The 144,179-nt window shown below is 40.0% G+C and overlaps 4 protein-coding genes, 1 long non-coding RNA gene and 2 pseudogenes across 13 annotated transcripts; 4 read left to right on the top strand and 3 right to left on the bottom strand.

The window, feature by feature from the left end:
* LOC109450563 (proteasome maturation protein) overlaps positions 1-3,542 on the top strand; it is a 5,536-nt pseudogene extending 1,994 nt beyond the window's left edge.
* A 3,017-nt stretch (positions 3,543-6,559) lies between these two features.
* BATF3 (basic leucine zipper ATF-like transcription factor 3) lies at positions 6,560-18,764 on the bottom strand. The gene is made up of 3 exons (XM_019738123.2): positions 18,447-18,764; positions 15,698-15,802; positions 6,560-7,150 (listed from the first exon to the last, which is right to left on the bottom strand). Exons 1-3 carry the CDS (start codon positions 18,522-18,524, stop codon positions 6,965-6,967), a joined length of 369 nt encoding a protein of 122 aa, XP_019593682.1. The 5' UTR covers positions 18,525-18,764; the 3' UTR covers positions 6,560-6,964.
* Positions 18,765-23,107: 4,343 nt separating this feature from the next.
* Positions 23,108-72,420, bottom strand: NSL1 (NSL1 component of MIS12 kinetochore complex). Of its 3 annotated transcripts, none has more exons than XM_019738085.2 (6): positions 72,127-72,419; positions 69,473-69,551; positions 65,752-65,882; positions 64,157-64,211; positions 49,701-49,768; positions 23,108-23,173 (listed from the first exon to the last, which is right to left on the bottom strand). In XM_019738085.2, exons 1-6 carry the CDS (start codon positions 72,358-72,360, stop codon positions 23,123-23,125), a joined length of 618 nt encoding a protein of 205 aa, XP_019593644.2. In that variant the 5' UTR covers positions 72,361-72,419; the 3' UTR covers positions 23,108-23,122. The 3 variants fall into 3 exon arrangements, with proteins under 3 accessions (XP_019593644.2, XP_019593643.2, XP_019593645.2); XM_019738084.2 differs by lacking the exon at positions 23,108-23,173 and adding an exon at positions 23,662-25,258 and having other exon boundaries at positions 72,127-72,420; XM_019738086.2 differs by lacking the exon at positions 23,108-23,173 and adding an exon at positions 46,878-48,405 and having other exon boundaries at positions 72,127-72,414.
* TATDN3 (TatD DNase domain containing 3) lies at positions 72,351-103,579 on the top strand. 7 transcript variants are annotated; one of them, XR_012492927.1, is made up of 12 exons: positions 72,351-72,579; positions 74,230-74,262; positions 75,175-75,248; positions 75,460-75,544; positions 80,032-80,094; positions 81,018-81,127; positions 81,287-81,342; positions 82,436-82,548; positions 85,241-85,321; positions 93,808-94,186; positions 101,078-101,184; positions 102,169-103,579. XR_012492927.1 is itself a non-coding variant. In XM_019738081.2 (10 exons), the coding sequence occupies exons 1-10, from the start codon at positions 72,514-72,516 to the stop codon at positions 88,011-88,013; spliced, it is 822 nt and encodes a 273-aa protein (XP_019593640.2). In that variant the 5' UTR covers positions 72,351-72,513; the 3' UTR covers positions 88,014-88,657. The 7 variants fall into 7 exon arrangements, 4 of the variants coding, with proteins under 4 accessions (XP_019593640.2, XP_019593642.2, XP_074178407.1 ...); XR_012492928.1 differs by having other exon boundaries at positions 85,244-85,321; positions 101,078-103,579; XR_002137868.2 differs by having other exon boundaries at positions 101,078-103,579.
* On the top strand, positions 88,096-91,730 carry LOC109450603 (BRISC complex subunit Abraxas 2; annotated as a pseudogene).
* Positions 95,318-117,083, bottom strand: LOC109450607 (spermatogenesis-associated protein 45). Its single transcript, XR_012492929.1, has 7 exons — positions 116,561-117,083; positions 115,945-116,127; positions 114,711-114,910; positions 113,164-113,258; positions 111,296-111,375; positions 100,808-101,122; positions 95,318-95,969 (listed from the first exon to the last, which is right to left on the bottom strand). It is a non-coding gene; the product is annotated as a spermatogenesis-associated protein 45 (long non-coding RNA).
* Positions 117,084-117,173: 90 nt separating this feature from the next.
* On the top strand, positions 117,174-142,074 carry FLVCR1 (FLVCR choline and heme transporter 1). Its single transcript, XM_019738091.2, has 10 exons — positions 117,174-118,139; positions 123,267-123,411; positions 129,078-129,218; positions 133,489-133,556; positions 134,235-134,338; positions 135,848-135,958; positions 136,452-136,557; positions 136,779-136,890; positions 139,430-139,497; positions 139,658-142,074. The coding sequence occupies exons 1-10, from the start codon at positions 117,402-117,404 to the stop codon at positions 139,730-139,732; spliced, it is 1,668 nt and encodes a 555-aa protein (XP_019593650.2). The 5' UTR covers positions 117,174-117,401; the 3' UTR covers positions 139,733-142,074.
* The last annotated feature ends 2,105 nt before the right edge of the window (positions 142,075-144,179 follow it).

Below are 144,179 nucleotides of genomic sequence, written 5' to 3'. Positions count from 1 at the left end.
AGGGGATGGAGTACCTAGGGGTCAGCTCAGCAACACAGACAAGGCAGGGAATGGATGAGGTGTGTGGCTTTAGAGGGCAAGTGAGATACACCAGCACAACCATGTCCTCCATAGCCTATGTGAGGCAGCGACACGGGTGACTGTGGAATGGCAGAACAGCCAACCACAGGAAGTCAACACACATAGATTCCTGAGGGGCCTACCCTGCTGCACACCAACCACCTTAGGGGCACATCGCTGGCATCTTGTACCTTGACTGCTTCAGCTGTAAAATGAGTGGGTTGGATGGGCCAAGTGACTGTCTAAGCCTTCCAGTGTGAGGTCCCTTGACTATGCTGTCAGTCAGCTTGCCCTCCCACTCAGCACAGATGGGGCTGGGCGCTGTGCTCACTGCTCCAGAATCCCCCGACACCCACCCATAGGGTGCTGTACCCAACAAAGGGCAGTGCTGGGGAATCCTGGACTGGCCAGCCTCTGGGCCTAGACCTGGAACTCCTCTCTTCCAGTGAACCCTAGGACATGCAGAGTTGACCAGGGACTTTCTTAAATGTATTTTTCACTGTGATGAGGTGCATTCAAAAGGAAAGAAGAGCACATTCATTTCCAGAAAGCAGCAGCTCACAGACCTGCACTGCTGCAACTCCAAGTCCTGTGCCCCCCGCTCAGTTCCTGATAACTGAAGATGAAACTTGAACAGCAAAAGGGAAGTCTTCTCTCTCCTACAAGGTATCAAATCCTGTTTCTAGACAGTTTCAGTTCTTAAAGACACAGGATTCCATATTTTCTCACCCAATAAGCTAAAAGACAAAGAACCTTCAGTGACCACCAACCACATTTGCAGGGCCTTAGGGTGAAATGGAAGTATACCGCAGAACCTTTCTGAAATCCAGGTTTGAAGGGGGGTCTGGATATTTCTGAAATGCATCATCATCTTTCTCCTTATTAATGTAAAGAATTGGTCTGGGTAAGTGCACAGATTTGCTCAGTCTGATCTGGGCCCAGAGTGCTTCTCACGCTTTTACTTTTCTAGCTTTCTACTGGGGTCAGGTGACTCAGAGATGGGAGCGTCATCATTTTCTTTCGGACGTGGGACGATCTGTGCGTGCTGGCTTCAGGGTCACTCCAAGGGTGGCCTCAGGAAGGTGCCCACTCCTTTGCTGTGCCCATGAAGTATTTTAGGCCGCTGGAGAACAACCCCAAGCTGAAATGTAGCAGGATCTCTCTCGCTGTCTTCAAAGCGTTTATTGGCAAGCATAGATTCAGTTACGCATAATTCGTTTTGTGGGTTCTGTCGTTTATTACAAAGGATAAAGGAGGGAAAAAGGAAAGACCAAGAGGAAAATGTGGAAAGAGGTGGAACAGGTGTTAGTAAGCATTTCCAAGCACGTGAAAACACACAATAAAGAAAAAAAGGTGATATGACTACCGAAAAAGAAGAAAGGGAAATGTTTCCACAAAGATTCCGTTTAGGCCCAAAAAGTTTTCTCACTGAAGTCAGACACCAGAACAGGTGGACACAAGGTGCCATGGACTCTTTCACCTCAGGAGTCATTCATTTGTGTATTTATTTATTTAAATGAGCAATAACAATAGAATGAGCTGTTAGGTTACAACTCACCTACAGAGTCAAGGGAAGCACACAGAAAGGGCACCTAATCAAATAGTCAGGGATCACAGAAGAGAAAGTGCAGGAGCAGGTGACATTTGGCCTGTGACATAAAGGCTGTTTTGGAGTTGGAGAAAAAAGGAGGAGGAGGAACAGCAAATCCGAGGCCGTGACTCAGGATAACACAGCCCAGGATGGAACAGGATAAATGGCTCCAGAGACTCTGCTCCTTACAGGTGACACTCAGTGACACTGCCTGGCTTTCTCCGTGTTCATACGGGTGGATGAACATCTGCCAACAACACTAGGGTCATTTAACCCTGTTTAAAGTAAATTTCAAAAAAGAGCCAAATCATGACTGTTCTTCAAACATGAAATGAACAGGTGTTAATTTTTTTACTTATTAAAGATTAAATAAGGTCATGAAGTTTAAAGATCATTAATCAATAGGAGAGTGGAGTAGTTATAACCAGTTCAAAAGAGAAGTCAAACGGCAGGCGTTGTTATAGATTTGGAATGTTGAAATGAATGTGCAGATGGAGGCAAACTGGTTTTACCAGGGAGACGGAGGGTGGAAAGTAAATTGACCTTCAATAGACAGGACATAATCTGCATGTCTATAGCTACAAATTATTTTGCATTGTTGTCAATTAGCTATAAGTTACAGAGTTGTAAAATGGCTCAAAGACTCTAAAAGACTACAATTGGAATACGTGAGCGTGTCCTCTAGACAACGCATCCTTTTCCCTTCAACTTTTTTCCTACAAGACCAACCTATTAAATGGCATTCTTTTTTCCCTTTAGGCCAGGGCCACTAGTGGTTTGTGTATGAACTGCTCTGTGCACACATGATAAGTTAAGTAACCCTAAGCAAACACTGCAGACTTAAAGAAGAATGGTCGTAGAACAAATAAAAATATAATAACTACATTCACAACCTTTAAATAACATTGAAGCGAATGATTGAAAAGCTGTGTTTCCTGTGTGTTTTCTGGCCTCTGCCTCCACCTTCATTATCATCAAACTATTGTCACTTTCAACAGGGCCTTTACAAGCAACTTCACGACTGACTTAATGGAAATCTGACCCAGACGAAGAATTATGGGAACAAAGGAAGGAGGTTAGGTCCATACTCTGAAACGGGGAAACAACAATGAAAAATTCACATCACAAATAGAGAAATATTAAGTGATTTTTAGGGGGTTGGAATTGGTGGTGAGGGACTTAACTTAGGAAAGGAGTAGCCATTCATTCCATCAATCATTCCAACAGATATGTTTAGTGCTAGCACATGTGCCGAGCATCCGTGTTAAACAAACAGGGATGTATGGATAAATAAAACAGGATCCCTGTCCTGTAGCTGTTTAGAATTGAGGTAGGGGTGTCGGCTAATCTGACCAGATAGAGAAAATCATGAGAATTCCTCTGCTCAAACTGAGACAGGTCTGGAGGTGAGATTTCAGAAGTTGGATGTTAAGGTGGCCCTTTAAAGGGTGTGTGTTGGTGGTGGTGGTGGGGTGGGGGGTGTCTCCCTTTGCTAGTCCTGTTCCCTGCCACACACACAATGGGTACATAACTACTAATTGTTTGAACAATAGCTAATTAGTGAGTTAGTAATACTAACAAATTATTAAGCAATTATTTTATTATTTTTAAATCCATATTTATTTTTACAAATAAATGTATTGGTTTACTGCAATAATAAACAAATAATTAAATAACTGATTAAAATGAGTGAACTACGTGTAAGTTCAGTAATAGTTAACTAATACTTAGCAAACTCCCTGCCACCGTTCAAGAACTGCTGTGAGGTCCTTTCCATTCTTTAAAGTCTGGACGCTGGCCACCACTGGTGCTTCTCCACCTCTCCTGCTTTCTCAATTTCAAAAAGTACTGTCTGCTGAACCGAGCCTTCTGTGGGTTTGTGACATTTTGGAAGGTGCTGTTTTGCCTTGCCTCTGGTCTGGAGGAAAGATTGCAAGGAAGCTCGGTGAAGGCCGGCCTGCTGGGTACTCACCCTCCCTGCCTGGCCCCAGGCGAGTGGCCCTGGGTTCAGACCGCGCAGGGAGCGGACTCAGAGAGCGTGCAAGACAGCCCTGCGCGCCCGGCAACTAGTTCAAGAAGAGTCTCGATTAATGGATGGATGGATACAGTAGTGGGTGATTAAGGGAAATCAGGGAAGTTCCAAGAACACGTCTGGCCTTTCAGGACAGTGTCTTAGAATGCAAATACCGGACTCTCCCTCACTTTCCCTCCCTGTTGTGGCCGGAATTCTGGGCTCGTGGCCTTTGTGCTGATCTGCGATTACATTTCTGATCTTCTTAAGAATATCATGCGAGAAAAGGTCATGCTAGAGCACCCAAAAGAGCAGGTGAGCTCTCTCCAGGGGCAGAGTCTGCCCTGAACACAGCCCCAGATTTAGGACACAAGTTCTTCAAGCATGCCGTACTGGCACCTGCTAAATCCAGCGTGGGTCATGCTAACGCGATGATGTCCAGTGGCGACTGTAGTGACCACATTGATCTCCTTTGTCCCAAATGGATGGGGGGGAGGAGGGGACAATTTCATCAAGGTGGTCAATTTCCAAAAGGGGGAATCCAGGAGTGTTCCCTTGACTCCAAGCACCAAGCAGTTTCCAGACATTCTGGCCTTGGCTAGTTCCTCTCTCACACCCCAAGGTAATGCAGTATTCTTAGGGGGGCTTTCAACAGCATTCCCTGCTGGGGATTCAGCATAACTTCCCCAGAAGCAGGATAGCTCAAGGATCCCTGTCACCCCCTTCTCTTCCTCCTTCTCTCTTCCTTCTTCCCCTCTTTCTCATCTCCACTTCCTTTCTCTCTCCTTCCTCCTCTCCGTTCTTCTGTCTGCTCCCTGACTTTCTGTTATGAGCCTTCTTGCTGTGGCATGAATGACTCTGCTGGGTCTTCCTGGATATCATGGGAGGGACGACGTATCAGTGAGATGTGGGGCTGCCCCATTTGTTCTAGCTCATGCTAAGTCAGGGCCCTCAGCCCTGGTAAGTTCACCAGCCTGTGGAAACCCTAGTATTGATGGGAAAGAAGAGAGGGGCTTTTGGGTCTCTTGCTTTCTGTTTGTTAAGAGTCATCACTCTCACCAAGGTTTGGGGTGAAAACTGGGGACTTGACTCAGTGATGGAAATCCCAGGCTTCAGGGCTGGCTGCTGCAAGGCCAGGACGGATTGTGGACAGGAAGTGGTGTGGCTGCGTGGGTGTGAAGGAAGGGCTTCCTCCCTCTGACACTTTCTCAGCCTCCCTCCCTCCCCCCAGCCCAACTAACAGCCACTCTGAGACTGAACTCAGAAGCCGTGCACAGGGCCTGACACACAGCAGCAGTGTGAATAGAATCAAGCAAATCCAATCCCCGGCAACTTGTCGACTTCCCTTGTCTCTCCTGGAATAACACCATAGTTCCTCAGATTTATATAGAATTTCTCCTTTTTCAGAGTAAGAGTTGGGGAGCCTGTAATGTTAAGAGGAGCTTGACAAGGATGTTCTTAGCATCCACGCTCAGTGATCATTTGGTTTCCAGAACTCTTGTCACATCTCCAGTTATTTTGGAGGGGACTGGGCCCAGCACTATGACTCACATCCTGGGCTACCCTAGTTTTAGTTCCCTGACTCCACATTTACTGGTTTGACATCAAAAGTGGAGGCCTACCCAACCCTAAATGTGAGCTCAACCTCAATGAGTATGCAGTTTAGGGAGGCAGGCCCCTGTGTTCAGCAGCTAATTTGAATAAAGTTCTTGATAGCAGATCAGGCGATTGGCACATTGGAGCAAAGTGGCTGGATCTGGGGGTATTAAGGAGACACAACAGAAGGATTTGGAGAAATCATATGTGATGTGAAGTTTTCTGACCAAGTGGATGGTGGAGCAGTTCATGAAACAGGTAAAAACAGATTGAGAAGCACATTTGAAGGGAAGATGATGAGATCATTAGTACAGCTTAGAACATGTTGCGTGGGATATCCACTCAGAGACACATGATGGGCAGCTGCATATAAGGTCTGCCCTCCGGAGAGACCTGGATTCTGGGCACAGATGGGGAGTTAGTATAGGGAGAGATGGCCCCAAGAAGAGCAGCCCCTTTATACTGCAAAGCAGGTAAAGAGAGAGGAAGAAACAGAGAAGCTGTTGTCCTAGGCTGCTGGGAAGTAAAGGAAGATAAAGCCTGACACATGTACATTAGATTTGGCAACCAGAGCTTGCTGCAGACTCCAAACGGGCAGTTTCGGTGATGTGGTGGGAGCAAAGGCTAGATCTTCTATGGCAGAGACTGTGAAGATAGTCACAAAATCCAGTTTCTCCACTCTGAGCATGCGGCTAAATTTCATTTCCTGACCTCCCTTGTAGCTGGGTGAAGCCATGTGATTGAGGTCTGGCCCACAAACTGCGGGCAGAAAATGATGCACTATCATCTCCAAGATAGAGCCCCTTCCCACCCCCATCCCCTCACAGACCTCTCCTCCTGAGTCTCCTAGTCCGAGTAGAGGATCCAAAGGGACTCCAGTGCGTTGGGTGTACAGAGCAACTAAATGGAAGGAGATTGAGCCCTGAATTACAATGTGGAGCCAAGGGGCTCAGGCCAGTGGGGTCCGCAGGCATAAACACCCTGGGGCCAGCAATCGAGTGGGTGAGCAGCCCGCTGCACAGCAGTAACAGCAGGGGTCAGAGCAGATCAACAGTCCAGACAGCTAGAGGAGTCTGCAAGCCCCTTCATGACCCAGCTGGGGTGGCAGAGAAGTCCCACTGGCTTTTGCTCTGCAGGCCCCCGAAGGTACCTCCCCATCCAGCATGGATGATGCGTCTGTGGGGGGAGATGACCAGGAGGGGGAAGCAAGACCCATGAGCTGCAAAACTACCTGAGGAGACAGAAGACGGCCTCTTCGGGAAGAGAAAATGTATTGGCTCTCGAAATTCCAAGAACTTGGCGAAAGGAGAGACCATAGCCATCTTTATTATCCAAATTCTTGAGAAAATGATTCTGCACAACAGCAGAACCTACTAGCTGCCAAAGTGAAGTGACTTCTGGATCCGCTCAAGGTGATGAGAATCAGGCACATACGAGGCATGGCCCAGAGCTCCGAGGAGGAGACCTGGCAAGGTGCCTCCCCATCTAGCATGAGGTGGTTGTCGGGGAGATGACCAGGATGGGGAAGCCAGACCCATGAGCCGCAAAACAACCCGAGGATCAGAGGATGACCTCTTCAGGAAGAGGAAACCGTGGAGGAGGCCTGGCCATCGGTCCTCTTGCACACAGATGAGGAGGGAACCCTCCTCCCAGGTGTGAAAAAGACCAAAGCTCCTCGTTGGGCAGAGGAGGATGGTCCTTGGGCTTCACCGGGGCAGGCAGCCAGCCACGGCGTCTGGCCGTGGCACCGGAACAAAGTTCATGGGGCACAGCAGCAGCGGGCACATCTTCTCATGCTCCTTCAGCGCCTCGCTCAGGTGCTTCAGCTCCTCCGTCAGCTTCCCAATCTCTCTCCGCAGCACTGTGTTTTCCTGTTCCAGGCACTCATATTCCTGGGGAAGACAGGGAACGGGCAAAAGCATTTCTAAAAATACGTGTTCTTCTTCGGTCCTCTGGGCAGATCTAACCCGCACGGTGATGCTTACCTTCTTCCCACGAAAGCTTTCTCATTAATGACGCCCCCCCCCGGCCCCCCCCACCGCTCATATGTGTTCATTCATTTGCTTAATGTGTCTTTCCTCCCACCAGGATGAAAGGTTCGTGAGGACAGGGCTGTGTTTGTCAAATCAACTTTAGTGAGGTAGAATTTACATAACATAAAATACGCTTATTTTAAGTGTATAATTCAGCGAGTTTTGACAAATGTAAACAACTATGTCAATCAAGACAGAATGTTTCAATCACTCTGAAAAGTTCCTGTGTGCCCCTCTGCAGTCAGCCTCCCCTTCCCCCAGCTGCTGATCTGCTTTCTAAAGGTCTCTGTTGGGTTCACTGCTAGAGCCCCAGCACCTACAACAGTGCCTGGAACATAACAAACGTTTGTTGAATGCTGAGCAAATGAATGAAAATACTCCTTGCCTTGGCTTTGCTCCAACACTCATCTGTTAAGTTTCCTCTACATCAGAGTTTACAGAGGCTGGGAACTGCAGGGGTTCATAGAAATCCCTTAGCCCAACCCACACAATGTAGAAACCTTCCCTATGTAAGTCCAACTCAGACATTCAGCTGGTGCTGAGTACTGTCTCCTGCAAAGGACAGCCCCTGCCATTTCTGAGCTGCTCTATTAGAACCAATCCAAACTATCTCTCTCCTTCAAACCCACCTATTGGGCTTGGTTCCACCCTATGGAACCACACAGAGTAAATTCAATACTTTTTCAGCATCACAGTTCTTGAAACGTTAGGAGACATCCCCGTACCACTTCCTTTTAGGTATTCTCTAAGCTCAACTGTCTCAGGTCCTCTGAGTTCCTTGGGTTTTAGGACTCCTGGACCCTTCACTCTCCTTGGAGTCCACCTGACACATGCCAGCAACTCTGAATAAATATCCTTCCCAAAATGCAGTGTGTGATTCCGGGGATGCCCTGACCATGCAGTGAGCAGACACATGCTGGTGATCTGCTCTGGGCTGGACCCCAGCCCACAGCCACCTCACTCTGGGGATTCTCCCTAAGCTTGCAGAGAAGTGCAAGCTTCATCTGCATCTGCTGCTTCTCTGTTTGTACTTGGAGGACAATGGATGCTCTGGAATTTAAGGGTGGGCTTTACACCCACCTCTACAGAATTTCACCCTGTTCCCTGGGCATCTTCCAGCCTAGCGAATCTTTCTGAATCTTGATCGTGTCAGCTCATGGGTTAGTCATGCCATACAGCTATCGGCTGTCCATGAACTTCATAAGCAGGTCTTCCTTTGCTATATCGAAATCATTTATAAATTCTACAAGATCTGGCCACTGGCAGAGCCCTATGGCGTGCCAATAGAGACCCTCTTTCCACTGACAGCCTTATTTAAATCCTGCTGAATTGCTGTTTTCCATCATTTCTAGATCGATTCATACAGTAAGGTTTTGTTGCACCATGAAGACCATGCATTTCCTGAGCAGGGGACCCAACCTTGTTATTCATCACATCTTTTCTCTTACTAGTAATTTTTAAGAAATATCACGACAGAAAGTCTGATCTTCTTACAGACCCTGGATGCACAGGCAAATTCTCAATTCTGCCCCTTTGCTAATTCTGGTCTCGGCTGGAATGCCTTCCTCCTCTTCTGTGTGGGCCCAGCTCAAGCCCACCCCCTGCAGGGAGGTTTCTCTGATCATAGCACCCAATGGAAGCACATCTCTTACTTTGTGTCTTGTTCAGTTTTGTATCATAGTCAATCTTACTCAAATAAGATCTCTCTCCAAAGATCAGAAATATATAGCAGCTGGGACCTCTGCTACCCTCTCCTGTACCCCCTCCTGACAGACCGCAGTGCCAGCCTCTACGTTCTCAGTGACCCTTCAGGCCTCTGTCTGCTTTTCTCACCCCCTTCATTCCCTCCATTCCCCTCTAGGCATGTTTTCCGCTCTCAGAACAAGGGGCTGCATGCAGAGGTGATCTGAGGCATTCCTGGCCTCCTGCCTTTCCCAGGCAGGCTCTCAGAGTGGTCTGGAACACTCTCCAAGGCAGCAGACCTCACCCCTTCTCCCCGCAGGCTGTCCTGGGTCAGTGTGGCATCACTCGAGCATTGGCCCCATTCTGCCTTCAGCCCTCGTCCATGCCTACCACCCCCAACTCCTCACGCTCTCCTCTGGCCTCTGAAAGCTCTAGTCCTAGAGTCAGAAGTTAGTCTACAAACACAGCAACCAAGCCCTCAGTGGGCAAGGGGCGGGTGTGGGTGGGAGGATGGGGATGGAAGCCTGCCTGCAGCAGAGGGGTAAGAGCCTGTGGCTCTGTGTGTGTGCATATGGGTACACACACACACACACACACACACACACACACACACACACACTCTCCAACTTGCAACTGGAAATTCTCTTCACCTCCAAGTAAAATGGAGAATAGATTTGAATGGTTCCAATGAGCTAATGTTTAAACTAAATTCCAAAGAATAGGACGCTCGCTCTCTTCCTGTGGTAGAATATTGCAAACTGACTTTCCATATTTACTGAATTTTATGGCAAGATGCTGTGAGCTTCTGAGATTTATTTCTGGAAGCCAGGAAGAGTGATGCTACCTAAAGCCTTCCTGAGGCACCACTGCTGTCCCCAACCCCAGCTCAGAAAGGCTTCAGAACTTTCCGGTGCAGCCCGCCCAGCAGGCCTCTTGCCTGCCTTTTCCGCAGGGACTTTTTCTCTTCTGGGATTTAAGTTTTACTCATAAATATGCTGAGGGACTTTTATGAGCCGAGGGAATAGAAAAATAGAGAAGAAGTCAAAGTCTTTTTCAGGTAAGACCAGTTCTACAAAAATAAAAGGAGATGCTGGGAGGGGAGGAACAGGAGGGGAGAGAACCCCGAGTGGAAACAAAAGGAAAAGAGTAAGACTCACTTCACACCAGGGAGAAACTACCTGGACTTCACATACATGAAAAAGAAGCAAAGAACATTAGACCCTTTGTTATTGCCAAAGAGATGATGGGTGTAGTTCAGTGGTTGGTGAGTTTCGAATCCTTTGCCCTCTCAGGGTTTGAGGTAATTGTGCTGCCTTCCAAGGTATTTGCCAGGACACTGTCACAAAGCAGAGCCCTAACAACTAGAGGTGGTGAAGTCATTGCAAATCCCAGCTGTGCCTCAGAAATGACGCTGTCTAGAGCGGTGGTTCTCAACTAGGGCGATTTGGGCAGCCCCCACGGGACATTTGGAGTGTCGAGACAGTCTGGGTCGTCACAACTGGGGAAGGAGGTGCTACTGCATTTAGTGGACAGAGGCCAGGGATGCTACGTAATGTCCGACAGTGCACAGGACAGCCCCCCAAACAAGGAATTATCCGGCTCTGAACGTCAATAGTGCCAAGGTGGAAAAACCCTGGTTTGGAGTGGGGGGTGGGGAGCGCAAGGCTCATAATACCAGCATGGGCCAGGGAGCTGTGTCCTACACAACTAGACTGAGAAACAACGGCTTGAACCGGAGTGGGCGGGGGGAGGCGGAAGAAGAGGGAAAAAAAGATAATATGGGAGCAGGGACCAGCGATGATAACTAAGGCAGGAAAGGAGACAAGGGGGAGCAAAAGGCCAGCAGGAGGACTCAGACCCCATTTCACAACCTAAAAAACTGAAACTCACTCACAGAGGCACAATGACTTTCCCAAGGTCATGCAGACTTGGGATCTGATCCCTGATTTCAAGGCCAATTGCAACTCTCATGAAATGACGGCAATTCTGCTTTTGCTTGGCAATGCCTGAACCCAGATTTCCCCATGGTGGTTACCAGCAGTAAAGGGCTGTAAGATCTCAGGATTTTACACTAAGTCTCTTCCCAAACCTTAAGCTAATACCCTTCCCAGCAGAAAGATGTGTCACCAGCAATGGCTATAAAAATTAGTGTCATCATCAGTTTCTAAACCAAGTGGGGAGACTAACATGAAGCACTCTCTTAGAGTATGCAGGATCTGAGAACACCATGGCAACACATACCACAACCATATTACTCAAGAAATGTGTCTGTTTTGACATTTGGGGCTCCTAAGGATGGCATCGCTGCCTTCCTTCTCTGACTCAAAATTTTGTCTCAGTCTTACACCTTTGTGTGCCAGGCTCCAACCAGTCTGACCCACTTTTGAGAAATGTGCCTTTTAGCTTGTGTTAGGGAGTTGGGCTGTTCACTGGGGTTCCTATTTGTGAATGTGGGCTCAGGCGTGCGCCTAATGTTCAGAGATGAACAGCGGTCGAAATCCCCACAAGAGGTGTAAGTGCCTTGAAGGGATGATTTGAAAAGCCACAAAGAACACTGAGGTCCACAGTTACACATGAGGAACTGCTTCTCATCACTGCAGTCCAACTTCCAGCAACCACTACCCCGAGGGAAACACTCACCTGGGGGAGTGACCCCAGCCTTTCCTTGGTTTGGCCTGCTCAGGCTCTCCCACTGCTCTGCCCTCCAAGGAGGTCCTGCCTTGATGGACAATCCTCTGGCTTTGAGATAGAGAACTGGGAGGGGAGGGAGGTGGCCAAGAGACTTACATGAGCTGGGACTGCAGGAGTTTTTTCAGGGTGTTGGAGACGAGAGAGTTTCAAGAATAGTTGGGGTGAGTGAGCGAGATGGACAGGAAAGAAAGTGGGAATTTTAAACAAGTCTTGTTCTAAATATTCCCTTTCATGGTATTCAAGAAAAGCAAATAAAGATTTTGAGTTACTTTAAGATATTCAGCAGTGCTACCCCACAGTCTAGAGGAGAGGAATTTATGGGATAGAAACTTGACTCAAATGTCCTCAGGGAGGAGCAAGCAGCCATGGATATCAGGTGATATGTTCTGCGCCTCAGTGTCTCCCCATTCAGGTTTGAGGAGAAGGTTTCCACGCACGATGTCCCCTCTCTCTCTCCCTCATCCTAGATGTGGCCTGAGAGTCCCAGGGGGCCTGAGGAGCTTCCTACCATGACCCAAAGCAGTGTGCTGTGTGCTCTGCCACATTTCTTCACCACATTTTTTTTAACCAGACATCCCACTCCCAATATGCAGATTTTTTCAAAGTTTAAAAGATAGTCATTTTTTTTTTACTATGTTTACTTTTTTTTTTTACTCTGTTGGCCATATAGAGCATACAGATCCTCGTAACTGTGATGTCCTCCCTGGAGGGAGGCAAGGAATTAACTGGGGAGGGGTTATTCCTGTGGTGCCCTTCGGTCCAGAGATGATATTCCTCTCTTCTACAGAAGGACTTGACTTTTCCATTTCCTGAGCCAGCCACCTGTTCCCTCACACCTGTGACTGTCACACTTCTCTGTGGCTAGTGGTGGTAAAGGTGTGGACTCCAGCTTTGGGGTCTGTATACGAATGGAGTCACAGTCCTGGCCTTCTTGACAGTGTTTCTCAACACAAACTGGCCTTACTGAGATGATCTGCTAGTGGTCAGATCCATTCTGCTCGCACTACAGAGAAAGAGGAGAAGAGAGTGTTCTTCCATGGAGGGACTGGGTCTCAGGTCAATCAGCCCCATTTCTGGAAGGGGCACCTGGCAGAATCAGTCATGTCTGTGGACAGCAGAACAGGCTGGGAACCCAGTAGAAGGGCCCTCCACCCTTAGAAGGGCTCTAAGAGGGATCAAGCAGGCGTAAAGGTGGCACCACCCCTAAGTGACCAGGCACCTCGTGCACTTGGTTATCAAATCCATCAAATCCAACAATGACAGATATTGAAAGAGACCTGTCTTGACTCTGTAGTAAATGATTTGTCACCTTCTGAGATAGGCAGAATAAATGCCGCCCCCCTCCCCCAAAGATGTTTACATCCAATCTCTGGAACGTGTGAGTATGTCACCTTACACGGCAAAAGGGACTCTGCAGATGCAATTAAGTTAAGAATCTTAAAATGGGGAGATTATCCTGGATTATGCAGGCAGACCCAATGTAATCACAAGGGTCCTTATAAGTGAAAGAAGAAGGTATCAGAGAAGGACATGCAACTACCAACAAAGTGTCAGAGTAATGCAGCATCAGAAAGACTCTGCCTGCCAGAGCTGGCTTTGACGAAGGAAGGGGACCAGAAGCCTCTAGAAGCTGGAAAAGGCAAGGAAACGAATTCTTCTCCAGAGCCTCCAGAAGGAACACAACCCCGTCGACACCTTCATTTCAGCCCAGCGAGGCCCATTTCAGATGCCTGGCCTCCAAAACTGTAAGATAACAAATTTGTGTTGTTTCAAACCACCAAATGTGTCATAATTTGTTACAGCAGCCATAGGAAACTAACATACTTTTCTTGGGAACGCCTACGCGTCACAAAGGCAGGAAAGAGATCTTATTCTTCTCTTTGTGACTCCGTGGCAATGCCTTGCCCACGGTAGTGCTTCACAAACATTTGTGGGATTAATCCACTTGCCCTTTCTCCACGACAGATCTTATTCAAGTCATTTCATTGCCTCCACACATATAATCACTTGGGCCTTACAACCGAGTGTCCTCTTGTGTTTTCTTATATTAATGCTTAGACTAGAATTTGCTTCAGGGGAAGGGCCGTGGCTGTCCAGCTGGCACATGCAGTCTGCATATAGGACCATGCAGGTCCCCACTGGGGGCTATTCGGTAACATGAAGCTAGAACCAGGGTTGCTTCAGGAGCAAGGGGGAAGGAAGAAAAGAGGCACAGGGCATTGCAGTTCTTCTGTGGACATTTTAAAGAACTAATAAAAGCTGGGAAGGACCTTCCCCGACTCTCTCCTGAAGATCTTAGTCTCTTTCTAGGGCCCAGCCTTCCTACTTCCAGGAAAGAATCTGACATTTATTACTTGTGCCATGCTGTAAATTTATATCAGTGGGTCACATCTCCTGGGAGTGTGTGCTTTCTAAATCTGTTCTCTGTTATTGTTAAAGGGTTTCAGAAATTGTCATTTCCCCTCAAAAAACCTGACAGCATCGCCTCCGCTGTCAACACCCCTAGACTGGCCTTACTGAGATCATCTATGGCAAAAAAGCATAGCAGGCGAGAGTTAAACTAAAATTCGTAATTGTTCACACCAATGCTGTACAAAGGCAAGAGCTCGGAACTGTCACCAATCCTTGGACAGACCCTCGCATGCCTCTGAGGCCAGTTCCTGATATGGAGTGGTCCCCATGTTCTAGCTGTGAGATGATGTGGAGTTATGCAAAAGGGTCAAGGAACATGGAAGAGTTTAGGATAGGGCCGGCCCTGTGGCTCAGGTGGTTAGATCTCCATGCTCCTAACTCTGAAGGCTGCCGGTTTGATTCCCACATGGGCCAGTGGGCTCTCAACCACAAGGTTGCCGGTTTGACTCTTGCAAGGGGTGGTGGGCTGCACCCCCTGCAAATAAGAATGAAAGGACAGCAACTTGACTTGGAAAAAAGTCCTGGAAATACACACTGTTCCCCAATAAAGTCCTGTTCCTCACCACCACCACCCCCCAAAAAAAGTGTTGCTAACATTAATAGCAACATTTTTTAAAAAAAGAGTTTAGGATAAATCCCAGGTTCCTAATTTGGGTGATGAGAAAGATAGGTCACACCATTAAGAACAAATTGAAGACCGTAGGAAGAGAAAGTCTCAGGGGTAACAATCCTCTATTACGACTATATTGCTTCTGAGGAGCCTGCAGCAAGCAGACCCATTTGGAAACACCAGACCCATTTGGAAACACCGGAGGTATGGCATGAGGGCTAGAACAGCGGTCCTGCCTGACATAATTGATGTTGGGAGAACAGACTTATAGATTAAATTTTCCATAGTGAGAAGGATAAAGGGAAGAGTCTGAAACCCTGATCAACAACATTTAAGGAAACAGAGGTAGAAAAATCTAACAAAGAAACTGAGAGAAAAAGTAACTGCTATTTAAGAGGGTCAGGAGAAGTAGGACATGTGGTCTTCTAGAAGCTAAAGACCTTGAAAGAAGGTTTCAAGAAGGGAAGGTCAGTGGCATCAAATGTTCCAGTGAGGTGAAGGATGATGAGACTAGAACAAGTTCCCTGATTCGGGCAATGCCAGGGCACAAGCGGTCTCAGTGGGAGCAGCTTCTGTAGCAGTGTGTGTGTGTGTGTGTGTTGGTGGGGAAAAGGCAGAAACAAAATCACAGAGGACTGAAGAATACATGGGAACGGAGGCCATGGAGAAAGCAAGTCCCTCTATAAGGAGCAGGGAACTGACGGAAGGAAAGAAAAGAAATGGGCACTAGGTTGAAAGGGAATCGGATCAAGAGCAGGTTTGGTTTGGTTTGTTTTATAATGAAAGAAATGTGAGTGTGAGATGCAACCAGCAGGTGAGGGAGAAATCAAGAGTCCAGTCAGCAAAGAATCAGAACACTGGGCAGGAAGGATGCAGCAGAATTAGACATGCACATGGCCAAATTGGTGATGACCAGGATGTGACCACAGGGCCACTATCAAAGTGCAAGGACGGCGGGCGGGCCCCTCGCCGGGGGCCCTCACGTGGCTCTGCCCTGACCTCAGTCTCACCTCATGGAGTTTGTCAGCCTTCTGGGTCTGCTTCTTCCGACTTCTCTGAGCAGCAACTCGGTTTTTTTCTCTCCTTCGGACCTTCCTGTCATCATCGTCTGGGCTCTGGGGGGAAATATGTGGTCAGGAGTGAATGGAGGCCCCTCGCCTCACCCCGGTTTGCCTGGTCTGTTCACTCAGCATTGCTCATAGTCTTCACCCTTTTATTTGCAGTCACAGCAGCGCTTGGTGCTACATCAGCGAGGTAGCTAACAGTAGCCCTTGTTAAGGAGCACGCCCCGTGAGTTCACTTCGCTGTTATTCCCTATGACCACCCTGAGAAATGTGTGGAGTGGCTGCCATTTAAAAGATGAGGAATAAGAAACTCAGAGAGGTTAAGGGACTTGCTCCAGGTACTACAGCTAGTAAGTGGGTGAATGGGAAGTGGAACTCAGGTCTGTTGGACTCTAAACCAACGTTCATAAACCCCTACCCCACAGGGCGTGTGCCTGGAAGAGCTGTGGTGTCAGTGCTTTTCATCTGAGAATGGAAAAGGCAGAAGGCATCTGCTATCTGGAACTCGCCATGTGCCAGGTCTTACGGCACCACACACAAAACAGGTACTTTTGATACTGTGTATAGATCGTGACTACACTTATAACTCACTGTAACCACATGACTACCAGCACAGCGAATGATTGAACACCACTGACAATATGCTCATTTGAACCATGATCGATTGACATTTTGTTTCACAGGTCAGAGCAAATCAGAAAACAAATTCATGATGTATCTTGAAAGCCCTTAGCTATATATGAGATGTAGCCAAACCTTGTCAAATCCTCCAAGAGTTATCTATCCTGAAACAGGCAGGCAGCAAAATGCACCTACCATGGTAAAAACCCTTTCTTCAGTTATAGAAAACATGGAAAGGAAAGCAGCATTTGCTTTCCAGAAACCTGTGAGAAGATACCAAGAGGGGCATGTGGAGAATACTACCTTTAAAGCATTCAAAAGCCAAGAGGTTAGTAGAATACAAAAATAGGAAAGCTATTCAATTATTAATGTTAATTTAAAGCAAACACTGATAACATAAAATAATGGATATTTTCAATTATCACTTTATCTGGTCTTGTATTCCAAATAAGAGAGACACATACTAGCTCCCCAAGTTACTGCAGGGAAAGAATTTTCAGCATATGCAAGGACTACAAGGCTATAAAAGGAGAAGAGTGAATGACATGTATGTACATAAATAGCATAATATATACAAGAGGCCTGCAGACAGTTAAGGGAACAGACACAAGGTGTTACAATGTAGTCTTTCAGAGGAAACGTAATTTTGATAAACAGAACCAGAACACCACAAGGGGGAAATGTGGTACAGAGGACAAAACTTCAGCTTTAGAAATACACAGCTCCTGGTTTTGTCTTCTACTGTCAATATGGCCTTGGGGACCACATTCTCTGAATTTTGTTTTCTCATTTATTGTAAGTGTGATTCACTATTCTTTCAATAGTATTAACTGAGTACCTGCCATTTGCCAGGCACTGGAGATAGTGCCTGGAACAAACTGGTAAGTACTCTCCACAGCCTAAAGTTTGGGGCTTGGCATGAACAAAACAAAACTTTATCTTAAAGCTCCCAGTACACATATGCCATCAATAACCTCTGTTGAGGTTGCTGTTCTTTTGTATTGAGTCCTGCCCACCCCATGCTTGTCTCCAAATCATACCTCTTTGTTTTTCCTAATTGGAAAGTCATGGGGCACAATGCAGCCTGCCTTCTGGGAGCCCACACTCTAAACTGGATCATCATCTATCATATGGCCCCACCTGACAACCCAGCAGAAACACTTATCAAGACAGAAATAGGGGAGCAAACTGTTGAGATATTTATATATTATTAACCATATCTCAACTACTCACAAAAATCATGACAAGCTGGTATTATTATATGTATTCATTTTACATGTGGGAAAACGCAGGCTCCGAGAGGTTAAGCAAATTGCCCGAGGCTACTCAGCCTGTGTAGCAAAACCGAGGTCCAAACTCAGATCTATGGGGCTCTAGCATCACCTGATAACGCTCTGTTCCAGGCACCGAACTGAGAAGGGGGACATAACGAGGAAAAGACTCAGTCCTGCGGCAGGCACCTGGGTGGGAAGTCTCTGACAGCACAACCTGCTGGCAACGTTGTCTCCAGTTTCCAGAGTACGCAGTTGTAAAGGTTGCCGGGACAGCGCAGAGGACTGGCTGCAGGCGAGGGGTTTCCACCAGCGCTGGGGGTGGAGTCCACGCACTGCAGGCCCCCACCCCGCACCCCTAGGCTGATCGGTCCTGAGTTCCCCATTCAGGCAGCAGGAGGGTAGATATTGGGAGTGCCTGGGTTGAGTTGCCCCTTCGGGCTGAATTTCCCCTCTCCACGCCCTGGCCCTCACTCGGAGATCCCGGGAAGGGCCACGCGCGCAGGCGGCAGCAAGCGGATGGTGCGGCACCTGGGGCAGCGCTGGCCACGCGTGCTGGGGAATGTGGACCGTGCGCGACCCAGCCAGGCGTCGGCGCCCTCGGGTCTCTCCTGCCCAGACGCAGGAGCCGGGTCACCATCCCGGACGCCACGGGTACCATGCGTACGCCCCTGGACCGCTCTCGCGTGTCCACTCCCGCACTCAGCGGTCAGCACCCCGGCACCCCAGTACCCACCTCCTCGCGCTCCCCGATGCCGGATCCCCGCATCCCTGCCGCCCTCCCTGAGCCTCTAGTTCACTACCTGCGGCTGCGGCTGATTCCCAGGAGCCGCAACGCTCCTCTGTAGGACGCTGCCGGCAGCCGGGAGCCCTTGCGACATGCCGGGTGCTCCTCGGGTCCGGCCCCCCCGCCGCGCAGCCTCGCGGAGGAGCGGCCGCGCGGCCCGCCGCGCCCTGCACGCGGGGCGCTGCCTACCGGAGCTCTCCAGCCACCGGCATCCTCGCGCCCGCACCTGCAGACCGCCAGGCCCCCGCCCCGCCCCTTGGGCTTCCCGCTCTCGGTGCTTGTGCTGCCGCTGCGCGTCTTCCCGGCTTCACCACCCCCAGTCCCAGCCTGCGGTCCTTCTCGTCCCCAAGTCTGCCCCGCCCCCTCCTTCTCCCAACCCGCCTCATTTCCTCCTCTTGCCACACGTCGGGGTCCCAAATCCCACCCCTGTCGCAGCTTTCCGCTGGGGCCCCCAGCTCTTCGTGGAAGTCACGTGGTGGCTCCGAAACCTGGAGGAAACTCGAAGCCCACCCACAGGAGGCGACGCTGGGGAAGGTGGGGGTCGGGGGGGCGCAGCGCAGCCTGTGGGGTCCTTTGGCTGCTCTCGGGGAACTCAGGGTGAGAAACACAAGTGGGTGGTTTGGGGTTGGTGGTTTCTTCCTGGTCCCATCACTACATCTTCCTGCGCATCGGCCCCGCCTCCCCCCCCCAGCGCAGGGGTCACAGTCTCGGGGGGCGTTCTCCGCAGCGATCTGTCACCCGGGCGCCACTCTCACTCCTCCCGCAGCCCTCCGCCCCCCCGCCCTGGAGGTGCAGTCCCGGGAAGAGGACAATCGGCTTTACTGAGTCCACAGCGCGCCGTGAGGGCCACCCGCGCCCCAGGGCCTTTCTGAGGGAGCACTGACTCCTCTTTTCATGGGTCACGCTAGGCTGTGGGAGGGGGCGAGGCGGGGTGGCCCCGAATGTGAACTCCCTCAGTGGAGGGTGGGGAGGGAACGGTTGTCTTGGAGGGAAGCAGTAACCCGCCTTCCCCCAGAGCGAATCTGCCAAGGTGGACGTCACTATTGACAGATTTGAGGATTGGACCCTGGATCTTTTTTTCTTCTTCAAGAGGAAAGTGGCATCTTGCCTGTGGGTTAATATAAGTGATTTCAGGCCAAACTGGGGACGGGGTAGAAGTACCGCTCGTTCCCCACCACCTACCTGCCTGTTTAGATGCAAAGTCAAGCAGTATTGTACATGGTGGGGGGGGGGTGAGGGAGGGAAACGAGCGGTTATGGGTTTGTGGTCTGCACACTGTGAGCACCGGGAAAGAAAGATAACCGCGAACCTGAGTGGGCGGGTGGGAACCAGGACCAGGGGTTCAGACGTGCCATCCCAGTGTGATCACTTGAGTTTTCAGTCTCGTGGGCAGCAACGGGGATAAGGGCGGACACTTCTGATTCTCAGTCTCGTGCACGTGGCTCTCCGCCAGGATTTAAGACCCTTGCAAAAACTGTGAAACGCAGCTTGTGTGAACTTGGCTGCCTGGCCCAGCGTTGGAAAGCAAGTGGCGAATCTTGTCTGTGTGGGCAGGGGCTTCCACCAATCAGCGGAGGGTGGAGGTGAGAGGCAAGGGAGGACAGAGGGTGGGCACAACTCTTTATAGTGTCAGTGCCGTACCCACACCATCAGCGCTGCACAGCAGAGCCATCTCTGTACTCGGTTGTCTGCCCAGATTTATCTTCTCATCTCCCTTTGAGCCTTGGAATCACTCTCCATAACTCGTCGTCGCCCCAGAGCGATTCCTTTGCGTCCCACACAGGCACACACAATGTGCCTAGCACAGCGCTCCACACATGCCTGCTCAGTAAGTTTATTGCAGGTCAACTGAGAGCCCTAAGTCTTGGAAACTTAAAAGGACTCTAACAAGATAGGAAGACCTCTGGGTCAAGTGGTCTTTAATTTTTCAGAAGTGCTTTCACTCCTCCAGTGTTTATGATTTTGAAAGGAAAAGACAAGGTAAGAACACAGCGGACATTTAGGTGCAGTCCCACACTTCATTCTGGTTATCGCCACTTTTCTGTTCTCAAGGAGCCAAACTGCGTTCTAAGTCCTTTGGGGCTGTCCCTTCTACCTGGCTTCCCGCAGGGCCTGAAACCATGCCTCAGCACACAAAAACTCTTCATAACTACTGTCTTAGTTATTCAAGTGCTCCTAGATCAATTTGGCCTTCGTATCATACATCAAAATGAATGGATTACATAATTAGATATAGAAAATAAAATTAGGAAGATAAAGCAGAATTAAATTCTTTATTAAAGCCCTGAGATACCATGGAGAGAGTTTTCTGAGACATCATGTGGTGGGATAAATCACGTTGGAAAGATCTGAACCACATAAGAATGTCAAATTGCTTTAGATGACAGTATGACCCAAAATTAAAAACCCATTCAGGGGGAAGCACAGTAAATATGATAAAGGGTTAAAATCTCAAGTGTGTATATAGCCCATGAAAAGGAACAAGAAAAATATCAAAACAACCTCCCAAAAGTAAACTGCACAAGTGACATAAACTGGCATTTCTCAACAGAAGAAATGATCAAGGAAAATAGATATAAGAAAAATAAAACCTTTAAAAATATTACATTAGCAAAATAAAAGATTGTAACAAATGGCAGTGAGAGTATGGTGAAATTGGTACTCTCATATTCACTGGCATCATTATAAACGGATACAAGCCTACTGGAAAGCAATTTTATTGTAATTTTTAAGAACCATGCAAGAGTCATCACCCTTGACTTTGTTTTCCCGAGAAAACATCTAGAAAATTATCCTAGAAATACCATAAAAAATACTAAAGAGAAAAATACTATATGAACTAAAAGTTCATAATATTTTGAAAAGTGAAAAATTGTAAGCAGCATAAATGTCCAATTATAGGTGAAAGGCTGAATAAAATATGTTATAGCCATGTGATAGGATATTATGCATCTTTAAAATTCCAAGCATGTGGACAAATTTGCCACATGGAAGATTTACTTGATATGAGGTAAAGTGAGGGGGAAAAAGCAGCATACAAAGAGTACACATATAACATGTATATAAAAATGTATGCAAAATACTACTGTACTATACACTTAAAGACAGTTAAGATGGTAAATTTTATGTTGTGTGTTTTTTACCACAGTGAGAAAGTGTATGCATATGAGAAAAAAATTAGAAAAGAATACACCAAAGTACTAACTTTTCTGTCATGGTGGAGGGATTATAATTGCTTTTACTTGTCTTTTTTAAACTTTCTGGAAAATGTTGTATTATATTAGCATCTTAAAACATTTAATATTTACAGGCGATATTGCTTTCCCTGGCACTAAGATCTTTTGTCACAGCAGAATGCCAACACCTCTCTGACCAAGTGGGATGCTCTAATAACAGCCTGTTTTTCTTGCTTTTCTGTAACATTTTCTGGTTAATTTTATTCTAAGTCAGAAGAAGAAAGAAAAATGAAAAGATAAAGAACAACAAACATTTCAAACGTCTCCTTCTTCTGCCTTTTCTTTTGATTTGTATTTTTTTCTTTGAACTGGGAAGAGAAATTATATTACATGATCTGGCAATTTCCTATGACTACCACGATGACCTTGGATTACATCTTCCAGGACAGCAGGAGGAGGTACAGAAGGTCAGTGATCAAATCCTCTGGTGATTCACTTCACAAGAAGATGGTTCTTTATAAATGCCATTTGCTCAAATGCTAGGAAACCCTGCCACTATTTCACCTTTGCTCTTCTCTTTGAGGGAAAGTGGCCATCCAGTAAGTGTACTTTCACTGACCTTTCTCAGAAGGTGCTTCTGTGGACTTCTGGTAGGGCTAGAGAAAGGAAAGGTTAAGGCAGAGACCCCTGCATTTACCAAAAATCAGTCATGTGTCAGGCACTGTTCTCGGCACTGGGACATGGCAGTGGACAGACCCAAGACCCGGACCTCATCCTCATGGAGCTCACATTCTAGAGGAGGCAGACAAGAGACAAAACACAGTATTCAGATGGTGATATATTCTTTGGAGAAATATAAAGCAGGGACAAGAAATAGGGAGTAGTGAGGGGAGGTCAACAAGGAGGTGAAAGAGGGAGCCATGCCACTATCTGGGAGGAGAAGTCCAGGCCGCACAAACAGTAAAGGCAAGACCCCCTTGGGAGCATGCCTGGCTATTCCAGAAGCTGTAGGAGGCTGGAGGAGAGTGAGGAAGCGTTGGATACCAAGACGTGAAGTCAGACAGGCAATGGGCCGGGTCATACAGAGCCACCAGGTGATGGAAATAATTCAGGAGAGAGGGGATGAGGGCTGAGATGATGGTGAGAGCTTTGGAGGCTGAGACAAATTTGCCAGGAAGTCAATGAGCAAAGCTTTAAGACCCCTCACATCCAGGCCCCTTTCAAGGCCCAGAAGAGGCCCGAGCAATGTGTTCACATGGGGAAAGATTGAAATAAAATTTGCAAACGTGGAACATTTTAACCAAAATGGTTAAGACCACTGTCTCTTTTTACCCCAACTTCCTCTCAGTCCCTTCAGGTCTGGTAGTGTTGAAGTAGCTGTGGGCATTTGGGAGGAGCTTGCAAAGGAAGGTTAAGCAGATATATACATATATACATATGGTTCGCAGTCACTTCTATCTAGAGCCATTTATTGCTAGTTGCATGGCAGGATATTCCTACTGCCCACCATGCTAACTCACCTGACAAGGGACATAGTCCTGAGACCTGGTGTTGCCTGGCACCAAACCTATTAGGATGGCAGAGGAGAAAGAAGGTTTGAAATATACAGTCCCAGAAGCTAATCTCTGCAAATTGTTCAGATCGTCACACATGTAAAATTGTAAGCAGAGGATTTAGTTGTTTACGTCTCGTCAAAACAGCATTCTCACCTACCAGGAATGAAATAAAAAATCCAGTGTATGCAATTATAAATGTACCATAAGAGGTATTTTCTTTGTTAGTGGGAGTGGCATATTTCATAAAGCTTGAATATGACATTTTAGCTGCTCTTTGGAAATATGTTCTGGAACATTTTCAATAAAAGCTAGAAAGTACAGACTCCTGATTTGTTCGTAGATGAAGGGCACCATCACTGATCATCTCTAATTTCATTTATATATTTAAAAACAGAGAAAAAACATGTAAAATTAATAAAATGTTAAAAAAGAGATAAAGAAATTAAAATCAGTAGAAAATGTTCTGACATCAATCAGAAAACCGTAAAAACAAATTTCAGATTATGCTAGAAGCAATAATTCATTCAGTCAGAAGAGATCAATGTCATATAAAAGCAATGGATAGGCTCTTATATTGTCTGATTATCCAATAATGAGGCAGAGTTGATCATACAAACACAATGGAAAAACGTTTGCAATTCTTGCTTCTCTTATCTGAAATGTTGACATTGATGAGGACAAGATGCCACTACAGTGAGAACATCCGTAAGAAATTGGTTAACAAATTGGTTAATGAGTGTCATAGATTCTCAGAATACTTAGGATGAATCACAGGCAAAAAAAGCACATGAACTTCCCTGAAATACTACATCTCACACGTGAAAAGACCTGGAGGTTTTTCCAAATGTGACAACAATTCTGAAAAATTACATGACATTACCAATAACATGTTGTGAGGCTGAAAAAAATTATCTCAATATTTTTAAATCAAATTTTCAACCACCACATGGAAAGACTGAATTATCTTTCTGGTCTGTAGAAATTTTCTGTGGAAAAATTATATTACAGAATCATTGTCTTATGAAGAGGAAAACAAAGAGTATGCAGCTTAAAAGTGTAAGAAGAATGTCAGAAAAGTGTAAGAGGTATGTCAAAAAGATAATTAATAAAAATATGCTACTTTCTTGATTTTTCTGATGTTTTTGGTATTTGTCCCTTTTTTTTTTTTTAATTGGGGAATGTTGGAGAACAGTGTGTTTCTCCAGGGCCCATCAGCTCCAAGTCGTTGTCCCTCAATCTAGTTGTGGAGGGCACAGCTCAGCTCCAAGTGCAGTCGTAGTTTTCAATCTTAGTTGCAGGGGGTGCAGCCCACCATCCCATGCCGGAATTGAACTGGCAACTTTGTGATTAAGAGTTCGCACTCTAACCAACTGAGCCATTTGGCCGCCCCTTGTTCATTTTTTAAATATATAATTTGTTGTACCATTTATTTTTAGAATGAAAAAGTTATTTTTCTAATTCCAGTGCTGTTTAACAATCAGTGACGTTGGGTCAGGGGGAGCATCTGGCTGGCTAGCTAACTTTATAATCTTTAATATTTTTATGACTCTTGGACATACATGATAGCAAAATCTAGAGTTGATTGAAAAGTATATAGAAGAAAAAGGCTCCTCATTATCTAACCACCCACACAGAGATAACTGTTAATATTTTGCCATATTGTGATGGTTAATTTTATGTGTCAACTTCTCTGGGAGAAGGAACAGCCAGATAGCTGGTAAAACATTGTTTCTGGGTGTATCTTTGAGGTTGTTCCTGGAGGATATTAACATTTGGTTCGGCAGACTGAGTAAAGAAGATCACCCTCACCCATATGGGTGGGCATCATCCAATCCATTGAGGCGCCAATGGGACAAAGAGGTGAAGGAAGGGTGCATTCCCTCTCTTGTCTTGAGCTTAGATATCCATTTCCTCCTGCCCTTGGACATCCGAGCTCCTGCTTTTCAGTTCTTAGGACTCTGTGACTTAACACTAGCAGCTCCTGGGTTCTCAGGCCTCTGGACTCAGACTGAATTATACCACCAGCTTTCCTCGTTCACCAGCTTGCAGATGGCAGAGTGTGGGTTCTCGGCTTCCACAACCATGTGAGTCAATTCCTATAATAAATATATACATAACTTATTGGTTCTGTTTCTCTGGAGAGCATTGACTTATACACATATGTTGCTTTCCCACATTTTTTTTTAAAAGATTTTATTGGGGCAGGGGAACAGGACTTTATAGGGGAACAGTGTGTACTTCCCGGACTTTTTTCAAGTCGAGTTGTTGTCCTTTCAGTCTTAGTTGTGGAGGGCGCAGCTCAGCTCCAGGTCCAGTTGCCATTGCTAGTTGCAGGGGGCACAGCCCACCATCCCTTTCGGGAGTCGAATGGGCAACCTTGTGGTTGAGAGGACGCGCTCCAACCAACTGAGCCATCCGGGAGCTCAGCAGCAGCTCAGCTCAAGGTGCCGTGTTCAATCTTCAGTTGCAGGGGGCGCTGCTCACCATCCCTTGCGGGACTTGAGGAATCGAACTGGCAACCTTGTGGTTGAGAGCCCACTGGCCCATGTGGGAATCGAACCGGCAGCCTTTGGAGTTAGGAGCATGGAGCTCCAACTGCCTGAGCCACTGGGCCAGTCCTCCCACATTTTTTAATGTAAGCATATACACATATATGTATTTATATGCATGAAATCATACTCTACTTTGCCTTTCATTTAAGAACATCATAAACCTCTTTCCATGACAATACATATACATCTACATTATTATTTTAAATATGCATAGTATTCCATTGTAGTGCTATACCATAGCTGATGTAAGTATCTGTTACTCTGATGTTTCCAATTTTTCCATACATCTAGGCAACATTGTTATAAATCATTTTATTAGTCAGCATAGGCTGTCATAACAAAATACCACAGACTGGGTGGTAATTTATTTACGTGAGAAATTTATTTCTTACAGTTCAGAATCTGGGAAAGTCCAAGAGCAAGGTGCCCACCAATTTGGTTTGTGGTGAAGTCTGTCTTCCTGGCCAACTTCTCACTCAGTCCTCACATGGTGGGGAGACAGAGAAATGTCTCTCTCTTCCTCTTCTTATAAGGCCACAGTCCTATTAGACTAGGGCCCCACCCTTACGATCTCATGTAACCTTAATTACCTCTTAAAGACCCTACCTCCAGATACAGTCATATTAAGGGTTAGGCCTTCGATGTATAATTTAGGGAATGGACACAATTCAATCCATATAGCAATCATTGTACCCATAAAGGTCTGCACTTGTCTGGTTATGGCCTTAAGTTTAATTCCTAAGAATAGAATTGCTAATCAAAAGGACTATACATGATTTCAAGGTATTTGACACATATTGCAAAATGGCCTTGCAATTAATATTCCTGTCAGCAGTGTGTGAAAATACTACTAGCTAATTAGGGAACAGTCTTAGGACTATAGTTCAGGGTCAGAAGGATTGAACTTATTTCTTGGGTCACTTACTGGACTTCTAATAAAAAAAGAAAAAGAAACAAAACAAAACAGGAACATATAAATATAAGATGAGGACCTGCCCAAAACAACATGTCAAATGTTGTTTTTAGCATCTTCCCTTCTGTAGTTCCTTCTAGGAACCTTCACTCCCCAAAGCTGTCTCCCTGGGCCCAGGGTTCCCCAAGGGGCAGGCAACCCAGTGGGGAGCTCTGGGCTCTGTTGGCTAATTCAAAACACATCACCACATTTCCTCCATCCAAACTTCCCACCCCTCAGGCTTTTCTCTCCCCCAGCTCTCAGAGAGGAAAGACAAAGACAGCAAGTCAAAGTAGGTGTTCACATTATTCCATATTAAAGGTATTTGCATTTTTAAAGAGAAAGTATTAATGATGTATTTATGAAAAGGACAAATAACGAATTGTGGGATTTTAGGTTCTGGCTCTAAGAGTGGGAAGAGATTTGGGAAGAAGCCTTAATCATATTATGTTAGTTTATTATCCTCTTGCTCCTCTGTATCGAATTGGCCTTGAAAAAGGAGAGAGGAAAAAACAAGAAGGCCAAAGGAGAAAAAGAGAAATAAGGAGACAGAAAAAGAAAAGAAGGAACTCATGGTAGGATGTCAGTGAGTGACTTTATCTGGGCCACAGAAGTTTCTGGAATAGAGGCTGGGAAATTTAAGTGACTGGTTCATCTTCCGTGTTCTGTCTCTCTGTCTCTTATCTCTGCTTGCCTCCTAGTTGTTGCTGCCCAAGCTCCATCCTCCATCCTTGGCCCTGCTCTTCTCATTCTGAGGCTTGTCACCCAGTCTTTCTCTACTGAGATCTCTCTCCTGGTCCTCTCTTCTGGAATATCTCACAGATTCCTGACCTTCCGCATGAGCAGCACTAAATTATTTATCCACCCAGACACATTTCTCTGTGGTCTCTGTCGCACAGTCCGGTGCCAATAGCTGCCCAGACACCCCAGCAGAGGGCATGGGGCATCTTCTGTGGGGCCCACACCCAACCAATCTTTAAGGCTATATATTAGGTTGGTGCAAAAGTAATTGTGGTTTAAAAGGCTAAAAATAATTACAAAAACCACAATTTTGCACCAACTTAATAATTCCTATGCCACGGCTGATCCAGGTTTTGTGGGGACTGAAACCATTTGGGACACCCTCTTCCAGAAAAAATAATTCAAATGTGGACATAAAAATTAAAATGTAATTATAATGAGAAAATAAATCTTATCGAAATACCACAAATATGACAAAAATCCCAAAAATAGCATACTTTTTTTTTCATTAATGGCTAACGTACTCCATATGCTTTTATATCATGTATTTTGGGGCTGCTTACTCTTTGACCACCTCTTCATATAACAATGCTTTGGAGAGTTATTTTTATAGAGAGAATAGAAAGATCGTTCAATCTTTCATGAAAAGTATTTTATTTCTGATGGTTGAGATTCACAAGTCATGGGATTCTACACAGAAATATATCTGATGCTTACTCCCTAAAAATTCTATTCTGGTCAATTCTATTTCCAATGATTCCCATCAAAAAGTATTTGTATGTATAAGTGTATCGGCTGCACTGTCAGATATACTCCAGACAGTGAGACCTTCCTTTTCAACCAGGTTTCCATGAGAACCGAATCCTCCACTTTCCCGTAGTTAATGATGAGAATAATCATGCCAGTAGCTTTGATTCCATATATTTCAGACTTCCAGACCACTTATTCTGGTGCTGGCATGGGAGGGCACATTCATATCACGATACTCTCTGCCCTGCCCCTTTGCTGCCCGTGCCAGGTGAGTGGGCACAGGGGGTGTTAAGGGCATCCTGGAAGCCATTCCTACACCAGGTTTGCAGCACTAACAACTCTGCTCCCAAACCAAATGTACAGCAACTCAACCCCCCTTCACTCTGTCTCTCAAAAATGCCCATGATCACCCCAGTGTCACCTCACAGGAAAAAAAATAATTTTTAAAAAATTCCTGTAAGAAAAAGATGAATGTAGTCCCATCGTATAAAAGGGGGAGGGAGGGTTAACCATTACAGATAGAGCGAAAGTAGTCATCACTCCCAATTCTAGATGCCCTACTAGCATAGAAACCCCATGCGGGCAAAGGCAATGTCTTATTCATTACTTTGTCCCCTTCCCCTAACCCAGTGCCTCACTGAAGGACTAACCAGCACTAGAACCGAGGGCACTGAAGCACGGAGAGCTTACGGAACTTGCCCAGGTTACCCAGAAAAAAGGCAGGGTTAGCACTCACACTCAGGCAGAGCGTGCACTCCCTTTAATCCATGGTTTAAATGGTAAATATATAATGAACATTCCCACTGGGGCAAGTAGCACTTGGATTAGAAGAGTTGCCCCCCAAAAAGATCCAGCACATACCATCAAAGCAGAAGTGTGTGCACTTAATAACCTACAGAGGCGGGCAACCGGTTGGCTCAGTTGGTTTGAGCTCAGTGCTCATAACACCATCGTCATGGGTTCAATTCCCACATGGGCCAGTGAGCTGCACCCTCCGCAACTAGAGTGAAAACAATGACTTGACTTGGAACTGATGGGTCCTGGAAAAACACACTGTTCCCCAATAAAATTTTTTTTAAAAAGCCCAAGAACCTATAGAAGCATCACAGTAGCATATTTCACACAAAAATTAAGGAATTAATTTTTCTTTGCCCCCCCCCCCATTTTATTTTCTGTGGAAAGACATCTAGCATAGTAATAGCGTTTTAACTAGTTGTGCAATGCTGGTATCTAGTGCAGCCCTAAATTGTGGTATACTCTGGGGATTATAACAGCCTAGTATCTGAAGAGAGTGCTTATCATTCTCTTTAAAACAAGAAATAAGATAGTTGTCATTTGTGACTCACTTTAAAAAATAGTTTCACGGATTTCCTATAAGACTTATTACCACCTACAGCTAATTTATCATTTCCTTGGAGATATCTCCAACTTCTCATTGTGTCTAGCACAGAGCCGGGCTCACATCTGCTGAATGAATAAACTGTAAGTGACTTCCACTGGCTCGACTGTAGATTTCATTAGAAGGAGAATAATAGCTTCGGTATTCCCCCACACATTCAAGATGGATGCGGGGGCTGTTTCAAGAAATCTGTTCTCTCCGACCAGTTGCCAGTACTCTTCGCTTGGTTAGGGCAGAAAGAGCCGTAGGTTTGAGTAAAACAGCAGCCCAAAGTGCTTCTCAATAGGACCTTATCTAGTTTGTTACTTCCCTGCAGTAGACTCGAAGTACACAAAATTGGATGGACCTTTATTCTTGGTTCCTTATACTCTGTCATCATTGGTTCATGAGTGGACTTTTTGTAATTATTTATTACGTATTTCCTCATTTATAATATAACAAACATCTCTAAACCCTCTACCTAATCTAAGAACCAGAACAGTGACAATCCACTTCTATACTTCTCTCCATGTCACCCCCACCTCTCCCACCCCCAGTATCCTATATTTTGTGTTTATAACTGTATTGCTCCTTTTAATTAAACTTTTTTTATTTTGAGATATTTGTAGATTCCCTTGCGATGACATTCCACGTGCCCTCTACTCACTTTCCCACAGTGGTAAAATCTTGCAAAAATTATAGTGCAATATCGCAACCAGATAGTGGCACTGACACAGTCACAATACAGAACATTTTCTCACCACCAGGATCATTGGGTTGTCAATACCTCTTCTAATCACAACCACTGTTCTCCCATGCTTGCCCCCACCCCCTTAACCCCTGGCAACCACCGCTCTCTTCTCCTTGTCTACAATATTATCATTTCAAAGATGTATAAATGTCGTCATACAGTATATAATCTCTTGGGAGTGACTTTTTTTTACTCAGCCTAAGTCTCTGGAAATTCATCCAGGTTGTTGCCTGTATCCATAGTTCACTTTTATTGTCGTTTGTTGAGTCGTATGCCGTGGTAGGGATATACCAATTTGTTTAATCATTTATCCACTGAAGGTTATCTGGGTTATTTCCAGTTCTTGGCTGTTATAAATAAAGCTGTTATAAACATTTGTGTATAGGATTCTGTGTGAACATAAGTCTTCATTTCTCTGGGAAAATGCCCAGGAGTGCAATTGCTGGGTCATAAAGTAGTTGAATGTTTAGTTTTGAAAATGTTTAGTTTTTTAAAAAACTGCCAAAGGGTTTTCCAGAGTGGCTGAACCATTTTAAATTCCCACGAGCAATGGATGAGTGGTACTATTTCTTGGCATGCTCCTCAGCATTTGGTGTTGTCACTATTTTTTATTTTAGCCATTCTGACAGGTGTGTAGTAACATCTCATTGTGATTTTAATTAGCATTTCCCTAATGGCTAATGACGTTGAACATCTTTTCATGTGTTGATTTTCCATCCGCATATGCTCATCAATGAAATGTCTCTTTATGTTTTTTATTTTATAATTGGTTTTTTTGTGGTTCTGCTGTTGACTTTTGAGAGCTCTTTATATATTCTAGATACTAGTCCTTTGTCAGTTAATGTGGTTAGCAAATATTTCCTGCCACTCCGTGGCTTGTCTTTTCATCCTTTTAACAGGGTCTTTTTCAGAACAGACATTTTTAATTTTGATGAAATCCAATTTACCAATTTTTCCTTTTATGGATCATTATTTTGGAGTCTAAAAACTCTTTAGATTCTGAAGAGTCTCTCCTAGTTTTTCCTGAAGATTCTCTCCTAGTTTTTCTAAATGTTTCATAATTTCATATTTTATATTTAAGTGCATGATTTATGTTAATTTTTCTGTAAGGTGTGAGTCTTAGATTGATGTTCATTTGTTTTTTTTTAAAATCTATGGATGTCCAATTGCTCCGGCACTATTTGTTGAAAAGACTATCTTTCCTCCACTGAATTGTTTTTACATCACCGTCAAAAATCAGCTGGGCATATTTGTGTGGGTCTATTTCTAGGTTCTCTAGTCTGTTCTGGTTATATATGTGTCTATCTCTTTGCCAATGCCACAGTTTTGATTATTATAGCTATATAATAAGTCTTGAAATTTGATAGATTGTTCCTCCCACTTTCTTCTTCTTTCCCAAGACAGTTGTAGCCATTCTAGTTCCTTTGTCTTTCCAAATAAATTTTAGAATAATCTTGTGTATATCTACCAAAAAATCTTGCTTGGATTTTAATAGGAATTACATGAAACCCATATGAAAATCTGGGGAGAATTGATATCTTTACTAGGATGAGTCTTTGCATCGGTGAGCACAGTATGTCTCTCCATTTAGAATTTTATTTCTCTCATCAGCATTTTGTAGCTGTTAGCATACAAGTCCTATACATGTTTTGTTAGATTAACACCTGTTTGTTTTTTAGTGACTGTAAATTGTATTGTATTTTAAATTTTAGTGTCCATGTGTTCATTTGATTTACTGGTTTATCTTGTGTTCTGTGAACTTGCTGAACTCGCTTACTAGTTTTAGGAATTTTTTGTAGATTCCTTGGGATTTTCTATAGAGACAATCATGTCATCTGCAAATAAGAACAGTTTCATTTCTTCCTTTCTGATCTGTATATATTTTTTTTATGTTTTCTTGCCTTTTCTGCACTGACTAGAATTTCCAGCACTATATTGGAAAAGATCTGTGAGAATAAACCTTCTTGCCTTGTTTATGGTCTTTGAGGGGAAAACATTTGGTCTTTCACTAAATATAATGCTAGCTGTAGTTTTTTGTAGATGCTCTTTATCAAACAGTGGAAGTTCCCCTTTATTCCTATTTCTCTGGGAGTTTTTAATCATGAATCACTGTTGAATTTTGTCAAATACTTTTTCTGCATCAATTAATATAACTGTGTGCTTTTTCTTCTTTAGTCTACTAATGTGGTGGGTTATATTGATTGATTTTCAAATATTGAACCTATCTTGTACCCTTGGAATACACTCTATTTGGTCGTGATGTATAATCCATTTTATATGCTGCTAAATTCTACTTGCTAATACTTTGCTTAATTTTTTCTGTATTCATAAAGGGTGTTGATTTGTATTTTTCTTTACTTTGTACTGACTTTGTCTGGTTTTGGTATCAGGGTAATAGTACTAGCTTCATCAAATGTAATGGGAAATCTTTCTGGGAGAGATTTATAGAATTGGTGCTAATTCTGCTGTCATGCAGAAGTCCCTGCTTGCTGCACCATTTGTCATGCGGGGCGGCCTGCGGGGCCTCTGGTCCTGCTCCCCACATAAGAATGCAGGACATGGTGAGGCCAAAAAGGAACACCCACTGAGCCAAAGATAAGGGAGTCATATCACTATAGTCTCACTGGCGGCCAGGGAGACACACGCAGTAGTAGCCACACGATCCACAGTCCGCCATTCACTTCTCGGCCTGCCAACCAACCAACCAATCAATTCAGCCCCACAGTTACATCAGTAGCCAATTGGCTAACCGGTTATAGCTGATGGCCAACCAGTCACAGTTGATGGTCATTCACTACCCAAGCCAGCACCTCCCCATGCAAGGCTGAGAGCCTGGAAACTGCTGTCTGGGACTCTGTCCGCACATCTGCTTTAAACATTGAGTAGAATTCTCCAGTGAAACCTTTCTGGATCTGGAGATTTCTTTTTGGGGAGTTTTAAAATTCTGAAGTCAATGCCATTAGTAGTTATAAGGCTATTAAAATTATCTATTTTGTGATGGGTGAGTTGTAGTAGTTCATTTCTTTGAGGAATAGATCCATTTTGTCTAGTTGACAGATCTATGTGTGTATAATTGCTCATGGTATTCCTTTATCATTTTTTTGATGTCTGGAGCTTCTCTAGTCATATTCCCCATATGGATCACCTGTGTCTTCTCTCTTTTTTCCTTGGTCAGTCTTGCTAGAGGTTTATCAATTTTTCTTGATCTTTTCAAAGAATCAGCTCTTTGTTTCAGTGGTTTATTTTTAATTTGTATTAATATTTATTATTCCTTTTTTTTTTCTTCCTTGCTTTGGACTTATTTTGCTGTTTTCTAGATTCTTGAGATGAACGCTCAAAACATTTAGTGCCATAAATTTCCCTCTTGGCACTGCTTTAGTCGTGTCACCCAAATTTTTCTATGTTGTCTTTTTATTTCCGTTCATGTCAAAGTATTTTTAAAATTTCTCTTGAAATTTCCTATTTGGCCAATGAATTATTTATTAGAGTGTTCAGTCCAAGTGTTTGAAGATTTTCCTGTTATCTTTCTGTTACTGATTTCTAGTTTGATTCCAATATGGTCAGAGAATACACTTTGTATAATTCTAATTATTTTTAATTTGTTGAGGTTTGTTTTATGGCCCAATTATAGTCTATCTTGGTATATGTTTCATGGGTACTTGAAATGAATGTGCATTCTGCTGTTGTTGGATGGAGTTTTGTATAAATATCTACCTGATCATGGTTGATGGTAGTGTTGAATTTCTATAGCCTTGCTGATACTTGTCTAGTTGTTCCACCAATCATTGTCAGATATCTTAATTTTTGCCTCTCTGGTAAGTAGAAAACACTATCTTATTGTGGTCTTGAGTTGCATTTCCCTGAGTTCTAGTAAGACTGAGGATGAAATTAAATATCTTCCTTCCTTCTTAAATTGCACTTTTTAAAACACGTAGTTGAGACTTTCCCAATTACTCAAACCTATTGCCTTTTTCTCTTATTTCTAGGTTTTGGTTTTACATATGTAGTGACCCATGCTGATGCATCTGAATAGAGAAGCCAGGAATATGTCTGTGGATAATTCTCCTTGTGTATCTCCACCTTGGCACCATGCCACAAGCAATTAGACACATACTGAGATCAAAAACCTCCAATGACTCCCCATTTTCTGACAAATACAGTCCTAGACCAGAGCCTATCATTTAAAGCCTCTATGATGTACTTCTGATTTAACTAATACAGCTATGTCAATGTCTCACTATTCCCTAGCTAAGTAGGTCCCTGCTTCCACATTTTTGTCCATCCCTCTGCTAGAATGTTCTTTGTTAACCAAAATCCTACTTAACATTTTCGCTGCAACAGCATGTTCCTCTAGAGTGAATGATATTTCCATGTCACTGATGTGGCATTGGACTTTACCCCATGAGCTCCGTGTTCCTGAAAGGAAGTTTAGGAAAGCAGATGTACATTTTTCTATATTTTTATGTTTTTCAAGAATGAATCACAATAGAAAATTTTTATACTTTAAAGTAATCATTTATTTTAATAAAGCGTAGCACCTTAACTGTATTTACCTAAAAATATAAATACTGTTTTTAATTATTTTCTGTGCATTTTTGATACATTATGGAGAACAAACTTGAAATCTATTAACGCAGTGAAAAGGTTAAACTTTAAATGTGGCTCACACTCTCCCTCTAAGGAGACTTGATCATCCCACTGGAAGCGATTGTCCTATAACATCTGCCATATGCTGGTACATAGCTTGGTAACAGAATGCACACATCTGGGAAACTACTGGGTGGCCTCATGTCAGTAATTCAGACCAGGATTGTCTTGTTTCTTGACATCCATTTCTTGGCTTGTCGGCAAAGTGCTTCTTTATTAATGTTCTAGCTCCCATAATGAACATTATTAAAATTCCATCTCAAATGATCAAATCATCAACAGTGATATATCAGGCAAACCCCCAATTTGTTGAGCAGAAATATCATCTAATGCAACAGATTAGAAGAATGAATTATTTAGAATACTGATAAACTCATGCTTAAAGCTATTTCTATATACATGTCAGTTAAATGTGGGAGATGAACTAGTCTCTCAATCGCAAAACAATTGAAAAAATGTATTTGAAAAATCTGATTAGTTTTATTGTGGGCGGAAGTGGACAACACTCCTCTGAGTTCTGAACTTTTTTGTGTCTTCAAGTGAGGTGACAGTTGAGTAGACTGTATAATATAAAAGGACTTAAAAGAAAACAAGTCTAGACACTACCCTGTGTTATTTTTAAAGCAAGAAATTCCAGGCAAATCTCATACAACCTATCTATATAAAAGTAGCTGTAAATTTTTAATCTCATACGGGTGCAATTTCACACACCAGGCAATTCCACTCTGTATTAAAAATTGAACTACACCTTTTTAAGGTACAGAAGACTAAAAGAAATTTCTGTAAATAAGATTCTCATCTTCTTATAAAACTGAATCACATTTATTAAGAAAAATTAGAAAATAATTCTTATTGATAATGATAAACTACTATGCACTTAATCAATAACTGAATTATCAGTACCATCCATGTTTCCTTTACCCAGTGACAACTGCTTACTATATAGAAGAACCTTGGATTGTTCTAGATCTATTTGGGTTCATGTGGAGGCAAGACTATACCTGCCAGATTTATTTATTTATTTATTTATTTATTTATTTATTTATTTATTTATTAATGAAGAGACTGTAGCCACACTCACTATTCCAGGACTTAATAATGCGGCTGGTCAGCAGTTCTGCATGTTTCAGTTCCACATGCTGTTCTTCAAATCCATTTCCTCTTGTTCTCTCCCCAGCAGAAGCAAAAAAGTGCTGGCCTCTCCCCTGTGCCTAAGAATCTTCCCCAGAATTGAACCACTGCACCTTCACCCTGCTCTTCTCTGGTGTGAATCGATCAAGTGTGTGTCTCCTTGGCATTTGAGTCTCATTTTCCAATCATTCTATCACTTGGAACCTTCTCAGAGGCTGAGAGCCAGGCATGGTTTTCCTAACAACTGGTCGACTTGGTTCCTGGCATCCTCCTTCCTGACAGCAGGCGGCTGAATCAGATGGTTTTTCACTTCTGACTTTATGTAGCTCTTCATGGGGCCTAGCTTAGGACTCTGCTTGTGGCAAATATTTAATAAGCTTTACTGGCTGTCTGACTCAAGAGGGTGGTTCCTAATAGGAGCCACAAAGAGTAAAGGCAGTTCCAGGAATTTGCTGGTGGTCGTGGTGGTGGTGGATTAAGCCGGGAAAACAATGCACGCCTCTGCCGATTTCCCAGTCACTTCACTTCTCCCACATTCATCACAAAGAATGTGACCATCTACGGAACCACACATCGCCCCTTGCAATGTGCTCCCTGGCAGGGGACATGCCCTGGGGTTTGTGTTCTTCAAGGAGCTCAGGCTGCTTTATTCAACGTGGAATGGTGCTCTAGGTAGTTGGGTCTCCTCCTGGTTTTCTTGTTTCTTTTCAAGGAAGACACTTTTAAACGTGGTAGTGTTGAAGCTGGCATCACTGCACCCTGGTACCCATGAGAGATACAGCCAGCCATGTGCGTCCTGTGCCTCAATCTGAACCCCTCCAGAAGGAGCTGGGAAGATGCGATGGGGGGAGCCCAAGCAGTGGAGTGACAGGGAGTCTCAGACTCAGTAAACGCTCAACGTTTGCAGAAGCATTCCCAGCACTGCCAAGCTTCTGCAGAAAGTCCTGGACTATTCTGTCCAACACCTTCCCAAATTGACCCTGCATTCTTTGCAAACAATTATTCACCAACCCTTTCATCCATCTTACTCTTGTGTCTTGTATTTTCTCTTTTAAGGTCATACCACTTGCCAGAATATCCCCAATCAACCTCTATCTTCTCCCATCATTCAAAGGGTTCCTGAAACCACCTCTTCCAGGAAGTCTTCCCTGACTAACTAGAACAATGAAACCCTTTGGCCTCCTTCTATACTAACCACTCTCCTCAAAGAACTTCCCCTTTGTTTCCACAGAACGTAAATGCTGCAATTTATTTATTGTTGAATATGTGTTTTGAGTAGACTCTCAGGAAGGATATAATAGGTGATGTCTTTCGAGAAGTAGGATGGTGTTTCACACAGCAGCCAACAAGCGCTGCTGCTATATGTGTGACTTTGCAGGTAGTTACTCAGACTTTGTCTTCAGGACTAGAACTTCTCCATTTCTAGTGGTGCTGCTTCTGTGTGACGCATTAGCCAGATGCTTCAGTACTAGTCACTGAACAGATGCTTACTGAGAACCTACTATGAGCCAAGCAAGCACTGTGTTAGATACAAGGAATGTAGTGCTTACTGAAAGTTTTTGAAGACTATTGTGATTGCCCATCAGTTTGGTGGCCCACAATGAACCATGCCTCTCAGCATTCATGCCCTTGTGTAGCACCCCCCCACCACCACCACCACTTCTTGAATCTGAGCTGGCCTGTGACCTGCTTTAATTAATATAGTAGAAGTGATGCTGTGCCGGTTCCAGGCTTAAGCCCAAACAAATCTGGAAGTTTCTGTTTTGTGGTTTGGGGAGCCATGAGCTACTATTTTTGTAATGGTTTGTTATGCAAAAATTGATAACGAAAAACCAAACAAAACTATAATTCCTGAAAGCAGGAGAGGAGTATGTGATCTTCCAAAGTGGCTTCAAGAAACAAACCAAATGGTTAGAAATGTAATAATCAAGCATAGTCATGGTAGCAATAGGCCTTCAAAAACAAACAAACAAACAAACAAACAAACCATACCAAGTTCTTGGCTTAAAAACAGTAACCAAAGGTTATTTGTTCACAGTTCTACAATCTGAACTGGGCTCAGCTGGGTGGTTCTTCTGCCGGTCTTGCCAGTGGTCACTCATGTGGTCACTCTGCTATCAGGTAGGAGGATGCCAGCAACCAAGTCGACCAGTTGTTAGGAAAACCATGCCTGGCTCTCAGCCTCTGAGAAGGTTCAAAGTGATAGAAAGATTGGAAAATGAGACTCAAATGCCAAGGAGACACACACTTGACTGATTCACACCAGAGAAGAGCAGGGTGAAGGTGCAGTGGTTCAATTCTGTGGGAGACTCAATTCTTTTGGTGGGTTGGCTGGAGGCTGGGTTCAGCTAGGACTTGGGATGGCCGAGCTTCTCTCTGTTTCCCTGTAGTCTCAGGGCCTCTCCCTTTCCAAGTAGACTCTCCCCGTGATTTCTCCAGGAGAGCAGCTGGACTTCTTACATATAAGTGTGGTATAATGACAGGACATCTGACACACAGGACATCTGACACACAGGGCAAGGGGGCAACAGGAAGAGACTGGAGGCAGGGGTTGGAGTCACACCACTTTGCTCGACTATGTCGTCTGCAGACCCATGGGAAGGTGTCTGGGTGTGTGCTCGCACGTCTGTCTCTGCATCATGAGAATGGAGATGAGAAGAGTCCCTAACTCATGGATTGCTTTGAGGATTAAATGAAATGATACATGTGGTGCTTCCAGCATGTTCCTGGCACACAGGAAGCACACAACACATGGTAACTATTAGTATTTTATTACTGTTACCTTCAGCAAATAAGTTGATAAGATGATATTTAAACATTTGTAGGGACATATTTTTGTATAATTCTGGGCATACAGTGAATTCTTTATATGCTTGTTTTAAAAATATGCTACTTTAAACAATTCTTTAATTCGCACAATTAATGGCCTTTCACTGGATTTTGCTGGAGTGTCACAGTCGTGGCTTTACTTAACCTCTTCTTTCACGTTGGGTAATCTTTTATCTTGAGTAAAAGAGTAGAATAAATTGTGACCTCATGTAACTAGAACAAATCTGACATCATGAGTTTGTTTAGACAATCTGTCTTTTAAATCAGATTTATAGGGAGATATGAAAGAAAAGTTTTGTTAGGAAAAAAATGGTTTCTGAGAATTCTGAGGCTCCGATCTGATGTATTAAAAAGTGACGGGAACCACAGGATCTATCTGCACGTCATATGTACCATTTGCTGAGCTTCCCCAGAGTGTAATATCTTCACAGCCAACACAGGGAATAAACCTGACCATGGTCCCTTTGTTGTCACATTGCAGCTTGTCCCTCCTCTGTTTCCTCTCTCTCTGACTCAGTTAACAACTGGGGGGTGGGGAGGATGGGCAGAGTCCCCAGCAAATTAAGTCCAGTGTTTCAGGGAGGGCTGGGGGTTGGGGGTGAAGGTCACAGAGTCCATCACCGAGTTGGAGAAAAGGTAACATGTATTAACGGTTTTGAACTTTTGTTCCCTTTGAGTGTGAAAGGCAAAAGACATGAGGACTCATTTTAGTAAAATGTATTTCTGGAGAAGCATTTGTCAAATCTGAAGTTTCTTTAAAAGAAGGATTATTCGGTTGGGCTTATAACAAAGAGAAACTGCAGTATCAAGATTTGCCGGTATCTTACAGGAATTTCTCAGTACCTCATCGTTTCTGAAACCGGGCAAAACAATTTCTTGCAAGCAGCTAATTCCACAGAAGTGAATGTCACTCTCATCTTCCCTCTGGGCGCCCGGAACCCCAGCAACGTTACATGTTTGCGCTCCCCACTCCTGTCCTGGGCCTTTCCCTCTGCTCCCTTCTTGCCACACTATTGGATTCCCAGCTGCCACTGACATCTCTCGGGACCAATGGCAGACTGCTGGTGGGCAGGGTCTGCGCCTTGGTTTACAAGTGTATATCCACACACCTTAGCACACTATTTGGACTCCTTGAGTATCTGTAGAATGAAGGAAGGCGTGATTATGACAAATGATTTCAAAACATTGTTTGGAATGTGGCTGGGAAAGATCCTAAGGCTCTGGAGCTGGCATGTGCGACACCTGGCGCACAGGTGTCCTAGAAGTTGGCCACCTGTTATTATTCTGCCACTGTCATCTGCTAATTTCTACCCCCTCACAGGACCAGAGGTGGGCAGATGTGCCATATGGAGAGAAGAGACCGGAGAGAATTCATATCCACACTTGTTTTAACTTTTTCCCACCATTTTTTTTTTTTTTAAACAGGGAAGGGAATGAAGCAAGATACGCAGGTCAAGGCCTCCCCTCTTCTCCTTTTCCATCTACTCTTCTGGTGGAGATGCTCAACTGTAAAATGGCTCGAAAGAAAAGGAGCTTCAAATGCAGGAACAAAGGAACAGGGATCTCTATCCTGAGCCGTGAACTGGCTAGTGCTGCAAAGGGCCGGGAAAGAGGACAGAGGGGCTGCTGGGATGACACAGGCAACGAGGACCCTGAAGGGGGAGGGTAGCCACTGGCTGCTTCATGGAAGAACAGAACCTCAGAAGAGCTGGAAAGAATGAGAAAAGAGTGAAATGCTCAAGTCTCAGACACTTAGGGCCTGGTGAAGAGGGCAATGTTCCATCAAGGTGACATGAGGGACAGGAGTGGACAGAGAGCCATCGTGATGGAGGTGGGCCACAGAGCCACACATGTGAGCAGCAAAGGGAGGCCTTAAAATCCGTGACCAGGTGTGAGCCCAAAGGCATGGGAGCCATTCTCTGAATGAGGCTAGTTGAGGTGATGATACAAACAGCCTGACCTTTCACAGGCACAGACATGAGCTGGATGGAGCAGGGGAATCTCAGGAACCGGGTTATCTGGTTATCCCAAGCCACCCAGAAGTCAAGGGAATGCAGCCAGAGGAAAACAGGGCCAGAGGGCGAATAACACCTGTAATGTCACATGGTCAGTGTGAGGGGTGTGAGTGCCACCCTCTGCTCTGATGTGCAGGGACCTGGGGACTAGACTTCAACTCTAGGAGCCAGAAAACTAGAGTTCTAATTCAGGCAGTTTCCTCATGATTTCCCCTCGGTCCTTTAAATCCCGCCTTCACCCCTCACTCCCACCCCCTGCAATAGTTAAGCTCATCTTCTAAGCTCAATAAATAATGACTATGAATGCCACCGTCATTAATGCCTGAGACTGTGATCCAGGGGAATGAAGTTAGAAATCTGCAGTATAAAATCATTCATTCATTCAAGTAATATTATTAAGGGCCCACACAGTACAAGCAACGTAGGCATACAGCGATGAAACTGGGAGGGCTTTTCACCCTGGAAGCTTCATATAAACATAGTATTGATTTCCCCACGTTTTTTTCCTATAAAATCCCCCCAAACCCTTCAATGGTTCCCTAGAAAGATATTTTTTTTCTTCGTTTCTGTACACAGAGGTTTGATAATAGAATCTATTTGCACAACAAATGGTTAGGGGAAGAAAAATAACAGACTTCCAAAAAACCTAAACTAAAACTCTCAGCTAAAAACACAGACTACAAATATTATCTAAAATACACTGGGACAATGGAACTTACACCCTGCGAAAGCCTCTGGCATATAATTTCTTTCTCAATTCTCAGTGATATGAAGATAGTGTCGAAGGTCATTCGTGTTCACTCGCATTTGTGTTCGTTTTTAAATCACTTATACATCAAATTTATTTTATGCACCTAATTTAAAGAATCAAATCTATAAGACTTACAACAAAAATCAAGCCTTTGGCCTTCTTCCCTTATCTAGATTCACCCACAAAAGTTAACCACTTTCCACTCTCTTAGCTGTGTTTTCCTGAATAATGCCTGTATCGGGCTCTCTCTGAATTCAGCTATTTTAGAGATGATGCACTGACTTTCAATTGTGGTGAAGATTTCATTGTCCAGCTTTCCCATTTCACGACTGATACTCAGATGGGCACACACATCTACAACCATCTGAGTTGTTTCCGTACTGCAAAGTGAACTTCTGTACTGGTTGGGACAGAAGCTTCCTCAGCGCCCCATCCCTGGCATGCTGCCTGCTCCAGTTCCTGTCCTGGGATGCCCTGACTTCCGCAGAAGAGAGCAGCTAAGGGGACCCGCCCAGAATCCTGCTCCAGCGCTCGGACCACCCTCCGTTCCAACCGGCCAGGGCCTGTGCTGTATTCATTGCGAATTCCCAGTCCTTCTACCCTCCAATATAACTCTCCCTGCTTTTTGTTGAATTCAGATTTGGGGTGTTCATTATGAGGTCATGAGGTCTGTATAAATATAGTTCGCTGTGGAGCCAATCTGCAACGATGAGTATTGATACATCTCTTGTACAACTTTCTTCTTTTATGTGATGAATAAATGCCTGCTTTTTTGTTTCTTTGAACATCTGAATGCTATCATCTCATTTGTACAATTTTCCAGGAAGTTAAAACTATCACTCATGTTGTCAGTTACAGTTTCTTCTCCTGAAACTATCTTTTGGAGGCTTATATATTTGTATCTCAATCTGAACTGACTGGACTCTTCTCCAGATCTGCTGAATTGTGTCCTGTGGACTTGAGTTTGCTGCTGTCTTGAAGCTGCTCTTTTTTTTTTTTTTAAGATTGTCTTGGGGAAGGGGAACAGGACTTTATTGGGGAACAGTGTGTACTTCCGGACTTCTCCAAGTCAAGTTGTCCTTTCAATCTTAGTTGGAAGGCACAGCTCAGCTCCAGATCCAGTTGCCTGTTGTTAGTTGCAGGGGTCGCAGCCCACCATCCCTTGCGGGAGTCGAGGAGTCCAACCCGCAACCTTGTGATTGAGAGGACGTGCTCCAACCAACTGAGCCATCTGGCTACCCAGGAGCCCAGCAGCAGCTCACTGACTTCATTCTAATTTCGGAGGGTGCAGCTCCGCTGGCCCATGTGGGAATCGAACCGGCAGCCCCGTTGCCCAGAGCTCACGCTCTAACCAACTGAGCCACCTGTCTGCCCCCTTGAAGCCTCTCTTTGCTAGATGTCACGGCTGCTTCTTGTTTGGTTTACCTGTCATAGTAGAGCACACCCTCTAGTAGTGTCCCCATATAGGATGCTTTAAAGGTAAATTTCTTTTATTATTTATTTCTTGCATTTTATTTGAGGTATGGCATGTCTGAGAATGGCTTTCGGCTAACCTCACACTTGATTGAAAGCTGGTACAGAATCCTAAGTTGCAACTCATTTATACTGAGAATTTCCAGATTGTATTGCACTAGACTTCTAGATTCAGGATTGTTGTTCAATTGTTTGATGCCATTCCAATTCCCCTTTTTTAAATAATCTTTTTCCCCTGGGAGACTCTTTTAGGAACTTCTCTTTAACATTGTTCAGTGACGTGCCTTCATAGGGGTGATTTTGTTTTCTTGTCTTTTTCATTCCTTGTGCTGAATACTCAGTGGGCTTTCTTCATCTGGAGTCTTGGTACCTGAGAATGTTTCTTGTATTATTTCTATTTATTTACTCTCCTTTTAAATTGAGATATATTTCACACACCATACAATTCACCCATTTAAAGTGTACAGGCCTGTGGGTTTTAGTATATGCACCAAGCAACCATCACTACTATCAACTTTCGAGCATTTTCATCACCCCTGAGAGAAACCCCGCACCCACTGCATCACTCCCCATTCCTCCCACTTTCTCCCTTCCTCCAGCCCTAGGCAACCACTAATCTATCTTATTTCTATAGAATTGCCTATTCTGGACATTTCATAGAAATGAAGTCATACAGAAAACTAGTCTTTTGTGAGTGACTTCTGTCAGTTGGCATGTTTTCAAGTTTCATCCACACTGTAACCTGTGCTATAATTACTGTCAAATAATATTCCATCGGTTGGATATACCATGTTTTATTTGTCCCTCAGTTGACAGACACTTGAGCTGCTGCTATAAACATTCACGTACAAGTTGTTGTTTAGACATGGCTTCAATTCTCAGGAGGAAAACGGATCCAATAAATTTTCACTTCCTTTCCCCTCCTTGGTGAGAGTGAATGGCTGCTCATCATCAGTTCCAAGAAGTACAAAGTTCCCAAGAGCTGACCTGCCTATCCCTTCACCTGTAACAGTCTCCTTAGACAAGACCCATACATAGAGACTTACCAGATGGTCCACCAACCTACCATGTTCTCTCACAACCACCTGCTTTCATAAATTCTCTTCACACTGCCAGCAATCTTCCTGAGTATTTGCCTAAAACATTCAAGACTGCTCAAATGTCACCTCTTCCACAATTCCATGACTTCTCCCCAGTTAGCCACACATATATCCATGTAGCGTTTACTACATTGTATGACCAGCGTTCACTCACTCCTTCTCACTAGAATGAGCTTCTTGAAGACAATGTTCATCCTGTGAGTGTTTTCATTTGCTCTCAAACTTTGTAGAATGCTCACTATGATCACTAAGTGCCAAGTACTAGTCTGAGGACTTTGTATTATTTTAACTTATTTACTTCTCATAATCACCCGATGAGGTATTATCACCACATTACATGTGAGAAAACTGCAGCACGCAGAGGCCAGGTAACTTGCCCAATGCTATTTAACTGACAATGGTGAGCAGAAATCTGAATTCAAAGACCTGAACTCAAAGACCTGGCTCAGACTATGCTCTGAACCTCTCTGACTTTTGAACTGAGTAGGTGGCTACCATGTATTTGTTAAACAGATTAATGAATGAAGGGAAAACCAAAGCCTTCCACAGAAGTCAAACAAACTGTCTTAGAGATAGCTACATTTTAAAGCAAATAAAAAGTTTGATTTCATTAACTCTGTTCTCTATGCATCCCAGGCCATAAAGACGAAGGGACAGAAGTCAGGGTAGGATTTCTGTTGTTTAGTGTTATGAACTGAAGGTTTGTGTCCCCTCAAAACCCGTATGTTGAAGCCCTAACCCCCCGTGTGGCTGTATTTGGAGATGGGGCCTCTGAGGAAGTCATTCAAGTTAAAGGAAGTCGTATGAATGGGGCCCTGACCCAGAAGGGTTAATGTCCTTATAAAAAGAGATGCCAGTACTCCCTCCTCCCACTGCCAACGAAGGAAGAGGACCTCGCCAGAGACCATGTTTGCCAGCACCTTGAACATGGATTTCAAGCCTCTAGAACTGTGAGAAATTCAATTTCTGTTGTTCAAGCCACCCAGGCTGTGGTATTTTGTTACAGCAACTCAAGCAGACTAATGCAGTTTCTAATGGCTGAAATTTGGAACACACAGATTTTTCTTCACTGATTTCAGAAGCTAACTCCCTTGGAACTAGATTTGACCTTCTTGTGTTGCATTTTCTTGTGTGTTTGTTATGGTTTTTGTAGAAATTAAATTTTAAGGCTCTGTCCAATCTGGTCTTTTACCATAGGGAGGTCAACATTTGATTTTTTATTTTTTCCTTCAACATTCCCAACAACTATAGACTTTGTTTTTTACCATCTTAGCTAGCTAGCTTACCTTAGTTTAGCTTAGCCTATGCAGACATTCAATTTCTCTTCTTAAAAATGTATACGAGCTTATCTAATATTACTACTGATAATGTAATAATGCAACCATGTTTATCTTATTTAATAATGTTAACATACGGTCTTTCCCAATGGTATTTCACTTGGAACTCTGCTATAACTACTGAATGAAACTTTGGGATCTCGAGGGATTTCAAGTTTCAGATATCTGAGGAGGGTTTTAAAATAAAACAAACTTTCTTTTTTTTAAACTATAGAAATGTCCAGACACAAGAGTAGACAGTACATATCCATCACACAAATGTAACATTATCAAGACTTTTGCCACATTTGCCTCAGCTTTTCCTTTTCCTTTTCTTATTTTCTTTGCTAACATATTTCATAGCAAATCCAAGAAATCAAGTCCATTAAATTCTATGTATATCAACATGTATCTCTTTTTTTTTTTTTTTTTTTTTTTTTTTTTTTTATTGGGGAAGGGGAACAGGACTTTATTGGGGAACAATGGTCAAATTGTTGTCCTTTCAATCTTAGTTGTGGAGGGTTCTGTTCAGCTTCAAGTTGTTGTTCTTTCAGTCTTAGTTGTGGAGGGCGCAGCTCAGCTCCAGGTCCAGTTGCCGTTGCTAGTTGCAGGGGGCACAGCCCACCATCCCTTGCGGGAGTCGAACCGGCAACCTTGTGGTTGAGAGGACACGCTCCAACCAACTGAGCCTCCAACCAACTGAGCCATCCGGGAGCTCAGCGGCAGCTCAGCTCAAGGTGCCGTGTTCAATTTTAGTTGCAGGCGCTGCCCACCATCCCTTGCGGGACTCGAGGAATTGAACTGGCAACCTTGTGGTTGAGAGCCCATGCTCCAACCAACAACTGAGCCATCCGGGAGGCAGCTCAGCTCAAGGTGCCGTGTTCAATCTTAGTTGCAGGGGGCAGAGCCCACCATCCCTTGCGGGACTCGAGGAATTGAACTGGCAACCTTGTGGTTGAGAGCCCACTGGCCCATGTGGGAATCGAACCGGCAGCCTTCGGAGTTAGGAGCATGGAGCTCTAACCGCCTGAGCCACCGGGCCGGCCCTCAACATGTATCTCTTTAAAAAAGTAAATTACTTTCTTTTATAATCACAATGCAACTATCTAATCTAGGAGAATTAAGAATTGTTTGCAGACTTTTGGAGTGAATTTTACAGAATTTTATAGTTTGAAATAGTACCATATTCGAATAGCAGTATTCTGTAGCCTCAACACAATTTAAAAGTGAAATTTAGTATGTTTTGAAATGTAAGGTGCAGACATGCCATCCAACCAAAGTTGAGCTCAAGAATACCTAAGACAACTATAAAAACACACTGTCTCAAGATTTCAGTCTTTGTACATTGTTTTAATAAAAAAAAAACACTGCTTTATACAAATATACAGATCCCAATTTGTAACATTAAAATACAGAGTGCAATAAAGTGGCTTTGTAAGTTTTTTGAGACAGACTTCCTGTCACACTTAGACATTTATGATTATTAAAACATAATGAACAAGAGAAGTACAGATTTTCCAACCTCATGATTAGTAAATTCCTCTGCAAATGAATGAAGGTATACAGTCATCAAAAGGGGAACCAGTTAGTAAGTTGGATGGTCCTGCCTATTTTGTATTAATGTGAGTGAGAGACACAATAAGAGCTCTAAGAAACTGTACTTAAATGTTAGAAGTATGGGCAATATAGCTTTCTCTGACTTCTACCAATGATTACATCCTTGATATAGAAACATTTTTAAATGTAAAATAGTTCAGTATGATTGCATCTATATTTGTTCCACAATGACAATTTGTTAACATATTAATCTGATATATATGTATTTTTTGAGCTGGAATCATTTACAAAGAAACAATGAGAAATCTTGAAAAGAAACCATTAGTCCCAAGTCAAATTATGTGTAAAAGTTAAGTCTATGGAAAACAAATGTGTGGGCAGGAAACACTGGCTACATGACAATTTTTATTTCTAACAGAAAGTCTTACGCAAGTAATAGTCTTCTTCTTCATTTTACAAAACAAAACAAAAACAAAACTCCTAAAATTAATCCCACAAATCCAAATTAGCTGAACTCGGAGCGACAAAGTGAAAGCGTCTTGTCATCTGCACATTAATTTGATAAATCAAACTACACTGGAAAAAAACAAACAAACTGCATCTGCTCCTGTGCAGAACTGATGATTCATTTCAGCACTAAAACTGTTACACAGCTCTTTTTAAAAGAAAGTTATATATTCGGAAAACCCAGACTATGTTATTCATGAAATTCCATAAAAGCTGTAAGGCAGCCAAGAGTTGATGGCATTTAAAAACAGCAAAATTTTACACTCTTAATACCCATTGATGGACTTTGTGCCAATATTTTAAAAATATGCTTTTCATCGACTATAGATGAAATGGTGAGAAAAGAAATACAGTACAATACTACATCATATCCCAGCACAGAGGTACTACGTTTGTATAAAGAAATCACTAAAGAGTTACTTGTTGTTGTAAATGAAGTTCCTGTCTAGGCATTAGACTGTAATCTAAATGTTGATAGTGCCTAATTTTGACTCCTAAGATAAAGAAAAAGAACTCATGTATCAAGATTAATTCTCTTTGGCCGCAATGGATACCATTTTCTCTGGGGGCAGTCTTTAGTTTGCTTTCTTTTCAATACTATGTCAGTGGCTTTCCTGGTAGAAGTCTCTGTTGGTGTGGTTTCTATTTGTGTTATAAAGTTCTCAGGTTCAACATCTGGTTTCCTATAACAACTGGAAAAGACTTCTTGATGGATTCTCTGGAGATGGATAACAGGCTGCATCTTTAGAACTTGGGAAAATCCGTCTCCTTGTTCAATTAATGCAGGCAGGGACTTACAAAAGTAAACAAACAACAGTAATGCTCCACTTTAGTCTCAGGTTGAAATACAAACACACAGGGACAAACACAATACTCTAAAATTTAATTTTTGGGGTCCAGAGCTAAGACCTAATTTTTTAGGTCATGGATATTCAACTTTACCTTAAAATACTAGTTTTAGCTGAGGAATTTTAATTAAAAGCTAAGACTAAACAGATATGTTCTATTCCTACAAATGCCTGGTAGTAAAATAAAACTTTGGTAGAATAGGAGGTAACAGAATTTCAGAGTTAAGGCTCTAGTGTCTGAAACTCCACATTTTAGGCTACTAAGTATTTTAGAAATCTTAATCATCATCAACAAGAGCAGGGAATCAGCACGTTTTTCCTGTAAAGGGCTATGTAGTACATAGTTTAGGCTGGGGGGAGGGGCTTACGTCTCTGTTACGATTATTCAACTCTTTCACTGGAAAGAAACCATAGATAGTAACTAAATGAATGGACATGACTGTATTCCAATGAAGCTTTATTTGCAAGAACAGGTGGCAGGCTGGATTTTAGCCTGGCCCACCAGTTCACCACTCCTAATCAAGAACATGCTATGAAGGAAGCATGAGCACCAGGAAATCATGGAATCAATACAAACCACAAAACAACGTTATAGAAATTTTAAGAACAGGGGAGATTATGAAAAAATTTTAAAATAATTTTCATATACTAGAAATACAAATGCTTTCCTGTTTATGTAAAATAAATGCCAAGAATATACACAATTTTATTACAATAATATTAAGACTATAACTTGATATGCAGTACAATACAGTGGTTAAGAGTATAGGTTCTGGAGCCAAACAACCAGGGTTTAAATCCTGGCTGAATTATTTACTTGGCAATCTAATTAGTCTCTCTGTGCCTCAGTTTCGTCATCTATAAAATAGGGAAATAGCAGTACCTATCTCACAGAGTTATTGTAAAGATTAAATGAAGTAATGTAAGTAAAGCAGTTAGATAATGCCTGACCCATACTAAATGTTAGCTGGTATTTCTATCCAAAATTATTGGATTGCTCTCAGAACTCCAAAACATAATCAACCTTTAAAGAAGCCAGGTATACTACTGGCACATAGTAGGTACCTAATAATTGGTAGTCATTCTGAATGCTACTGCTGCTTAATAATTCATTAAAGATCTATTTAAAAGACTATGGACATTTCCTATTACAATAGACTAAAACATATGAGGATGTTAAAAGCAAATACCTAGCTACACATTTTGTTCATTTTATAATTTTTTAGTATGTAGCTCTTACCTTCATGGCTTCACTCATCTGTTTAGCTACTGTTTCTCCTCTGCATTTCAAATTTTCCACACGAGAGGCTGCAAAGAAACCACCACACAGTATTTTAGGTTTTTTATCTAATACCAAAAGACAAGCAGATGCTATCTGGACAAACATCCGTTAAGACAATTCACCTTAGCTCAATCTTTTTTTTTTTTTTTTTTAAAGATTTTATTGGGGAAGGGGAACAGGACTTTATTGGGGAACAGTGTGCATTTTCAGGACTTTTCTCCAAGTCAAGTTGTTGTCCTTTCAATCTTAGTTGTGGAGGGTTCTGTTCAGCTTCAAGTTATTGTTCTTTCAGTCTTAGTTGTGGAGGGCGCAGCTCAGCTCCAGGTCCAGTTGCTGTTGCTAGTTGCAGGGGGCACAGCCCACCATCCCTTGCGGGAGTCAAAACGGCAACCTTGTGGTTGAGAGGACATACTCCAACCAACTGAGCCATCCGGGAGCTCGGCGGCAGCTCAGCTCAAGGTGCCATGTTCAATTTTAGTTGCAGGGGGCACTGCCTACCATCCCTTGCGGGACTCGAGGAATTGAACTGGCAACCTTGTGGTTGAGAGCCCACTGGCCCATGTGGGAATCGAACCGGCAACCTTCGGAGTTAGGAGCACAGAGCTCTAACCACCTGAGCCACCGGGTCGGCCCCAACCTTAGCTCAATCTTTCTTAGAATACTTTGTCGTCTATTAAACCAAGTCCTATTAATCTAGATAAATAAAAAGACTGAAAATATGAGAACAGTAGAGTAAAACTAATAGTTACAGGATGATCCACAACAAGAGTTGTATTATGAGTAGTCTTAACACTACATGCCCCTAAAGAAAGCCTAATGTTTGTTTTACGTATATATCATTTACCACTATGTTTAACATCTTCAAGCACTATCGTGTTTTAAAATAAACGTAGGCTAATATCTGATATTTGTACTACTATGAATTTTATAAAAGTAAATATATTTGGACTTAGAATTTATAATCATGGGCGGCCGGTTGGCACAGTGGTTAGAGAGCAGTGCTCATAATACCAAGGTCGCCGATTTGACTCCCTCATGGGCCAGTGAGCTGCACCCTCCACAACTAGTTTGAAAACAACGACTTGACATGGAGCTGATGGGTCCTGGGAAAAAATACACAGCTCCCCAATAAAAATTAAAAAAAAAAAAATTATAATCACACTCCATCAAAGACACCTGGATGCAATTTCTGGAAAAATAAAATCCAGAATAGGTTGTCAGTAATATTAATTTTCCTTTCTCCTTACTTCCTTGATGCTTTTCTTATTCCTAATACATTTTATTTTCTTCTGATCTTTGGAGATGAGAAAAATCACTCCATTATGAAATCATCTACAAATCAGCTTTCAGAATAGTGCTCACTAGCAATTTCTTGAACGTGTGAGCAGGTACGTAACTATGTTAGGATGACCACAGCTTTACTGGCTTCAAGAGACTGGCACATAAGCCAGGAAGAGAATTTCTCTCATAGCTGTTATTTTTCTTTTCTGACTTTCCTTAGCTCAAAAAAGTGGGAACACATTTATTAAAAAAGGAAATGAACAGCAACAGCAACTGAAAGAAGGCACTCAAAAGAGGAGAAAGGCAGAGGCAACACGATGGCTGCAAGAAAGGGTTCTTGACCATTTCTGTTACCAGAGATTTCTTTGGCAATTTGGTGAAGCCTATGGACCCTTCTCAGAATACTTTTTCATGTATTTGTTTCTTAATTCAGGGACCCTTTACATACAATGAAATGTGAGTCTTAAGTTTAATATTCAATCACCTTGGACAAATATATACCAGGACATTTCAATCATCCCAGAAAATTTTCTTGCGCCCCTCTCCCAGTCAATCTTCTCTACAAGAAGCATTCATTCATGTGATTTCCATTACACATTAGTTTTGCTTACTCTAGAAGTTAGAATGTTTTAAAACAAAATTTTAAAAATACAACTATTAAAAATTGTATAGGTAATATGTGTGTCTCTTTCCTAGTGATTTACATAACAACATCGAGTGGCGGCTCTAACAGTTACCGTAATATGAAGATAACGAATACTACAATATTGTGAGGTATGTGCAACAACTGAAATTGAAAATATCTGTGGCTTCTAGTAGCAAAAGCAGTTATAGTACTGCTAATGCCACCACCACCATTTCCTGCATTCAGAATAGAAGGAAATGCTCGATTTCAGTTTAAGGTTAGTGAAAATAACAATGTAATTTTTTTTCCTATCCAAGTTCATAGTCCCCCTATATTCAAAGGACTGTATCTATTGTATACATAAAAACATAATGGGCATATTGTTTGAAAATCTAACTAGCATACTGTTTAAAAATAAGCTTATCCTATGTTTCCCAACTATACAGACACTCAGTATATCTAGGTAAAGGGGACAGGAACACGTATTTATGTGCATATGTGTGTATACATTCATCAAGCTGTGGACTGTACGCTATACCTCAATACACACCCGCATATACACATAATGAACAAACTCTTTTTTAATATTTCCTCTAGAAAGTTGTCTCACTGTTATGCTTAGGGCAAGGCAATCATCATCTTCATTGTTATGCGTGATTCACAAAATAATCCATCATCTAAGTGATCCTTAATTTTTTAAACAAATACATGCTACTTGTTTTAAAAACGTGCCTATAAACCCACACTGGTGGGCAACGATTTGTTTTCCACCTGTTGCATAAGCAATGGCAATGTAAAAAATGCCAAGAGTAGTTTGGGTTGGTGTGTAAAATGGAGTAAGATCCTAGGCTTGGATAACTATAAACATATTTTCACACGTGAATATCTTCTAGAATATTCTAAAGTTGAGCTGGGCATATAAGACATTTATATTCCTGGCTCCTGACTACAAAATGCCAGCTGTACCCCTTCCGTTACTGTGGTAACCCAAAACTTTTTCAACTCCTACTTTTTCAAAAAGGCCGCTAGGGGGCAGTACTGCCTCCAGTGAGAACCAAGGCGTTTCTTATTTTTTCAGAACTCCCTTGGGAATAAGAACCTCTTTCTCTTAATCTTAGACTCCCTCGTGTTGAACACGGTGCCTGACATGTAGAGTTGGTGCTCAGTACGTATGAAGGACAAGGCTATGACAGAGGGTGCTGTGGAGGCACCAAGAGGTGAGGTCAGTCTAACAGAGGATTGAAGGGAGTAAAAGCTTCACAGGTGTTCTAAGCGAGTTGCCTTACAAGAGGATTTGGTACTGGAGGGCTGGGAGGGAGTGGGGACAGGAGGTGGGGTGGTACAGAATATGCTACACCAAAACAAGGGAATAAATCATGAAAGAAGAAAACACAGGAACCAGGAAACATGATCCAAAACAGAAGAGCAGTAAAGGAAATTCCCAGGGTAATGAGGAAAGGAACAGACAGGATATAAGCTTTGCCCCAGGCCTACAGAGCAACCAGTCCAGATTAGAATAGGAAGACAAAAAAGGCTCCCAGAGGAATAGCTCCAAGAAAAAGGAAAGGGTTTTAAAATGGATTTGATAGATAACCCTGAAGTGTTTACCCCATTGAGAGGAATTTTACAGTTCTCCTGAAGTGTCTGGGAAAGAATTAGTGACATACACAATAGCAAACAAAGTAAAGAAAAAAAATAAAGCCATTATCATTCCAAAGGGGGATGGGATGCTGTTCAACGAAGAAAATATACTCATAGTAATGATTACCTGACTCATATTGAAGAACACAGTCATGACAATATTAATACTAAGTACTACTGACATATTATAAAAGTGAGATTAAAAGTGAAGCTGATGAGTGTAGATTATTCTTTTGAGAAACTTGGCTATGGAAAAAAAAAAAAAGTTCAGGGAAGAGAAACACAATGGCCTGAAAGCTTTCCCTACTTGATCCTCTGACAGCCCATTCCTACAGCAGTTATGAGCTGGCATACACTGCCCGTCAGTATTATGTAGTAACACCGTTAGCAACCCTGTGAGGCAAGCAGGTTTCATCAGCCTCCTTTTACAGATAAGGAAACAAGCTGTGAGAGCTGAGAAATTTATCTAGACTTGAACAGAATTAGAACCCATACCTCCTAGGATCCAAAGCACATATTCTTTTATATTCTATATGTAACTTTCCAAAATACCACCTTTGCCAAAAATTATACTATACTCGTAAGAATATAAGTTAACAATGGTAAAAAAATTAACTCCAACATAATGAAAATCTCTTAAAATAAAAATAAATTATGCCTGGTAAAGATTTAACAATACTATAGCTAAATCTGCTTTAATTATTAATGTTATAGTACCTTTTTAAAAAAATGAATTCCTTTCATTGAAAACTAAGGAAAATCAATAATTTTATGACTAAAACCAGACACACAAAGATTTTTTAAAAAGGGAACCCTCGTGCACTTTTGGTGGGATTACAAATTGGTGCAGCCACTATGAAGAACAGTATGGAGGGTCCTCAAAAAATTAAAAATAGAACTACCTTATGACCCAGCAATTCCACTCCTGGGTATTTATTCAAAGAAATCCAAGACACTAATTCAAAAAAATACACGCACCCTCATGTTTACTGCAGCACTATTCACAATAGCCAAAATATGGAAACAACCAAAATGCCCATCAACAGACGACTGGATAAAGAAACTGTGGTACATACTGGGGTGCCAAAAAAATGTATACAAGTGGACACGTTGGTCAACGTTGCTCAAGCAGTTCACTGTAATCAGAAATGTGTAGACGCTGATAACCACTCTGAGCACCTCTTGTAATTGCAGAAGTCAAATGTGACTTGTATTCATCTTTTGTTATCGGTATATATTATTACAATTTTAATAGTTTTCCTTTCTTAAAATGTGTATATGGTTTTTTTGGAACCCTCTGTATATACAATGGAGTATTACTCTATCACAAAAAAAAAGAATGAAATCTTACCATTTGCAACAACATGGATGGACGTAGAGGATATTATGCTAAGTGAAATAAGTGAGGCTGAGAAAGACAAATACCATATGATCTCACTTATATGTGGAATCTAAAGAATAGAATGAACAAACAAAACAAATAAACTCATAGATACAGAAAACAAACTGATGGTTGCTACATGGGAGGGGTTGGGGGATGGGTGAGAAAGGTGAAGGGATTAGGAAGTACAAATTGGTCGTCACAAACTAGTCACGGGGATGTGAAATCCAGTATGGGGAATATAGTCAATGTTGTAACGGCTATGTAGGGTGTTAGGTGGGTACTAGACTTATTGGGGCGATCACTTCATAGATTATATAAATGCCTAACCAATGTGCTATACACCTGAAACTACTATAAAATAACACTGAATGTCAACTATAATTAAATATATACATAGTCACGGGATATAAAGTACAATACAAGGAATATAGTCAATGGTATTGTAATAGCTATGTACATTGTCAGAGGGGCAGTAGACTTGGTGGGGTTATCACTTTGTGGGGGTGTAAATGTCTAATTATTATGTTGTTTCGTACACCTGAAACTAAATAAAAAAGAATAAAAAAATATATATATATGTACAAAGGGGGGAAACAAACACAAAAATGATCACTAACTATGTGACTATTGTTATCTGTAAATGCATCAAAAAAGCATTTTCCAACATCAATATCTGCTTAGGAAATTTCAAAATATATAAACTTTTCACTCCCTCACTCAGGATCATTTCTGTAACTAGTAAGGGCACATGGGTACTCCTGACATACAAATGTCTCCCATGCTGATGGCTGGTCCCTGCCTTGTCGGAGATGGGGATGGGCTTTCTCCAGGTGCGTTCCCAATGGCTTTCTCACCATAGCCTTGATGGGCACATCCTCATGGCATCATTATTTACCCTCTCACCACACACAAAGGTGTTTAGGAACCCAAACTGTCCCCCCAAATCCTATGTAATCACCATGTAGTGCAACTAATGTGCATCGGAAATGTGATTGTCCTAATATTTTTCATCATAAATGTATAGCATTTCAGCTACATTACAGATTAAATGGGTCTTTAAAGGGTGGCCTGGAAACTTGCCCTTTTATGTTACCATCTGTAAATTTTTTTTCAGGGAGAAATGCGTTTGAAATTCCAAAGCTAAGATTAAATGTGAATTGTTGAAATATAACCATCTGTAAGGGAGTGGCTACCTGCACATATTCTGGCAGTGGCCTAAGCAAATAGACGTTATGAGGAAAGAAGAGCAACTGCTTGTAGGGTCAGCACGAGATCAGGAGGTACGATCAGGTCGACCGCAGAGAAACTTAAAATAGCTCCTCATCATCACTGCATGCTTAGTGAAGGACAGAGGAAAAAAAAGAGTGTCTCTTCAATTAACCTCAAAGAACATTTTTTAAAAGACAATATGAAAGCAATTATTAGTTTTATTAATAGGATCACAAAAGATTATAACTGACAAATGAAAACTCATTGGTAGATGGCTAATCAGAAGACTGATGCAAGGATATTAAAAAAAAAAAGTGTGCTCTTAAAAATGTGGAAGTTAGGTACCCTTGAGGACACTGCCTTCCCTAGTCACTTGCTTTCTAAAACATAGGGAAATGAAAAAGTGGAAATGAAAGATTGAGTAATCAATTGAGTTTTGCTTTCAGGCCACTGCACTGACTAAACTAGGAAACATGAACTTCCAAAGACTGCACAAATTCAGAAATTCAGCAAAAAAGCATTAAGTGAGTGCTTCCTTTCTCTTTCCAATGGAGTTTATGGCCTATGAGCCTGAATGAGCAAGCAGCATGTATAACATAGGATGTCTGGCTTGTGCTGGTTTCTAAAGGAGTAACTAAAGGCATACGAACCATGGTTTGTAAAGCAGCGTCCCTGGTAAAAATGAAACCAAAAACTAAGTGGCGATTTATGACTTTCTGGAAGAGAACCCTATGCTACCCTATGAACACACCCACTAGGCAGCAGGTATGCAATCTTCTGCCATCCACTCCTATCTACACCTCACAAGCTCCTGCAGTACTTAAGAACTGTATCTCTCTTAAGGCGCCAAAGGCTTTCAAACTCCTAGTTTGTGTTTATCTGGCCTCAGCCAAGTCTCTCACCTTATCCCGTAATGCTCTTTCCCTCTATTTCCTTCACTACAGCCTCAGTGGTCTTTGGTTCCATAAATATTCAAGCCCATTCTTGACTTAGGAACCTTGTTCTAGCTCTTCTAATTGAAAAGTTCTTCCGCTTGTCACAAGATAAAGTCCTTCTTGCTACTTCCTCAAAAGTGTTTCCCATCACCTAAACACAGCACCCTAGCACTGACGTTACTTACTTTTAGATTTGTTTATATTTTTCTGCTCCCACTAGAATGTAAGCTCCACAGAGCAAGGACCTTGCCGATGCTGCTCCTCCACAGAGACACTATGCATGAGTGTCTCTGGCATATAGTAGACACTCAATAAACAACATATATTGAATGCATGATGAGTAACAGTCATTCAGTATTTATTGAGCATGGTGCTATATGCTGGCTACATATAATGCAAACTCAAGTCAAAAAGCTCATAGAGGTTTCAGTTTTATGAGCGATCATACACAAGGGAATACACGAATACTCATACACTGTAACAAATGCTATTAAGGAAATAAACAAATGTTATGATAGAGAACTGGGGAGAGGCTGTTTTAATTAGGGTGGTTAGGGAATATATCTCTCTGAGGAGGTAGCAGTTCAATGAAAAGAAAAAACTGAGAAGATGGCAACCTGACAAGCACTGGGGAAAAGCATGTGTGAAAGTGAGGCACTTTCAAAGAACTGAAAGATGAGCCATGGGGCTAGAGCAAAAAGGAAAAGAGCCTGAAATGATTTGGAGAGGTAAGTGGGCGCCCAATCATGTAAAGGAATGCTAAGAAGTTTGAAGCTTATTATATAGTTTTTAAAATTGGAATATTTTAGGATTTTGAGCAGAGGAATGAAAGCTGATTTGTGCTTTTAAAAGTATCTTAGACAGCTAGTCAAGTTGGCTCGGAAGTTCCTAAACCCCCCACCTTTGTCCAAAACATCATTGGATAAATATAGAAAATTAAAAGAGCATATCCCAAAGCATATACAAACTAAACATTTATATGAACCAGAAAAAAAGGAAAGTGTACTAAATCAGTTAAGTCAAATATCACCTGCCCCCACACACACTAGGCTCAGACAGTTTATATAATAGATGAATCTTATCCTCTTTTCAAAAAACAAATAACCTCTATGTTTACAAACTGTTATGATGGTAGTATAACCTTGATGTCAAAAATGGAAAGGGAAGGTATGTTATAAAACACCACATGTTCATTTGTGTGTGTGTTGTGACTGTGGGTGCAAATATACTATAGGAAAATATACTAAATAAGTATAGGTAAGTTTCATTCAACAGTGTATGAAAGGAAAAATACGTAATGAGAAAGTGAGGGTATTTTTGTGTGAATGGAAAGATAACGACCAGAAAAACCTGTCAATGTTAATTCACCACATTGTGAGAGTTAGAGACAAACAGGACATACTCTAGGGACACAGGGAAACTTTATGAGTGATAGAAAATGTTCCATATCTGGATTGTGGTTGTATACATTTATCAAAATTGAAACATGTAAATTATACCTCAATAAAGTTGGTTAAATAAATATGTGATCTCAGTTGATACAAAAGAAGTATTCAATGAAACTAACATTTATTAATAATTTTAAATTATGACCAATTATTACCACTACTATTCAACATTATATTGATGGTTATAATCAATGTAATAAAACAAAAAAATGTGTAAAGTTCGAGAAAAGACAAATCCCCTCCTTACTTGCAAATGATTTATCTACATTTAAAAGAATGTAATTAAAACTAGATAAACCACTAGAGTTCAGCAAATAAAAATCAGTGGTGTTTCCAAACACCAGCAACATTGAATTATAATATGTAATCCTAAAACATTACCATTTTTAATAGCTACAAAAAGGTAAGGTATCTAAAAACAAATAAAACATGTATAAAACCTATATAGAGAAATTTATAAAACACTATTTTTGTCTTATAACCATTTTTATTACATGTTTTGAAACACTTCTCTACATGCATTACTGAATGGCTATCATATCCATTCCCTTAAATAACGCAGTTCTCAATGAAGCAAGTGGGCAGCACTCATAACCATCATTATTACGTGTGTTTATAAAACACTATTGAAGGACATTTTGAAAAACTCAAAATGCAATATAATTATGTTCACGAATGGGAAGACATATATTGTAAACATGGCACTTCTCTCCAAAGTGATCTATAAATTAAATGCAATTCTAATCAAATCCCAATAAGATTTTTCAAGAAATTTAACAAATTGATCCTAACAATTCCTACGGAAGAGTAAAGGGACCAGAATTGGTAACATAATTTTGAAGAAATTGCAATATATTAAGACTTCTTATAAAACTACAGTAACATGAAAAGTGTGATACTGCAGGAAAGACATCCAAGTCAACCAATAAAATTAAGAAGAGAGCCCAGAAACATATATGGACACTTAGTATATTAGAGAATGGCGTCACAAAGCTGTGGAGAAAAGATGGGCTAGCCAATAAATGATGCTAGGACAACTGGTTATCAGTATGATAGAAATTACATCCCTTCTTCCAAAATTAAAAAAAAAAAAAAATTCAGAGGGATTCAAGACCTAAACATGATAATCAAAACTCTATAAAGAAAATAACAAAGGATCTTTATGTCACCTGAGTAGAGGATTTCTTAAATACACTGAAAGAACAAATTATAAAGGAAAATAACTGGCAATTCTGACTACATTAAAAGTTATATATATGCATATATGTATATACAGAGGGTGCCAAAAACATGACTACACATTTTAAGAAAGGAAAAACTGTATTAAAATTGTAATACTTAATATATACCAATAACAAAAGATGAATACAACTCATGCTTGACTTCTGCAATTAAAAGAGGTGTTCAAAGTGGTTACTATCAGTATCATTTTAATAGTTTCTTTCTTTCTTAAAATGTGTATACATTTTTCTAGCACCCTCTGTATATATAATCATTATAAAGTTAAACGACAAGCCAAAACTTGAGAGTAAATATTTACAGTGTTTATAACCAAAGGATTAATATTTAGAATGTGTGTGCATGCACGTATGTATATGTGCCTGTGTGTGTGACTCTTAGAAATGAATAAGAAAAGTTCAAACAACTCAATAGAAAAACGGGCAAAGACTATAAATAGGCAACTCACAGAAGAACCTGTATAGGGTGAAAAAAACATAGGAAATGATGCTCGACCTCTCTTTAACTACTACTGCATGCCCACCAAATTGGCAAAAACTATACTCTACATGTGTGTGACTAACAATTGTTGGCAAATGTGGGGAAGCAAGAACTTTCAAATACTGCTGGTGGGAATGTAAACTGCTACCACTACTTTGAAGGGGTAGAAAAGCTCAAATGTAATAAAGCTGAATAGAAACAAACCTTATGACCTAGAAATTCTGCTTCCAGAAATCTACCCCAGAAAATCTGTGGCACATTTATATTATACAAGGAGACAGGTTAAGAATGGTTATTGCAATACTGTTTATAACAGAAAAAGTAAATAAATAAACACAGCAAAATCTAAGTGTCCCTCAGTAGAGGAATGAATAAACAGTGGTGTATTCATACTCTAGAATCCTATACAGTAGCTAAAAGAACAGAAAGCTATGTGTGTATACAAAGTTGAGGGAAAAACCTAAGTTGCAGAATGGTATGATCAGTACGATACAATTTATATAAAATTTAAAAGGATGCTATGCATTGTTTATGGACATACAGCAATAAAGTAAAAGCATAAGAAGCATGAATAGGAAGGATCCACTCAGCCTGAGGATAGTGGTTACTTCTGAAATAAGAGGGGGTGGAATGGGATGGTCGTAGGGGTGCAAAGAAAGTTTTAACTGTATCCGTGTCTTTTAGTTTCTAAAACGGTCTGAAGCAAGTTTGGCAAAAATACGAATAGCTCTCAAGTATGAGTAGTTGGTACAAAATGTTCATTATGTTTTACTCTGTATTTTCTACATGTTTGAAATATTTCAAAGATTTTTTTTTTTAAATCAACTGTGCCTGATGTATTATATACAATGGAATGGAAGAGACCAAGAGTGAAACAGGAAGACCTTCTAGAACGCAGGTGTAGAAATCCTGGCTAGAGTGATGGATGGTGATCTAGACTGGAGGTGATAATACTGAGATGAAGAGAAGCTGATATTGAGATTATATTTCAAAGGAATAATTTGTAGAACTTATTGATGGACTGGATATGAACAGTTCAGGAAAGACTCAAGGTTGACTTCTGGCTAAAGCAATATGTACATGAAGGTACCATTTTATCAGATGGCGAAACTGGGAAAAGAACCAGTTTGAGGGCATGAAAGAATCCTATTTTAGGTTCATCTTTAATTTCTTCCACTCAGACATAAGCTCTTTATAGGGAGAATGTCTGCTTTACCTTTGTATCCCCCAAAGTTCCTAACATAACTATGCCAAATCAATATTATACACATTGGTATCCATTGATTCTACATCCATGGATTCAACCAACTGTGGATTGAAAATATCTGGGAAAAAATATTACATTGTTGCTGATGTGTATGTACTATGTAGTTAGGCCTATGATGGTTACGTCTGCACTGAACATGTACAGACTTTCTTCCTTGTCATTATTCCCTAAACAATTGTATTAGGTATTATAAATAATTTAAAGATGATTTAAAGTATACGGGAGGATGTGAGTAGATTACATGCAAACATAATGTTATTTTATATAAATAAGGACTTAAGCATCTGTAGATTTTGGTATTCACGAAGGTACTGGAACCAACCTCAAGAGATACCGAGGGTTGAGTATATTGTGTTTTGAAAACCAGACAACATTCTTTAAAAGTGTCAGTTTTAAAAAAATTTGAAAATCACTTAATACTCTTATAACAAAAAGAAAAAAACTCTCAAGAAGTTCCCATAAAAGTTTCCCATGCAGTTTATTCAGATTTTTAGGTTCCATATAAATTTATGCTTTCCACATTCCTCCTAAGACATTTTAATTAATGTCATATGATTTTACCAGTTAGAGGCATTATAAGCTATGCAGTATTATAAGGCATACCATTGTAAATGGGATAAAATTTATAATAGGGTTATTACATAGCATCTCCTTACCAACTACTACTTATGTATTTTACTTATAGCTTACAGAGCCCCTTATCTCATTATGAAATTCATAACACAACCTCAACAAGAAGGTGGATATTTCTATAGTATTTAGTGATAGAGCTGTTATTCCCACCTAAAGCATCAGGCTCCAAATCTAGAATTTGCCGCAAAGATGCTGATGCTGGGGCCAGTCCGGTGGCTCAGGTGGTTGAAGTGCTGAGGTCGCTGGTTCGATTCCCACATGGGCCAGTGAGCTGCACCCTCTACAGCTAAGACTGTGAATAACAGCTCTCCCTGGAGCTGAGCTGCGTGAGCAGCTGGAGGTTGGCATAAGCCGCCGCGGGCTGCTGTGGACTACTGTGGGCTACTTTGTGTCAGCATGAGTGGCCAGCAGCCAGTATAAGTCCGACCAACTACCTCAGCGAGGGGGGTGGCAAGGCTTGTAATATCAGCATGGGCCAGGGAGCTGTGTCCTACACAACTAGACTGAGAAACAATGGCTTGAACCAGAGTGGGGGTGGGGGAGGTGGAAGAAAAGGGAAAAACAATAAAAAAAGAAACTGACGCTGAAGTGACTTGTCCGTGACTTGTCCAAGGATACACAGCTAACAAAACTGTCAATTGGGCCGGCCTGGTGGCTCAGGTGGTTAGAGCTCCATGCTCCTAACTCCGAAGGCTGCCAGTTCGATTCCCACATGGGCCAGTGGGCTCTCAACCACAAGGTTGCCAGTTCAATTCCTCAAATCCCGCAAGGGATGGTGGGCTGCGCCCCCTGCAACTAGCAACGGCAACTGGACCTAGAGCTGAGCTGCGCCCTCCACAACTAAGATTGAAAGGACAACAACCTGACTTGGAAAAAAGTCCTGGAAGTACACACTGTTCCCCAATAAAGTCCTGTTCCCCTTCCCCAATAAAAAAAAAGTCCATTAATTATGCTGTGCTTAAAAGTCTGATGCTATTCTAAGCTTATAGACATTATGAAAATGTATAATGACAAAAATCACCTCAAAATTTATCCAATAGATAGATTCTGATCATTCTTTTGCTTACTTTTGAAGTCAGAATCATATGATAGAGATTTTTCTAATACTACGTAACTGGAATGGTAGGAATAAAACCACATAATGATTCTTCAAAGGCTCATTTAAGTAAATTTGTTTTCCCTAAGATAAAATGGTTACCAAGTTTCTTTAGAGGAGAATTAGCTGTATCTAAAAAGTAATAATACTTGAGTATATTATGATACCACAAGTTTCAATTCTTATTTTCATGTTGTTCAGAACCAAAACAAGTATATGTCAACCACTACATTTTGGCAACTCCCTTTTTAGTGAGCCATAACAACTAAGCATTAGATCCTAGGTCAATTTCTATTTTCAAACACAGTGAATGCTGTGACTTTAACCAATTCAGAGTATCTTTATGCTTGTACTTCCCCATCTCAGTGTATTCCATTAGTTTGGGAGATTTGGGGAGGGCTGGGGGATGTGTTAGGAAGTAGTTCAGAATTTGACAAAGGTAAATGTAACGCCATAAGTATAAATATCCCTTACAAATAAATCAAGGTCTTGTTTTTCTAATAGTTCAGAAAGAAATGGTACTTTTGAGCACCAAAGGTAAATTCCAAATGGTTTCTTAGGAAAATTATTACAAATTTTTAAATGTGAGAATTGAGCCATTTAAAAATATATGTGATCCACATTTTTAGCAATGCCCTTGTTTCTGGATTTACATAACTTTGTATCAATTTGGTTTCTCTGTTTTAGAGGATGCATCTGAATGGAAACAGAATTGAGTTTAAAGGTATAACAAGTGTGTCTATCTCTTTTAAGTTCAACACTATATTTTTATTGGATTTAATTTTGTAAATGATGAGAAACCAATGTCACTAGGGAGTAACATCTTGAGTGCTTTAATAGTATAACTTTGGCTGTAATGCAAAGAATGGATAATGTAATAGCAGAGATGGGAGGATATATATTAGAAGTTAGGGAGTAGAAAAGTGTTACAATAGTCTAGATCAGGAGAGCTTTACACAGAGTCCAGATTCCTGGGTCCTTTTCCTGGAGATTCCGAGTCAGTAGGTTTAAGCAAGTTCTCATAATCCTTAGTGAAGAGCTAAACAAGGATGACTGGCAGTGAGTTAGGGCATCAAAGGGAAGATAACCTTGACACTGAAACCTTTAAAAGAGTATTAGGAACTCATAAAAATTATAAGCTAATGCTTAATTTTTACCACAAATGAACAGACTCACCTGAATCAGGGTCGTATTTTAGGTCCAGTGGAGGTACAACAGGGTGGTACTGTTTCTAAACATAATACAAATTAAAACAGATTTATTTTAACCACTTACTCTCATACAAACATTTCCTTTAGCTGATGTAAGAAAATATACTATTAGTGAGTAGTACCATTCTTTTGCAAAAAACCCCAAACAAACCAAAAAACCCCAAAATTAGATCCTGAAATCTGTGGGGAAGGGAGGGGAAAAGATCAGCCAAATTAAGGCTGAAGTATGCCTTTACAGTATTGCCACCTACTGCATACACTAAGAAATAACACCATAAAAAAGTATTGAAGAAAAGCAATGAAGCAAATGAAAGGCACAGAAACTAAATGTTGTGTTTCAAGTACTACGTAGTCTCCAAATTATAAATTGTTTTACAAAAGTTCATTTTCAGACAAGTGTTTGGAACTCAGAACTCATGTTCCCACAGAAACTCTGTTTTAAGAGGTGGCTAGGCCATGCCGGCAACACTAAGGCCTACACATCCCATGATACACTGGGACCATGGTAGCAGAACTATAGGAACAGGTTCCATAATTCAGACAAAAAGAAAGAGGAAAATGTTCCTCCTTACTCTTGCCCAAAGCTAGCAAGAGCGAAAAAGCTTTTATAAAAAAACACTCTTCAGTATCTTCGCCCCATCCATTTGTATCACTCTTTAAACTTCCACAGCACTACCTCACCTAGGCCTGCCAACTTTCTTTTATGCGCTACTACTGATTACTAGGTTTTCTTCAGGGAGGGAGGGAGGGGTAGTTATAGTGAGGGAGACCATGGAAAATATCACATTTTAAATATTTTTCCTGAGGCAACTTTAAAAAAGGGGCAGGGAGATGAAGTGGGGTATTTGTTTGAGGACTAACTGCTATAGAAGAAAAAATGAAAAATTCTGCTTGTAAGTATTTTTTCTCATAAAATGATGACTAAAATATTTTAGATAAAGTACCTGTCTTTACTGTCTAAGACAATTCTCGAAAGGAAAGCAACTGAAAGATTTATATGTGAAGTATGTTAATTTCAAAATCTAAGACAAAGAGCATAATAGAATCTAAAGCAGCATGTACAACGTGTTGTCGTAGTTCTCATTGTAGAGGCCATTGCCAGCAGACCTACTCCTGCCCCATCATGATTTTTGGAGCAAAACAAATTACACGCAATTCATAAAGAAAATTTCAGAATTATGAACAGGGACTCAATAATCATCATCAATTTAACTAAAGCATCTTCCAAAATATATAATCATATACAAACAATGTGCCAAACATAAATGACAAATAGAAAAGCCTTAAAAGATAAATTTATTTTTGCTTCCTGGTCTCAGATTTAGAAAGTCATTATCAGTCTTCCATCTTCAAATTTTATTTTAGTTATCAGTTATGTTCAAAACCTAGTGTGACTTAGAACAGGAAAAAGTCTTACAAGAAACAAACAGTAATTGAGGAAGGAAAGACAACAAAAACAAAACGTCATTTATCTCCACATGGATCTTATACTTTAATTTTTTTAGTGTAGTAAAATAGATGTAACATAAAATTTACTATTTTAATGGTAAATCATCTTACCAGAATTTCTTGTTTTGCTTTTATGGTTTTGATGACACATTCAAGGATCTTTCTGGGATACTGCTTACGTTTTGTGGCTAGATCTACTATGATTTCATCAAACTGATCTTCAAGTACTTTGATATCAGAATCTATTTCACAGGGGAAAAGAAAATAAAAATTCCTCAAAACACATTGTTTATATTCTATATGGAAATGTACATACACTAAATTTAGAAAGTAAAATAATTAAGGAAAACAAATTTGGCAAGTTAATGGATGCCCTCACTTTGGGACTGATTCATGTATGCAATGAACAATTACTAAGCACCTATGGGAAGCCAGGCCAAAATCACAGAAATACAAAGAGGAACATATCATGATCTCTGCTCTCTAAGAGCTCACGGTTCACTGGAAGAAACAGACTGCCTGTGGAATTTAAGACTTTAAAAAGAAAGTAACATTTGAATGGGGCCTTGAAATGTTAAGTGTAAATCCATTGGATAAAAATAGGAAAGAAAAAAATAATAGAGAGAAGCATTTTAGGCAGAAGAAACAGTATTTGCAAGATCACTGAGTCTCCGGGAAACAAAGTTCTAAGTGGCTGCAAGGTAAAGTATACAGAAAGAAGAATGATAAAATAACTAGTCTGCAAAGGGCATTTAATAACAGCAACGCTAACAAATTTTGACTTTTATGTGCTGTACCAAAGCTGTGACAGTAGTAGTGAGTGGAATAGCTAGATCTGAAATAGGTGTAATTGGGTAAATGGCAGGAAAAAGGAAAAGATATAGTGACTTTATTTAGCTAAAACCATTTTATCGGTTGACTTCCTATGTTTTTAAATAGTGATTCTCAAACTTGAGCAGAATGAATAGTCAGCTGGGGAACGTGTCGAAAGTGCAGAAATTTTAATTCAATAGGCCTCTGGAATGGAGCCCAGATATTAACCATCACAGATGAAATGAATGCAGGTGATACATCAACCTTATTTTGAAAATCATTTCAAAGAGTAACAAATATTGAGTAGTTAAAATACTACAGAGCTAGGTCCTCAGCTTAACTGTCTTACATAATGTGTTCCGCTGTGTCAAAGTCTATGCTAAAAATGGATTTATTTATTTTATTAAGTAGAAGCTTCACTGGGGAGAAGTACCGTATATATTTTTTGAAACATTTTGAGACATTGCTGATACATATCAGCACATAGTTACATATTGGGTCAAGATAATTGAGGTGTTATACATTGGGTATAGCCTTTATTTATGTAACTAATATTAGTTAAGTCCAACTAAATTACTTCTTTTGAGAGTATTATGAGAGATGGTCATTTCTTACTTTGAAATCATTTAAATGAGCAGCCCTCCCTAAATTTTAATTTATCCATTTAAAAAGTTCAATCACTAACCTGAAAGGAACAATGTGTTATTTCGCAATCAGTTAAAAAAAATCAAGTCTCCCAGCTAAATCTTCTATGTAGGGAGGAAAACGGTTTCCTAGCGCCACCTAACGATAAAGCTATAATACTGAAATGTATAAACAATTTGAGCAGGGAAGAATTAGTCATTAATTTAACAAATATTCAGTGGGTGCCTATTATGTGTCAAGCTAAGTGTTGAAAACATAGTGATGAGAAAAACAAATACAGTGCCCGCTTTCAAGGAACTTACATTTTTAATTCTTAAATGTGCCTGATCAAGTCTCCTGAAATCAAGTCCGTTCAGGGTAGTTAAGGGGCAGAGAGGAAGGTGGTTTCACTGGCACATATATTCATTCATTCATTCGCTCATTCATATAAAGATCTCAGTAAACAAAAGAAGCAAAAACCTCTGCCCTTGTGAAGCTTACTTATTGCTCCTATATATTAGATCAGATGCAAATCCTATTAATTCTATCTGCTGAACATGTTTTTCTTTCTCTCCTTTCCCACTGTCTTAGGACAAGTCTTCACCATATTTTGCTGTACTACTGCAATACCTCCCTAAGGTCTGCCTGCCTGGAATTTTCCCTTCTCTAATCCATCCCCCATGCAGCCAGCAGTTAGCATTATAAAATACAAAAACGTTTCATGTTCTACTTTAAAATCCTTCACCGGTTCCCCATTACCTACAAGATAAAGTGTAAATTCCTTAGCATATCCTACAGGGCTCTCTGTGATCTGGCCCCAACTTATCTTTCTGGCCATATCTGCCATTAGTTTTCCCAATTCACGTCTGACATTTTCCAAACATATCACTTTTTTGTGCTTTTACACATGCTGTGTTGTTTGCTTTACATGTCCCTCCTTTCTGTCTAGCACATTCTCATTTATTACATGCATTTAACTTAACAACCTCCTCTGTTATGTCTGCTCCCACTTCCCAAATAGTGATTCCTTTTCCATTTCCATTAACTATGAATCCTAAATGGTGAGGATCGTGTCTTTTCATCTATTTCCCAGCATTTGGCATAGTGACTGGCATTTATCAAGTGCCCATGAGAAAAGGTAAAAGTGTAGTATTCACAACGACTTCACCGCAGTTATAACGATAAAAAAGGGAGAGAATATAAATATTCAACCCAAGCCACCAACCTGTCAGAAAATACATTTCTTAACTTATAAATTGATGAATCTTATTGCTAAAGGCAATCTGGACCAAACGATGAAGCAATTCCAAAATGACTTCACAGAACAAGAGTCAGATAAAGACACAGTAATGGATGTGTAGTTTGAAAATACTCCTAGGTGATTCTGATATACTCCCGCTCCCCTATTAACTAGCAATCACTCTGATAATATTTGAGAAATCCAATGTTATTGTTGTGATGTTTTACTATATAAACCAGAAAGTGAATTTTGGTGACTTTGAAGAGATAACTACTATAATAATCCCAAGGATTAGACAGTGAAGTCTTCTGGGTAAAGTATTATCTTAATGTTGAGAAGAAAAATTCTAACCACAGAGGGTGACTTGATGGGCTTGGAATCAGCCCGAGGGTATAACTGAGACATCAGAACAGTCAGCAGTGGTATCAAGCTGTGCTAGTCAGATCTCTGTAACATCACCATGGGGACAGACAAGACACTCTGGCTCTCCTGTCAAGGTAGACCTTCCCCTGGACATGGGTGGACAATTCTGACTCTCTTCCCAAATTGATCATTATTTTTCTACTGAATTTCTTCCTTCCTATACTGAACATTTTCTTTCTACTAAAACTTTGATTTCTTCAGATATGTCAACATCATTAGTTAGGGTACTACCAAGGCTGCTTTGGACCAGGAAAATATTCTGTCTTTTAAAGGCAGTTTCTCCAAATACTGGCCTCATTCTTTATATGGTCCTCTTATTGTTTAACTTCATACTTCTGAAAATACTTCACTATCTACTTGTAAAAATCACTTGTAAAAATACAACTTGATTCATAAGGTATTAATCATAGGAATTCTCTGGGCCTGTTTCTTCATCTGGGGATAGTTCTATAGCATTTTCCAATAAACTATTGACAATGGTACTTGTGAAGATTAATCAAAGTCTTATTGAGAATGCCAGATAGAATATATGAAGGATCAAGGTATCTACTGTGTTGTTTGCTTCAGATTACGACTTCAATAGTCTTCTAGTTTTCCCTTCACCCACCCAGCAAAAAAAAAATTTTTTGAAGTAACATTGAAAATGGGGATTTAAAATTAGCATTCAAAATAAAATTAGCTACAAAAATAACTCAGAAATTAATGACAGAAGGAAAAAGTTAAATCACATACCTATGAAAGACTTATCTGAAGCTTCTTGCCATGCTTGACCATTAATGCTGACATTCTCTTGCACAGCTGATTCAAAAGTCTGCAATAAATTCACGATAGTCAAGTCACTAAAAATAACTTTAAACACTGAATTCAAACATTTTTGGCAGAATAACAATTTCAGATTTATGATAGGCAATATAAAGTGACAGACTAGCCTCTTAGTATATTTATTTTCAATGAAGTAAGATTCCATTTCAATTATTGATTCTACTCACATTTTAGCTCTATAGCCTATGCTACCATGAGAAAATCTGATGCAAAATTTTAGAATATCCTTGTAAACAAAAACACACACTTCTTAAATGAAAGAAAAAAATAAAAGCTAACAAATTTGGGCTCCATTGCATCTCAAGGGTGTAAGTACAATACATGCTGTTGAATGAGTGTCAGTGTTAACAAAAGTGAAAATATACAAGCTTAAAAGAAAGTGAAATTAATGTCCACTTTATAAAGGACTGCATTTTTTAGAAATGTGTACTGAAGTAGGTAGGGATGAAATGACATGAGATCTGGAATTTTCATTAAAATAGGAAGTGTAACAAATTTTTGATATCTGTCAAATTTGGTGATGGATATACGGGTGTCCACCATACTAGTCTATTTTTTATAAGGTTAAAATGTTCACATACATTAAAAAATAAAGGACAAAACGAATTTGGTAGTACCACTAAAATTTTAAATGCACATTCCCTATTACCTAACAATTTCACTTCTAGCAAATAGGACTATTCTCATAAAAACATAAAGAGGATGTACTAGGAATGTTTATTTCAGCACTGTTTGAAATTATGAAATATTGAGGAGAAAATAACAAAATCTAAATTCAAAACTAGGAGAATGGTTAAATATTCAATATGTCCATACCACACGATACTTAAAAAGAATGAAGTATATCTGTACATAACACTGACAAATAATAGTCAGGCATATTTGGTAAAAAAAAAAATTTTTTTTTAAATGTGGGGGCAGTCACTAACAATACATCAGCATGACACTATTAATGTAAAAAAATAACAATACCAGTGAGAGATGTAAAGCCATAAAAAAGTATAGAAGGATTACACCCTCCCAGGACCCTCCAAAATAGTAAGTTATTTACAGAAAAAAAGAGTTGGGGGAAGGAAACTCAAAGACTGCTTTATGCTTTTTTTTATAATGAGGATGTATTTTGTAATTTTGTATTATTAAAAATAAGCATAAATTAAGTATATGATGAATTAAAATACATATTTACACTTCAAAATTTTTTTAAAGTAAAATCCTTACGTTATATATAAATTTTCAAGGATTATCTGAGAATACAAATTGTCTTTGTAGTAGTGACTGGCACAGTTGTACCAGTATTATTTTTTTTTTTAGTATATGTTTCCATATTATGCAGTTTTAGACAGACACGTCAACAAAACTAAAGCCTCTGCCTTTTATTTGCTCTTATTTAAAACACAAGTGAATTCTCTTAGTAGTTTAAGTTTTCAAAACTTTATCTTCAATTTACTTTATTGCCCATTAAATAAGGTATAGTGGGTTAAGCCAAGTTCCTATTTTTCTGCAAAGTAATTGAATGTTCTAAGTACCTTAGCATTTCCTAGAAAGGGGTGAACTCTAAGCATTACACAATAAGGTCTTATCCCAAAAATTATGTCCTATGGTACGTGTCTATTCTTCCCTTACTTGCAAGGACATTCACTCTGCGTAAGAGCCATGTATACAAAACTGAAATACAGAATCACAATTCAGGGAGTGTTTCTTCATTCTTCTGCCACTTACCCTTTATTTTTACTGTTTGCATTGTGGTCATTCACACTCATAAGTGTGCTGCATTGTAACATTTTAAACTTTTTTTTTCTACATATAGATTGTTTGCAACATATGACAGTCACGCATCCTCCAATTTGTTGTATCTTTCCCCCAAAAAACTTCAAGGCTTTGCAAAATATTTGAGAAAGTAAGGGGAAATGTGTTCTAAGGGCCAGTGTGTGATCTTAGAGAATTTTATAATCAAGACAGCTTCCTGATCTACTTTAGACTTGTAGGGAAAATGTTTTCATTCTCCTTACAAGATGTTCTAAAACAGGCAAAAGTAAGGCCAAAAGCTAGCCTGGTGACTGACTTCCAGGATTCCCTTTCTTGGAGAATTCTTCATGGAGTATATGTCTGCACTATCCAATAGGGGAGCCACTAGGCCACTGTGGCTACTGAGGCCTTAAAATGTGGCTAGTCCGAAAGAAGACCAGCTGTAAGTTTCCGACACCAGATTTGAAAAGCTTAGCACGAACAAAAGAATGTAAAATATCTCGTTCATTTTTTATTACAAGTTAAAACCATATCTTGGATATAGTGGGCTAAATAAAATATATTAATTTCATCTATTTTTCTTACTTTTAATTTCAAGTTACATACGCAGCTGGCTTTGTACTTTTCTACCGGACAGCACCGATCTAAGTAAATAACACCCAGCTGACACTAGCTCTATTTCGTTCCCTCGCGTTCCTCGGGCTGCTTCTCCCGGCGCGTACGGCCCCGCCGCCTCTGCAGAAGCCTGGCACAGTCTCTGGAGCCCTGAGACCTGGGTAAAGGGGTAATAAGACAAGAGACGGCTACTGGGCCCGTACCCACTGCGCATCTCGCAGCGCCGGCTCCCGAATCTCCTCTGGCAGCGCGTCTCCGAGCTGCTGCACGAAGCAGCTGCACAATTCCAGAACTTCCGTCACGGCCCGCTTCGAGGTGCAGCGCACCCGGAAGTCCTCACGGCAGGTGGCGGGGACTGAGGTCCGATCTTCTGTCCAAGCCACTTTCTCCGCGTCCAGCGGAGGCGAAACGACCACCGATTCAGGAGCCCCCGCCATTTTTCCAGTTTGAACTGTGGGCGGGAATTCTGGGAGCGGAAGCGAGTTCGCCGGAGGGAGGCGCGAGCGTGCGTCCGGAAACTCCGTCTGCCGCCGCAGCAGCGTTCCGCCTGGGGCTCCGCGGGCGTGTCGCGCGCTACAGCAGCAGCGGCGATGGGGACGGTGGGCTTAGGGATGGTGGACTGTCACTGCCACCTCTCCGACCCGGACTTTGACCGCGTATGTGAGGGCGAGGCCGGGCCGGTGGGAGCGGGGAGACCCCCGTCTTTCCCCTTCAGGTTACCTTTGCTCTCCTCTCTTAGGACGAAGCCCCAAATCCACCCAGGCCCCTATGGCCAGTGTGACTTGCTCATGACTCCATGTTTAAATTAGCCTCAGTCGTACTGATTTTTCTTTCTGATTCTGAATAGCGACAAGCCCTCCGTCTCCACTTTTATTTGCTATTCCGGGTTACCTCCCCTTGGCAGTTTATCCCCCCCGCCTTTCGGGTCCCGGCTGAGAATCCACTTTCCCCAGGACGCGGTCCCCGAAACGCCGGCTAGTTCCCACTCACCGCGTGCTCCAGTTCTAAAGGGGGGGAGAAGCAAACAGGAAGAACAGCACACACTCAAGATCGGAGTTGCAAAGTGTTTTACCCCCTGCACTGGAAACTAGGGGCTTTTAATAGAGAAGGAAGAGTGGAGTCTATTTTAGGGGAAACCTCTCAAGAGGTGACGCTTAAATTGGGGGATGGAAAGGCAGAGAGCCAGCCAAACAAGGAGGTGGGTGTACGGTGGTGAGTAAAGCAGGCAGGTTGAATTTGGCACATTCACGCTACCAGAATGCATGACCAGCTAGAAAGAGGGAGACGTGAAACAAGACAGAAGAGGTTTGCAGGGGATAAGTGAGGTAGGGCAGTCAGGAGTTTGGGTTTCATTAGGAGAACAATGCGAGTCTCCCAAAGGGTTTCTTTAAAAAGGAGAGTGACAGATCTGGTATCCATTTAAAACCATTTTGCGGATGTGTTGCAAACGGATAGAGGACAGCAAGAGTGGAAGCTGCTAGACCAGTCTGAAGGCTTTTGCAGTATGTAGACAAGAGATGATGGTGGTTGCATGGGTAAGTTGAGAGAAGTAGGTGGATTCAGGTATATTTTAGAGGTAGGATCTGTCGTGTATGCCGAGGAATTGGATGTGAAAAGGGAGAAAGAGGAGTTAAAAAGGGAGGATGGTGGTGCTTTGTGCTGAGATGAGGGCAGACAGGTTGGGGAGGGCAGGCAGAGGAAGAGGTGTGTTGGGGTGAAAATAAAGAGTTACATTTGGCACATGTTGAGGCCCAATATCCATCCAAATGGAGATAGATGTCATACAGTCATTTTTGAATGTGAATCTTGGGTTTTGGAGAGGATGACAGCCTGGAGATAAAAAATTGGGGACTCATTAGCATAATAATGGCATTTAAACCTATGAATAAGATCACTTGAGGTGAGTAGAGAGAGGAGCATAGGGTCCTGAAATCAGAGGAGAGAGAGCCAGTCAAGGAGACTGAGAAGTAGCAACCAGTAAGAGAGTGGAAAATATTTCAGGAAGAAAGGAGTGGACAAGTGAGGAGTTCCTAATGCTGCTGCTGAGGGATAGAATAAGAGGACGGAGAAATGTCCTGTACCTTTCACAATAACAGTTTCTGTTTTAGTGGAGTGGGAACATAAGCCAGCTTTTACTGAGAGAAAGAAAGAATGAACAGAAGGGGTGTCGGTGTAGGCTCTTCACATTCCACTATTGTTCCTTGCCATCATTGTCATTCTTCATGGTGCCTCTACGTTGATATACACAGCCAAAGAGCAATTACTTATTCATCTAAAATAATTGTGATTGCTTACACTTTTTTTAGGATCTGGATGATGTGTTGGAAAAAGCCAAGAAAGTAAGTCAGTATCAATAATTGCCTTGTTTTTGTTTTCCTACTAATTTCAAGCTTGAAATTTCCATACGCTATGTTGATGCTTCAGTAACAAAGTTAATAATCAGTTGCATTTATTGTTTACTATGTACCAGGAACTGAGCCAAGCCCTTTCTGTACATTATCTTGTTTAATGTTTCACAACAACCTTCTGAGGAAGCTACAATTTTTTAGCCAACCATTGCCCATTTTATAGATGAGGAGACTAAGGCCTAGAGATTAACTTGTCCAAAGACACACCACTAGTCAAGTGATGTAGACAAGATAATCTGAATCCAAAACATGTTCTCCAGCCACCATGCTTACCAGCAATATGGTACAGATTAGTTCATCTGTCACTTCTAAAATTAACATTATTCTGAAGATCTTGGAGAAAGTATAAAAGTTTTCTGAAACATTTTGATTTGTTTGGGGAAAAAAATACTAATTTTTGAAAGTGTTTATGAAATTCATTGTAACTAGCATTTCATGGTCTTCCTCAAAAGTGTCTCTCCGAAGTGGTTGCCAGGATGTTTTTACATACAGCCATCTTTCACTATGACAGATCAGTTGGGAGTGTGGGCATTGGAGTTACACAGGCCTAATGATCTTGGGCAAGTTGTTTGACTCCGTCCAGAGTTCTGTCTCGTGATCTATACCATGGGTTACAGCAATGCCTACCTCACAGGGTTGTGTAGATTAAATGAGGTAATATTTATGTTCCCTGAACATAGTACCTGAAACACAGTGAGTACTCAGTGACAGCCTTTCTGATTATATCGATGGAATCTGGATGAACAAGGATAACTGAAAGCACAGAAAACTGTATAACTTTATTTAATTATATTGGATGTATATTGTTTGACACTCTAACTGTTCTATTCTTTTTTGTTTCAGGCCAATGTTATGGCTCTTGTGGTGGTTGCTGAACATTCAGGAGAATTTGAAAAGATTATGCAACTTTCAGAAAGGTGCTACTTCTCATCAAGAACTTAGAGTTGCTAATAAGGATGCAGTTTTGATGTCATATATATATTATCAAAGAGCTTCCATTTTTAAAGACAAGAAAAAAATCATATTAGCATAGCCCTAAAAAAATTCTTTCCTATTTGTTCTTTAGAGTAACATTGTATACTAGGCTAATATCCCTGCTTTCTTTCTTAATTCATTCTACATTTTTAGGTACAGTGGGTTTGTCCTGCCATGCTTGGGTGTTCATCCAGTTCAAGGACTTTCACCAGGAGACCAAAGAAGTGTCACATTAAAGGTAAGAGAGAAAAACAAGAGCCATAAAAAACAATAATACCTTTGACTCAGTAATCCTCTTTCTGATTTGTAGTCTAAGGCAATAATCCAAAATAAGGATCTACTACCTTCTTTCCCAGAGATGTTTGTTGCATCATTATTTGTATTGGTGCAAAAGTAATTGCAGTTTTTGCAGTTATTTTTAACCTTTCAAAACACAATTACTTTTGCACCAACCTAATAGTAGGGAAGATGGGGAAACAGCCCAGACATTCAGAAATAAAAGAATAATTAGTTACCTTGTAGAGTGTTAAATATGCTTTTATAAAAAATGAGGAGGATAAGGTTTATGTAGCAACATGGAAAATGTTTACAGTCTAATGCATGGAGAAAACCTGGATACCAGATGGTTTATTCATTGTGAGTTATGTCACATCAACATATATTCTATAAGGAAAAGACTAGAGAGAAAACACAGAAATGATAGTAGCTGATCTGGTAGAATTATAGGTGACTTGTTTTCACTTTTTTTTAAATCATGTTGTCATATTGCTTTGGCAAAAATGATAAAATATTCAGAAAAAGAAAGATACAAATTCACAGATGCAGGACTGTAAGGGAACAGACAAGTTCAAGTACACAGTAGCTTCTCTGAACGTCAAACCGTCCCTATAGGAGTGCTCTTGATCTATTAAACTGCATCACTTTTATACCCTCTGTAAGAAAGATCCTACCCACAAGAGCTCACTGACTCACAGTAGTCAATATTTCTTATATTTTAGGCGTGTCTCCTGACTCATCGTCAGGGAAATGCAGTTTCTTGAGTGCTTTATTATATAATGCGATCAATAACCCCATTTTGAAGTAGACTTTTTGTTATGTATGAATAAATTAAGCTATAAGACCTATCAATTTTTATAATAATGAGTCTGTATTCCTATATGAGGATACCCCAGGTAGCGCTACCTATTTTGAAACAAAATTACTTTTAATTTACTTCAGGTGAAAATAAATACTTATCTTGTAGCTCTCCTAAGTTGTTGATATGATAAAATTAGCTAAATTGCCAGCGTTACAATTCCCAAAATGTTGGGGATCATAGCAGGACAGCATTTGTTTCATTTATGTAGAGATTTATACTGATAGGTATTCATACAGTTGGTCAATCAAGTGTTTACTGAGCACACTACATTCCAAGCACTATAGAGTAATATCCCCCATGGAAGTTAGATTCTAGATGGGGGCAGACAGACAATCAACAATTAGATGCATGAACAAGGAAACTTTAGGTAGCACTACATGCTTTAAAGACAATAAAATAAGATTGTGTGTCAGGATTGTGGATGCTGGTTATTAGATTGTGTAGTCCAAGAAGGCCTCTCTGAGGTGTTGACATTTCATCTGCAACCTACATGCTACAAAGGAATTGGCCAGGCACAAAGAGGGGTCAGAGTGTTGTAGGCAAAGGAAACAACCAAGCACAAAGGTCCTAAGGTCGGAACAAGCTTGATGTGGTCAAGACAATGAGAGCTGATGTGACTGGAGGGGGTGGAAATACTAGTGATGAGGTCAGAGGGATTGGGTTCACCTCATACAGGGCCTTGTTGGCCTCTAGCAACATCAATGAGGGGTGAGGAGTGACAAGTTGTGGTTTATGTTTTGAAAAGAACCCCTTAGCCGTGATGTGAATCATGAATTTTAAAGGGGAAAAAAGGAAGAAGGAGAATAGATAGAAGGCTATTGCCAAAGTCCCTGTGAGAAACGATGGTAGATCGGACCAGAGTGGTAGCAGTGGAGGTGAAGAGAAGTGGGTGCTTTTGGCATATTTTTAGCATGAGTATAGAACCCACAGGAAGGACTGTTTAACTTACAAAAGTAATTGCACCAACAATATGTAGGTAATTCTAGATTCTTAAAGCAGGTATGAACTCATCAAATCTCAGGATAGCCCTCTGGAAAAGACCAGAAATAGCAGTTGTTTCTGTTTAATTCCTAGATTGCTTAGAGTCCATTCCATAATCTGGTTATCCCATATTGATTAGATTACAACCCTCTAATATGTGGTACAAAGCTAGGTATGTAGTTAGTATTCACTAAATTAACTTAGTTGATAAGATGAAAGTTGCCTCGCAACACCAAGTCTTTTAACGTATTCCTGAATTAGTTCGTTCAATAAAACCAGTCAGGGTTTAGGCCCCGGGAATACTTCAGAGAACCACAATTCCCTGACCACAACTTACTGTTCTCTCCATTTAGCTCCTGTCCCTCCTTGGCCCACTTCACTCATTTCTGTTATATGCCTGACCCCTACTCTAAAGGTTCTAAAGACTAAACATTTTCTTTAATCAAAAATCTATTGTACTTGTGCATCTGAGACTAATAAAAAAAAAATCTATTGTAATTGTTTAAAATCATTCAGAACAAATTTTCTCTCCTTTCCTTTTGCACTCTTCCTTTCTTCCCTCTTTCCTCCTTCCTGTTTTCCTTCTCTCTTCCCTTCTTTCAGCAGAATAATGGAAACAGCATGGGTTTTGAAGTCAGAGAGAGCTGGCCTACTGGCTTCTGTGATCTCTGGCACTTTACTTAACTTTGCCAAGTCTCAATTTCCTCATTTGTAAATCGTGAATAATTATATACTAGTAGTATTCCCAATCATAGGGTATAGGATCTTGAAAAACCCCATAATAGAAACACTAGCTGGTAAGAAACTTGAGACCTTATGGAGGAAGTAGGTCTAGAATGAAAGTCAGAAATAGACCTGTGAATGTCCTTAAAACTATTTTTATATCTATTAAAATAAGACCACACACAGATATATTTACACATGTTAACTTAGTCATATGAATTATATTAATTTCTATTTGCTATCTTTGACTTGCCAGAAACTTCCAGATTATTTCATAAGGAGTTGGAACAATGTCATTGTGAATCTGTTTTGCTTTTATCAAGGATAATATATATTCCCAGAAGCATGTTTTCTCCTATATCTGGTCTTCATCCAACTGTGCAACTTCTTTCTGATGAAGACTTTCTAGGTGTCAGAAATTTCCTGGCTAATCTTTCCAATTTCTCCAAGAGACACAAAGTAGTTTGGATGTTTGGTATGGAAAAAGCTTTGCCTGACACTGTTTAACCTACTCAGCTATTGTCAGACACCTTCTGTGATACCCAGGGTTATATACTATTAGCTTCTCATGACAATGTCAATTCCTCTTCATTGATTTACTAGAATGTATTTCTAAGGCCTCGATTTACTCTCCCTCATCTTCTTTTCTCTTGAGGCACAATTGTAAAGTCTGCTCCTGTTTCTCTACCATCTGTTTTACCTCCCTTTTCTCAATTCTTCCTCGTTCTGATTATCCTCCTTAGAAGTACCTTGCAATTTACATATCCTGAGACTAAAATCCTCAAAGTAGTTTAAAAGATTTCTAGAAGCAAATTTTCCATGTATTTGTCTTCCCCTTGCCTTACAAGAGAACCCTCACAGGGCAAATTCTCTAAGTGGAAATACTAATATCATGGAAATAATGGTACACAGTTACTTCAATGGTTGACAAACAAGCATCTATGTGATATTTAGTGTTTATATTGTTAACCTTTAGGACAAAGCTAGGCCAAGCAGTATTATAAAGATGAAATTGATGGGGCGGCTGGATGGCTCAGTTGGTTAGAGCACGAGCTCTTGACAACAGCATTGCCACTTCGATTCCCACATGGGCCAGTGAGCTGCGCCCTCCACAACTAGATTGAAGATAACGAGCTGTCGCTGAGCTTCCAGAGGGGCAACCGGATGGCTCAGTTGGTTAGAGTGCGAGCTCTCGACAGCTAGGTTGCCGGTTCAATTCCCATGTGGAATGGGGGTCTGTGGCCCCTGCAACTGAAGATTGAAAATGGCAACTAGACTGAAGCTCGGCTGCACCCTACACAACTAGATTGAAGGACAATGACTTGACTTAGAGCTGATGGGTCCTGGAGAAAAACACTGTTCCCCAATAAAATAAAAATTTAAAAAAATAGAAAAAAAGAAAGAACATTAAAAAAAAAAAGGTGAAATCGGTGAAAATAGTGCAAAGGATGTATGAGATTATTACTATTATGAACTCACAAATCATTAGTACCCTAAGAGGAGAAGATAACATAAGGCACTCCCAAAACTCACAAAGGTGGCTTTCTTCTCTCTTGCTCAGGCAGTCAGCCAATTCAAATCCATCCTCCCAAATGCCAGGCAATGCCTCCTCAATAGAAGGAAGTGTTTAAGTGGGAATCTTCATAAACAGTTATGTTCTTATAACCCGAATGGGTGTGGGATGTTACTACTCAGATTCCCAGATGGGAGAAGTACTCACCGTTAAGAAGGATGACTATTCCTAGTTCCTCACCTGGGTAAAAGAATTGAATGTGTGCAAAGGACCCAGGGCAGCATGGTGCCTGGCATATAATAGGTGTTTACAAAATATCAGTTTCCTTCTCCTTCTATTTTAACAAATATATATATTTTTTTTCTCCCAGGATTTGGATGTAGCTTTGCCTGTTATTGAGAATTATAAGGATCGATTGTTGGCAATTGGAGAGGTAAACACTCATTAGCTGATCAAATGACTTCTAATCCAGACTTTCATATGGTATATGACATAATCCTTTATTCGTTATTAGTGATTGTAACTGACTTGGATAATTATGTTCACCTTGTTCAGCTGAATAATAATTTGTTGATACTTCATCAATAAGCAAAAGAGCTTGGGGATGAAACAGCAGAAAGCCTCACCAAAGGCTTCTGTTAATACTTTATTAGCATTTCTATATGCTTTGCTCTGATTTTTTTTTTTCTCAATATAGGTCATCTCTACATAAGTTAAAATAGTATATACCAACATACTTTAAATAGGCTAGAGTTTGTAATTAAAAAACATGTTTTGTTAAATAATTTTACAGTTGTAAAACATTTTTATCACTTGGTAATAAATTATACTTCTAATTAAAGATAAAGGTAAAAGATAAGAATAACAATTAAATTCAACATATAGATTATAGCAATGCATGCGAAAATAGTATCAAGAGAAGCAGACATTTATCATCTTTACTGTCCAATGTGATAATCATATGCAGCTGTTGAGCATTTGAAATGTGACTGGTCCAAACTGCGATGTGCTATAAGTATAAAACACCGAAGACTTTAAAGTTTTAGCACCTCAAAGAAAGAATGTAAAATAATAACTTTTATATTGCTTATGTGTTGAAATAATAATGTATTATTATATAATAATAATGATAATGTTTTGGACATGTTAGGTTAAATCAAGTATATTATTAAAATTAATTTCACCTGTTTCTTGTTAGTGTTTAATGTGGCTACTAGAAAATGTAACGTTATATATATATGTGGCTTGCATGTATGGCTCCCATTATATTTCTCTTGGACAGTACTGCTCCATAACATGTCTTATGGGGTTCATTAAACCATAAAAATGTAATTCTGTTTTATTTTTCTGTTATAGGTGGGACTAGATTTCTCCCCTAGATTTGCTGGCACTGAAGAGCAGAAGGAAGAGCAAAGACAAGTCCTAATCAGACAGGTCCAACTCGCCAAAAGACTCAATTTGCCTTTGTAGGTTAATTAATTTTTATATTAATAGCTATAGAGCACATTCAATAATGATTCTTTTGAAATGGAGCTCTACATTTCTTTTTCTCTAAATTACTTGAATAGAACAAAGATAATATTACCAGATTAAATACTGAAAAGGAATTTTTTGTTGTTAAACAGAAATGTTCACTCACGTTCTGCTGGAAGACCCACCATCAGCCTCTTAAATGAGCAAGGTATTCAGTTAGGTTCCTAAGATAAATGTGCCTAAATGTTTAAGTTTGGCAATTCCAATCCATATTCTCATAGAACAAGCCATGTTTTAATTTGATTTCTTAAAGGAAGGGAAATGAGGCAAGGATAAAGGTCGAAATCAACTAAGGTGATTTTGCAAGTTAGCCAACTGTTTACAAGGTTTTCAGTGTGATTGTGATATTTATCAGGAGGATAAAGCAAATGAAAAATTGGATCAAGTAATTTTATTTCTAAAGTAAAAATATACCTTATAGCATTACTTTTCAAACTTTTTAAAGTGCCATCCACGGTAAGAAATGTAATTTGAACTCAGTGTATGCACACATATACTTTTTTTTGGTATTAAGACTTTATTTTGAGACTCAGTATATATACACATACAGAAACAGACAAAAGTTTAAGAAGCAGTACATCTATGTGTGTGTAGTGTGTAGTGTGTGTGTCTACTAAATTGATTTCATAGCTCACTGATGGTTATAACCCACTAATGGTCACACCTGCCATTCGAAAAACGGTATCAAATAGTACAGTAAATGTAACTGCCCACAACTAGAAAGCATTGTATTTCTCAGTGATGAGTATTGAACCCTTTTGGAATCACTGAGAGCATGATTTTCATGTAGGCTGGGCAGCCACCCTTTAAGGAGTGGAGGTGATTTCATGAAGCTAACTCTGACTATGCAATTTCGTGAGTCATTTAGCTCCTCATTTCTTCTTCCGCTAGCATTCTTGCCAAGAACTATTTGCTTAAAAACCTCCTATTAGAAGCAATAATTTGATAGTTCATAAACTTCTAGAAAATATTTGATGGTGTAGGAAGATTAAATAATTGTTTAAAAATAGTATTTCAATATTATTTAATAATTTTATTCTGAAGATTCAGAATTACTATATTTTTATTCTACTGTTTGAACACTACATTTATCCACCCTGTAGAAGTCATAGAACCTCATCTTTATATCAGAATGACCAACATTTACTTAAAATTTTTTATCTTTGTTCAATTTGATTAATGGAAAAAGCTCTCATTAAGGAAATAAAGTGGAACTCTGATTTATCTTTTATTTTTGAGAGGTGCTGACAAAGTGCTGCTACATGCATTTGATGGTCGGCCATCGGTAGCCATGGAAGGAGTAAAAGCTGGGTACTTCTTCTCAATTCCTCCTTCTATCATAAGAAGTGGACAGGTAAATTCTTTCATTAAACCTCATCTTACACTGTGTGAAATACATTTTAAAATATGAGCTTTTATTACATACTTGTGATACTAGTCTAGTTACATTACAAAAATTAGTCTTAGGTCCCTGCCTCCTTATGCCAATATCATACTATCATGATGACGTTAGATTACAGTAGGTTGAAATCAGGTAGTAGGAGAATTCCAGTTAGCTCTTAATTTTCAAAATCATTTTGTCTATTCTAAGCTCTTTGCTTTTCCATCTGTATTAGAATCAGCTTAATGATTTCTACAGAAAGAAAGCTGGCTGGGATTTTTATTGGAGTTACATTGAATCTTTAGATCAGTTTGGGGATAATTGATAGGAACACTGTATCTTTTTAGTTCTTTGATTTTGCTCATCAATGTTTTATCATTTTCATGTTTTTTAATTCTATTTTAAATTGTACTGGTTTTAAAATTTTAGTTATCAATTATTCATTGCTATTATATAGAAATACAATAGATTTTTATATATTTAAATTTTATCAAGTGACCTTGCTGAATTACTCATTAATGCTAGTAGAGTTTTATAGATTTTTGTATGTTTTTCAGGATTTTTTTGTGTAGAAAATCATGTCATCTTTGAATAAAGATAGATTTCTTTTTCCTTTCCAATATTTATTTGTTTTTCTTGCCTTATTTCACTGAATACAGCTACCAGTAGAATGTTGGATACAAGTAGTAAAAGCAGACACTCTTACCTTTTTCCTGATCAAGGGAAAACATTCATTAAGTATGATATTAATTGCAGGTTATTCATATATGCCTTTTTATTGGGTTAAGGAAGTTTGTTCAGTTTCTAGTCTACTGAGAGTTTTTAATCAAAAATGGATATTGGATTTTGTCAAATGCTTTTTCTGTATCTACTGCGATGACCATACAGTTTTCTTTTTTTGGCATGTAAATTATATTGATTGATTTTCTAATGTTGAACCAACCTTGCATTTCTAGGGTAAATTCTACTTGATCATGATATATTATCCTTTTTATAGTTTCTTAAGATATAAACTTAGATTATTCATTTGAAGCCTTTCTTGTCTTTTAATATAAACATTTAATGTTATAGTTGCATTAGCACTAACCACTTATAGTTACAATCCACAAATTTTAACATATGCTGTATTTTCACTTTCTTTCAGTTCAAAATGTTTTTTAATTTACCTCGTGATTTCTTCTTTGACCATGCAATTATTTAAAAGTGTATTGTTTAGTTTCCAAATACTTAGTAATTTTCCTGTTATCTTTTCATTACTGATTTCTACTTTATTTCTGCTGTGTCCAGGAAACATACATTGTATGATTTTAATTCTTTTAAATTTGTTGAGGTTTGTTTAATGGCCTATCTTGGTGAAGAGAACATACACACTTAAAAACAATGTGTATTCTGCCATTGTAGGGTGGAGTGTTCCGGAAATGTCAATTGATTGTCCAAGATTATTTTTATTTTTCCTACTTTCGTCATTTGTGGATAAATTTCTTATTTAGTAGTAGTAATCTTTAGCTGTGGTATGTTCCTTTTTCAAAACTAAAATACTTTTTTTTCTAGTTTTAAAGATAATATTTGTATGTTATAGAAAATTGAAACACTTCAAAAAAAGAATAAATTTCGTCAACTCAGATCCTATCACTCAGAGACAATCATTGTTAACATTGAGTAAGATAAAATAAGAACCTTATTCTTTTTGTTTTGAGTCAGCTTCATGGATATCTATTCGTGTCAATAAATAGGACCTACTTCATGTTTAAAATGAGTCCATAATATTTCATAATAGGGATGCACCATTATTTAAGCATTACCTCAAGGAAAAGTTAGGCTGTTTCTAATTTTTTACTGTTATAAACAGTGCTTCAGTGATACCTTTGCACATCCACAAACACACCTGTATACTTGTACAGTTATTCTCTATAAATGGAATCACTGAGGAAAGAGTATACATTTTTAAATTTTTGGTTAAATTGTCACATTCCTTTCAAGGAAGTTTACACAAGTTTCGCCTTTATGTACCAACAGTCCACAAGCATACCTATTTCTGTGCTTTTGAAATTTTAATCTTAAAATAATTTATTATAACACTATTCCACTTTGCATCATGTGACTCTTTCCCATTTTTTACTTTGAAAGTGCAGTGGCAGCAAAAGAATTATGTTCTTGGTATAAAACTCATTGAGTTAATTGCAATCCTTATAATCCAGACAGAAAATCATAAATAAGAAAATAAAACCATCTACCACCCAATCTAAAATTTAAAATGTGCATATGAACTTTGAATTTATAAACTAAAGCCTTGAGTGATTTCAAGTAAATGGTTGAAAGAAATATTGAGTGTGGTGATGGTGGAGAAACAACAGAAGTCTCTGAGATCTTGCATTGGGCTAGTGATACCAGATGTTTGGCTTTCTTGCAGGGTGTACCCCCTTTTATGTTATCGGTAACTACTCCTTGGGTCCCTGGAATCTTTGAATAATTTTGGGTAATGAATGTTTCTGTTTAAATGTGTTAGTAGCAGAATGATGAGAACATCATGAATATTTATTAATTGAACATTCAAGCATGAATTTTAAGGAAGAGTAGAATGCATTGGCATATGGGTTTAATGCTCTTTTTTTATATTTTTATTTCTCATGTTTTAAACTCACTAGCTTTCTCTTTTCTCTCTAAGAAGCAGAAACTTGTGAAACAGTTGCCTTTAACTTCAATTTGCTTAGAAACAGATTCACCTGCACTAGGACCTGAAAAACAGGTAAATGATTTTCTGATTTCTATAATATTTAGATTGTATCTTTCATTTGAGCTATTTTCAATTTAGCTGTGTTTCTCATTACAGTGTAAATACAGTGAAATCCTATTTTAATGCTAGGTTGAGAGGTTATATTAATTTCGGGTCTTTCCTAAATAGTTATTGTGCCCCAGGAAATATTTTTGATATGGGCCATTTCCTAATTTATGTAGTAACAAGAGCCAGACCAGTGTAGCAAAAAGCTCCATGTCTTAGAGTCAGAAAGACCTGGATTCAAATCCTGTCTCTGCTACCCATTAGCTGTCTGACTTTAGGCAAGTTATTAACCTGTCTGAAACTGTTTCTTTATTATAAAATGTGGGCAAAAGAATAATTAAATACTTCAAAACATTATAGTAAGAATTAAATGAAACAATGTATATGAAAGTGCCTAGCAGTGCTGGTATATATTATATGCTCAATAAATGTTTATTTTTTCTCTTAATTAGCATAATGAAGTTCTCTTTCTTTCAGTATAAGCATTGATACAGTCATAGATTTGTTTATATGATCTTTACTGTACATCTTGTTACTGTGGGCCACAAAGAATTGTATTTTAAATATTGCTACTGTTTTGAATTATAATTTTCTGAAAGGAAGCACCAGTATCTGCTTTATTCGCTTTGGACAGTGCCTATTTCAGTCACCTCCCAATGTGTAGCTTACTCAGTGCCCTGACTGCCCACCAGGTCTGTCTCCATGCCTTCCAGATTCAGAGGTCTGGCACTGAAGAGTCAGAGGTTTGGGAGCAGTCATGATGAGATTGTTAATAAGCTATGATTATTTGTGATTGCAATGTGAATTTTGCTCGCTAATGACCAATTAGTTACATATTTTTATAAACCAGATCCTGTAAGAATATAGAAGGCAGAGGAGTGAGAAAACAGAGGATCATGAGTCCAGTTATTTGTTTGTTTGTGTGTTGGACAGAATGGTACAGAATTGCCTTCCTGATTGATGTAAAATAGAAGGAAAAGAACCTAGCACTTTCCTCCCTAAGCATTAGAAATTAATTTCAAATGCTGTTGTAACCCAGTTTTATATTTGTGTTTAGTCCATTTGATAAAAATTGTGAGTTTCTGGCATAGTGCCTTGCACATAGTAGATACTCAAAAATATTTATGAATCAATGAAATTTTTAGTTGAATATGCTTTTTGTTAAGTAAAATGTGTTTGTTCTAGAAAATTAGAAAACACAGACTATCATAAACAAGAAAATAGAACTGTCTCCCACTGTAAGGTTACCACTGTAGTGTGGTGGTTCAGAGCATAAACTGATGCCAGATTGCACAGGTTGAAGCCTCAGGCAGGCTGCTCGCTAGCTGTGTAGGATCCCTTCTCACCTATAAAAAAGGGACGCTAATGATAATAGTACACATCTCAGAGTTGTTTTGAAGAGTAAATAAGAAATTCCATGAAAAGCTTAGAACAAACCCTCACCTACAGTAAGCACTAAGTAAATGCAAGTATTTATGTCCTTCCAGACATTTTATATCTGTATATGTACATGTAACATATTTTTCACAAAACTAGGATTAGCCTGAACACATCATTTCACAACTTGCTTTTTTGTGGTAGACATCTGAATATGTCAATAAATATACTTTTTCTCATCGTGTTTAATAACTGCATAATATTCCAGTGTGTGAATACCATAATATATTTAACTTGATATTGTGATTTTCAACACAGTATTGTAAACACTATGATGAACGTCTTTCAACATAAATCTTGGTGCACATTTTTTATGGTTTTCTTAGGCTTTGTTATCAAGGTTATTTTTCTTAACCTTAACAGTTATTTTATGCCTCTGAACATTATCATCCTGAGTAGATGACTTAATAATAATGTAATTCACCTTAATAATCACAATAATAATATATTTCACCAAGTCTAAATGATTGTAGATGCACCACTGTTTTGTGACCATAAGAAAGAAAAAATCTGCCAATTATACTATGGCATGCCAGTGAATGTTACTAAAATATACATATCAATTACAGAGATGTTGAAATAGGGGGAAATGCATCTTAGAATCAGTGAAATACTGGTACATGAGCTATTTAGTCTCCCAGACACACGATGGCGTTTCTTGAATCAAACTGTAATGCAGCCTGTGAGGTGAAGAGGCCAAGCAGCAGAGCCGTGACCTGTACAAGCGCTCAGTTAAGCGCCAGGCCAAGGATAGTGAACCCATCAGTCACGCGGGTCACCGAGTGCCCGCAGTTTGCAGACTGCTTCATTTGCTAAGTGTTGGGACCTCAATGTTAATACCCCAGGGCTCTTCTCAAGAGCAGCACAGACTTACAGTGAATGTTGTAGCTGTACTCTTAAGCTGAAGTTCAGGACCTTCTCCCCAGCCTCGCTTCCCGCCCTCCTCCCCACCCACCATAAAAAATCAAAAGAGCTCATAAGTTTTTACCAATTAACTGTCTCTGTTTATCTGCAGTCTCCAAGGATTGCTTCTCTTGATAGTCATGTTTGATTTAGTGTCTACTTTGTTCTGTTTCAGGTACGGAATGAGCCCCAAAACATTTCCATTTCAGCAGAATACATTGCCCAGGTGAAAGGGATCTCAGTGGAAGAAGTTACAGAAGTGACAACACAGAATGCATTGAAACTGTTTCCCAAGCTTCGCCACCTGCTACAGAAATAGCTTCAAAACCAAATCAACTGTAGAGGGCAGCATTTGAGAAAAAGAAATGTTCTGATTAGGAGTCTGAACTGGGATTTCCATCATGGCGGCTTTCATTTCGCGCTACACCTTCAGCGCTGTGTGTTTCCACAGCGCCGTCAGCAATGCCGACCATGAAGGATTTTTGCTGGGAGAGGTAAGACAAGAGGAAACCTTTAGCATCAGTGACTGACAAACCAGCAACACAGAATTTCTGCAAGTAATTGAAATCCATAACCATCAGCCTTGTTCAAAACTTTTTAGTTTTTATGACTATGTAAGCAAAGTTAACGAAGAGAGTTTGGACAGGATTCTTAAAGATCGGAGAAAGAAAGTTATTGGGTGGTACAGATTCCGGCGAAACACGCAGCAGCAAATGTCGTACAGAGAGCAGGTTCTCCACAAGCAGCTCACCGGCGTCCTCGAGGCGCCCGACCTCGTCTTCCTGCTCTTCAGCTTCATCTCCACCGCCAACAACTCCACTCACGCTTTAGAATACGTTCTCTTTAGACCAAATCGAAGGTATAATCAAAGCATATCCCTTGCTATTCCCAACCTCGGCAACACCAGCCAGCAAGAGTACAAAGTATCTTCAGTGCCAAATACTTCTCAAAGTTATGCCAAAGTTATTAAAGAACATGGTACTGACTTTTTTGACAAGGATGGAGTAATGAAAGACATCAGGGCGATTTATCAGGTTCACAGTGCACTTCAGGAGAAAGTGCAGGCAGTGTGTGCAGATGTGGAAAAGAGTGAGCGAGTTGTTGAATCTTGTTAGGCAGAAGTGAACAAATTAAGAAGACAAATCTCTCAGAGGGAAAATGAAAAGGAACAAGAAAGAAGATTGCAGCAGGCGATGATAAGCAGACAGGTGCCGTCTGAAAGTCTGGAAGCAGCAGTCAGCCCTCGGACGCCCTATTCTGGGTTTGCAGCTGAAGGTAGAAGTTCACTTGGAGATGCAGAGACCTCTGATCCTCCTCCCCCTTATTCTGATTTTCACCCAAACAATCAGGAAAGTACTTTGAGCCATTCTCGCATGGAAACTAGTGTCTTTATGCCTCAACCTCAAGCTGTGGCCTCTTCAGTTATGCTTCCAGCAGTGCCCGACTGAAGTATCCTGGAAGTGGAGCAGACCTTCCTTCTTCCCAGAGAGCAGCTGGAGACAGTGTTGAGGAATCTGACGACAGTGATTATGAAAATTTGATTGACCCCACAGAGCCCTCTAATAATGAATACTCACAGTCAAGAGACTCGACCCATGACACATCCCGACCCATGACACATCCCGACCCATGACACATCCCGACCCATGACACATCCCAATGGGGGCTCCAAGAATACTCAGACCTCCCAGATTTAACCAACCAAAAGAAACTCTCCACTTGGCACTGTTTTCTTAATCGCTTATTGAGAGAGTTCTTTGAGGACTTACTCTGGGGGGAGAACTGCTTTCTCGGATCCCGGGGTTCCCCAGAGAGCCCTTGGGCACAGAACCTGGAGGGGCTGCACATCCCTGGGGTCTCATCTGCGGACGTGGTGGCAGGTGTCACGACAGAATCATTAAGATAATCAAATTGTCCTAATTCTGGTGCGATTCATGGATGTACTGGTAAATTTAGGCAGAGTGAAACTTATCAAAGTAGTTTCTGTTCTTTAAAATAAATTGGAAATTAGAGACTAAGCACAATTAGTCTATAAATGTTCTAGAAATCAAAAGCCTCTTGCACTATCATGCCTTGAAATTTACTTTTTCAAAGGGAAACAAGTTTAGCAGCAGCCTTCAAAGAAGCTTCTTTCTATGATGAGCCAAATTCATCTTTGCCAGAAAAGAAATTTTGGTAATTCCAAGAAGCCTGATTGGAACAAATCGGATATACCTTCTCTTGTCTGCATGACTTTGTGAGATCAAAAGAGAGGGCTTTGTTTCAACTTTTTTCTACTAGCCTGATATGTATTGTCACTTAAAAAGGGTTGCCTTTAAAAAAAAAAAAAAAAGTAGAAATGCTAATTACCAGTAAGTAATCATCCAAATAAGTATGTCATAAAATAAATTACTTGTTTTTCTTTTGTGGAATTACAGTGACTGCTATGTTGCAGTAACCACATATATGGTCTCTGGTCTGGAGGCTTAAATGAAGGACACACAGCAGTGGGTAACAGAAAGGAGTCATGTGCCAGGCCTGAGTTTTATGATGGACAGATTCCAGACACTAGATTTAGCTGAGTTCATACGTAAGGGATATAACTCATTCAGATCTTCTGACAAAGCCTAGTGTTAGTTTTATTTGTGGAGGAAAGACATTTAATAAGCTGTTTGAGGATCTTGGTGAATAAAGACTCATTTTAAATCAGAATAACCATACTTATTTTTTTTTTTAAGTTGCCATTTGGAGGATAATTGTGGAATGTGTAGAAATTTCCGGTTGGGATATCCTTATATTTTTATTTAATTACTGCTTGTTTTCTAGTTTTGCCCAGAATGTGTGAAACCACTAAAGACTTCCTTGAGCATTTAGGCTATTGGTTTGGAAATGACAGGACCGACCGTTTTTATGTGGAGGTCAGCCCCCCAAGTTAATGCTTTGGAGTAGAACTGCCTTTCCTTTGGACTAGTGAAAACTGGGAAGAATAAGGAAGTTGTCAAAGAGGTGTAAACCAGGTTCTGAAAAAGTAGTTTCATTTTATAGGAGGAAAGTTGACTCACTGAGCTCCAGTTCAAATACTAAACTAGACAGTCTAATATGGACTAAAAAATGAAATGCTGAAACTGCTGTTCTTTCCATTAGCCCCTCTGTGGGGTCCGTATTTCATTCCTCTCCCAGTTTTGTTGGTCTTCTACTACTGCCATTTGGTTTGAAATGTTGCAGACCTCTTTATCTGCAAATGTGTTCCCGTCTTATCAGCTGCCTACTAGCAGCTTCAGCACCATTGTGAATTTACTTTTTTTTTTAAATGCCATCACCATCTCCTCTGTTCATATTTTGACATTCAGGAATATATTTTTATTTTTATGCCATACTGAAACCTACAATGTATATCGGACAAAGCAGTTAAATGTGACAATAAAAACTTATTTAATTAAAAAAAAAAAGAGTCTGAACTGAAGAAACCACTACACAGGGATATAGAAGGCTATAATTTTAGAGAAATATTTCTCTTAGAAATAAAACTGGGCTTGGGTCCTGAAACCCTGGATTCTAATTCTACCTTGTGCTGCTTTTCAATTAACGAGTCCTCGCAGGAGATGGGGAAACACTGCTGTTTCTTAACTTGCCCCATTAAATAGAACCACCACATGAACGGAAACCATTTCTTCTGGCAAGAGTGGCTCCGGCAGGTAAGAAACAAGCAGTCCTGGGATGGCATTGAATAGGATAAAGTTTGATCCTTCACCACCTGACTTACTTCTCATAGGAGTTATCCAATGAAAAGAGAGCATCGAGTTTCTTACACTATCAAAAATCTTCTCTTTTCTGGGCTTATAAAATCGAACTGTTAGTACTTTGAGTTATTTTAAGAGAAAAATGTACAAGGTTTTCATATTGATCTTAGATTTAGACTTATGAGACCAGTGGTTTATATAATCACCATTAAATGCCAAGCCCAAAAGTTTAGTTAATAATTGATTTTAATTTCCAGTGTGAATTTTGTCACATTTTTAAAACGTAAATTGCTTTATTAAAAATACATCTGACTGTTTTTGCATGCGGTAAAATTTTGTATTTTGAAGTTTCAAAAATCTTAGGTATAAAAAACACCGTAGGTATAAGAAGAGTTCTGTAGATGGATGGAGGTAATGTTAACACAACAGTGTAAATGCCCTTAATGCCACTGAGCTCTACACTTAAAAATTATTAAGATGGTAAATTCTATGTTATATGCATTTTACCACAATTAAAAAAAATGTTATGTGTAGTTTACCAGGTGTTGTGAGCCATACCAAAAACAAATATTTTTTACATCTTATAAGAAGGCCCTGCCCCCAAGCTGAAGGGCAAAAAGGGCTTTTTTCCGCCACCCTGAGCATATGGTGACCTTCCTTACTAAAGGAAATTTAGTTTCTTATTCTGGTTCTCATCTTTTTTTATTCTAGTAAGCATCAAATGAAATTGTATCATTCTTTTTTAAAAAAGAAAAATATCAGCCCTTTTCTTTCATTATTATGCATCCAAGCGCTCATTTTATCGCTGGGCTGCTCGCTCGCTCTTGCTCACTACTTGTCTACTCATACTTCTTGCTCTTTCATCCTTTTGATTGAATACTTCAAAGCAGCATATGTGAACTGACATTTCATTTACATGATCTGAGTAAGTTAGAAAGCGTTTCCAGAGACTGTTTTATGCTTCTTAGAGCTTAGTATTTCAAGCATAAGCAAATCTCGCTGTCCTTTTTAAATTATGAGAAAGGCTGTGCTAATGATTGCAAAATAAATCAAAAAGATAGACTGGAAAGAGATTAGATAATACAGGGATTATCAGTGTTACAAGTTTAAATATAAATCTCCCAGCAAGAACATCCAAGTAGGCCCTCCTAATTCCAAAACAAGCATCTCTCTAAAAGAGATGACTCCTTTGGTGACCAGCAGTCTGAGTGGTATTTAAACTTGGGATGTTAAAAATGGTACAAATAGCTTCTCATTTCCTAATTTATTTGTGTAACATAATAAATACAGAGAACCATGCATAGCATGTAAGTGCCGAAAGTGTTAGAAGTCTGATGTCCTCTGTATGGGACTTTTCTGTGAACTACTTCTGAGGCTCAAGTAATTTAAATAAATTGTATAAATTCTTAGAGCTAATGTGTGATACATTTAGAATTACAATCCCCGACTTCCATTTCTGCACTGTTTTCCAAATATCACAGTCCCTTCCAATCCGATCTCTGCATTCGCTGAAGTAACATCCTTCAAAAGCCATCTTTACGGTATTACAAATCAAGAACTATGAATTTGAGTGGGTAGGCAGTAACTGAGGGAAGCAATAGGAGACAGAAGGGGTCTTAAGATTCGTATAATTGGACATCTGACTGTTTTTTGGCCATTCTTTCGGGGAATCCTTTACCTTATTAAAAAGAGCCCACTTCTCACTCTAGAAGCCAAAAATGCCAGGCAATCACTTTCCAGCCTTTCTTGCAACCAGGGTACTGAGAATATGACCCACCGTTGATTTTGAATGAAATCAGTCACAAGAAGAAGCCAGGACTGAACTGACTCCGTTCTGGTGAGGGCGCATAGTATGGCAGTATTCAGAGTCCAGCCTGGTGAGGTTGGCAGTGTTAGCTGCAGGGTCTGCGACTCTGGCTGTGGGAAAAGAGTCTTTATGCTTCTAGTTCCGTGGTATGAATTTGATTTTTTCAACCCTTCTGGAGATTTTACAAACAATCCAATATCCTTCAGTAAATTCATTTTCTTCTTAACCAAATTTAGTTTGCTTTCCTTGCATCTTTAAGAAGCCTGATTGATGAGGAAATTGATACCCTGAAGCAGTTGTCATCAAGAGACGCTTAGGGAAATGAAGGCAGGAAGAGAAGGAGATCTGGGACTCACAGAGCCCGGAGAGCTTTCCAGGCAGCAAAAGCCCAATTACTTTTCAGGGATAAGACATTGGCAGTCCCTAGCAGATGGTGATCAATGTTGTGAAAGCATTTTAAAGTGACATTTTGATGGCAAGAAGGATGCGTGTTGATTTGGGGGCATTTCAAGGGGTATGCTGCAATGAACATTTCCATTCTTTTTCTCCACTTTTCCTGTATTTGTGGAATCTCTTACGTTATGAAGCGGAGCTCATCGTCCAGTCCGTGTGGCTCCTCCTTTTGGACATGTGTGCAGTGCCAGCAAAGAAACGCGTCCCCCCACCCACCATGACGTGCAGGACCCTCTCCAGGGAAGAGGCATGGGACATTGGTAGCTTCAGTAGCAATGGCGGGCCATGCTGGAGTATCTTCTACGTACCAGGGATGTCACAGGAAGCCTTCCTGCAGGCAGGCATTAATGGCCTTGACTTGGGAGCTCACCTGCAGACAGCTCTGCAGGGAGCCAGAGCAAAAAAGAGCAAAGTGCCCATGCCTACGTGTTTACTGAGGGAACAGGTGCATCAACATACCTGAAACACTCCCGGGACAGGTGGAGGAGTTGGCTGGACTTCTTGCAATTTCAGGTAGGGTCAGAGTCCAAAATACATAGTTTTGTGACTTTCGAATTTCTGGTTTTAGCCCAAGGCTGTTTAAAGTATACAGAGGGGGACAAAGTAGAAACACCTAACCAAGAGGAGAAGGGGTTGGGGGAGGGAAGGCTTCCAGGAGAAGGTGGTATTTAAACTGAAAGTAGCCAGGAGAAGGGGGCAAGAGAATAGGGTGGAAAACCACGAGTAGTTCCATAAAACCAGAGGTGCGTGGGGGAGGACGTAGGAGGGGATTACAGAGAAGTGGGATTCGAAAGGTTGTTCATTGTATTACACATAACCTGCCACTCATTTACTATGTGTTTATCCCCTCTGATTCATCTTAGATTGAGTCCAAGAAATGATGCTGTATTTGATAGTCTTCCTGTGGGCTGCTAAGTGTTGGGAGATAATTCTCTGTAGGTCTCTTGCGTTTCTGCTTGCCTTGGGAGCAGAGGCACTCACAGCCTTGGTTTCAGATTCTCTCTCCAAGGATGTTTGTCTAGCCAAGGACCTTGCAGGACAGAGATACTGGCTCCCACTGGAGCAGAGGGCAGGTTTATTTACTGCCCAGTGTAATCAGGAGACTGTCTTCCTCCTCTCAAAGGGTTGGTTTCTTAAGCTCAGAGGTCTTCAGCTGTGAGGCACAACCTCTGTATGTATGGCATCTATCTGGATGGCTCCGCACTGGGAGTGGGGCCAGGGGCCAATTAGAACATGAGGTTTGTGCTGCTTGCTGTGCTCTGAGTGATGAAGTCCTTTGCCTCTGAACCAGGAGTCTTATGTCTCCTGTCAATGGCCATGAAACTGGCAGGCTAACCCTTCACAGCTCTTAGCACTAGATGTTTACTTTTTTGAGAAGCCAAACATTAGCTTTGGGTCTGGCGTTTGTTTACATACCCTCAGGGTCAATGTCTTGTCTACACTGTGCCCTGGGGCAGTCTGAGCTGAGACTGGGTTCTAGGCTAGTTGGCTGATCCATAGCCCTTCCCATATGAATACGCTTGGCTTGGAATCTGAGCTCTCAGTGGAAACAAAGGGCCACCAAATAAAAGGTGAATATTTCACTGATGTAAAGATGAATGCCAAGAACCAGCTGGGTGCCAGGCCAGGCAGTGCTCAGCTTGCCATATGGAATAATAAATGTCTGAGGTAATAACTCCAACTGCAAAAAGGAACACAAGCCGAGTTAAAATTTGAAAATGAGTGCTATCCAAGAAGGAATGACACAGAGGTGAGAGTAGGCAAATAGGATTTGTCCATGAGATGCTTCTAGCAATGCCCACTTTGGGGATGGGTAATAAAATTTAACAGGCAGCTCCATCTATAAGCACCTTATATTACTGTCTCAAGTATGTACTTACTCAAATTATCAAAGTCATGTTTCTTACTTAGAAGCAAGTTGCTGAGAACTTGAGCATTCAACTTGATTAGTGGGGTTGGTCCACATATTCATTCCACTGATTTAAAGAAACAAATATAAACTATTTAAACTTTTGAGATTAATAAAGAGAAGACGACTGTGAACTTTTAGGTGATTTATCTTTGAAAGTATCTTTAGTAATTCAAATTCTTTCTCCAAAACATCTAAGTGATAGAATGGAATAAATGAAGATGTATTTTATATGACTTAGCATGTTTTCTTGGCGTTCGAGCAAATAACTTTGCTAGGCATTGTTTATAATTAATATTTGTAGATAATGTAGACACTGAAGAAGGATCAAGTAGATGGTATTCCTGTGTGTCTCTGGAGATGCACTTTATCCAAATATGGCATTATCTGAAAAATAAAAAGGAGGCGTTATACACCTTATAATACATTTCATAGTTTTCGAAATAACCCTGAGGGCAAAGGGGATGAGTCCCATTTCCCAGGTACAGAAAGTACGGTTTAGAAACATGAAATGACTAAAAGCATGACATTAGTCAATAGCAGGCACAGAACATGAACCTGAGTGCAGTGGGGTGGATGTCCCCCCCCCCCCAAATTCCTGTGTGGGAACGCTTATCACGAGGTGATGGTATTAGGAGGTTGGGCCTTTGGGGAATGATTAGGTCATGAGGGTGGAGCTCTCAGAAATGGGGTTAGTGCCCTTAAGAAGAGGCCAGAGGACTAGCTGGCTCTTTCCACCATGTGAGGACACCGCAAGACAGCCCTCTGTACACCAGGAGGAGGGCATGTACCAACCACCTGACCATGCTGACGCCCTGATCCCAGGCTTCCGGCCTCCAGGCCTGCGAAAAATAAATGTGTGTTGTTTCAGCCACCAGTCTGTGGTAATTGTTATAGCAGCCCAAACTAAGGTGCCAAAGTCTTCTGTTTTTAAGGCTAGTGTCTTAGATCCACACCTCTAAGTGGCAGATTGGAGAGAGAGCTTGGTGAGGGCTTGTGGAATGTTGGGAGTTTTATTTCGATAAGGTGGTTTCTGATGAATTGGCCTTTGAACAAAGATCTTAATAAAGCGAAGGAAAGAGAGAAATAGTTCCGGGCAAAGCGAACAGCATGTGCCAAGTGCCTGAGGTGGGAACCAGAGTGGTACATCCAGGAACAGGAAGGAAGCCGTGGTGGCTAGGCGTGATAAGGCCAGGGAAAGTAAAGGAGGTAAGGCTTGAAAAGACAAGTACATAGGAGAAGGCATGGGTTTTATCCTCACTATGATGTGAAGCCATGGGCGATTTTTGAGCAACAAGTTATGTATCTAATATACGAGGTCCGACAATTAAGTTCGCAAACTTGTTGCAACGATATGCTAAGCTTTTTTTGATATCAGAGGGATTATTCATTATGAATTTGTACCAACTGGACAAACAGTTAACCAAGTTTACTATTTGGAAGTGCTGAAAAGGCTGCGTGAAAAAGTTAGACGACCTGAACTTTTCACCACCAATTCATGGCTCTTGCATCACGACAATGCACCAGCCCACACGGCACTGTTTGTGAGGGAGTTTTTAGCCAGTAAACAAATAACTGTATTGGAACACCCTCCCTACTCACCTAATCTGGACACCAATGACTTTTTTGTTTACCCAAAGATAAAGGAAATATTGAAAGGAAGACATTTTGATGACATTCAGGACATCAAAGATAATATGTTGACAGCTCTGATGGCCATTCCATAAAAAGAGTTCCAAAATTGCTTTGAAGGGTAGACTAGGCGCTCGCATTGGTGGAGCGCCTAGTGGAGTACTTTGAAGGTGGCCATAGTGATATTCAGCAGTGAGGTATGCAGCACTGTTTCTAGGATGAGTTCACAAACTTAGTTGGCCAACATTGTATGTTTTGAAAAGATCACTTGGGCTGTTGTGTGAAGAGGTCAATGTGGGAGGCAGCAAGAGTGGAGGCTGGGGGACAGTTGGGAAGGTCCCTGCTGTGCTTTGGGAGAGAGATGATCATTGGATCTGGGTGATAGCAGTGATCACACTCAAGACTGATTTTGATGGAGTTGACAGGACTTCCTGACAGATTGGATGTGGGATGTGAGACAAAGAGGAGAGTCAAAGATACTCCCAACTATTTGGTCATTTTCTGAGCTGAGGAGGGGACAGGGATGAGTATGTGTGTGTTTGGGGGTGGAAGATAGGAGAGGTGGCAATCTGATAGATGCAATCTGATAGACGCGTCCAGAACTCAGGAGGAACGTCAGGGTAGAAATAGAAATGTGGGAGTCATCAGAATAGAGAGGAGATCTTAAGTTCTGTAACAGGTCAAAGACCTGCCATCTGTCTAGATTGAGATCACCTAAAAACTAAGTGTAGAGGATGAGAAGAGGACCCAACATTGAGCTTCAGTGTTCTTCAAGATTCGGAGGACAGAAGAGGGCCATCTTATACCAAGAGGATGTTATTTTATAGTAAATGATGTTCATCATTTGATTCATTGTGTATTTGTTGAAGGCCTGCTAGAGTAATATGTTCACCAAATTTTAGAGGAAATGTCCCATCTTCTTTTTCTACAAGTGAGGGTTTTCTCTTTGCATCTGCTGACCTCCTGAAGGAGCGGGTGTTCTCTCATACGTTCTCAGTCTAGTGTGGCAGGCCCGAACTTTTGGTTTGGAATGGAGTAAGGTCTCTTTTGGGATGAGTTCACCTTTGGCTGCTTTTAAGCCAATTCCTGCGACATAGATTTGTTTTCCAGTAACAAAGCCCACATTTTTACCTCCGTCTAGCTCTCAATTGATGTAAACTGAGAATAGGAACAGAAGACTTTTTCAAATCTTAACAGTATTCAGGAAAAGTAGGCACTCAAAAAAATGTCAGCACTCTTCTCTATATCTAGGTATTTTCAACTTGTGGAAATTTCTAAAAAGTCCCCAATATCCCCCCCTCTTTTTTTTTATCCTTGATTATTATTAAAGTTGAAATCAAAGACCATAAGTTTCAAATAGAGATTAATAAGGGGGGAAATGTTAATAAGCTTTTGAGAATATGTCGCACTGGATCAATAAATATACCTACGATTTGTCTAGATGAGTGGTCCTCAAACTTGTTGGTCTCAGGATCCATTATACTCTTAAAAAATTATTGAGGACACTATCAAGCTTTTTTGTTCGTGTGTGTTGTATCTCTCAATATTCACATTAGAAATTAATACTGTGAAAAAATTTAAAACTCAAGAATACCAGTCCAGGGGGCTCAGTTGGTTAAAGTGCGAGCTCTGAACAACAAGGTTGCTGGTTCAATTCCTGCGTATCATATTGCTTCTGGAAAACTTGACTGTACTCTCATAAGGGCATGAGACTAAGAAAGACAAATAATATTGTAGCAGAGAGAAATGCTTGGTCTCTCTGACTCTATCTTAATTCTTGCCTGCATTTTCCCCAAGGCTTTCAGGCAAATAGCTCCCGCTATAAAGGGATTTCTGCTTGAGGCTTGAATTTTTGGAAGAACAGCCCCTTGCCCGAAGGTTCCTATCCTGTAAAGGTGGGGAAATATGGACAAAAATAATGATTGTTTCTCAGAGATTTTCAGGAGCCTTAAGACCAGACTCAGACCTACCGGGGTCAAGGGACCATGAACAAAGAGATTCAGAGATTTTGAGATCTTCCTTGGCGCCCAAATGCCTGCTGTAGGCAATCATCCATTTTCCCTTCCCTTGACATAAAAGAGGCTTGAATACTGGGCTCTCTTAAGATGGATTTGTGGAAGCCTTAAGGCCACTCCTTCATCTGGAGCTGGCATCTTCTCAGTTAATAAGCCTTTCCTTACTCCAAACTCTGATGTTTGGAATATTGGCCTTTTGAAGCACCAGGCAGCCAGACTTTGAACCAGTAACAATGTCTCAGAATCATTATGAAAGTAGCTTTGACCTCGTGGACCCCTGAAAAGGACTAGAATACCCAGGGGTACCCAGACCACTCTTTGAGAACTACTAGTTTGGGTTAATTAAAGAAAGAACAACTGTTTACATACCATTTAAATTAGATCAACACTTATTCTGTATCTTGTCATCATAAAGTTGAATTTCTGTTTAAGTCTGTTCCCTTAGAAGGAACAGAGCTTTTCTGCAATATTTAAAGGTTTATTTTAATGTTCCAAGACTGCATGTAAAGTGGTAAACTGTCTTCATCATAGGAGGTGGATTTTACCCTCCACTATTAAACTTGTGACAACTCCTAACCTACTAGCTGTGATTTAACTCCATCTAGTTCCAATTAGTTCAACCAGAATAAAAGATTATGCTTAGAATTAGGAACACTAAGGGCATTCCTCCTTCTAAAAGAGTTATTTTTGTGTAAAATACATGACTGTTACAGATCAACTTTAAAACACAATGGAGAATCTCAGTTTTCCACACACTGTTTTTATCCTCTCTACACCACTTACTAAAGAGCATGGAGCAAATGTAGTCATAGCCCCCTCATCCAAGAAGGTACATCTCCGATATGGCAATTCTTTGGTTTCTGACCTAAATTAATCATGTGTTGGTTGTATTTAATATAATAACACTCTCCTTTTCAAATAAATGGAAAAAAAAAAAAAAAAAAACCCCATCAGGTACTTGCCTTGAATTAGGAACAAGTATTCACAATGAAGGTAGTTACCACTTCCTGTTCTTCCTCCAGCAAAATAATACCGCGGCCACCACCATCACCTCACACCTCCTCCCACCCCAACCTCCCTGCGCATTTTACCATTGTTTCTCAGGGCTTTTTGTTTGATATTTTTCATCAATATTGTTTCCATTGTATCTCAATTTTGCATAGGAAATTTTTGCAGAGGCAACAAAAATGGGTGAGAAAGGAGAGACCTGAGTTTTTGTGGTCTGTTATGATAACCTATTACAACTTTTCTCAAAATGTGGTTCTCAGGCCATCAGCATCAGAATCACCTCAGCCTGCTGAGAACGCGGACTCCAGGATCCAAATTAGAGCCTAGTGAATGAGGCAGCGTGGAGGTGGAGCCCGCGATTGTGTCAGCCCAAGAAAAGGAGGGTCTCTGGTCTATAGCAGAGCTTCCATCCACTAGCCTAGTTTACAGAGGCTTTTAACTTCAGACAGATTGCCTCTAAGCTATCCCAGAGCAATACTTATGAACCTCTTTCAACCCTGGAAATTCTGTCTAACTGTACGTATAAATCCCTCCTGTCGATAGGATGGGAATCCTGCCAGGACACCTTACTTTTTGGTGGAAAGTGCTTTTTCTCCGTGTGAACAAGGAGACTCAGTTTGACCCAGGAGCTCCTCCCACTGTCCGGCACTTGTTCTTTGGTTTGGGTCTGAGTACAGGACTCATAGGCACCCTGGAAGTGCCTCTTTTGAATTCTCAATAAACTGACTCGATTGCTTCTTTCCACCAAGCAGTTGGATTCACGCTTTTCATTTAGCTCCTTCAGGAGTTGTTGTTTGTTGGCTTTAAGTTTCTTATTTATTTCACTGGTTCTGTTTACAGATGCCATTATGCTGACCCACGAATCAGCAAGTGTTTCTTGCTGTCCTGCAAACAAATAAAAAAGTCGCATCAGTTGCCTGCTAGAAACCAGTGCTGTTCACAATCAGGTATTCACCAGCTCCTCTTTCTGCTCCTGCAAAATACCACCGTGGCTGTGGGCCCAGCCCCACACCTGACTCCATTTTTTATTATTGTTCTCTAAGGTCTTTTTGTGTTTTTGATGTTTCTTCAGGGAGAAAACAAGGTTAAAAAAAGGATATAGTAGAAGAAAAATGTTGTTTTTGAAACTAACCCTTATGCATTGATTTTTGCTTTTAGGAACTTTCGTTGTTTCTTCTGGTGATAAAAAATAATACAAGAAGCAGAGTACAGCATTAGGAATAGAGACAGTGGAAATGTAATGGCTGTGTGCGATGTCAGAGGGATAGTAGATGGGGGAGGGGGTTGACACAGTGCGAGGGATATAAATGATAAACGTCTAACTATGACTTTGTTTTGTACACCTAAAACTAATTAAAATAATAATAATAATAACAATAATATTCACTGAAGAAAATACAGGAAAGCATTAGATAGAAAAGCAAAAATCACTCTTGATCCAGACACAAGCAAATTCACATTTTGGATGTTTCTTTCACAATAAATATGCAACATGATAACAAGTTCAGGAAAAGGTATTTAATTGGCTATAGTAGAATATAAAAGTTTAAATGTGTAAGTGTTGTGAAGTATTTAGAAAGAGTTTGCTTGTTAGGGCTGTAAGTTTGTCTTTTCAGGCATTTGAAGTGCTTTAAAATCAGATGTGTTAAATTTACAAAGGAAGTTTGACACATTTAAAGGACTTGTAGTAACTAAGTTTGTAAATGGACTGATTACTTAGAGGTGTTCAGTCATTTCAACTTGGGATAACTGAACATTAATTTCAGAAAAATATAAGGGTGATCATCCTTTATACAAAAGTAACCCTATTTATAAATTGAAGAATCGTTTGTTGAAATCAAAGGTTACCAGAAAGGTTTTTAATGTTTTAATTTTAGCAAATCAGTATTAATCTAAAATCCAAGAAACTGTAAATATTCCTTTTGCTACAGGAAAAGAGGGTTCTTGGCTTCACATAGGAAAGAATTCAAACATGAGCTGGTAAGTTTATTTCGTAGAGAGTAAGACAGAAAACAAAAGCCACCCCATAGACAGAGCTGCGGTTGCCAGTCGCTAGTGGAAGAGAGACTCCCTCCATCCCCAGGAGAGGGTTTATCTGTGTTTTCTGCTTCCTTGGAAAATTCATTGGTACATGTGGGGGGGAAGGAGAATAGAAGAACAATGGTAAATTAATCTTTAACTTCAGTAAGACACAAGAATAGGGGCAGGTCGGTCTTTAACTCTGGTAAAGCACCACCTGTGTCTTCTCTCCGTGGGCTGAACTGCAGGGATGGTCCTAATGGAATCTCTAGTTTGCTCTGTGTGATTGATCAACGTCCGCCTCCGCCTGAGTTCTGTGTGTTGGAGCACGTGGGCGGCAGGCTTGGACTCCAACCTCCCAGTTCCTTCTGCTGCAAAAATTGTCTTCATGCCCCTTCCCTGTATTACTTTCTACACACAAAGGCTAGTCTCAGACATTAATAGAACTTTCATTTAAATGACAACGGTGACCAGATTATTCAGACAAACCTCATAGTGAAAAATACTAAAAATTCTGCGAAAAACTAATTTTAAAATGTATTAATAATGAAATGACAGGAGAGTAAGGAAATAATCAAATATGAAGAGAAAGCAAGAGCAAGGACCCAGAGAGGTAGACAGAACCTGTGCTTGCCCTGAGGACATTGTCCGATCCCACAAGGTTAGAGAAGTAGTTTTGCTAGCCTTGAGGACAAGGGACACAAAAATCAAAGCCCAAATCCTGTGCACAGTGGAGCATCTAAAGAAGACTTTTCCCATATTAAGTTGGGACTCAAAGGATTAGCCCCTCAGGGTAAGAGTGAACCAGATATAAACTCATTTCATCACCAACTTGCAAGGGTGAGTATTGTCTTAGCACTAAGCATAGCTCTGGAGGAAAGAAAATCCCTCCATGAAAAGTGATGAGACCTAGCTGACTCATGCATGTGTTTTCAACCCAAATTCACAACCAGGGTGGTTACAAGAAATGTCAAGGTGAGAAACAAGGGTGGTTACAAGAAATGTCAAACTCAGAATTTAACTAAAGGGGTACCAGGCTGGGAATACATCCAAATGCTTGAGAGAAGCAAACTCAAATTTTTCTGAAAGGACTTCCTCCTAGGCCTTTGGAAATCCCCACCAATACTTTTTTTTTTTTTTTTTTTTTAAGATTTTTTTATTGGGGAAGGGGAACAGGACTTTATTGGGGAACAGTGTGTACTTCCAGGACTTTTTTCCAAGTCAAGTTGTTTCAATCTTAGTTGTGGAGGGTGCCGTTCAGCTTCAACTTGTTGTCCTTTCAGTCTTAGTTGTGGGGGGCGCAGCTCAGCTCCAGGTCCAGTTGCCATTAGTTGCAGGGGGCGCTGCCCACCATCCCTTGTGGGACTCAAGGAATTGAACTGGCAACCTTGTGGTTGAGAGCCCACTGGCCCATGTGGGAATCAAACCGGCAGCCTTCGGGGTTAGGAGCATGGAGCTACAACCGCCTGAGCCACCGGGCCGGCCCCGCCACGCCCCCCACCACACACAGCAATACTTTTTAAAAGATGACCAATAGCACACAGCCGAGGATAACCAATCGAGTACACAAGTAAATAAGGCATCATGAAATGAGAACAGAAGAAACAAACCCATGAAATCTACATACATTAGAAACATCAGACAGATTATAGAACAACTATGCACACTACATTTAATGAAAGAAGAAAACAATTTTGCAACTATCTGTAGGAAACAAGAAACCAATGAGAATTTCTAGAAATGAAAAATTATATAAATTTAAAACTCAGCATATGGGTTTAGCAGCAGACATAGATTCAAATGAAGAGAGAATTAGAGAATTGAAGGATAGATCAGAAGCAATTATCCTGAGTGCAGCACAGGACAAAAAGATAGAAACTATGAGAAAGTTAAATATGTGGAAGACACAGTGAGAAGGTCAAACCTCTGTGGAGCAGGAAGTCCAGAGGACAAGCCTGAGACAGAGGCAAGATTTAGAAAGATGTTTGAGAAATACCCAGAACTGATGAATGATACCGCTCCATAGACTCAAGAAGCTCAAAGAATAACCAAGATTTAAAAAAAAAAAATTCCACACCTTAGATGACAGTGAAATTTGAAAAAACAACAACAACAAAAAAAAACACCTAAAAGAAAAATGTAAAAGCAATCAGAGACTGAAAGGAGGGGTAGTTGGACTAGTAGCTGACTCTTCAACAAGCAACAACAGAAACCATAAGACAGAAGAGTTATATTTTCAATGGGCTAAAGAAATTATACCGATTGTAAGTCAGCCCATGAAAAGATGCTCAGCATCATCAATCACTAGGGAAAATGTAAATCAATACTACCAGGAGATACCACTACACACCACTAGAATGGCTGGAATTAAAATGATTGACCAAATCAAGTATTGGTGAAAATGTGGAGGAACTGGAACGCTCATCCTCTGCTACTGAGGATATAAAATGGCACAACCATCTTAGAAAATGGTTTGGCAGCTTCTTAAAAGGTTAAACATACGAGTATCCACCATATGGTCCACTCCTAGGTATTTACTCAACAAAAGTGGATCTCCATAGAAGTGTATGAAGAAATTATTTGTATATACAAGAACCTGTATATGAGTGTTCATCACAGCTTTATTTTTATGAGCCAAAAAGTCCTACCAACCCAAATGTCCATCAAAAGCTGAATGGATTAACAAATTGTGGTCTATCCATACATTGGATACTACTCAGTTATAAAAAAGGAATGTATTATTGATAACACACAATAACATGGAGGAATCTCAAAATAATTATGTGTAGTGAAAGAAAGACAGACGAAAAAAGAATATATACTGGATGATTCCATTCATATAAAATTCTAGGAAATGTGAGCTACTCTACAGTGACAGAAGGAGGATCAGTGGTGGCCTGGAAATGGGGAGGGGGTGAGGACAAGGGCATCAGGCAGGAATTATGCAGAGAGGTGGGTAAACTTTTGGGGGTGATGAATATGTTCATTTTCTTGATTGTGGTACCGGTTTCATGGGTGTACGCATATATCAAAGCTTATCAAATTGTATACTTTAAACGTTGTATTATCGTATGTCAATTACATCTCAATAAAGCTGTCAAGTAGAACTGGGATCGGCACTTAGCACATTGCCTAATGCATATCAGCTTGTTGAATGAATGAAAAGTAATACCATATGAGTCTTGATTTCTTCTCACCCAATATTATATTGTGAAAATTTTTCATGTCATTGCATTGGTAGTAAAATTAGTCATAAAAAATGTAATACCTGAGGAGAGTGAAGTAGTCTATCAATAGACTTACAGTAATTTATTTAATCAGTTTCTTTATTGTTAGACTTTTAGGTTGTTTACTCTTTGAACACTACACTTTGAAACACACTGAAGTGACAAAAACCACAAAACACACACTGTATTAGGAAACCCACCAGTCTTCAATTTTTTTATTCCTAAGAACGCAAAAGGAGAATAGGTATATTTTCAAAGTTCTCTGGCTAACAGATACATCTCACAAATATTTGTACTTGCAGAAAATTGTTGTCCCTGTACAAAAAAGGAAATGCTTTAAGGGAGAATAAAATTCTGGACTTTTTCCCCCTCTCTCTTTGCAGAGCCAGGAGGAAGACTAGAATTTTCTGAAAGATAGAGAATTGTCTTAGGCACTTAACAGCCACAATAACACTGCAAAATTCAGAGGCATACTGTTATTCTCGTGCTCAGTGGTGGATTGACTGATCTAGGCCGTGCTCACCTGAGAACTCAGGTTCACACTTGAGAGTCTGGCTGGATTTGGCCTCTGGCTGAGGTCTGCTCCCAAAATTTTAGGACTAGGAGAAACAAGAAAAGCTATTTTTCTCTAATCCAACGTCTCAGACAGGATCTAACTCTCCTATACTCATTTTGTTTCTGGGAATTTTAACAGTATAAGAGAAAGGTTTTTTTGGGTTTTTTTTTTGTTTGTTTGTTTGTTTGTTTTTAGGTAAAGGATATGAGAAGAAAAACTATTTTTTACTGAACTGCAGTTTAATTTTTGCGTCTCTGGCATGTACAACTTTTCCATTTTATATTTCTGTTTCCTGCCTCCCTTGGAAAATCCCTGGGTTTGGGCATTATATATTTTACAGTAACTTTTGGAGTTTGAACTCAGTATAATTTAGGAGCCCAATAAAAAGCAGTTGACAAATTGAATTTCTTAAAGATATAAATCCAGTAATATTTGCTCACAATGTAGAAGATAATGTACAACCCACCAGAAAATGATCCCTTGGTTATTTAAGTGATTTAAGTAAACCATTCTTTAGACAAGATGTCAATTACAGAATTGAAAAGAGAAAAGAAACCTTTTCTACATTGGATACTGCAAGTTTGAATTGAATGAAAATAAAATATTTTATACACTCAACACTAAAGAATTAAATTGACCTCAATAAGGCTAACCCTTTTCTAATCACCAATTAATTATCCAGTGTAATGGAAATATAAAATATGGATGAAATAAATCTACATATAGTACATCATTTTTGTCATTAATTTCAACTTTTACTAGAGATAATAATTTGTCAGAAATTAAACTTTTTAAATTCCATCTCCTTTAATATTTTTATTGTTTATCCTCTCTGGGGGATATACATACGTAAAACAAATGAGGACATGATTAAAGGAAAGGAAAAAGAAAACAAGGTAATTGTTTCTAGTGTACTTTTGAGCTAATTTATATTTTGTCAAAAGCCCATTAAATAAGTTTACTGAAAATGAAATGTAGATGTCTCAGTTAAGAGTCCACTGAGAAGAACACAAAATTATCAAACTCTTATTACAAGTCACCTGAAAACTGGAGCAAACTAAAATTAGACATAGCAAGAGTCTAATGGTAAGAGCATGGATTTTGGAGTCAAAAAGATTTGGTTCCTATTCAAGCTATGCTAACTCTATGACCTTGGTTAAGTTACCTTCTGTAGGCTTCAGTTTTCCCGTATGTTAAATGGAAATAATACCTAACTCACAGAATGTCATAAGGATTAAACGAGCTCATATATGTCAAGAGCTTAATACTGACAACCCTCAATAAATGGTAACTTTAATATATGAATTAGGTACTATGAAAAAAAACCATTGTTCAATTGGATAAATAGTATTTTTTGTCCCACCAGTTCTTAATCTGCTTACTTGCTGTGTGATCAGGACCAGCTACATAATTTGTGGGGCCCAGTGCAAAATGAAAATGCAGGGCCTCTTGTTGAAAATCATTGAGAATTTCAAGATGGTGACAGCAGAGCATTAAACCGAGTGTGGGGCCCTTCTGAGCACAGGGGTCCTGTGCTAGTATAGAGGTCACATGCCTATGAAACTGGCCCTGTGTGCGACATAGGGACAGGTCAATTTCTATAGTTAATTCACCCAGTTTTACAGTCTCTTAAATGGAGATAAGTAATGTGCATAACCTTCAGCTTTTAAAAGGACTTTGAAAATATTAGGCATATACAATAGATCCTCATCATTCATGGATTCCGTGTTTGCAAATTCACCTACTCACTCAAATTTATCTGTTATCTCAAAATCAATACTTGTGGCGCTTTCATGGTCGTTCATGGTCATGGGCAGACCAGTAACCAAATCGAGTCTCCCCAACTGGCATGTCCCCAGCTGAGGTCAAACAAAGCACGCTCTGTCTTCTTGTTTCAGCTCTCATACTGTAAACAAGTAACCTTTTTATGTCTATTTAGTATCACAGTTTTTTTGTATTTTGGTGCTTGTTATTGGTTTCGCTGTTTAGAATGCCCCTCAACCGTAGAGCTGATGTGCTGTCGAGTGTCCCTAAGTGCAAGAAGGCTGGGATGTGCTTTATGGAGAAAATGTGTATTGGATAAGCTTTGTTCAGGCATGAGTTATAGTGTTGTTGGCTGTGAGTTCAACGTTAATAAATCAACAATATATATTCAATAAGATGTCTTTAAACAGAAACACACATCAAACAAGGTTATGTACGTATTGATCAATTAAGAAAAATGGCATGACCAGAGGCTTGCAGGAACCTAATCCTGAATTTCCCTTAGGAACAATTTTTCAATATTTGCTAATTCAGTGTTCAGGCCAACTTTACAGAACATAAGCACTATAAATGAGAATCAACTGTATACAGTAGTCCCCCCTTAGCCTCCAGGGATATGTTCCAAGACCCCCAGTGGATGCCTGAAACAATAGGTAGTACTGAACCCTATATATACTATGTTCTTTCCTATACATCCAAACTTATGATAAAGTTTAATTTATAAATGAAGCACAGTAAGAGATTAATAATAACTAATAGTAATAAAATAGAACAGTTATAACAGTATATTGTAATAAAGGTTATGTGAATGTAGTCTCTCTTTCTCTCTGGACATTTTTATTTAATGTTTTTAGACTGCAGTTAACCATGAGTTTACTGAAACCACAAAAAGTGAAACCACAAATAAGGGGGACTACTGCACATAGAGAAAATATATTGCTGTTTCTACAGGTATATTATTTTAAATTACCTTTAACATACAGCAATCCAAACCTATTTGAAGTCCACTGGTATGCATCAACCCACTGAAATGTTACCCTGGTGATGGAATGTTCTGATCTGTGCCATTCCAACCTTTTTCTATTTATAGAACCTTGGTTAAGAGAAGTTTTGGAGTCAGAGAGACCATTTCCTTATCAGCCAAGTGTCCTTGAATAAATTACTCAACCTCTCCTAATATGAGTTTCTTAATCTGTAAAATGGGATAGAGATACCTTTTTTATTAAGTTGGTGTGTGTGTGTGTGTGTGTGTGTGTGTGTGTGTGTGTGTGTTAGACGTGGGGAGGTAGTTAGAATTAAATGAGATGTGTGTGTAGAGTTCATTGCATTGTGCCTGTATCCATTTGTTACATGTAGTGATATTTCTTGAGCACCTACTATGTGCCTGGTGCTGTTCTAGTACTGGGAACAAATGGAAACCTGCCCCGAGGGAGCCTCTAGTCTAAGGGTTTATAGTAGGTACTTAGTAAATCATACCTATTTTGACTGATTTTATTAAAGCTTAATATTTTACATGGGGAATTCTTTTATTCCTATCTCTTTCCTCAGAAGAGGGAGGTTCCAGCTAAAAATAATCTTCAGAAATACATTTCAGAAATACAGAAACCATAATTTATTTATCTCTTTACAAGAATTAGTGATAGAAAAAAGATTGGTTTCAGGAAGGCAGTTCACAATGTCAGGGAAATTAATTCCCTACGGAATTATATGTAGGGTCAGCAAAAGAAACTCGACCACCCAATTCTAATGAGATGGGTACAGTGATTATTGAGACCAATGCAGGGCAGTTGTTAAGGATAACAAGATATTTTTTTCATTATTTTTGTTTAGTTTTGTTTTTAAACAGAGCTCCCAGATAATGCAAAAGGCTTATCTAGAGACCTCATCAGTCGGGCACAGCCCTGGCACTTGAGATCCAGGGGTTATATCCAAGTCCTTCCTTCTCAGAGAATAACCTGGAGGAAGATTCCTATATCAGCTTTCTTAGCTGTAAAGAGGGGCTGATATCAATCAGTACAGAGCTATTAAATAAGATGGTAGATGAAAGGACATTGTACACTATAAAGTATAATATAAGCATTATAAGTTTTTATGAGATGCAGAGTAGATTAGGTTATTAATTCTGAAAGTCATGCATGCTATGCCCAAGAATAACACTATCATTATTTTACAGTGCAATAATTTGTTGCGTAAAAAACCCCAATTTAAATAATTCTTAAGCCAACAATTTTTTTCTTTCTCGAAGATTACTGTCCCAGCAGAGATGTTGGGCTACATTCTAAGGTGTCCTATCCCCATTTTCTTGGACTTGCTTTGGTTTGCTACTCACTTCAAACCTTACCAAAGTCTTATTTCATTCACACTCTAAGTTTATAAGATACAATGCTAGGTAGGTATTATTATGGCCAACTATGTACAATTGTATTTAAGCTGTATTTAGTTACATTGCAGAGGGAGAGAAGGCATGATTTAACCTGTGATCTAAATTAAATTTTAAAATTTTACAATAATGGGGCTGGCCGTTTTCCTACTATTAGTCACTGCCACCCAAAGGGATTTACTGATGCAAATGATTCTGAATGATATGAATTGCAAAGTAAAAAGCTTTTCCAGGTAGTGAGGGCATTATAAAATAAGATATAAGATCCAGTCCCTGGCTTCAAAAAGCTCAAATCTAGGTAACAGATAAAATAAATATGCAAAAGAAGCTAAGTAACATTGTATGGGGGAGGAACAAACTCTCTTCTACCCTCAAGGTTCTTTGGCTGGTCTAATAATCAAATAGACATGAGACAGGTTAGTAAGAGAAAATAACCAAATTTAATACATACATATGTATGGCAACCCTACATACTCATATGTGAGAGAGTCAGAGAGCCCCACACACATGCATGAGAGGTTCAGAGATAGAAAAGGAACATGTATATAAGATCCTGAGCTAGGAATGAGGTAAGATGCCTGTGGGCTTCAAAAGGTCATTGTAGGATGATAAGAAGAGCAAACCTTCAGTAAATAAAGGTTTGCCCTTCCCTATAGCTAGATCAAAAGAAGTTATCTCTGATAACGTCTTATGGGCAAGGCCTCTAATTCAAATTCTTCTAGCCAGTTAAGGGGGTAGGAGGCAGGCAGAAATTTCTCTTGAGCCTGTGGCTAAAGTTACCTTTAGCTCAAAACAATCTGCATACCACAGAGGTACATATTTGGATGACTTGGTGTGGACCCCCACAATTGCCAGGAAGAGTTCAGTGCGTGTTTCCAAAGGTGCTACCAGGGTCAGAAGAGGGCGAGGTCTAGGGGCTGCAGTCATGGAGACAGAGTATTTAGGAGGGAGGTGGGAATTGAGCTGACCTGGACCACACGTAGAGGATGGGTAGGATTTCGCTAAATTGAGAAGACAATGGAAAGCATTTCTTAGCAGATCATGATGAAGATTGCATGACAAACACACACATGGCATACTAGTGGCAACAAGTGGACAATGTGGTGTGATACCTTCTCTGCTCTGCCAGTCCTCTGCTGTAGGTATGGTCTCCGGTCTGCAGACTCAGCCACATCCAGCTCCTTCACCCACCCTGTAAAAGAGGCAGGGTATTAGCACCCTCACACTCCCAAGCTGTAGATCAGGAATTAGTCTGCTATGGTAGCTAATGCATCTACTACTATACTAATGTGATATTGTGATTTATAGTAAGAAACATATATTTGGTCTTCACCCCTGTTTCTAGCACAGGGCTTCTAAAACCCTTGGAATTTCCCAAGATGAGAAGGTAAAGGTATCTTTTGTAATGTTTTTGAGGTGACTTTTGGAAAGCACCTAATGATGGGGGCTGGTTGCCAGTGGAGCCAACCATGTGGGTAGAGGGTTGGAACTTTCAGTCCCACCCCAGATCTCTGGGGAGGGGAGAGGGGCTGGAAGTTGAATCAATCACCTTTGCCAATGATTCAATCAGTCATGCCTATGTAATGAAGCCTCCATAAGACCCCAAAAGGACTGGGTTCTGAGAGCTTCTGGGTTGGTGAAAACATGGAGATGCAGGGAGAGTGGCATGGAAGCTCTGCACCCCTTCCCATATGCCTTGTCCTATCCGAGTCTTCCATCTGGCTCTTCCTGAATTATATCCTTTGATAATAAACCAGTAATTAAGCAAGCAAAATGTTTCCCTGAGTTCTGTGAGTCACTCTGGCAAATTAATTGAACCCAAAGAATGGATTGTGGGAACCTGGATGTAAATATAGCCAGTAGGTCAGAAACACATGTCAAAGTAAGAACATCCAAACCTGTAAAGAATTTTTATAAAAACTTCTTTGAGCCAAACAGAGGATATGCCTGGAAGCAAGATCTCAACAGATTGAGATAAATGCTTGGAGAATAACACTTTGCAGTCTATTTTACACATTTGAGATTAAGGAGGGAACATAAGGAAGATTACATGAAGGTGGGAGAAAGCAAAGAGTGGATCAGGTTACAGGATGAGGTTGCAATTATGTGAGCTGTTATGTGCATTCTTGAGAGTGGGCATGATTTAGAAGGGGGTCTGAAAGGGGGAATTTCAAAGGAGTGTTAACCTAGATGCACAGAAATAATGGACAGAGCTTGCTTAAGGCAACGATAAACCTTTTACTAAAGAAGTTATGTGCCTGGGGTGTGACTACCCACCATGACCTGTCCATTTCAGAGTTTAAATCAGATCACCCTGTGAGTTTACTTTCTATAGAACCCCCCCATTTTTTTTGTCCACACACATGACCACCTGTACTTGTGATTGGTGTCTGAAGTTTGTGTGTGTGGTGGGGAGGCAGTCTTGTAGGGCTAAACCCTTAATCTGTGGAATCTGATGCTATCTCTGGGTAGGTAGTGTCAGAATCAAGTTGAATGGTAGGACACCAAGCTGGTGTGTTGGAGAATTGTTTGGTGTGTGTGTGCGGGGGACGGGGGAGGAGGGGGAAGGGGGAAATCCCACACATTAGAGTTGGTGACCAAATTGCAGTTGGTGACAGAAGTGGGATCAGTCAGAAACTCAACTGATAATGTTAATTAATTCATTGACTATGTGTTGAGCATTATTTTCCGTATATGATGCTAGGAGCAGGAAATTCAAAGATGATTTAGACAGTTGCTGCCCCCAAGAAGCTTATTTTTTTTTTTGGAGGGAGACATATACACTGTGTTAAAGAACAAAAATTCAACTGAGTAAATTTAAAGATCTAATTGGCTTTGTTGAACAATTCATGACTTGGGCAGCATCCCGTCTAGCAAACAGAAGGGAGTTTCGAGGAGTTGTACAAAACGGCAGGTTTTCATAGGCAGAAGGAGGGTGGGGCAAGGAGGTTATTAAGTGGATTATTTCAGGCAAGGTTACCTTCCCTTAATGGAAGGCAGGGGCTCTTCATCAGACAGATTACTTCACTGGTGCTGACCAAGAAATTCCAGAGACATTGGTTTAAAATTCCACTCCTGGGAGAGACGGAAATTGCAATTAGGTTAGCTGTTAAGTCTTGGTGGGGTTTACCATAGTGACTCTATTTTTGGTCTGTTGTTTCTTTTAACAGCGGATAATGCTAAACACAGTCCGGGCTAGCACTGCATCTTGACATTTTGATCAAGAGCAGACCACATATAAGACATATATGGTATACCGTATAGCCTCGGTGTGCAGTAGGCTATACTATCTAGATTTGCGTAAGTGCATTCTGTGATGTTCGCACAATGAAATTGCCTAAAGGTGCATTTCTCAGAGCATATCCTCATTGTTAGGTGACACATGACTGTATTGTAAATGTAATGATGGGATAGGGCAGGGAAGAGGCACACAATTAATATGCATATGTTTTCTTGTGAGCTGCCTCAAATTGTTTTGAAAACAATTCAGAGATTATAAATATATTTACTCTTGTAATTGTTATACTGGCAGTCCCCTCAAATTCTTGTTTCTTCTTGGGGCCCTGCTCCATCTGACACTTCCTCTAAATATAGTTTTCAGGAGATATTTGTTCTCTCAATTCTAAGCATATACAACTCTTATGAATCCTGGGGCTGGCCCGGTGGCTCAGGTGGTTGGAGTGCCCTGCTCCTAATGCAGAGGTCACCGGTTGGATTCCCACATAGGCCAGTGAACTGCGCCCTCTACAGCTAAGACTGTGAACAACAGCTCTCCCTGGCGCTAGGCTGCTTTGGGCTGCTGTGGGCTGCCATGAGGGGCTGGTGGCCAGTGTGAGTGGCCGGCAGCCATCGTGAGCGGCCGGCAGCCGGGAGAGCCACTGTGAGCGATCAGCCTGGGGGATTACAAGGCTTATAATACCAGCATGGGCCAGGGAGCTGTGTCCTACACAACTAGACTGAGAAACAACTGCTCCAACTGGAGGGGGCGGGGGAGGCGGAAGAAGGGGGGGATAAAGAATCCTTAGTAGATGCTCTGGATTGGCCAGGGCTAGAAACAGAGATGGGAGTCTATTTTCCTTAGTCCACTTCATCATGGCTTCAGTAAATGAACTCCAGAGTAGTGGATCAACAGGAAACATGTGAAAGGGTTGCACAGTCCTTTTAGTGCAAATCAGGCAATAAAGATATTCATTGCAATAGGTGGGAGGGGTAAGCAGAGCAGAGATGGACTTACCATCATGTTAATATAACTTAAGCTTCAGGGTCTCTTTGAAAGTCTTGTACCTATTTTTGTAATTTAATTTTGATGTCAGTTTCTTAAAGGGATCCTAAAAGTGATTAAGCCTCCTCCACCTCTCCATTCCCAAATTAATCATTCTATAGAGTAGAACAGCATAGCCGTGGCCACTCAGGTGGACAGAACATGGTAATAGAGATGCAAACTGAATGCAAGGCAGCTAAAATCTAACCTCTCCCCATGAAACATGGATTTGACATCTAGTGACACTGTTCTGGTTTGCAGCTTACCCTCTTAGACTGCAGGAAACCTTTGCTCAGGAACAGCCACATCTCACTCCTAATAGCATTTTGGACCTTGGCTCCTGGGTGCCATTCAGGTCTCATATCGTTGAGCTGCTACTCAAATCTCCCTCAGACACTCTGCACCCATAATGTAGCATAATCTCATCTTGACTCGCAGCCAAGTGATGCTCATGGTGGTGTCCTCGCTGGCAGAGATTAAGGTTCATGTTACGTTTTACATCCATTTGATACTGATATGATTCATGCCTAAACTGGTTAATAAGTGGCTAGCATTGAAGCCTCAAGAGAGAGGACGTGAGGTTAAGAGATTAAAATGACACTATAAAGAGATACTGCTGAGCTTTCCCTTTTCTGTACTCCATTCTTTATTTTATGGAGCTTGGTTGTAACAGGCATATGAATTTTGTCTACCACTTTCATTGGAAATACCTAATTTTACTTTTCATAAATCATAGAAACTTAAAGTCAGAAGCAATCCTAGATCTCACACAGCTCCATTTTCCATGGAATCCATGAACCTTATCTGCAACATACCTGGTTCAACATAGATGTCATCTAACTCTTGTCTAGATATGTCACATGGTGGTCCATTAGACTGTTGACCACCTCCGATGATAAGAAATCTGCGTCTCGTTAGGCGAAGCGTAGTTAGTCAACGCCCTGTGTGCTGCCCTTGAGGTGCAGCCACACAGCACCCTCCAGGGAGGGGCTCTACAATCATAAATCTAGTCTGAAAAAGCTTGGAGTAATTCCAGGGCAATCCAAGCAGGCTGGAATAGACGACATGGGGTCAAATCTAAGATAATGCGAGAATGAGATATAACTGAGGCAACATGAGTTGATAATAGTGGTTATAGGTAGCCTTTATAGAGTATTACTATAGATCAGAGGTCAGGCAGGCACCATATAAGTGCTTTATATTTTTTAGCCATTTATTCCTCACAACAATTTCATGGAGAATATTGTCTTCATTTTCCATTTGTAGAAACTGAGGCACAGGGTAACTAGTCCAAAGTCATGCAGCTAGAAAGAGAACGAGCTAGGATTTGAATCCAGGCCAATTGGATGTGGAGCCTGGATCCTTAACCACTGTAGTAGACTACCTTAATAATTGTAACTAAGAATGTTTAAACCACGCACCAGGCATCATTCATGTATTTGACCCTCATAATAGCAATCCTATGAAGCGTGTACTATTATAGAACAGTTAGTAACTTACCCAAGGTCACACGGCTAGTGAGTCCTGATATTGGGATTCAAATCCAGCGGGGCTGGGTCTAGGTCTGATGCTCTTCTCCCCTACTCTAGACCTCCTTGTAGATGGTGATAATGTCAGATACAGAGCTTTGTCATGTGCAGGGCAGGCAAATGACAAGCTGGAGAAGAGGAGGATAGGCGCCAGCTGGCAAAAATGCAGAGAGAAATTAGATGCTGGCTGGCATCCAGGATACCCAGAGGACTCCCTAAGAACACAGAGAGGACAACCCTTCTTGCTAAAGACACAGAGAGGACAAATTATCTCCAAACAAAAGGAGCTTAAACAATCAGAAGGAATGGCTTCCTTGCAGGAGTATATGCAGGAAGCTGCGTCTGTGGAGAGGAAAATGAGGCCTAACATAAATTGCCAGTTTCGGGTTCAGAAAGGAGATGAGAAGTGTGCAGGTACCTGAATTTTACCATCAACCTGGGACAAGCAAAGACAGGTCCATTTATTTAAATTCCTGCCCATTGGATTCTCTAGTCCAGGAAGACTCGTAGGGCTACACGTGCTCCAGAGAGCTGGGACTAGGTCTCATTTTTATTCCCCAAAGCCCACGGCAGTGTTTGGCACATACCGTTCAAAACAAGTTTGGTACTTGGAACCCACTGAACCCACCGAATGTGTGTGTGCAGTAATTTCTAACTGCAGGTGTTGGTCCGAGGGCGAATGCTGAGCGACAGGGTCTGCCAGGCACCACGCGTCTCACTGGCTTCACTGGTCAGCGGCGTGGAGGTGGGGGACTTCCAATTGCACAAGGGCAGATTTCTGACGAAATCTCTTTACTCGTGTTGGAACCCTTTCTGGTGTTGTTTCCTCTTCCGAAAGAGCACGAATTTATGAAACGTGGCCTGAGCGCTAGATCCCGCCCTAGGGGAGGCCTTCTTGATGGAGAGAGTGATGCCGGTCTCTCTGTCTCCCCCTCGTTTCTCCCGCCCCCCTCGTTCCCCGCTTGGAGTTGCCCAAGTCGCTGTCCGCCTTCCGCCCAGCCACCCCCAGGTCGAAGGACTCGAGGCTACCGCATCCTTTTAGCCGTGCCTCCTTCGGGGACTCGGGGCAAACTTGCTCCCGGCTCGGCCCTCACGGAAGCTTCCTGATTGGCTCCTGCGCCGGGCGAAGGCTCCCGCTGATTGGTCGGCGGGCCGCAAAGCGCGGTGACGCGATGCTCTCGGGGCGGGGCCTGGTACGCAGGGGCTGCCCGCCCCCCGGGCGTGGAGAAGGTTATTTAACTTGCGGAACCAGGCGGTGTGGGTTGCAGTTCCCGGCTTATACCGGCCTCCCTCGGCCGGAGAAAGGGTCGCAGGAGCGGTAGGCCAAGAGTTTGGGGTTGGGGTGCAGGGAGGGCCTCCGGTGTTGGGCGGGGTGTGAGGGTGGGGGAGGGGGTGGGGGCGCGAGGCAGCAACCGGGAGCACAGTGACATGGCACAGTCCGACGATGAGGAGGGAATAGCGGTGGCGCCCGGGCACCCACCTGCGAACGGATACCTCCCGGTCCCTGGGGGCGCGCCAGCCGGAAAGACTAGCGCGGAGCCGCAGAATGGGACCAAAGCCGGCTGCCTGGCCCTGAATGGGGTCCCTCGGGACAGCCCCGCGGCCGCCTCGGGAGCCCTGGGCAGTCCGCAGGCTCAGCTGGCCCCGGAAGAGGAGACCCAGGTTCGGCTGCTGCCCACGGGCGCCGAGGAGGAGACCCCAGGGCCCGAGGGCACCCAGGTGCCGCGGACGGCGCTCTCCGCGCGGCGCTTTGTGGTGCTTTTGATCTTCAGCTTGTACTCGCTGGTCAACTCGTTCCAATGGATCCAGTACAGCATCATCAGCAACGTCTTCGAGGGTTTCTACGGCGTCTCCTCGCTGCACATCGACTGGCTGTCCATGGTGTACATGTTGGCCTACGTGCCCCTTATCTTTCCGGCCACCTGGCTGCTGGACACCAGAGGTCTGCGGCTCACCGCCCTCCTGGGCTCCGGTCTCAACTCCCTGGGCGCCTGGGTCAAGTGCGGCAGTGTGCAGCAGCATCTCTTCTGGGTCACAATGCTGGGCCAGTCCTTGTGCTCTGTGGCCCAGGTCTTCATCCTAGGCTTGCCCTCCCGCATCGCCTCAGTGTGGTTTGGGCCCAAGGAGGTGTCCACAGCTTGTGCCACCGCCGTGCTAGGCAATCAGGTAAGGACCAGATAACTAAGTCATAGGCCACGTGAGCTAGGCATATGGATAGACCTCATATAGGCCTGTCTATACACGAAGGAGAGGAGGTGAGTAGGGATAAGATAGGAGACTCTCTTGGATTAAAGAGGGTTTTTGATCTATTTGTAAGGACAGAACTTTCAAAACCTGTTTAAAGTGAGCACTTGATCATCTTGCTGGGAGTATTACCTACACAATAATTAATTGGCCCTTATATGTGTGGCATCATAGAAAACTTGTCAGTGCAATAATGAATAAAACGTGGGTAGGTATTATTTTTGTCACCCCCAGTGTATTCTTTGCAAAAGGAAGGTGTTGCATTCTGGGAAGTTTGTTCTCATTTGAGTGGTCCATGTGAAAATCCCCTGTTTAATTTTGTATATTAGCAGTCAGCAGAGTGCCTGATACATAACAGACACTTAACAAATGACTGCTAAATAAATGCTGTAGTGATAAAGACCTCATAACATTCCTGAGTCCAATTACCAATTTTTAACAATAAGAAAATGAAGACAAATCACAGATCGTGGAATCCATTGTAAAAGGGTGGCTTATATTGCCAGGTCTCCATTGAGGTACTTCCTAGCCTTTCCTAACACTATAGGTTCAAATTCCATTAGTATTCCAATAGCATTACTAGGTAGAATGTTTCTTTTGTGTGTTTTTTTCCTGATTGAGTCTTTTATTGCAATTTAAATTTTGTATATGAATTCCTATGATACTTTATGTAAATTGTATTGAGTGTTGATTCAGCTTGCCAAAAATCCAGTTAAAAATCTGTATACCAAAAACTTCACCTCTCTCTACACATATATTGCTACATGTAGCTATGTAGCAAAAGAATGTTACTCTCTTACTTCCAGTCCAACACTTGTTTCAAGATCACAATAAGATTTATTTAAAATCCATAAAAAAGACTTAACTCCATTTGCTTATTGCTTTATATTTCCTTTCTCTAAAAGTACAAAAGGAGTAGCTTGAACTATAGTTATGTATCCAAAATAATTTATGACTGATATTTTAGTTGGTTGCTTCTGCATGCTTGGGTAGGAACTGTTTTCTTAAAAGTATTTTACCTTTACAAAATTACATTCAAGATTAAGATTTCATTGAGCATGACAGAAATATTATCAATTCCATAGCTATGGATTATCTATTTCATGGATAATAAATGGAAACATTTTCTCATAGCCAGATTTCCCTCTCACACTCAGCACACCTCTGGGCCTTCTTCCTACATTCTGCCTAGGTGTTCTCATCCTTCCTTGGCTCCAGTAGCTGCGCACTTGCTCATGACCCCCCAAGTATGCATCTTTAGCCTACATTATGGAGTGATCATTTATAATAATGTTCCACAGTATTCCGCACTCTGTTAAGTACTTTACATGTATGTATCATTTAATTTGGTAATGTAAGGTAGGAACTATTATTCTTCCCATTTTATAGATAGAGAAACTGAGACTTGAAGGGATGAAATTATTTCCCAAAAGTCACACAGCTAATTTGTGGTAGCATTCACAATGAGTCTGTCAGACTCCTGAGTCCTAGCTTTTAACTACCCATCTATACAGCCAGGTCTCTGACCTGAGAGAGAACCTTATAAAACATAGGTCAGGTCATGTCATTGCCCTGCTTGTTGAACTTGCCAGTGATTTCCCATAGTACTTAAAATCTGAACTCTTTACTCTGAATTACGGAATCTTATTGATATGTCTTCTTTGGTTCCTTAAACAATAATACTACCACATTTCCCTGAAAATAAAACCTAGCCGGGCCATCAGCTCTAATGCATCTTTTGGAGCAAAAATTAATATAAGACCCGGTCTTGTTTTACAATAATATAAGACTGGGTATAATATAATATAATAATATAATACCGGGTCTAATATTAATTTTTGCTCCAAAAGACGCATTAGAGCTGATTGTCTGGCTAGGTCTTATTTTTGCTTGAATTTTGCATAAGGGCCTTTGCAGAAACATTCCCTCTGCCTGGAATGGATCACATTACATCCTTATTGTCACTCAGCTCTCAATTTAAATTTGTTTTAAATATCATTCAGTCGCAATTCTTGACGAATCCCATTTAGAGTTGCCCAGTCACTCTCTTATGACATTATTATACTTTTTTTTTTAAAGGATTTTATTGGGGAAGGGGAACAGGACTTTACTGGGGAACAGTGTGTACTTCCAGGCCTTTTTTCCAAGTCAAGTTGTTGTCCTTTCAATCTTAATTGTGGAGGGTGCTGTTCAGCTTCAAGTTGTTGTCCTTTCAGTCTTAGTTGTGGAGGGTGCAGCTCAGCTCCAGGTCCAGTTGCCATTGCTAGTTGCAGGGGGCACAGCCCACCATCCCTTGAGGGAGTCTAACTGGCAACCTTGTGGTTGAGAGGAAGCATTACCAACTGAGCCATCCAGGAGCTCAGCAGCAGCTCAGCTCAAGGTACCTTGTTCAATCTTAGTTGCAGGGGACAGAGCCCAGCATCCCTTGAGGGATTTGAGGAATCAAACTGGCAGCCTTGTGGTTGAGAGCCCTCTGGCCCATGTGGGAATCAAACCAGCAGCCTTTGGAGTTAGGAAAATAGAGCTCTAACCGCCTGAGCCACCAGGCCAGCCCCAACATCATTATACTTTAATTTTCCATGTAGTTGCTTATCACTGTTAGGTTTAAATATTTATGTTTCTTATGTTAATTGTTCTTTATTACTCATCTCTCGTGCCCACCATTAGATTGTAAGTTTCATGAAAATAGACACGAGGTCTGAGTGTACACAACTCTATCACCAGCATTTATTACAGTGCCTGGCACATTGTAGGTTCTCCATAAACATTTGCTGAGTATATAAATGAGTTTCAGACTCATGTAGCTACTGGCCAGCTGGATACTTCCACTTGGATGTCCTGCCAATCAAAATTCCGTGTCTCCTTGCTCATTTCTCTTCATTTCTACTGCTGCTATCTCAGCTTTGGCCACCTGCAGCTAACGGACCTTCCTTTCTGCAGCTTACTCTCTTCCCTTTATTCTCCACGTTCACCTGGTGTGGTTTTTCTAATATGCACATCTGTCCGGGGCACTCTGCTGCAGTGGCTTCCATTGCCCTACGATAAAATTCTAACTCTCTATGGTGACAATGTGAGACCTTCTGGATCTGTCTTCCGCCAACTCCTGTGCTTCACCTCTCTCCACACCCCCCTTTCCTCACATACATAATCCGTCTCTGCTTGGAGGGGAACTGTGTGCACTATTTCTCACAAGGTCGTGCTCTCCTTCCTTTGTACATGATGTCCCCCTGGCTGGGAATACGTCTACTTCACTTGACTAACTCCAATTTCTTACTCAGATCTTTGTTCCTCTGGAAACTTTTCCTGAACTCCAAGACTATACAAAGTGTTCCCCCAAAGTACTCTCTTAGACAGGGTGACCCTATGTTCTAGTTTGCCTTGGCTAGTTCACATGTACACCTGTTGTCCAGCATAATTACTCACGGAGTCCCTTTCACTCTGAGTAATGTTCTCGTTTGGATGATAAATTACTTGATCTTCCCAGTCTTACCACCCTCTACTTCTTCACCACGATACTGTACTTACCACACACTCTTGTAATGACCTGTTTAATGACCTCTATCCAGCTTTCTGTAAGGGAGCAAATGAAACATTTGGTAAGTGTTACTATCTCTGCCTCACCCTCCTTTTTGAAACCTGTTTTTGGGCCCTTCCTCCTCACTCCATCACTCAAAGAATCTGATATTTCCCTCCTTTTAGTCTCCTTTAATACTTTGGTTTTATTTCTTTGTGATTATCATGTTTAGCCGTATTTTTTTCTTACTGATGTGAAATTCACATAACATAAAAGTAGTCATTTTAAAGTGTACAGCTCAGTGGCGTTTGGTACATTCACAATGGTGTGTCACCATCATCACCTCTGTCTGGTTCCGAAACATTTCCACCTGCCCTCAGAGAAGAGCCAGTACTCACTAAGCAGTCACTCCCCATCCCCTCCGCCTAGGCCCCTGGCATCCACTCATTTGCTTTTTCTCTCTGGATTGACCTATTCTGGACATTTCATACAGTATGTGACCTGTGTCTGGCTTCTTTCACTTAGCGTATTTTCAAAGTTGGTCCATGTGGTAGCATGTATCAGTACTTCATTCTTTTTATGGCTGAATATTTCATTATACTTCATTGTATAGATGTACCACATTGGGTTTATCCATTCATCTGTTGGTAGACATTTGGGTTGTTTGTACCTTTTGGCGATTGCAAATAGGGCTGCTAGGAATATTCATATACAACATTCAAAGTTTGTTTGGGTACCAGTTCTTAGTTTTTTGGGTATATACCTAGGAATGGAATTGCTAGGTATATGGTAATTCTATGTTTAAGTTTTTAAGGAACTGCCAAACTATTTTCCACAATGGCCGTACTATTTTACAATCCCACTAGCAGTGTACAAGGGTTCCAGTTTCTCCACATCTTGCCAACATTTGTATTCTGGGTTTTTGTTTGTTTGTTTTTTTAATGATAGTCATCCTAGTGGGTATGAAGTGGTATCTCATTGTGGTTTTGATTTGCAATTCCCTAATGACTAATGATGTTGAATATTTTTTTCCTCTGCTTGTTGGGCATTTGTATACCTTCTTTACAGAAATGTATGTTTAAGTCCTTTGGCCAATTTTGAATTGGGATGTTTGTCTTTTCATTATTGAGTTGTAAGAGTTCTCTATATATTCTGGATAGTAGACCCTTATCAGATACGTGATTTTCAGATATTTTCTCCCATTCCATAGGTTGTCTTTCCTCAGTGATATTTTACATATTCGGAGTCCCTTTTTCAATTGTAAGCATCAAGTGTAAGGACTGTATCTTATATAACGTTGTAGCAGCATCATTCAGATCGAGGGAGCTCGGTGAATGTGCATTGAATAAGGAAGACATTTGTCAGCAGTTTCTCTTTAATAGTACAGTTGTTAAAAAGACATTAGAACAACGTGCTTTAGAGTTTATAGAAGCACCTGACATATACTAGCTGTTCTCTTTATTTTGTATTAATTGGCAGTGTGTACTTTTCTTCTCTTCTAATAATTGCTGTAAACAGGACTGTTTATTTTACAGCTTGGAACTGCAGTTGGCTTTTTGCTACCACCAGTTTTAGTGCCCAACACACAGAATAACACAGATCTTCTGGCTCATAACATCAGTACCATGTTTTATGGAACATCAGCTGTCGCCACACTTTTATTTATTTTAACAATAATTGGTAAGTGAATTGTTTTCCCTAAAGCTTCCATAGATAAATGCATGACAAACATATGCGAAGGAAGATAACCAACCCTGAAAATTTTTGTTGATATTTCAATTGCCATTTGCTTGTTTCCTTCTTGCCGTAGCACTGTCTTGCTCAGATAGTGAATGCTACAGTGCTAAGGCTCTGTTACAGTCCATCTGTTTTACTATTGTGAAGGGTTTGAAGACTAATCCATCTCATTTGTCTCCCTACTAACTTGCTTCCCCCTTAACTGTTGGTTTCAAGCATCTGACCCACCTCCTCTTTGCATATTCCTCTATATGTTCTGCATCTTATGCTAACCTAGCCAAGATCAAGTTCTCAATGCTTTGAAATGATGCAAATAGGCTACAACCTTCCTTTTAATGATAAGTCCCTCCGAGGATCTCCATTTTAACAATTAGCTGGATCTGAAAATGTTGACCAGTGAATGATCCTGGGCAGTGGCAAGCTGTTCAGCAGAATTTCAAACTGTGGCAACTGTCTGCTTGTTAGGCCACTCCAGCAAAGCACTGCTGCCACCATTCGTCACTGAGTCCTCTCGTCTGGGCCTGTCTCTTGAAGCAGCCAGTCAAAATCAGCTGCAAGCTGCCATCATCAGTTTGGAAGAAGGCTTGGGAAGGTCTGCTTTTTAAAGATTATTCTTAATGGGAAACAATTTTGATTTCAGCTTGAAGGCTAGGTAAGGTTTATTTAATACAGCTGCTAACATAACTGCAATACTGCCCTTTAGGCACTCAGTATGGCTTAAATGGATTTGAAGAGGAAAGGAACTTTAAAGTTGAAAGGCCATCTTTTAGTCATTTAAATTTTTAATATACATACATATTTATTTTTACCATGGCTATAACAGTAATGAAGAATTCAAGTTTTATGATCCCCAGATATGAAATCCTTTAGTTTTCTAAGAAATGTATGCGAAGATTAGAGATGACCTGCAGGATCCAGGTATGGGAAGCTTGGCCCACATATTTCATTTCCCTTAAGGTCATGAACTCTTGTTTCTGTTGGTAGCACAAAAAATATTCTGACATATCCAGCTGGTTTTTATGTTTCAGTTAGGGAGTGGCATATTGGCTGTGTGCAGACTACTGAAAAAAGACAAATTATTCCCAAACTATTTTAGCAGTTTAACAAAGTTTTAAAAGCAACCTATTTTTTTTTTTTTTTTAAATGTCAGTCTGCTTTTTCTGATATCCATGTTTAATTTGCTGGATGAAATATAGTTTACATATATTTTGCATAAATGGGCCTTCTATTAGCAATAGGGGTTCTTAAAATATAAAATTCTTTTTCCTTTGATTGCTTATGAATCTTCACATAAATTCTGGTTTTCCTTTTTATTGTCTTCAATTGCTTGTCTCTTTGGAAGAAGTAAGAGAGTAGTAGATTATAAGATATCTATAGATATGAAATTATATATATGCACATATATGTATCAACATATATATGAGATGCTACAAATATAAGGTTTTTTATTTGTCAAAGGAAAAGGACAAGTAAAGCGATAATAGGTGTGACCATTGGCATATCACCCTGTGTTATTTGAGAAATTAAAAGAACTATTCATGTACATAATTACTATTGATGTACTCATGGCTTATGAGTAGACAATAGAAATGGAAATGAGGGGGGAAAAGAATGGAAAAAAATGGAATGGAAATGAAATAGGAAAAAAAGGGCTCATTGTCAAGTTTTGCTTGGTGACCTGTAATATTACGATATCAAACACAGGATAAAAGCAAGATAATATACAGCTGTGATGTTAGAGTCTTAGGTTGAAAATTGTGACATTAGATTAAAAATGTACCTGTTTTCCTTTTACTCAAATATTTGCTATGGAGGAAAATATGGATTATTTTAAAAATCCTTACTTAAAGGTCCTTAATTACTAAAAGACAAGCCTACTTTCCTCTAAATTCTACCCATAAATACTTCGGAAGCCCAGCCAAATGTTACAGAATAATTTAGTTTTGCTGATGTTTGTCAGCAACGTGACATGTACTAAACTAGTGCTCAGCGGCCTTCCTAAAGTACTGCCTTCAGGGTTCATGCCATGTGACCTTCTGCCTACTACCCTCCTTCATGGAGCTTACATGTGAGTGTAATCCATCTAGCATTTCTAGAAATTAACGCAAGCCTTCCACTGAATTTCACCCTAACACCCCATTCTTACTGGGAGAACTCTATTATGGCCTCTAAATTTGATTGCTATGTACCAAACATGTTTAAAGGTACACTACATATATGCTTATTGCACTTAATCCTCACAGCCCTGTGAGGGCGGCACTGTTATCATCATTCCTATTTTATAGATGAGGAAACTGGGGCACAGAATTTAAGTAAATTAAATTTACCACTGTCACAGTACATACTGAAAATGAAATTTGCGCCTACGTAATCTAACTCCATGTACTATAAAATGTTACATGTAAATGTATATCATTTTAATTTTTACTTAGTCTTATTTTTTTGTTCCAATTCAAATTCTTCTTGTGTAAGTGCTAATGCTGCTGTATTTGAAAGCTGTTCTTGTACAGGAGAGCAGTAAACAATATCACTTAATGCAAGTGTGTTAGTTAAAATCCTGATTCACTAAAGTGAGTGGATGATAGAAAACAAAAGTAATGGCAATCAAAATATTTACTATTCAGGTCCTTAAACACATGAGGGTATAACATGCATGCCTTATTTCACTTTTGATTCTCGTATTCAGGATATCTATATGCAGGGTGCTATTGTAAACTTTTAATTTTTTACTTAGTCTATAAGAGTTTCAAGCCTCTGCGATAAATTTAGTCCTTGATTTTTTAAAAATAAATATTCCTCCAAAAAGAGAGTGTATTTTGTGTAGCACTCAATAATTTACAACTTCTTTTACATGTATTATGTCGTATAATCCTCATAACAGCTTATTGTTGTTTCTTTTATGGATGAGGAAGCTATACGAGTGGTCAAGAGACAGGAATTGACTTCTTCAGGATACAGTGATATGAGGCAGAGCCAGAATTCAGACCTGTATTTGTACTATAATAAGTTAATGTGCAATGTCTGCTTGAGTCACACAGGGACAAATAATGAAATCAAAAGATAATGTTATAATCTAATTTCAAAATGTAGAAGTGGACCTAAACACAATAGATTTGCTGTTTCTTCTTCGTGGGAGAAAAAGTTTGAATGTGGTGCCCCCAAATCCTTTGGCTACTTTATATGCCTATTGCCAGGGGTGGAGAATAACTGCTTTTAATAGTTAATGATTTTATTGGTACAAGTTTTGGGTGGGGAGAAGAGAAGAGGGTAAGAACGCTATTGTTTTCCAGTTTCAAAGGATAAAGAAAAAGCCATATTTGTTCTTTGAAAATACAGTACAGCGTAAACAGGGTCATAGACCAATGGTTTTTTGTTCTCCTTTTTCTTTTCTTTCACGTAGACTTAAGCCCAACTTTGCTATATCGTGTAGCTGGTAGGTACAGGCCTGATTTTGTCCGAGAGGCCTTTTGACTGCCTGAAACTAAAAGATAACACTTGTATTCACAAAATAAATCTAGTCAAGTTAAAGACTAGTAAGAATTGTTTTTGTTTTGTGTTTGGGTTCAGCTCCGAGCCATTTAGACTTATTTTACCGTAATAAGTAAAAACCTAAGAGACTCTAGACTGAGTAAATATTCATGATTACCTTGTAAGCATAGTTTTTACGTTCTGAAACGCTGTTTTACAACTGTGTGAGTTCTGTATTACCAATATTAATAAAAAGAGATATCTCCTATCTTAACTAGGACACTTTCAGGAGAGGACAACAGACGTTCTCAACAGTGCAAGGAGCAGATAGGGTGAAAGGAAGAGGAGGAATTGCAACAACTTAAACATTTTATGTCTACCAGTCCTCCAATGTAAGGATATTAAAAAGTAACTATTTATGAGTTGTATCTCCTCTTGAATTAGTTCTGACACCTGTAAAAATAGAAGTCTGTTTTAGTTTGATACGTTTTTGTTACATCATAATTAATCAGTGTGTTGGAGAGTAAAGAATTTTAATTTTTTTTTTAATTTTTAGCAGGAAACAGACTTAGAGAATTATAGTATTATATGGACGTTTTAAGGATTTCTTTCTTTCTCAATGATTTTAAAACCTGGCTAGGTATTGATAAGCATTTGGAGAGTTTTGTGTTTAATGCAGATTCTCAGGTTCTGTTCTGGAGGTTCTGATTCATTGAGCCTGGGGTAGAATTTTAAAATCTGTATTATTCTTAAATTTCTACATGATTATGATTGACAGCCAGGTCCATCATATGTAGCCCACTTTTGAACTGCAGAGCAGGCCTTCCTTGTTGGAAGAAAGACATAACAACTATTTAAAAAGAGAGAATGAGAGAAGAAGAAGAAGAGAGAGAGAGAGAGAGAGAGAGAGAGAAAGAGAGAGGAACCTCTAATCTTTTTAGAAAATGCTATTTTTTTCTGGATCCATTTATTTTCTTTTTGGGTTTTTGAATTTACCCTATTTCATTGATTCTAAAATGTACATTTTTTTCATGAACTCTCTGAATTCAAGATGCTTTAATCACCAAAGGCATCTAAGGTGAACAAGTTATAGAGATCTGTGGTTAACAATACCATATTGTGCACTTAAAATTTGTTAAGAATGTAGATTTCATGTTAAGTGTTCTTTCCATGGTAAAAAAAATATCGATGGCATGTAACATTGGTGGCATTTGAGACATGATTACGTGAAAACCTTCTATTGATACCTGGCAAGATCACTGAGTGCCAGCATCAAACCATCTTAGATTCAATGAAATACAGTATTTTCCATTTATTTTAGTTTAAATTTTTGAGTCAAAACTAAAATTAGATTTTAATTTCTGATGTACCGAATTTTAGCAGTTCAGCTCTCCTGTCCGTTAGTCTTGACTTCTGGCTAGCTAAACCCCACAGAAATCTCTCGCTAGCCATCTGTTGCAGGAAGTTAGTAGATCCTTCACTGCCCAGCAAAAGGGCAGTCTCTAAATGTGTGGCTGAGAAGCCTGTGAAATCTTTCTCTAACTCCACAGAAATGGGCTGTGCTAGAACTTACAGAATCCGAAACCATATATCACACTTTTATGTCTCTCAGCCTTACCCCTAGATTTTCCATATGCAGCTAGAGTGAGTCAGCGAGAAAGACCTGGCTCTGCTCCCGTGAATCTACCTGGGCCTTTTCAGTTCTAGAGGTGTAATTGGATCAGATGGTAACATTTACATCACATTTCAGAAGAAAACAGTTACTAACTCAAGACAGTCCTCTAAAAGTTCAATAATATATTGACTTGCTCTTATCTGATGTTACCTCTACTTATCAATGGAACTAAATTTAGAAATAGAATTGTTGAATAGTTACCATAATAAAAATTAATCTTGCTGAACTAAAAATGGAATGATCAGTGGGCAAGGTTGTGACATATTATTAATGTTTTTGCAGTTCTGAATGGGCCAAATCTCTGAGGTTAGTCAGTTTCAATGTCAAAGTAGTCATCACTTAGAAATTCATGAAAGTGAAAAGCCTCACAGTAAAAGACTTTCACTACCTCTTTAAACTTAAACTGAATTTAGTGTTCGCTAAGGAAGATGTGTTTGTTTAATTACCTTTTCCTGTATGTTTCCAGCATTCAAAGAAAAGCCTCAGTATCCGCCCAGTCAGGCCCGGGCAGCTCTTCAGGACAGTCCCCCTGAGGAGTACTCCTATAAGAAATCAATATGGAACCTATTTAAAAACATTCCTTTTGTTCTTCTGTTGATCACTTACGGTAAGTGGTTTCCTTTTCTTGTCTCCGATGTCTATATAAACCTTTGAGCATTTGTAGATTCTCTTCATTTAATCTAGTGGTTTGAGCTTTACTTAATGAGATAGTTTGTTAACTCTAAAACTAATGATAGCATAAACTTAAATTGGGAACTGAAAGCAAAAACTTCAGCATGGATTTTCTTACACGATTTTAAAATAAACTAATAGATCTCAGATAGAGAAGCACTGTCTTCTTTTGTGAGTTCTCACAAGTACTTTTAGGTCCTTTATGTCTGCTGTAAACACACGGTAAATGTCATCAACAGCTCTTTCATTCGACCCTGTGCTCACTGGCATGCATTTTTGACTACTCAGTCAAAACTAGACATTAAGGAGGGCACCGTAAGCAGTTCTAACTTAAAAAAGACGATTCTCATCCTCTCCTGTCTTTCGGGGTCAGCACCTGTTCCTGCTAACACTGCAGCTTTGACTGCAGGCACCAACACGTTTGGTTCCCTTCAGAGATTTCGGACAGTTCGTTTTTTGCTCCTTATATTAACACCGTTCACATTAGCCACCAACACCCCCTATTTCTGTCTTACTTGCCTTCAGAAATCACTCACTGATGTTCTCTTTACATTTTCTAGGAGCGCACACCCTAGTACATAATTGTTTTACAAGTTGTAACAAATTATGCCCTGACTTAAACTCTTACCCTTGTATCAGGATTACTTCTCACCCCCACCCCCTTTTTTTAGTGGACATTGTTAAACACTAAAATAGAACATTTAATATAATAAATTCCTATGTACCCACCATCACTCAGCTTCAACAGATATCAACATTTCACTAGGCTTGCTTTATCTATTTCTTCTACTTTCTTCCTAGAATATTTATAAGCAAATCCCAGATGATAGTTATATCATCTCCTCATTAACTACTTCAGCATGCCATCGTTCCTTTTCTTCATTTTGCTGGTTACCTCCACTGGTTAGCTTACATCTAAAACTTCTAACTAGAAAGTAGAGAAACTATAGTGGTTCACTATTAATGTATAGAGTAAATTTACTTCTTTAGCCTGTCATTTAAGGTGGCTTCTTTCCTTTACCTCTTATATCTTCCTTTATCTCTTATTTCCCCATATAATGTTCTCTTTCAGCCAGATTTATAACCAACCTCCTGTCACAGACACACCATACACACACCAGTATGCCTCCACATGCTTATACACTGCTAATTCTAGTCTCTGTCATTATTTCTTTGGCTTGAAATGTGCTCCTTTTTCCCTTAAGCAATTCTACGAGAGCTAGCTTAACATTTACCTTACATATTGTTCATTTTGTTATTCATTCATGTATCCCATCAATAATGATCAAATATCAACTAAATGTACACTAGCACCCTAAATGCTTTGTGGATTAGAAGGAAGCCTGATATATGATTTCTGCCCTGAAGTAATTATAATCCAGTTGGGGACATAATATAAACAATCTGAAAAGTAAACAACAGTTAAGGGTTATTTATCAAAAGGTAGCAACACAAGAGAAGTTGTATGACAAGTGCGTGGTCCAGGCACATGCTTCCATGATTACTAAGGCAGAACATGGGAAATATCCTTTGGCTCCCATTTCAAGTCATACGGCCTTGCCATTAACTGCTTGAAAAGAAAAACGGGAATATCTGTGAACGGCTCGAATGACTAGAACATTATGCAGATATGAAAACTTGGTGCTTGGCAGCACAGAAACTATGTAGTAAATCGTCCTGGGATAACTGATTATCCATATGGGAAAAACAAAGTACTATTAGGTCTCTACGTCATACCATGCACAAAAATGAATTGTAGTAGATTAAAGACCAAAGGGTAGAAATTAAAACTTTAAAGTTTTAGAAGCAAATATAAGAAACCCATCTTTAGTATTCTTCTTAAAAGAATTTCTTAATGCAAAAACATAAACCCTCAAGAAAAAGATTGATAAATATGATTACATTAAAATAATGGTCTTTTCCAAAAAGACATTAAAAAAAGTGAAAACATAAGACATAGACTGAGAAAATGTCTGCAGTGCATATAACCTCCAAAGGCTTAGTACCTACAATACAAAAATAACTCCCACTAGTCGATAAGAGCAAACAGTCTAAGGAAACCAAAAGGCATTTATGTATTTGTGTATGTGTATCTTGCTCATATATGATGCTCAGCCTTACTAGTAATCAAGGAAATACAGAACAAAACCAGAGTTAAGATATAACATCTCACACATTCAAATTGGCAAAAAAAAAACACAATTTTTTTTTAATTCGATGAGAACAAATTTGGCAAGGTTGCAGAGGAAAAGAAGTCTGCTGGTAATATAGCCTGATACAGCCATTGTGAAGAGCAAGTTGGCTAGATCCAGAAAGTAGAGTTCTACTCCTAGATGTGTACTTAGAGAAACCCTTATATGTAGAACAAAAAACACAATATTCATTGTAATATTGTTGTAAATAGAGAAAAACTGGAAAAAGCCGTAAGTACCTGTTGACAGAACAAGAGATAATTAAATTGAAGTGTATTCACACAATGGACTACTGTACAGCAGAGAAAACTAACTAGAAGAATCCACACAGATAAATCTCAAAACAATAGTATTGCGTGATAAGAGCAAGTTGCAGATGGATACAAATAATATATTATTATAAAGTTTAAATACATGCAGAATAATTCTGATTGTTTATGGAAACATATATGTTGTAGTATCTAAAAGATAAACACCAAGATCAGGATTGTGGTTACGTCTGAGAAAGAATAGGAGAGAAGAATAGAAATAGGGAAGGTCTAAAAAATGAATCTGAAGCAAAGGTGGCAAAATGTTAATGTTTGACAAAGCTGGGCGATGAGTAAGGGTGTTTGTTAAATTATTCACCGTACTATTTTGTATATTTGAAATATTTAGTAATAAAAAGAGAGAGGGCCGGCCCTGTGGCTCACGTGGTTGGAGTGCCCCGCTCCTAACGCCTAGGCCACGGGTTCGATTCCCACATGGGCCAGTGAGCTGCACCCTCTACAGCTAACATTGTGAACAACGGCTCTTCCTGGAGCTGGGCTGTGGTGAGCAATGGGAGGTTGGCGTGAGCTGCCATGTGCTGCCTTGGGTTACCGTCTGCTGCCATGAGTGGCCAGTGGCCCGCGTGAGTGGCCGGCAGCCAGTGTGAGTGGCCGGCAGCTGGCAAGAGCTGCCGTGAGCAGCCGACCGACGACTGGCAACCGACTGTCTCAGCCGGGGAGGGGAGCGCAAGGCTCATAACAGCAGCATGGGCCAGGGAGCTGTGTCCTACACAACTAGGCTGAGAAACAATGGCTTGACTGGAGTGGGGGTGGGGGAGGTTGAAGAAAGGGGGGAAAAAAGAGAGAGAGAAATAAACTTAAGTCTTCAGCTAGGTTAGGAGACTTACCTGAAATCACACAGTAAATGCAAGGAAACATCAGGATTCAAACCTACCCTGTTTCCCCGAAAATAAGACCTAGCCGGTCAATCAGTTCTAATGTGTCTTTTGGAGCAAAAATTAATACAAGACCGGGTCTTATTTTAATATAATATAAGACTGGGTCTAATATAATATAATAATATAATATAATATAATATAATATAATATAATATAATATAATATAATATAATATAATATAATATAATATATTAATACCTGGTCTTATTTTAATATAAGACCGGGTCTTGAGACAGGGTCTTATATAAGACCCGATCTTATATTAATTTTTGCTCCAAAAGATGCATTGGAGCTAATGGTCCGGCTAGATCTTATTTTCGGGAAAACACAGTGGTCATATGCTTCCTGATAACCAGCTGTTTTTATTTTTCTGTTTAAGTATTTGTTAATTATTAATAGTATTGTCTTACTAATTGCCTTGTAAGTCTTTGATGCAGGGGCAAAATCTCTGAAGCAGGCATTCTGTCTTCTGCTTAAACATTCCTTACATTGAATATGTTGCAGGCTCTCAGTAAGCAACTGGTGGCTTGATTGCCATATCCAGTGTTATGCGTAGGAATATGATTTATGGTTGGTATATCTGCATCTTATTAATAATAAATGATGTAATGACAGAATTTTACTATCATAATCTCTAGTAAATTTGGGTGTTAAATTGATCAGTCCACATCCTGAAAGGGAATGGCAATAATTTTTAATTTTCTCTGTCTACTATCTGAGAAACATATTATATTTTCACAGTTGTCACAGACGACTCCACAAACTGGCAACTGGTACATTTATAGTTTTCTGTTTTTTTATTTTAGGTATCATGACTGGAGTATTTTATTCAGTTTCAACATTATTAAATCAAATAATACTGACATATTATGAGGTAAGTTGCTGCCTTTATTATGTTGCATGCCTGGCCAAGAATTTTTCTTTAGCAATAGAATTCCTGTTAGCATGATCATAAAATTAAAGATTGATGCCCCTGTTGCTATAGAAGGTTCATATTTGTTTTAATTTAAAATCCAATTTATAAAACACACAAAATGGAAAGCAGAAGTTATTGCTTTGACAATACCTAAGTCTTCTTTTTATTCTTTTTTAAAGAAATAGTGTGACTGCTTATATGGAAAAAGGCAAAAAATGTTAAGGGAAACCAACATAAAGAAATAAATATTAAGCTCTGACCTCTGTTTGTAAAAGGAGAAAGCAATTGTTATGTGTAAAAGCTATCAGATTAATTTCACTTGTGACTTACTTAAGAATTCAAAAAAAAATCATTGTGCTTCCAATTATGGAGGATCAAGAAAATGTTCCTTTTCGATTTCTCCCATATTTTAGGGAATTTTTTTTTTCTGGTTTTAAAACAGAATGTCCTTTATATGTGCTTTACCTGCCCCACCTCGCCTCCTCACCCCCATTCTAAAACACATACTGAATATTCCTATTTTATTATATACTTAATTATATCTGATTGTTTCCATTGACTGAAAAGGTACAGGAATGTGAAGAATTTGTTTGAATTAGAAGTTTCTGATTAACTTCTTACGAAAATTCTTTTAAGGGGGAAGAAGTGAATGCTGGAAGGATTGGGCTGACACTGGTAGTAGCTGGAATGGTGGGTTCCATTCTTTGTGGCTTATGGCTGGATTATACCAAAACATACAAGTAAGTAAAAGTAGATAAATGTATGGTGTACAACCTAAGGTATTTTTTTTTAAAGGAAACTTTGCTTTGTATTTTAACAAATTTTAAAAGTGTTATTACTAAAATATTTGGATTTTAGACACTCTTGGATTCCCTTCTCTTCTGAATGTTTTTGTTGTCCATATATTATTTTATTTTGTTGGTCATATTTATTTCAACTTTGAAAATTGGTTATCTTATGAACCTTGTTCCCCCTAAAATCCTAAAATGATACTCAGACATATACCACTTTAGAAGGGATCATTTCTATTCTTAAAAAAACCCTTGCTGAGAAATATTTGACTTTTTATACTACTCTTTTCTTATGTTGTGAGCTTAAAAACAAACAAAAAGTGGTTCTTTCCTATCAAAAATTATTATTGAGCATAAGGCTTTCTTTGCTAAAAAGTTTTTGGCTAAAAGGTCCCCAAACTATAGCACCACTTAACTGTAATACATAATATGAAAATACTATATTAATTGTATATCTATATGGAAACAGCAAAATGCTAATAATACAAAAGAAAAAATAAGTAATATCAACTGGGAGACTCAGGAAGGGCATCTTTTGCATTGGGCCTTAAAAAACTAGCTACATTGTTTAATAGGTAGAAAGTTTCCATCTGCTTGGGGAGGAAATGAATGCATGAAACTGAGAATGAATGAATAGAATGGAATAAAACGAATGAATGAAATACGGAACTGTGTCCTTTGTACCTTCAAGGCCCAAGATATGTTTGATACCATTATCAATGGTAGCTAGAGTGCAATCCATTAAACTTATAGGTGAAGGGGGCATATGTAAAGGATTAAATTTATTAAATACAGTCTTTGGTCCATTATATAATTAGAAACTTGATAAGCATAGAAATGTGTTCTTTGTCACCCTGGCTTTCTTCTCAGGGTAACTGCCATTCATTCACCAAACTCCTGCTGTGTGCATTGCTCTTAAGTAGGAATTGTGGCAAGGAGTAATGGTACCTGTCCTTAAAATACTTGTGGTCTAAATGGGGAACACAAGGCATTCACATATGAAAAGTTAGATAATAATATTACAGACTAAAATAGATGTCATAAGTCCAATAGATGTCAAGTGCCAATTAGGTAGTAAAATGATAAAGTTTGGAAGAAACACTGTTGTAAGCTTCAGTGATTACAAAAGGAATTTTAGAAGAGTTGGAATTTGATCTGAGTCTTGAAATATGAGTAGGGAACTATCCCACTTAGAGACATAAAAATGATTTGAACCATACGAATATTCCTTCCTGTCAGCATTGGATCTGGTGTGGTCTTGGTTGTCTGTTGCTGTTGAATCTTCAATTTAAGCTTGAAGTCCATGCTTTGATGGAAACATTTTCCATAGATAAGGGAAACCTAATCTTGGGAACCAAGTAATTTATGACTGTATGGAGAGAGCAATGGCTAGCCGCATGATTTTTATGTGCCTTGGAAAATCAGACAAAATGCTAACTTGTTCTTTTTTTGTTTTAGACAGACTACTCTGATAGTATACATTTTGTCTTTTTTTGGAATGGTTATATTTACTTTCACACTGGACATTGGATACATTTTCATCGTGTTTATTACTGGAGGGGTGCTTGGGTAAGCATCAACAGTGCTTAGGAGAAGTGATAGCATACTGTTGTAATTCTGTAATATTGTTCCTGTGGTTTTTAATTTTTAAAGTTCATCCAGTGCTTCCAATGTTTAAACTTTATAAGATTCATCCTGTATATATAAATGAGTGCATATTCTTTAGAACTATAAAAAGTAGTTTAAAATTGTTTTTTGGTATATGTAGGTAAAAAAATGGATAAGCCTTACTTAGTCCAAGTAACTTTATTTAGTTAGAAAGACTACTGACCTGGAAAACTAGAGGTAAATTTTTCTCAGGAAAAAGGGAATTGTTTTGCTTCTCAGTTCTTATCACCTTGGGATGATTGGTGAACAATAATTGTGTCTTACTTTCACATACCAACTTCATAACATTTCCTTATATGATTATTAAAATAGGCCTGAGAAGTAGAATGATTGCCTCAATATGTATGTTGTTGTTCTGTTAATTCTTTCTATAATTCTGGATTTACTTTTCTAGTTTCTTCATGACTGGTTACCTTCCCTTGGGTTTTGAATTTGCTGTTGAAATCACTTACCCCGAATCTGAAGGTACTTCATCTGGTCTTCTTAATGCTGCTGCACAGGTAAACCTCTGGTTTCTCTTACACCTGAGATGATTCATTTACCAAACATTCTGGTGGATAATGAGTTTGACTCTAGTTTTTGTTTTAAAAATTCCGCCTTTCAGTGAATGTTTGTAGAAGCCAAATCATATGAATAAAACAGTTAAGAAAAGTCTTGGGGGGAAATACTACACTTATTTTAAAGAAGAGAACTTGATACAAAATTATTCTTCTTATTTTAGATATTTGGAATTTTGTTCACGTTGGCTCAAGGGAAGCTCACATCAGAGTATGGTCCAAAGGCAGGAAACGTTTTCCTCTGTGTTTGGATGTTTGTAGGCATCATTTTAACAGGTAAATTAGGGTATTTTTCTGGCAAAAGTACTTTTATCGTGTTAGGTTTAATTTTCATGTATATTGATTCTGAATGGCTTGGCAGAACTCAAGGGAAAAAAATGAGATAAAAAGGACATTATTTGTTTTCTTCCAAGGATGTGAATCTATTGATTTGTTTTTCAGGTTTCCAGTTCAGTACAATTACTATACATAAAAACAAAACTGTTATAACAAGAACCAGTTAAGACCTGGAGTGGGCAGACCTGGCCTCAAGTTCTGATTATGCTGCTCATTAGCTGTGTGACTTTAGACAAGTTACTTAACCTCTCAAGTACTCCTTACCTCATTTATATAATAGGGTATTTAAAAGCCTGCCTTAGAGCGTTGCTACTATGAGAATTAACTGTGGTGGTTCATGAACAGCTCCTGAGATAGTGTCTGACACTGTATGTGAGAGGACATGCCTCTCATGTTAGCTATTATTATAATGTGGTGATGAGAAGAGGTCAGATGATGGTGGTGGAAATAACATGCAGCATGCTTAGCCAGTTCTTAGGCTTCTTAGGTATAATCAGAACAGGCGTGGGCAGGAATGAGAATAGTGCCTGATCTCCAGAATAAGCGCATGTTAAAGAACTTTTAGCCATAGTTTGTTCAGGCACGTGAAAGTAAAATGGACGTAGTAGCAAGACTGTCCGGCCCATGTTGGCTTTTACTGTTATTTCACTTTGTTCATTTCTTTCTGCATCCCTTTACGAGCATGAAAGACAGAATCTATGAGAAAGACGTAAATCAAGCCTTCTTTTTATGTTTATTGAATACCTGATCATTCTTTCTGAAACCTCATCCATGAGCTCTTACCAGTGGCAAACATTTATTTTGGAAATACACAACCACCTAAGGTCGCTATTATTCATTCAGTATGTTCAAAGATGGTGAATGTCGCCTGTGACCTCCAAGAAAAAATCCCACCAGGAGAGAGTTTTTCCCTTCTTCTCTTCAGTTACCAAAGTAAAACATACAAAACTGTGAGACATGTAATACATGAACTGCCTTACCTACTGATCTGTTATAAATAATTTCATGTTGGTTCTTAATTTCCAAGAAAATAACATATCTAACTATCAAATACAGTGTTATTGTTGAACCAAAAAAGGGAGCATTTTTGAACTCTGTTTTCACATTATTTTTATAATCATATTCATAAATGTCAATTCAAACAAATCAAATCTAGAAAATTAAGTGAAAAAAGAACTAGAAAATAATTTTAAATTGATACATGCACCATCTAAAAATGCTAAGTAGTTTCTCTCACATGTTAAGTATTTTACTGGAGAAAGCCTGATAGATTTTTACATCCAGTATTCATTTGTATAAACAAGAAAGGGACTGGGAAATTCCTCTTGTATTTTCAGTTTCAACAACTAGGACCACCATCCATTCAATTATCCAAACAAGAAAACTCAAGTCACCCACTTTTTTCTTTCTCTTCCCTCCATTTTTCTTTTTGAACTTTTATTTATTTAAGTATGTTTCTCCAGGACCCATCAGCTCCAAGTCAAGTAGTTGTTTCAATCTAGTTGTGGAGGGCGCAGCTCACAGTGGCCCATGTGGGGATTGAACCGGCAACCTGTTGTTAAGAGCACTGTGCTCTAACCAACTGAGCTAACTGGCCGCCCCTCTTCCCTCCATTTTTCATGTACTATCAAACCACCAAGGCTTATTGGTTCTATTCTAAAATTTCTCTAAAGCTTGTCTCTATATCTCCACTTCTCACTCACGCCTCACCATCTCTCAGCAGGACTAAAGCCTCTTAATGGACCTTCCTGCCTCTAGTCTTTTTGCCAGGACTCATCCTCCACATAGCAGCCAGATTGAGCACCCTAATATGTAGGCCTGAAAGTGCCCTCCCCACTTAGATGCAGTGTAAAGTCTTCACACGGTGTACTCCGTACCTACCAATCCAGTCTCATATCCTGCCACCTCTCTCTTGTACTCGATACTTCAATGATCCCAGACTACCTCTAGTGCCAAGACAAGGCTGTACTCTTCCTGCCCCAACTGCTTTGCATATACTGTATTCTGCCTGCCTAGAATGCCTTCCTCTCTCCTCTTATCTGCTTGACAAGTTCCTACTCATTTTTCAAGTTTCAAGTCAAGTGTGTCTCTGGCAAGCCTTCCCTGATTTCCTGTGGCTTACACAGGCATTTTTTCTCCCATGCTCCCACTACACCTTGTATTGCAGTTATCCTACAGTGTTATAATTGTTTGTATGTCACTAGTTCCCTAGATTGGAGAGTGCTTTAGGGAAAGAATTGCAATTTTTTCATCTTTGTGTCTTTGTTTTCTAGAATCCTCTATTTCCTCACTAATGAGTGACTTGCTAATTAAGTTAATGGCTTAGAGAGGTACTATGTGTTTTCAGGCTACAAGGATGCAATTGAATATTATGGTACTATAGTATGCTGAATTTGACAATATCAAAAAGACTGCACAGCTTAGAGAAAAGTATATTCATGCATACTCTATGGTAACTCCATTGATGCTTCTGTTTCAGCATTAATCAAGTCTGATCTGAGAAGACACAATATAAATATAGGACTTGCAAATGGCAATATTAAAGCTGTAAGTAATAAGTATTTTTATGATTATACTATTGAGAAATGTGTGCATAGAATAAGTGTGAAGCCAATCTAGTCAGCACTCTTTTTATTCCTGAGCCAGCAGTTGACCTGTCATAATGGCGTATGCCAGATGCTCTAAATCTTTTATCTTCTTTCTACAGGTACCAGTTGATAGTCCGACAGATCAAGAATCAAAAACTGATATGATGTCAAAACAGTCAGAATCAGCAATTTGAGGTGAAAGGAAAAGTTAATATCATATGACAATTGAGCAGTGAGGTTTGGTTTATAGGTTATGGGGGATGGACACTCACTTGAAAGTTATTGTATGACCTCTACGTGCAGTTACAGTTTTGCTTACTTGTGAATTTCAGCAATATTTTGCTTGAAATACTTTTACTTACCTCATTTTAACACTACCATTTATCTAATAAGTGTCCCATTTTTAGTCTTATATTGTTGATTCTGAAAGTAATCTTCTTGACATTTATTTTCAAAAGTGTTCTTTTTTGTAGAAAATAGAAGCTTTGGAAGCTTTCTAAAATGATAATGTGGAGGTCTAATCGCTTAAGTCACGTAAGAGTACGTGCAGTTTATATATATGTATCCCGTAGAACCAAGTGTATGATTATTACTAATTGGCTCCCTTTCGTTTGTTCTGACCAGCTGTGAAGCCCCCTCAATATGAGTGCAATGTAGCAACGTGACACTACTAACCCACCCAGGGATTCTGTGGGACGAGGCTCCCAGAGACTGCTATGGTTTTCCTAGTATGTTCTTGTTACAAAGTGCTTTGTAGCAGGTACTGTCAATGGCCATGAAAACAATTCTGTGGAAAGTCTGAATCCAGGGCTTTGGTTTTAGACTTATGTTCTAATTAGGCTAAGGAGCTAGACACAGCCTCATTACCTTGAGTTCTTCTCTGAGCTGCCCTCCTATCATGGTATAAATGCTAACACTATATATTTTTTTCATGCCCATTTAAATAGCTTTGTACCCATTGACTTTTTTACTTGCTCTTTTTTTTCCAATATATAACTTTCAGGTAAGAAAATCTCATCCTATGTGTTACTACTGGCTTTTCCATGATTTCTTGGATAGTCACATCTTACACTTTTGCCTTGAAGATAAGGACATCTGTGCTTGGCCCAAGTGTTCCCATTTAGTGGAGACCTCTTAAAATGCTGTCTGTTCTAATTCTCTACTGTCATTTTTTTATGACCATTCTCCTTTGAGAAATACTAGCCCAGGAGGGAATGGATTCTTGGTTTCACTACAGAGTGGACATACTTTAGGAACAGTCACTTTCACATGCTCAGGGTAAGGAGAATAGGACCAAATGTATTTCCACAGTGCCTACCACTGCATTTTGTTTACAGTGAGAATTTAACTGTTGTTCCCATCCAGACTCTCTAAACTGGTAAGGGGATAGCTTCAGAGTAATGCTATTTAAATAGCCATGATATTTACGTTATATCCACATAAACAAAAAGAAGCTCGGTCTCCTTGAAGTGAGCTAGCAGTTCTGATTTGGGCACAGTACATACCTAGCTGTCTTCTGAAATGATAACATTGTCTGTAATCAACCGAGAGTGAATTATGTAGCATTTTACCTAGGAGACTGTGTCACCAGAACAACTTAGCTGGGAATCAGGAACTCCAGGTCTGTGTCCTGGATCCATGTCTAAGCTGTTCCCTGAAACTTTCCGGGCAACGTCTTCTTCACCCATATCATGAATGTGTTCAATTGGATCCCAAGTGCTGTTTTGAATCGGAAGTGCTGCTCATCGTGGGGCGTACTGAATCCTTGTACACAGGAACTGTGTACAGCTAGAGAAATTCCCGGATAACTTCAACAGCTGCGATTGTTGCTTTTTGGATACAGGGAATGTAAAATCTGTGTTGAGCCTTTTTATTCAGAAAGCTCAGGCAGAATATGCTGACTCATTAACTTCCTTAGCTATTTATACCACAGGTTTTGTGGCCAAAAATATATTTTAAGATTCCTCCTCTTATTTTTATTTTTAAACTGTCTGTGTTATTGAAAATAATCAGGTACTTGTTGAATTCCTGAAGTTTTGATCAAGTAATAGATAAAAATTGCAATACTTTATTTCTGAAAAATTGATACATATATGTCATGTGTATTTTTCCTTGATTAGAAAAAGGATGAAATATGATATAACAAAATGCAAAAATTGAAAGTTTTTCTGTATTTTGAATTAAAGTTGTCTGTAATATGTCAAACAAGAATGTCATAATTCTGTGTCATATCTTTGGGAAATGGAATTGATAACCCAAACTTGTGTAAATTTTAATCAAATGACTTTAGAAAGAAATTGGATGCTTTCAATAGCTGTTGCATTTATAACTGTTGCAAATATAGCTTTTGCCGTTTGTGAATGTGAGAGAAATGTCTTTAAAAATATGTTTATGTGTAAACTCCGAGTAATACTGGAAGAATGACCCATCTGTCTTAGTCATTTTTCATGTTCTAATTTTTGCTCTTGTAGTAGTTATCTGTACACTTGTTCTTCAGTGTTTCAGACTTGAAATAAATTTATTTTTTTAATGTTAATTTTGTATGGCTTTTTTTTTTTTTTTTTAACTTCTGTTACTTAGGTGCACATGGGGAGTGGAAAGGGATTATAAGATTTCAGAATGGACCAAGGAGGGAGAGTGTTATTTTGTGGAACTAAATCAGCAGAGTAGCGAGGGCTTAATTTCCTCTCCCTACTTTGGGGCCTGTTCCTGCATTGTGCAGATGGGCTGCCTCCAGTGAGCCATCATGGGGACACCACGTAAGCTTCAGACTTTTCTGTCTTTTTTTCCTGGTAGCATGTGCCTTTATGGTACCTTATATCCTATAGTGTGTCATTTTTCCTCAAGGCCCTGCTAATTAAAATAATGAAAACAATCTATGCATTTCTTCATTGAAAAATGGGGTATAATAAACATTCTTATTCCCACAGGCAGAACTGGGTAGTTTATCAATGAAGCCAAAAAGAAGAGAATTGGTAGCCACAAAGGAAGATTCTACCTCCCATACAAATGGTAAGCCATAAAAAATTGGTACGACCACCTCTTGACATACCATTTTAATTAGCGTGATGTTTCAAGGTGAGGTTTCCAGCTCTATTTAGTTTTGCAAATAGCTAAATGCTGAGGCAAAGTCATGAAACTGAAATAAATGTAAAGTAATGCATAGCATTTTATCTGTTATCATTTACCCTGTCATAAATAGGGACTTTAAAATCTAAGCCTTCTCTCAGATCCCATTGTAAGTCAATAGAATTGCATTTTGATTTTCAATGGAACAAAAATTACTTCCATCCAGAAACAAAATACAATCCTTATTTTATATATATAGGTAACTAACAGATTTCTGAAGCCAACTTTTTCTCCTGTAACCCACCTGCCCAGCTTCAGCTTCCCAAACCCATCATACTGCCTCACCCTCCCTGCAAGTCAATTAGTCATTCCTGTAGGTGACAACCTGCCCTGAAGTGACTTCAGAGTCTTGACAGAATCCCATGCCTGGAAAATGCCTTTAGGACATTTGTACAGGAGACAGAATGTCTCTGGGTCCCTAAAGCAGGTAAAGTTTCAAAGCCACTGACCACCAAGAGAAGACACCTTCTCTTAAATCTGTACTAAGATCCAAAGACGTCCGGAAAGCAGGTTTGACTGGGAGGGAGGAGGAGATGGGGTCTACAGGCCCCAAAGCCTAGAGAAAGGAGAAGAATGGGATTCGGGAGAGATGGGGGAAAAGACTCATTCAGGTAAGGCACCTGAGCTTCATTTTCCATTGAGACAAATGACGCATTAGGCCTCTACCTAATCTTGTTATACATTTGCATTTTTCCTTCATTTCTATTATTTTAAGCCCATGATGAAATGGTGATTGTATAGAGAACAAACTGTCAAGTAACCAGTAGAAACTTGATTTCTGGTTTTGGTTGATAAATGCTGCTTGAGCACACCTCTCCTTCTCGGAAACACCTGATTCCTCCAGGCACTGAAATGGCCCTGGACCCCCTGAAATTAACTGACAGGTTAAATTGTCATATAGTTTCATAATGCATAAAAGTGAGGCTGAAATAAGAGAGGCAGTGATTTTGTTTTCAGTGACAAGCCTAAATCTTTCTAAACATATTTTGACCCCAAACCAAGATAAATAAGCTCCGGACCATTCTGGCTCGGGCAGGGTTTAGGTCGGGGTGGATGGAGCTTCCCAGTTCACAATCAGGAGATTAGTATTAGAATCCCTGAGAGGTTACCCATGGGCATGGCTTCGTTATCTGCAGACCTATGCAACACTCGGCACTATTATTCATAAGACAGTTTCCTCGTATGGTTACGTTATTTACGTGCATTATTTTATTGCCTCTACTACACTGTGAGCCCTTTGAAAGCGTCCATCATGGTATGTAGTGTAAGAACATGGCCGTTGGGAGCCTGAAGTCTTAGGTGTGGAATCTGGCTGTCTATGGTGTGGGGAAAGTAATTCAAGCCCTTTGAATTTCTGTTTCTTCCTCTACTAAATAGGATAATAGTTTCTCCCTTGCAGGTTTGTGGTGAGGATCACATTTAAGTAAAAGGCATACAGTAGATCCTTAACGAATCAGATCCATTATTATTCTTGTGAGAAACAGGATAAATAGGGACTTGAGAGGCACTTGA

The sequence above is a fragment of the Rhinolophus sinicus genome, linkage group LG17 (assembly GCF_036562045.2).
Source record: "Rhinolophus sinicus isolate RSC01 linkage group LG17, ASM3656204v1, whole genome shotgun sequence".
NCBI classification, from domain to species: domain Eukaryota; kingdom Metazoa; phylum Chordata; class Mammalia; order Chiroptera; family Rhinolophidae; genus Rhinolophus; species Rhinolophus sinicus.
This window is presented reverse-complemented; position numbering and strand designations above follow the sequence as displayed.

Bases quoted from the DNA above. Each gene is read 5' to 3' on its own strand.
- BATF3 (XM_019738123.2), bottom strand. From the start codon at position 18,524: ATGTCGCAAGGGCTCCCGGCTGCCGGCAGCGTCCTACAGAGGAGCGTT. The intron at 15,803-18,446 runs GTAGTGAACTAG...ATTTCCCCCCAG, and splicing joins GGAATCAGCCGCAGCCGCAG to AGCCCAGACGATGATGACAG. The intron at 7,151-15,697 runs GTGAGACTGAGG...TGTCTTCCCCAG, and splicing joins AGGCTGACAAACTCCATGAG to GAATATGAGTGCCTGGAACA.
- NSL1 (XM_019738086.2), bottom strand. From the start codon at position 72,360: ATGGCGGGGGCTCCTGAATCGGTGGTCGTTTCGCCTCCGCTGGACGCG. The intron at 65,883-69,472 runs GTATGTGATTTA...CCTGTGAAATAG, and splicing joins TTCAGATAAGTCTTTCATAG to ATTCTGATATCAAAGTACTT. The intron at 49,769-64,156 runs GTGAGTCTGTTC...GTTTCTTTGCAG, and splicing joins AAAATACGACCCTGATTCAG to CCTCTCGTGTGGAAAATTTG.
- TATDN3 (XM_019738083.2), top strand. From the start codon at position 72,514: ATGGGGACGGTGGGCTTAGGGATGGTGGACTGTCACTGCCACCTCTCC. The intron at 80,095-81,017 runs GTAAACACTCAT...TTTCTGTTATAG, and splicing joins GATTGTTGGCAATTGGAGAG to GTGGGACTAGATTTCTCCCC. The intron at 85,322-87,869 runs GTAAATGATTTT...GTTCTGTTTCAG, and splicing joins CACTAGGACCTGAAAAACAG to GTACGGAATGAGCCCCAAAA.
- FLVCR1 (XM_019738091.2), top strand. From the start codon at position 117,402: ATGGCACAGTCCGACGATGAGGAGGGAATAGCGGTGGCGCCCGGGCAC. The intron at 133,557-134,234 runs GTAAGTTGCTGC...AATTCTTTTAAG, and splicing joins TAATACTGACATATTATGAG to GGGGAAGAAGTGAATGCTGG. The intron at 136,891-139,429 runs GTAAATTAGGGT...CTTCTGTTTCAG, and splicing joins TGTAGGCATCATTTTAACAG to CATTAATCAAGTCTGATCTG.